General features: G+C 39.7%; 13 protein-coding genes, 1 long non-coding RNA gene and 1 pseudogene across 16 annotated transcripts; 10 read left to right on the top strand and 5 right to left on the bottom strand.

Annotated features, from left to right (window-relative positions):
• Positions 1 to 24025: 24025 nt before the first annotated feature.
• On the top strand, positions 24026 to 27106 carry aamp (angio-associated, migratory cell protein). Its single transcript, XM_055025015.1, is given in 12 exon segments — positions 24026 to 24316; positions 24468 to 24611; positions 24703 to 24822; positions 24977 to 25116; positions 25249 to 25393; positions 25635 to 25718; positions 25844 to 25959; positions 26045 to 26103; positions 26105 to 26137; positions 26210 to 26304; positions 26381 to 26534; positions 26645 to 27106. Coding segments are annotated over 12 exon segments (1257 nt in total). The 5' UTR covers positions 24026 to 24225; the 3' UTR covers positions 26721 to 27106.
• Positions 27107 to 30377: 3271 nt separating this feature from the next.
• gpbar1 (G protein-coupled bile acid receptor 1) lies at positions 30378 to 34281 on the top strand. Its single transcript, XM_055025036.1, has 2 exons — positions 30378 to 30478; positions 32574 to 34281. The coding sequence occupies exon 2, from the start codon at positions 32601 to 32603 to the stop codon at positions 33636 to 33638; it is 1038 nt and encodes a 345-aa protein (XP_054881011.1). The 5' UTR covers positions 30378 to 30478; positions 32574 to 32600; the 3' UTR covers positions 33639 to 34281.
• Positions 34282 to 37619: 3338 nt separating this feature from the next.
• Positions 37620 to 41949, bottom strand: LOC129355456 (keratin, type II cytoskeletal 8-like). Its single transcript, XM_055025042.1, has 9 exons — positions 41395 to 41949; positions 40308 to 40516; positions 40141 to 40201; positions 39918 to 40013; positions 39660 to 39824; positions 39458 to 39583; positions 39158 to 39378; positions 39044 to 39066; positions 37620 to 38604 (listed from the first exon to the last, which is right to left on the bottom strand). The coding sequence occupies exons 1-9, from the start codon at positions 41617 to 41619 to the stop codon at positions 38597 to 38599; spliced, it is 1134 nt and encodes a 377-aa protein (XP_054881017.1). The 5' UTR covers positions 41620 to 41949; the 3' UTR covers positions 37620 to 38596.
• Positions 41845 to 45306, top strand: LOC129355455 (keratin, type I cytoskeletal 18-like). 2 transcript variants are annotated; one of them, XM_055025040.1, is made up of 8 exons: positions 41845 to 42282; positions 42352 to 42434; positions 42762 to 42918; positions 42993 to 43154; positions 43235 to 43360; positions 43803 to 44029; positions 44194 to 44228; positions 45043 to 45306. In XM_055025040.1, the coding sequence occupies exons 1-8, from the start codon at positions 41890 to 41892 to the stop codon at positions 45153 to 45155; spliced, it is 1296 nt and encodes a 431-aa protein (XP_054881015.1). In that variant the 5' UTR covers positions 41845 to 41889; the 3' UTR covers positions 45156 to 45306. The 2 variants fall into 2 exon arrangements, with proteins under 2 accessions (XP_054881015.1, XP_054881016.1); XM_055025041.1 differs by lacking the exon at positions 44194 to 44228 and having other exon boundaries at positions 45043 to 45167.
• A 2333-nt stretch (positions 45307 to 47639) lies between these two features.
• Positions 47640 to 54625, bottom strand: arpc2 (actin related protein 2/3 complex, subunit 2). The gene is made up of 10 exons (XM_055025064.1): positions 54409 to 54625; positions 52908 to 52942; positions 52603 to 52715; positions 51046 to 51091; positions 50697 to 50883; positions 50419 to 50512; positions 49813 to 49939; positions 49439 to 49539; positions 48793 to 48893; positions 47640 to 48151 (listed from the first exon to the last, which is right to left on the bottom strand). Exons 1-10 carry the CDS (start codon positions 54480 to 54482, stop codon positions 48130 to 48132), a joined length of 900 nt encoding a protein of 299 aa, XP_054881039.1. The 5' UTR covers positions 54483 to 54625; the 3' UTR covers positions 47640 to 48129.
• A 5651-nt stretch (positions 54626 to 60276) lies between these two features.
• LOC129355449 (C-X-C chemokine receptor type 2-like) lies at positions 60277 to 62394 on the top strand. Its single transcript, XM_055025035.1, has 2 exons — positions 60277 to 60306; positions 60856 to 62394. The coding sequence occupies exon 2, from the start codon at positions 60858 to 60860 to the stop codon at positions 61908 to 61910; it is 1053 nt and encodes a 350-aa protein (XP_054881010.1). The 5' UTR covers positions 60277 to 60306; positions 60856 to 60857; the 3' UTR covers positions 61911 to 62394.
• A 901-nt stretch (positions 62395 to 63295) lies between these two features.
• slc19a1 (solute carrier family 19 member 1) lies at positions 63296 to 68677 on the top strand. Its single transcript, XM_055025072.1, has 6 exons — positions 63296 to 63384; positions 64514 to 65059; positions 65592 to 66336; positions 66962 to 67154; positions 67448 to 67589; positions 67737 to 68677. Exons 2-6 carry the CDS (start codon positions 64853 to 64855, stop codon positions 67935 to 67937), a joined length of 1488 nt encoding a protein of 495 aa, XP_054881047.1. The 5' UTR covers positions 63296 to 63384; positions 64514 to 64852; the 3' UTR covers positions 67938 to 68677.
• Positions 68678 to 69092: 415 nt separating this feature from the next.
• LOC129355480 (uncharacterized) lies at positions 69093 to 73379 on the bottom strand. The gene is made up of 11 exons (XM_055025073.1): positions 73114 to 73379; positions 72131 to 72286; positions 71930 to 72058; positions 71682 to 71845; positions 71467 to 71560; positions 71257 to 71352; positions 71123 to 71143; positions 70918 to 70938; positions 70782 to 70808; positions 70638 to 70700; positions 69093 to 70508 (listed from the first exon to the last, which is right to left on the bottom strand). The coding sequence occupies exons 1-11, from the start codon at positions 73211 to 73213 to the stop codon at positions 70486 to 70488; spliced, it is 894 nt and encodes a 297-aa protein (XP_054881048.1). The 5' UTR covers positions 73214 to 73379; the 3' UTR covers positions 69093 to 70485.
• A 167-nt stretch (positions 73380 to 73546) lies between these two features.
• On the bottom strand, positions 73547 to 77742 carry LOC129355433 (cytochrome P450 4F3). Its single transcript, XM_055025014.1, has 13 exons — positions 77457 to 77742; positions 77232 to 77376; positions 77104 to 77157; positions 76709 to 76836; positions 76348 to 76469; positions 76120 to 76266; positions 75846 to 75975; positions 75697 to 75763; positions 75209 to 75338; positions 74673 to 74806; positions 74454 to 74518; positions 74292 to 74374; positions 73547 to 74214 (listed from the first exon to the last, which is right to left on the bottom strand). The coding sequence occupies exons 1-13, from the start codon at positions 77658 to 77660 to the stop codon at positions 73995 to 73997; spliced, it is 1629 nt and encodes a 542-aa protein (XP_054880989.1). The 5' UTR covers positions 77661 to 77742; the 3' UTR covers positions 73547 to 73994.
• Positions 77743 to 79542: 1800 nt separating this feature from the next.
• LOC129355447 (insulin receptor substrate 2-A-like) lies at positions 79543 to 81488 on the top strand. Its single transcript, XM_055025033.1, has 5 exons — positions 79543 to 79955; positions 80087 to 80336; positions 80765 to 81014; positions 81092 to 81258; positions 81378 to 81488. The coding sequence occupies exons 1-5, from the start codon at positions 79651 to 79653 to the stop codon at positions 81486 to 81488; spliced, it is 1083 nt and encodes a 360-aa protein (XP_054881008.1). The 5' UTR covers positions 79543 to 79650.
• A 1914-nt stretch (positions 81489 to 83402) lies between these two features.
• On the top strand, positions 83403 to 84146 carry LOC129355436 (uncharacterized). The gene is made up of 3 exons (XR_008605273.1): positions 83403 to 83488; positions 83591 to 83653; positions 84092 to 84146. It is a non-coding gene; the product is annotated as an uncharacterized LOC129355436 (long non-coding RNA).
• Positions 84147 to 86565: 2419 nt separating this feature from the next.
• LOC129355450 (tripartite motif-containing protein 16-like) lies at positions 86566 to 88703 on the bottom strand (annotated as a pseudogene).
• A 4695-nt stretch (positions 88704 to 93398) lies between these two features.
• On the top strand, positions 93399 to 94729 carry LOC129355446 (angiogenin-like). Its single transcript, XM_055025032.1, has 2 exons — positions 93399 to 93487; positions 94020 to 94729. The coding sequence occupies exon 2, from the start codon at positions 94023 to 94025 to the stop codon at positions 94518 to 94520; it is 498 nt and encodes a 165-aa protein (XP_054881007.1). The 5' UTR covers positions 93399 to 93487; positions 94020 to 94022; the 3' UTR covers positions 94521 to 94729.
• A 294-nt stretch (positions 94730 to 95023) lies between these two features.
• On the top strand, positions 95024 to 96749 carry LOC129355438 (OX-2 membrane glycoprotein-like). The gene is made up of 6 exons (XM_055025019.1): positions 95024 to 95075; positions 95417 to 95755; positions 95830 to 96105; positions 96271 to 96291; positions 96369 to 96445; positions 96681 to 96749. Exons 1-6 carry the CDS (start codon positions 95024 to 95026, stop codon positions 96747 to 96749), a joined length of 834 nt encoding a protein of 277 aa, XP_054880994.1.
• Positions 96750 to 97859: 1110 nt separating this feature from the next.
• LOC129355435 (OX-2 membrane glycoprotein-like) lies at positions 97860 to 102936 on the top strand. 2 transcript variants are annotated; one of them, XR_008605272.1, is made up of 6 exons: positions 97860 to 97941; positions 99687 to 100025; positions 100100 to 100402; positions 100490 to 100522; positions 100603 to 100815; positions 100960 to 102936. XR_008605272.1 is itself a non-coding variant. In XM_055025016.1 (5 exons), the coding sequence occupies exons 1-5, from the start codon at positions 97884 to 97886 to the stop codon at positions 100656 to 100658; spliced, it is 789 nt and encodes a 262-aa protein (XP_054880991.1). In that variant the 5' UTR covers positions 97860 to 97883; the 3' UTR covers positions 100659 to 100858. The 2 variants fall into 2 exon arrangements, 1 of the variants encoding a protein (XP_054880991.1); XM_055025016.1 differs by lacking the exon at positions 100960 to 102936 and having other exon boundaries at positions 100603 to 100858.
• The last annotated feature ends 21172 nt before the right edge of the window (positions 102937 to 124108 follow it).

The following is a 124108-nucleotide window of genomic DNA, read 5'->3' as shown; positions in this document are numbered from 1 at the left end:
GGTACATTTTCAGGAAGATGTATTGATTTGAATCCTTAGTACTGATAATTAGTACAGAACGGGTGAAATAATATGGCAGTGGGACTAGTGGTTTTTCATCAATACTAAGGAGTTATTAATTTAATATAAAGTTATTTGCAAGTTAGTAAACTTAAAATAAGACAAAACTAACATATTTGCAGTAGAAACTAGACAAAAATACTTAGTTATTTGTCAAATTCCCCAAAATTTTGCAAAACAGCTCTGATTAGATGGAAACCGTGTGAGAACATTAGATCTACGTCTGAACTTTGACTAGACTTGAGCATCAAGACTTGGTACAGTCCATTAATTTAGCTCCCTATATCTTATTATCAAGTGTTAATAGTTTTTCTGTCCCCTGCTAAAGAAATCGTCTCCCACAGCATGACCCTGCCACCGCCGTGAGTCAAGGTTCACTTCCTTGCCACTCCCTCCCCAGAGGCCAGATCTGGAGCGTCCATGAGGACGAGTCGCGGTCCTCAGCCTTCAGAACAGGCCTGAAACGAAGCTGGCTTTTTATCGAGGAGTCCTGGCATAAAGAGCTGCGAACACAAAACACTTTTCACGACTTTGCTCTGCTTGCTGTACAAAATTCCAGTAAGTAAAACATGGGGCGTCTCTACGGGGTGTGAATAGTTTCGCAGCAGACGGAAACGGCACAAACAAGAGAAAACGGAACCGACAACAACAAGCCCCATCGATCTTAAACGCAGCCTAGTTCCCCGGCAGCTCCCCTCCTCCTCTCTTATCTTTCTCCCACTCCTTCTCTCATTCCTCCTATCTTCTGGCTCCCAGTGGGGAAGCATCGGGAAGACGGGAAGCTAAAAATAGCCTCCGCTACCCTCGGGCGGAGAGTCAGTCATCCCAACCTAATGCAGCTACTCCCCCCCACTCCGTCAAAAACATGCTTTCTTATGATGAGCAGGGAGAACAAGAGCGGTGCAGGGGGGGGGACTTGACCCGGTCTCTGCTCGGCCTTGTTGAAAGAGGCCTTTGTTTTGCGGCAGGAATGAGAATGAGACGTCTGTCTCGCAGCGCGGCGTTTACAAAGAGAGACGGGGGACGGAGAAAGGGAGGAAGGAAGGATGCTCCGGCCTCATTACATTCGGCGCACTTCCGTTCTCGCTGCCTCGTCCAGGGTGACTCCAGCGAGCAAGGTGAACCAGACAGGAACAATACGATTAATCAAACACGCCTCTCCTTGAAGAGCGCTTTTCCTCCGGGGGGCGCAAATTCGCTTCCCGAGGGCACCGCCTGACGTCACGGCGACTGATAAAGGAGAATGGGTGACCCCTGCGTGAGCCTCTGCTGGTTCGCGGTTGGAAGGAAGCAACTGTCTGACCCTGGTTTTGTACTGGGGAGAAAGAAAAACAGCAACAAAAAAAACACCAGTGATGCAATTTGCCATCTCCCTGTGCCTCTCTGTGAAAGCCTGTGCTTGATATAAAGTCAAAAAGAAAGAAAAAAAGCAGTAAAAATTTAACTGGAAATCGGTAATTACACTGCAGGCATCTGCTGCGCGTCCGCTGCAGAGGGGAAGTTCAAGCAAAACTAGTGGAGACGGAAGCGTGCGGCTCAGATTTATGAACCTAATATGGCTGTGACATTTCAATAGTGGGGGGTTTGTGTGAAATTTATAAGCGCATTCATAATTTAAGTTGGCGCGAGTGCGCCGCTTTCATTTAAAAAGCTGGAAATTTACGAGCTCAAGCGAGATTGGGTGAAAAAAAAAAAAAACCTGTAGTTCTCCTTCTCTTAACTTCTCCGACATCATTTTTTATTTGCTCATTGGAAGCCAAACATTTGCGCTGAAGTCTCCAAAATGCACCCAAACAATTTAATCTAGAGGGTTTTATGTAAGATTTGAATACTTTACTTATTCCCAAGCAGATGAGGCAAAACAGTTAGAAATAAGTCAGACGCCATTTCCTGCAAAGTCACAAAAGAAAAATAACTATAAGGTTGTAAATGTTGAAATGTATTTTCAGTATATTTTCCTTTTTTGGCATAAAAACCATGGAGAATTCAAGTGTGATCTGTCCCAGCTAATTGGTAACGGTGCCAATCATTACAAAAAAAAGCCTTAAATTGGCCTGAAAATTACTCATATTTCTTCTTTTAAGATATTCCACAGTCACAACCACTGCCTCAATGTCTAATGTGATTTAAATGAATATATTTTGTTTCGCATTTCATCCAATTATTCTCATAAATGCCAGCAAATGAGGAGAACAGCAACCAACGCGTCCAATTGGCAAATTTCCCATCTGATATCTGCAATTATGTGCAGATCTTCTCCTTAAGGAAAGGATATTTTAACCAATAATCTTTGTCGATATGTTTTTTATACCTAAAGGCGAAAGCGTTCAAGGAAATACGATTTGGTTTGTTTGAGTTGATCAGAACATCTCAACACTTTTCTTTAAATGTTATGAAATATATCCAAAATGGACATTTTAAAAGATGTAAGGTATTTCTTCAGATTTTTACTTTAATTTTGTGCACTTAAATCTTAGCTAAACAGAAAGGTGGGACTGATTGCCTCACTGTGTCGCTCCGGATTTTCGTGGCTGTTTTTAAGCAGCGGTTTGTTTAGTTGCAGAGCTGATGAAGTCGCTAAAAACCCAATTTCACGACTGTAAAAGCTTCTCGTTTGTTCAAATCTTTTAATCGAATGATTGGAAGCTGATCAAAAAATAAAACCTTGCAGGCTTCTTATAGTCTTATTCTAAAAAATCTGTTACTTCTTCCACCTCTTAAAAATTGGCTTCTATTTATTGAAAAACACAAAACATGTCTTTAAAGCAACAGCTTTTTTTTTTTTATAATTCATCATCTCGTTTTTGTCTGCAGAGCGGCTCGTATAAATAGCTCATATTTGCTCAGTTGATTTCCTAATGAGCATCCGAGATAATGCCACAAACGGTTGCTAAGAGACCTGTGATACAAGTGCAAAAAAAAAACACTCGCTAGCTGCGCCTATTGCCTTACAACAACAAACGCCCACGCCATCGCAGTTGCTCATAGTGGCCCTGCACCTATTATCAACTCAGAGTAACAGGTGCAACGTTTAATATCTGTCTCAACTTTCGCTCGTTTTTTTCCTCTCTCTCTCTCCACGCCGCCCCCGTTTTCTACTAAAGATCATCTTTAATCTGCTTGCGTAACGTCCAGCATCTCCCTGCCGGACTGGACGGGGCAGACATTCATACTTTGCGTACACCGCTGCATGCAGCCCCATGTCAAAAGGCACGGCGATAGGGTTCCGGGGAAGCTGTGTAAACCATAATTGCCGCCGACAGCTCGCTGGCAGAACACAGTGTATCCCGTTTCTCGGCTGGGTCGAGACAAAAGATACGGGGACAAAGGACGCGTCCCGCTGCTTTCATTAGCTCATGTTCATTCTCTGCTGTCTTTGTCCCAACACCAATTAAAAACAAGGTTTTTCTAATGATTTGGGGTTGAAATGCCATGATTAGGTGTTTGTTTTTTGGGAGACGCTGGGGGGGTTTGGGTGGTGCCTTGCTTGCACAAGGACAAAGTGGGGCTTGTGCACGCCGTTTGGACAACAGACCCCCTGGGTTTGTCCTCTGATGGACGGTTGATTGTGTTCAGCCAAGTCGGTGGCACATGGGAGGACGGAGCGGACGAACTGTCTGGCTGGCAGGAAACTCCTCTCTCTGGGAGAGGGAGAGAGGGTGTGGCATTGTGGGAACACGCCACAGAGTACTTTGCAACCTTTTTTTTGGTAATTTGGCTTTTAGAGAGAGAAACAACATGTCTCCACAAGTGAGCAAGCTAAGAAACGTGACAGTCCGGGTTGAAATTACCCACCGGGTGGCGTGTGCACCTACCACGGCGGCTGCCACACACCAAAACAAAATAATAAAAAAGGCCAGAGTTTGTGTCATGCATGCCCTTGTCCTCCGTTTTTAGCAGCAAGCCGCTCGATCATGAAGGGGAGAATCAACGCGATGGGGGGGGGAGCGGAAGAGAACCAAAAATAATGATTGTTTGTGCACCACATGCGCACGTGCTCATATCTGGTGTGCGTGCTGCTAAAAATAGACTCAGGGATAAGCCGGGCCCTTTTTATTGCAGTGAAAGCTTTTAACCCGTTCGGCCCCGGATTCCGCCGGCCTGATGTGTGAACGCGCGCAGCTGCAGGAGGGGATGGAGAGCGGGGCGCCCGGATCAGTGAAAGGTGCCAAAGTGGGAAAAAAAGGGACGAGAGAAGTGTTGTTTTCAGGGGAAAGGAAAAAAAAAATTCCCTCTAACTTTCCATTTCCCAAAGCGCTTCCTCAATTTTACAGAACATTTTTGTGATTCACCAACTAAACGCAGAGCTTCACTGTGGTTAGCATAGACACGATGGCAAAACATTACAACAAAGTTGTTGTTCTGAGGCACTATCTTTTAGTAGTATACTGGTAATGACATGCTTAGAGTTGGAGTTAAACTGTTGTGTTATTTTAATAACACATGTTGGTCTATCACATAAAATCCTATCAAAACACAAGCGAAGTGTGAAAAAATGTGATATTGTGGGTGCGAATACTTTTGCCAGGCGCCGTCGGGGTGGAAAAGCTCTCATCCTCCGGCCTCAGACCGCTCTCTAAATCTCCACGCCGCTACCAAATAGTATCTGGCAGGTGTAATAAAAAGCAAATCCATAATATAGATGTATGGCCATCTGGAGATCTGTGTGCATACTGTATTGCGATGTTTGTCAAAGATGTGAGTAAGATCCAAAAACAGTACAGAAGACGGATAGAAAGAGGGGAGGGGAAGAGAGAGAGAGGGAGAAAAATGTGGCATCAAATTATTCTGGAGAGATTGGCGGGCGAAGCAGCTGGCTGCCAAAAACGACAATCTAATACTTTTCAAATAAAAATGAAAGCTAATAAATCTTTCTGTCCCCCCGCCGCAGTCAGACGGCATCATCCAAGATTGCCAGGCTGCGGCGTTTCGGTTTGGGAGTTTTACTGATAAACCTACAAGATTAACATTTACCTGGAAATTATTAGGACTTTCTTTAAGAAGTGTCTTAAGGGAGACCCGAAAGGTGAACTTCTCCTCGGGTTGGCGCTTCCGGCGTGGCGTGGGGATTTTTCCCAGTGTGCATTGGTGTCACTGGTTTACGTCAGCAGCCGGTCCCTCTGCTTTTCAGAGAAAACTCCCCTCTGACCCAATGGTAAGAATTGGCAAACAGTTGCACACACACCAGGAAGCTGCTTAATTATCTTATCGCAATTAGCCGACGAGACAAACTTTACAGCGGCTGAAAGCTTGTTTCACTCCTTCAGTCTGTTTCCTTGGTTTCCCTCCTCCTCCTCCCAACAGTCACCAATTACTCCACCTCTACTACCTTTAGTGATTTCTATTCTCGGCATAAATTGCAGAAATACTCCCCTGACTTTGTTCTTTGTCCCTGGTCTTGCCACAGCAGGTTTTGGTCTCTGTGTTGTCGGGCCCTGGATTCCTGTTATTTTTAACAGCCTGCCTCCAGGCGTGTTTGCTTTGCTTCAAATTAAATGAAAGTTTATTCATTACTTAGCCGCCTCCCTGCCTCCCGCCTGTCAGCCGGCACTGGGCTCCACATCCACGTCACACCAGTGAAATCTGAGCATGTGAGAAATAATTTAAAAAACAAACAAGCTGTATTTCCTTCCTCAGGAGGAGCAAACATATAAAACACAAATTTTAAGTGTAAATCTTACAGTTAAAGTGCAAATTTTATGGATTAAGACTGAAAATGTTGCGTAAATCAAACTTTCTTCAGCCAAGTACTTCATTAGGCTTGTTTACTGATCTGCAGCAGACTATTTATTTTACCAATGAGTGCGGTTGCCAACATTGGTTTCAAAACAGAAGGTCATAAAATAAAAAAAGAGGAGGGTCGGGGGGGTGGGGCGATTATTTTCTTGCCCTTATAGAGGGAAAATAATCCTGCACAGTTCACTGACAGCATGAGATTTGAAGAGAAAGCTCTCAGTCGCCGTCACGTCAACAGAAGGACTTTAAAGTGCAGAGCAGTAAAAATAAAAAAGTGACTTTAAAATCATTAATGCAGTGCTACTCCAAACTGCTTTTATCATCTTTTATTTGGGATAATTACCAATATATAAGCTTATTGGAAAGAATAAGCTTTCCAAATAAGTTTCAAAAGTAACTGATGTACAAATGTTGGTACCACGAGTCCTGGTGAACGTAGCGTGGCTGTGAAGCCTGTTCGGTCATCTGAGGTCCATTTCATCAATCTAGGAGTTCAAAAGTTCAACTTTCCAGACGGCAGAGAGAGAAAGGTTTGCCATTATGTTTTTTTACTGCTTTGATCAGAGTAAACTAGAGAATTGCATCAAAGTAGAAAAGAATCCGTCAAACCAGAGTCTGAAGGTTTGGCCTTTGCTTTAATGCAAGCAGCTTTGCTAAGCCATAAATATGTAGTTGCTTAAAATGTCTCAACCCAAGAGAGAACAATTTAATCTTGGTTGGCACTAAATCATCTGCTGCTCCTTGTTGATGTTTATTTTAGACGACTGTATATTCCTGGCTAATTTGTCTTGTTGCTATATAAACCTAGAAACTGGTACTTGTAACCTAGATACAGCTGAGCCTTCGAGGAAAGGAGCACCGTGTCAAGTTCAGAGTCGTAAACGGCACCGACGCCCACGCAGGCCCGAGCACAATAAAGCGGTCAAAAAAAAACAAAAAGTCTAATCTGAACGCGGTTTATGTCCCACTGCAGCTTGATAACGTTCGAGGAATGCATTAATCTTTAATTTTCCTCCCTTCCCTCCAGCCCCCACATGCAAAGATTTAAAGTTCAACTCTTCCATTCACAAATACGGTCCATGGGAGCTACTTAGCAGCTACTCATTGGCCTCACGCTGAGTGTGTGACTCATACGCGGGCCCGGCTTGTACTCCAGCGGTACACCATGCAGCCTTTCCTGGAAAGCTAGCCCACTTCTGACTAAAGCAAATCACTGGCAGCTAATGGCATCGCCTTCCCTTTTTAGTGGAGCTGCTCTGACACCTGAGGGCTGCTCTCTTTGAATCCTGATTTTCATATTAACTCGCTTTTGCATGCATCGTTTTCACAATCAAAACGTGTGGTGGAGGTGCTTTGGTCTTTTTTTCCCCCCCCTAACATCCCACCTGGCAGAATCTGCTTCTCGTCTGCGCTGCAGAAATTTACATCTACTATTTGGTGGTTTGTTCTGCGTAGCAAACAAATATTGCAAAGACTCCTTCCTCGTGGAGTCGGGGCCAAAAAACAGCGTCTGCCAACAGGAACTGATAAGTCTGGGAATGACAGGGAACACCTACAGATGTAACTAGAGTTCAGTCGATTCTCAGTAAAGGACAATGAACAGCAGAAGAAACAGTCAAAAGTGTAACTGAGTCATAATCCAGTCAATCATTAACAAACAACTCGCACACACTCACTTCTTCAACTGTACATGTAAGGGTTAGTTTGAAGACCAAGTCCAGTTGAACCTCACTCAGCAGTATTGAGTCAGCTGGGAGGAAACAATCGTTACCCTCAGTGAAATAAGGCTTGTATAGTCATGGAAGGTGAAGGAGAAGAAGCAGAAGCAGAAGAAGAAGAAGAAGAAGAAGGCCCACTGCTCCACAGGACACGTCAAACACCAGATCACAGCTTTCTAGTGAACTCAGGGACAGAGGCTTTTCAGTTTGGAGATGTTCTGTGGTCTGATGATGCTAAAACAGTGCTTGACTGCAGATGCACCATTTTAAGACTCTTATGAACGAAATGTAAGACCTGCATAATGGCTAAAACCTTTACCCTTTACCCTAGTAAACGAGGAGTTTATTAGCAGATAGTTATCGGTAACTAACAACATCTGGTTTCTACTAACATCAAAATAAATGTACAAATATTTTTGGGGGTCCATTTCTGTTCCACCTTTATCCGTCACAGGTTTGTGCACCAAATATAGCCTTTAGCTACTGCGATTCATCTTCAGCATGACATTTACCCAAACACTGATGCATGCTTAGTATGTAAAACAAATGTTGTAGGCTAATATAAACAAAATCTGTCTGTATACGGAGAAATCACAGCCGGGTAAACACTGTAGGCCAACTGAAAGGTCTTATCGGCCTGACCGCCTTTGTTCCCAGAAACGGTAACGCGACAAAGCGCTTTGCATTTCAATTTTCTGGGAAAAAGATTTATGGTAAATGATATTTAATCTAAATATCCAAATGCTTTTGTAATAAGGAAAATGAATAAGTCCTGGGTAAAAAAGAAAAAAAAAAGTGAGCGGCAGTAAGCTCATTTACAGATTATAGAAACGGCACATAAGCACGCAGGCACGCTCAGAAACATCCAGCAGAAATGCAGCTAAAGTAGGGAGAGATCAACACACGCATGCACACGCACACACACACACGCACACAGACACACACACACACACGCACGCACAAACTCAAAGAGATTTAGGGCGAGTTGTCAGTGTTCCTACAGATTTTTGATGTAGAAATTCCAGACTTTTCCACACTCAACTTTCTAGAGTTTTGTGACAGAAGGAAGGATGGAATGATGGAAGAACAAAAACAGAGAGTAGGAAGAAAAGACGAGCAGGCAGTAGTTCACATAATTTTCCCATTCTTTTCTTTCCCCTTCCTTCTCCAGACCTGGAAAATCCTGAAGTCAAAGTCCAGGTTTTTCCGGACGTCTCCATGAATCCCCGTTTCTGTGGATGAATGTGACCACAAAGCTGATGTGTAAACACAGCGGACTGCCGACCCTGCGCTCCCGACTGTCTCACAACATCCCACCGCCAAAAAAGTAAGATATGGAAGGCGCGTGACAAGTGCCTGGAGGTCACACTTTTGCACATTTCTCTGTCTTTGGATGTCTCCTGGCTGCCTCCAGTGTGTGCACCAACATCCAACAAGTGCGTCTCCGAGCCGTCACTCAAAACGAGACAAGCAACACCTCAGACCCACGCCGTGGCAGCTCTCCAGGGACCCGGATCGTCTCCTCTGGAGGCTTTTCCAATGCGGCTGAGAGAAATATGAACCGTTTTTGTTTTAGTCGGAGGTGAGCGAGCAAAGGGTTGGCAGGTGGATCCTGGGAAGCAAAACTGCAGAAATAAGGCAGCGTGGGAAATTAGAAAACAGCTAAATGTTGTGTTTTGACAGCGAGCGGGGTCGGTTTCGCTCTTCCGTCGGCCGCTGCGGCTCCGAGGACGAGGGGAGAGCGAATCTTCCTGACCCGACTTCACGGCAGGACGGCGATTCAATTTCACTGTTTGCGTTCTTTCTGCAGACTTTGCATAATGGGGAGGTGTTATTTCAGAGCATTTTGGACAAAAAAGCGAGAGGTGCAAGAGAACACGACTGAGGCGGCTTATTTTAAAAAGAAGAGGTTTTCCTTTCAGGTTTTTTTGTTACTTAGCGAAGCCTCCGGTCTAATGTTACCTGTATTATTAGAGACATGGGAACGTGACGCCTACAAACTACTGATTATGACTAAACTTTCGGGCTTTACAAAAACCGTTCAAAGGAGAAACAAAGTGTTTTAATCTGTGAGATTTTTTTACATTTTAAATGGAACCATTTAGGGTTCAAAACGATTCATCGGATTAATCTATTATTTAAATGATCATCAACTAAATTAGTAGTTGATTAATTGTGAATTGGAGTGTGGAGATTCATAAGAAGAACATTTGCTGAAAGAACAACACACTCAGTTAAACCTACTGTCTGGTAAAATTTACACATTTTGCACTGAAGATGAAAAATATATCTGTAAATATGTCCTACCCAGAATTCCTCAAGTGGCATAGCAAAGCAATGATTAGTTTTATTTTTAAAAAAGGAATTATTTGTTTGTTTGCACCTTTTAGTGTATTTCTAATACTACATAAAAAGGGTTTAGTGCTTAAATAAAAAAGCCTGGAGAATTTTTTTAATCTGATTAATCAATTAATCATCAGAATGACCGATTAGTGGGATAACCGACAGATGCAGCCCGAGCCGCATCTAAAAAAATAACTATGATGGTGTAAACAGTTTAGTACACCCGGGCTGACATGGATCCAGATAATCTTCCACAAACTGGCCAGTCTGCAGGGAAAACATTTCACTCTCCAAGTCAACTGAACTCAGTCTCAGTCGGTTCCTGCACATTTAAACAGAGCTACAATGAGAGGAACTGATGCAACACCACTGTAATCGTGGACCAGCGCAGCGTTTGAGACGTGTCGCAGGAATTTTAAACATCAGCATCCTGATACTTTCTCTGCTGCCGAATTGCACATTTACTTATTGCCATTCCTCAGCTGTAAACTCTAACCTTTGTTTGAGTTTTCAGACAATAAATGCCTCAAAATATCGCCTACTATTTGAAAATGCCATTGTGATTTTCTATACAGCGTCAAGTATGTCATCTCCGGTTGTTCGCGTTTCACCTTAAGAATAAATTAATTGGTCGCAGGTGGAGATGTGGAGGTGAGTCGTCTGCCTCCGCGGTGCGTTCAGGAGACGTTGGAACGCCGAGGGCGCTCACATCCCTCCAGGGAGGCCTGACTGTTGCCTCAGCTGTGCTATTTAAACTGCACACACTGCCAGGTGTGTAACGTCGACACGCTGGACACCATCAGGTAGCGCGGCGAACGGGGCGGCCGGCGAAAGCCTCTCCGTCTGCCGGCGGGTCACGGAGTCGTTTATCAGCTCACTGAAACGCGAGCCAAAGCTGCCGAGCTTCATCAGCCTGCCAGCGAGTAAAAGAAGAGCCTCGCCTAATGAGACGATGCTTCTATCACACTCCGGAGCTCATTCATATTGAATTGAGCCTATTAGCCGCCATGAGACCGGATTAAAATGTTTTATTGCGTTTTAGTGAGCGGCGATCCGTCTCTGTGCGTTATCAAAACGTGGCGTTGAGCAGCGGGGAGCCAAGCGCTCTTTACTCGACGTGCGATGGTTAACATTGTAACAGGGGGCTCAGCGGGCCCCCATCGAATGTCAACCCACCTGAGAGGCTTTTATTAACTCTATTTTAATGAATGCAGTCCCCTGCAAAAGTATTCCTACCCACCCTAAGAGTGAAACATGGTGGTGGCAGTATCATGCTGTGGGGACGATTTTCATTATGGAGGTCAGAAAATGTGATCAGAACTGAGGGTTAGGTGTTGATACATTTGAGGCAGAAAACTTAGACTGGTTACTAACAGCAACACTGGACATTAGGAGAACAAAAAATGTATAATTTCACGTAAGAATCAAGATTCTCATTTGCTGCGATTCAGAATCAATATAAAATTTACCAACATTAATTTGAAAAAAACGTCAAACTTTCTAACTGTATGGGACGTTGCTGTGCAGTTGGTATGGGAACGCACGCAAATGCGGACGACGGCAAAACAAAGAGGACCGCGCAAAACTGAAAGCGAAAGAGACACAAACAAGATAAAAATCTGTTTTGCTTTTCACCAAATGATCGGCGTCTAAAATCAAACTTGAGCATAAACAGCCTCAACAAGAGGCTAAAAGAAAGGTTGCCAAAACAACCCAAACAGCACGAACATGATGCAACTTGGAACAATTCCATCTAAGCACGGATTAATGCTCCAAAGGACAGTTCAATGTCTCCATTTGTCTTTCTGTCTTCCACAGCAGGCTGGAGTTTTTACACGCCTACAGATTGAAGGAGAAATCGTTATGGCTCATTTTTATATTTAAAATCAATTGTCAATCAAATTGCGAGATAGTAAAAGACTCCCATCCGACTGGGAAGTAGGAGCCAAAAGACCATTTCTCTCCACGTAATCGTCGCGGTTCAGTTTCAAACTAGCAAACTATTTTCAAAGATCTGCTTCGACACAAAATGAGGCAACTAGAAATGAACAAAGAATAACTCCAACTGATTACTGGTGTACGAAACGCATCATCAGCGACGGCTAACCCATTTGATGGCACTAAATGCAGCCGGAGCAGGGCTTCCATCAAAAAGTAATTGTGTGCCAGAATGGCCTAGTCAAAGCCCAGACCTAAAACTAAGTGAGAATCTAGTGAAAGACTTCGAAAATTGTGTCCACAGATTCTCTCCATCCAGTCTGGTTGAGCTTGAGCTGTTTTCGGAAGAAGGATGGGCAAATATTTCGGATTTAATCTAATAAAAAGTATTTTTAAAGTTGTGATGAGATGGGTTTTTTTTAGATTTTATGTTAAAAACAAATATGGCTAAAAATAATAATAAAATAATTTAACAAACATAAAAAAATGTAAAGAAAAACATCACCAAAGAACTAAAAAGTCTTACCTTGGCTGTTTGATGTCATCTCGGTCAGGTTGGTGTCCACACAGTTCAGCAAATCGAGCAGCCGGCTCGTTGTGTTTCTGCGTGTGTTTGTCTGTGTGCTGCAGAACAGATGTGAAAGTGTGTGTGTAATGCAAGTGTTATTCACAGGGCTGCCGTTATCCTGCCAAAACGAAGGGCGTCTGGGAGTGTCCGCTTAAATGCGAGCTCGGGCTGATCCAACGCTCCGGACGGTCGAACAGGAAACTGGAAGCAGGCGTCCAGCAGCAGCAGCAGCCAATCTCCATTAGCCTAATGATGTGGGTACTGCACTTAAAGAGGCAGCGCGCTGTCTCGCATCAGCATCAACCTGGGAGACGGGACAGAAAGGACAGCGTCGTTACTGCTTCTTTAAAAACAGTCCGAACTTTCCTACTGTAAACAAAAGGAATCAACGTCCAACGTTCTCCGTCAGGTTTTTTTTTTCGTAAAATCTGCGTCAAACACGAAGCCTCTGCTGATTTAGAGGAGAGTTAAAAGAGGGGTAGAGTTTTGTTATGTTTATTGATTGAAAAATGTTTCCTAACACCTTCAGAGCAAACTGGCAAGAAATTGTGGAAGGGAGAAAATAAAGTGGCACTTTTCTGCTGATCAAATTGAACCTTTAATTCTCCACGTGGGTTTATAAAAGTAGAAAATGTGGCTCTGGGTCAATTTGCCCCTTCACCAATTTGCACCTCTCAACCACGTAACACTGAGCTTGTTTGTTTCTCTTGGTGACGACTTATGGAGATATTTTTGTTTTTGTTTTTAAACGCATCCACTGTCAGGTTGACGGGATTGTATGCTTACATTTTTAAGAAATAAAGTTTAATGCTTTCTGTCCACCAATTTGGGTTCTGATCCTCATTTTTACCAGTTTGCACTAATGAATCGTCGCAGGAGACTACAAGTAGATTATTTAACGGCGACCAAGTGAGGACAAACGTTGCCAAGGGACGGGAGATTCTTGCCGTTTTATTCAAGGTAGGAAGAAAAAGAAGAAGAAGAAGAATAACAAAGTTCCTTCTCACCACATTTCATACTTTATAAAAAGTCCTGACACCATATTGATGTATTTGTAACAGTTGTTGAGAAAAAGTTCTTTATAAATATGTCCGAGGAAAAGTTTTTCAAGTGAAATAGATGCAGTTCACCAGAAATTTTGGGGTACAAAATGACCCAAATTGTGACTATTATCCACAAAATGTGACTTTTTATTGATAATAAATACTGGTACTTTAATGTTCTTTGGGAGGTAACGGGGGAACCTGAATGCCTGGAGCCCAAAGCGTAAGTGTCAGATGTAATCAGTGGTTAACCCTGAAGCACCACAGATAGACGGGGTAGAACTGCCCCGGGGGGAGGTTAGTGTGGAGGTAGGAGAGGGGCGGGGGGTGGATGTTTACTCCCTGGCAGAGGGACTCCGAGGCGGTTCGAAGCAGGACGGATGCATGTACGTGTGTGTGTGTGTGTGTGTGTGTGTGTGTGTGTGTGTGTGTGTGTGTGTGTGTGTGTGGTGTGTGTGTGTGTGTGTGTGTGTGTGTGCATTAAAGGATGGGGGTTGGTCTCAAGACAAGAGGGGCCAGACAGTACAGCCGCAGGACAAATTGTCCTCCCGCCCCTCCTAAAAAAAAGTCGGTCACTGCACAGCGCACGCACACTTTGTGATGAAGGGGCAGAGCTGGGAAGGGGAGGGTCTCGGATCCTCGATGTGTGTCGCCGGGTTTTAGGGAGAAGCTGGGTGCAACACCATTCATCCTAGGGTATCTCATCCGTCTCTGGAGGGGGGCATTAACGCAAACGTCCGAGACCATTGTCCCCCAAGACGCGTTGGCTTGATGCGGGGTGACAGAACTGGGGAGACATGCCCCGCGGCCCAAAGTGTGGCAATGACGGAAAAGCACTCACGGAGAGCAACGCGACAAGCAGCAATTCTGCATGAAAAACATGAATTGTGAATAAAACTTCAAACAATAACGTCTAAGTTGGTTTATGAGACCTGCACCATGTCAAATCCATTAATAGACATGCTTTTTTTTTTTTTTAACAAACAAACCCTCATTTAGTTATATTTTGAGCACAGTGCAGTCTGTGGATGAAAATCGTTTCAGATTTTGCTTCAAGTTTTAACTATTTATTTAATAAAAAAAAACAAAGAAACTGCATCAGACCTTTATCAGATGATATCTTGCTTTTCAAAAGAAAAGTCAATCCTAAAACGCTCTGATGTTTTATATTGACAGACGTCCGTGCAACACATCACAGAAACTTCACTTTAAATGATCTGCTGTCGAAGTTCAGGTGAAGAGGTGCAGTCAGGTTTATTTGATAGTAACTTGATTTGATAAACCATCATAAGAACCTTAAATATCTCAAATTATTTAAAGTATTTAAGTTGCAATTCAATATAGGTTATTGGACATAAAAGCGATATCTGATATATGTCCAAATCGGTGCTTATACTGTTAATGTAAGATCTGGTGCTTTTCATTTTCTTTTTTATCAATGACGCAACTTTTTTGTACATGAAATAAGTTAAACAATGAAGCTACATGGATGTAGCTTCGCTACAAAATAGCAAAGAAGAAGAAAGCAGCAGTACCAGAATAAAAATACGTTTTCAATACGTCGTAACGCCATTAATACACAAAAGTTGCGACTTTGTGGATACAAACAAAGAATCTTTCATTTCATCCTGCGTCATGTATTACATGATGTCAATTATGTGGGATAAGCATTCATAAAAATGAGAAATAAAACACATTCATATGTAGTCTGTAGTAGTAAGGATTACGAATAATTTGAAGGATAAACAAAGCGTGAATTTCAAAAATTTATTTGCAAAGCAGCTATTCTTGCAGTAAGAAAAAGTTATGACTTATGTTATGAACAGTAGTGCTGAGTAATAAACCCAGTAATTTCAATTTATATTACTGGTTTTTAAAATTGTTAGAGTAACGTCTATAGGTGACCCAGTGACCCAACTTACAACTTTTTTTCACGATAAAATCGAAAATACGAAATGACGATACGCCAGGAGGAACAAAATCCAGAACCGATGACCATCAGAACGAAACTGCTTCATCAGAAAGAAAGAAAATGATCTCAACTGTTAATGTCTGGCTTCAAAACAAATCAATGCATATTATGTATCAGCTTTAAACCTGAACATTTGCAATTGCACAGTGGATGACACAGCCATCCCTAAAACCAGGGGGCTCACACACACTCAGCCTGTTTGCACCACAAAACACAACTAACTCTGACATGCAAGGACAAAAAGCCCACTTCCTCTGCACAATATCTGCAGGACCACGAGCAAAGCAGCTTTTAAACCCACCATAATCTACAACTCAGATGTTGCTTTAACAGCTTTAACAGTCCGTACGCCCCCATTCACAAAAAAGAAGAAAAAAAAAAAAAGAGTGAGAGATTGACGCATGCAGAGAATTACCACCGCCCATCCCGAACCATTCACACACAAATACCCGGGCCTGGACCTCACTTTTACACCTTTTTCCGTGCCAGCTGCCCGGCCAGGATGCTGTTTTCACTCTGTTTCACGCCAAAGCCCACGGCTCTGTCCCGCGCTAAAAATAGCGCAGCAACAATCGGCATAATAAACGTCGCCCCGCACTTCCCGCCCGCAACAAACCGGACACAAAAAAACAAAACAAAAACACAACAACAACACAACAAAAGACGGCTCGATTCCCGAGAAGAGGTGGAATAACTCCTACCGCCTTGAAACGCGCTCAGACCCGCGGGCGGCCGCTGAAACGCGGCCGTGGAAAAGCGAAAGCGAAGCGGCGTGGAAACTTGAGTCCGGACATTGTTTTGATGAATCCCTGCGTGCGGATCGCATCCCTGGCGGAGCACCAACACCACAGCGGCGCAGCTTCGGCCGCACGTTCCTCCCGCACGCGCAAAGCGGCTCACCTAACGCGGCCCAGGCGGAGGGCCAGGCGTCCCGACGTGTCTCCCGCTCGGATCGCCTTTTATTCCTCTCCCATGTTAGAGACTCCGACGGGGGCGCGGGGGGGGAGGGAGGGAGGAAGAAAATTCATCTCCTGACAGATTCCGCCATACTGGATTTTTGTTCCAGCCCCAGCGTCACATGGAGCCCCTGCATCTACCAGAGGCGGGGTCAGCCGGATGAAAACGGGCCCATCTGCCGCTCGGGGCTCGGTTCTGCTTGGGGATTGTCACTGTGCTTTTCATACAAATACAAATAAATACATGCTTTGTATGGTAATGTGTGTTTTGCAATGGCATACAAACTTTATTTGGTCAAATATTCCTCAAATAAATCCAAATATTGACAGAAAGTTGCTTTAGTTCAAGTCAATAACGTTTATTTCTAGTAATTGTGATGAATGTGGCAAAGATGATCTGGAAAAATAAACATTTCACTGATATTTTTGACCTTTTATCTGTGATGCTGAGGAATTGGTTGTGTAGCTTTTCCTTCTTTCTAAACAGTTTTTCCTTCCACTTAACTTCCAAGTCAGTCAATACAGCTCTCTGCAGCATCTCTGTGTGGCTGTGAAGGTTGCTGATGACAACTGTTAAGTCAGCAGTTTTTCCTATAATTATCATGATAATGCAACATCTCTGGGGTTTTTGTATTCTAAATATTTACCTGGAAGCCACAATAACTGTGTACTGACTTATGCATACTTATCATTTATCTAATATATTTGAAAAACAGAAAGTTATGGCGCGGAAATTAAGGAACTCAACCAGTTACGCCGTTTCAAAAACTACAAGCTGTCCTACACCGAGTTACGTCATTTGATCAATTTCTGTTTCTAATCTTTTAGCACTCGAGGCTCGCGTGTCGTGGGAATCTCACCGTGGATAACGGTAAAAGCTAGAAAATAAGCAGAAAGTGTCTTTGTTGAAATTCAAAGGAATCTGACTTTATCACTGTTTGTGAAACACAATATCATTCAGGAATTCAGGGAATCTAAGAAATGCATGCTCACTGGAGCGGCACTGTGTGCTATCTGCGTCACCTTTGTTTTTTTGCAAAAGAGTGGTCCTGCCAGGGGGGAAAAAAACTGAAATCTTGTGAGAAACCATTTTCTTTTGTTACATTTTCAGATGCATATTAAAGCCCCACCATAAACACAGTGGTTCAGAAACGTCACAGGCCTACGGACTCAATTAAATGCTCTTGGTGCTCTCCAACAAACCTAATATTTCTCCCTCCTGTATTTCCACCGCGCTCTGTGACACGCAACGTCGTCCATAACCTTCGCCAGCAAAGTGAAACAAACATTTTTATCCAATTTCTGCTCATTGCAACACAAAATGCCTTTCCCACCACCAGCATTAATCCAATAAGCCTTTATTTCCATTACTTTCTATTTGATTTTGCATCTCTGCAGCCACCCACAGGCAGGTCTGAAACACCGCGGCCCGTTTCCGCTGATAAGATTACCGTAATATGCTAAGCAGCTTCCGTAGGGGCTGCATCTGCGCGTGGAGACGGTGTAATTATTCAGAAAGTGCAGGTAGAGCCCGCGCCGCTCTGCTGGGGAGTTCAGTCTGCTCTCTCGCCCCTCGGGGCCTCCTGCCACGGCTCGCCGAAGCTCACAGAGAAACGCCGGAAAGACACGAAGGAGCTGAAGGAGGCCCAACTCCCAACTTTACAATGTCTTGTGTTGACATTAAATCCCAATAAAATGTACCGGAGCCCCATTGCAGACATTACTAGAATGCACTATTTCAGTGTTATTATTTGTTTTAGTGAAGCAAAAATCTCAAGATCCTGCTGGCTTTGCTGAAGGAAAAACTCAACCTACAAAAACAACCCCACCTCCACTGGCATGCGCCGTACCCTCCAACATCATCTGGTACCGCAGCCTCTTCCTCTTTAGTGGCTCAACCTCTCCTCCTCCCAGTGGAAGGCTGTCTCGTGGCTTCAAAACTCGACGGCGGTGGCTCACGGTGTCGTCTTTAGCCGCTGCAGCTCAGATCCGACTCTTCTGGACCCGCCTGCCGTCACTGGTTCAAAGTTCAAATAAAACGTTATTTGCTCATCAAGGTGTTTTGACTTTTCTCAAAGCTCTGTCCACAAAATATCACTGCTGCATCTACCAGATAACACAACTGTGGATGTACTGTAGATGTTCTGGGTTTGAAGACTCGCCAGTAATTGGCTCATTTGGGATAAGCAACAACGGCCTGTTTAAAACTTCTTTCCTTTCACCACATCTGATAAGCTCCCATGACAAGTAAACTAGTTTCTTATGTTTGTCTGATTGATTAGGCCCAGAACATAATGTATTTATCACTTTAAAATATTCAGCTGTTAGCCTATTTTTAGTTGTCAAAAGAGCTTTCTTCAATGGATCCAAACAAACAAAGCCAATCCAAAGTGGCAGAACTAAACTCTGCCACAATTTTAAACTTTAGATTTGTTTTATATGTCACTGAACTATCACACTAATAGCAAGCCAAAGCTAACAAGAGATTTTCACAAAGCAAGCTAGATTTTTTCTTAGCGAGCCACAAATATATAATCAAGCACAGATTTGACTTCAATAAATTAATTTATTGATCTTATAGCTGACTACTCCTGAGCTATCAACATATTGTTCTTTGGAAACAATTATACTTTACATACAGAATATATTTTGGGCTTTTTTATGCAAGATGTGTAGTTTTTTTTGTCATCTCTAATGAGCTTTGATTTTGTTATTTAAATAAATATGCTACTTTTCACTGAGCTTATTACTACAACTTAATACAAAAACTACTATTTTACTAAAAGACGACCTAAAAACGTAAACTTGGATTCCAGCTGGTCATTTTTTTTCTTTTCCTATTCCGCCTTTTTTAGAAACTTTCCTCAGAGATGGGAGATCAGTGCTGGGGGTGGAATCCCGTGTTCCTCTGCATCGGTAGGTGCAGATCCATCATTTCTTGATCCTCGCCTTCCCTCCTTTTGGAAATAGTCATTTCTATCGCGAGATGCTCTGTTGTTCGTTCCAACCTGACCCTGGCTTTGCGCTGCTCTTTTTTGATCGAGGTTGCTCCTCCGTCGGCGTTAAGGGGACGGAAGCCTGTTGGGACGGTCATAACCATGGAAACAGAAGATTATACTGTAATTTGTGGATGAGCTGCAGAAGCTTCGGTTACATAAGTCGACAGGTCTTGGGAGGCATTACTGATCTTGCTTGTAAGCTTTTAGGGGGCTACAAACTATGACAAGTAAAACCGAAGGCCTGCGTTTCTTTTTATTACAAGTTTTCCAATTGGAGGTTATAATTTAGAAGTAAATATGCATATTCTCCAGAAAGCAAACAAACAAAGTACAACCTCGAAACGTCCCTTTCAGACGCTCCATTAAGATTAACGCTGGAGCCTCTCATCATTTCCATGTGGCTTGATTGTCAAACAGGGTTTACAGCAGCTGTCCGGGAGCACAAATTGCTGTGGGACATTTGCATCCGTATTGTTTGCGTATTGACTTTCGCTGACGCAGACGCGCGCATTAAACACTCAGACGTGTGTATTTGTGCGGCGATCTGAAGCGAGTTCATTGAGAGCAGTGATGTCAAAGCGGGGATTAGATTGGTTTATGTTGCCCCAGAGCTGCGCATTTGCGACGAGCGCGCAGCTCCAAACTGCCAAACCGATGATTATGTCGGTTCAACTGCATTTTTGCATCCAGGAGGGCATTTGGTACCTACTTTCTGTTTTTACATTCGGTGTGATTCACTTAAAAAGGCATGTGTACCGCAAAAAACAACAACAACTGGCCTAAAAAAGAAATCCTGAGTGATGACGCTCCAAAAATACACCGTGTTTCAGGCCAGTGGCTGGGATGGGGAGGGGGGAGCAGCAAACCGCCCGGAAAGCTAACAGACAAGCGTTTAGTGCCTGCAAAAAAAAAGAAGAAGAAAAAGAAAAAGAGCTCTGCTGTGATACCACAGAAGACACATCACATGCAGGCTGTGGACCAGACCACTTGCAGTACACACAAAACTGCCTGTTAGTGGTTTTAGAAGGGAAGCAGTCGTCTCACCCAGCACAGACCCACATGAGTCAGATGCAGCGTGCAGACAACACTTGCAGACCTCAAGAGTCATAAAGATCTTTGCCTTTTTGCCCCCCCGAGGATGAAAACACTTGCAACTCTCAACAGTTATAGATTGCCCAAAGCCCATTTCTGCCTTTTGGGTACAGTGCATGTGACATGTTTGAGAGAGGAAGGAAGAAGCAGTAATGGAGTCTTGTTAAATACATAAATAAAAAAAATAATAATAATAATAATCAGCATCCAGGCTTCTTCAAGTCGCGCCAGCTGGTCTAAAACTTTCCATCAAAGCCAACGCTGAGCTGCACAGAGTAATTACCGGAACCATCTCCCAGGACGTTTTTATTCATACTGCTTGTGAGTGCATAAAGGTGAGGGTACGGCACTCACAGGAGATTAATACGGCTCCAGTAGCTGGTCGGGAACAGAGCGTGTTGTTTCCACTGCCTGCAGAGACTACGGCTACTTCAGACATAAACCAGCGATGAACTGAGAAATGTTATGACGGGTCGCTCCTGGTTTCTGAAGCCCACCCAACGCGTTGTTCCAGAGGCGGCACGCTGGAGACTTAAAGTGTCCAAGCCATGAGTGTATGACCTCGCAGTGACGTCGGCTTCACGTTTGTGATTATTGACATGAATGGAAAAAAGTTCTCCAGAAAAATGTCTCGCTTTTGAGATTTTTCTTTATCTTCCACTTCCTACTGAAAAGAGCAAGATCTTTTTTTTTTACACACTTAACTTCAAATTACAATTTGGAGAGATGGAAGTGGAAAAAAACATATTGTTTTAAAGCCTTATGCCTTCCCAACTGACGGGCATTTATAGCTAATTAAGCCAAAAAATAATGCAACAATTACAGTGAGTGATAATAAAACTAAGTGAAGCTCGTAATCATTTCATCTCATTTTAAAGTTGAGCAAACAAGACTGAAACTGTCGCCTGCTGCTTCCCCATATGACTCATAGCATCTGAAAACAAAAGCAAACAATGCTGATTCAGAAGCAGAGCAAATATTAACACGTGATGTGAAACCGACTCTAAAAATACCCTGGAGCTAAAATAGGGGGAGGGAGACATACTTAAGTAAATCGATGAAGAAAATGAAGCCAGCTTTAAGACTAAAAATCAAACTCAGACAGCAAGTTGGCCCCAGCTGCAGCATTTCCATCAACTTTTACCAATTTCTGTTCCTGCTGCATAAACTGCTGCAAATAGAAATGAATGGACTTCCTGTCGTCAGGCTCTGTAGGTGTAAACGCTACTGACCCGACCCCATGATCTCCTAACTCCTGTGACTTTTTCTCTGTTGAAAATTTAAAAAAGAACAAAGCTTGCAGCCAAAGTCATGTGGCTTGATGCATACCAGCAGTAAAAGACCAGCAGCTTAGATCTTAAAAATGTACAGTCTTTATTATAACATGGCGGGTTTTTTAGGCTTCTTTGGCAGTTCTGGAAACTGAGTCACATGATTTATTTGATTAGGTAGCGACTCCTTAGCAGGATATGTCTGCTGTCTGTAACTCGGAGGAAATACACTTTGTTTATTCCAACTAGATTCATTGCCAGTCTTTTAAAGCCAATGTCTGAGTTTTAATAGCGTCTCATAATAGCCTCCATGCCGCTCCACAGGATTGTTCGAAAGGAAAATAGACACCAGTAGTAATGCTTTCACATGAAAATAGGTTCATTTGAATAAAAGTAAAAACATTTGCATCTTTCCTCAAAAGGGATAGACATGTTAGCGCTGCTAAAATGCTCCAAGCTTAGTTTCACATTATTAAAGGATTATAAATCATACACCTAAAAAATTATTATTATATTATGTATTAATTCCACCTTGTTAAATTGTTAGCAACAACATAAAGTAGGCTAATAAAAAACAACAACAATGGTTTAGGGGGCTGTTAGTTTTTCCACATAGGGTCAAATCGATTTGAATAGTTTTTGACCATCTTAAAAAGTGAAACGTTAATTTGAAAACTGCTTTTCTTATTTCCTCAGGTTCACTTCGTCTGATATTGAATTAACTTCATCTTAAACATTTGAATGTGGCAACAAAAGACGAAGTCTGTTGAGCTGGAAAATACCGTAAAGAACTGAACCTACCAAGCAAGTGAAAGCAGCTAACAGTGTTTAACTTTCCAGTGCAGTCTCGTCCAATGTTACTCATAAATGGCTGCAGAGTTTATAAATCTGTTACTCGCTGCAGATTTAAAATGCCTAAATAACCTACACACCGATATTTCCACATCTCTCCGGTCATGAGATTCTTGTATTTTTCCACGGTAGACTAGAAATGGAGGGGCCCAGGCAGACTATAAAACTTATTTGGGCATCCAGCATGTGACTTCTGCCAGCAGCATATAGCCAGGGGCGTTCAAGTCCGACCAAAAAGACCTGAAGTAGACAAACTGCGTTAAGTGTTAATAAAATATCCCTGGCACGGGGATGTTTGAAGGAGGGATTAAGGCAGGGAGAACCAGCTTCTTTTAAAATGGAGAGCAGCCTTTGCCGCTAATGATGTTTTCCCTGTGGTTTTACAGCCTATGTCTACACGTCAGGAGTGTACAGTCAGACATCTGGGAAGAAAAGTTTTCACACTGTTCCCCAGGCACACAGGAATCAGAAATCCTGTTTTCCTTTCCCCCCCCTTTACAGAGCTTGGCAGGGATTAAAAGATTGGCAAAAGAACAAGAGAGAGAGAACGGATGGATCCGTGATCTGTTACGGCATCGTCTTAATTGTCATTAATGTGTGATGAAATTCTCCAGGGTCTTAAAAACAAACAACACTTCAAAAGTGTTCGAAATTCCTCGGCGACTATTTAAGACCGTGCAGGTAAATTACAGTTTTGATAACACCCATTATACCTCCTCCATCTCTCAGGAGAAGGACTCTGAATGTTAATCAGAAAGAAAATCATTCCAAGCTGCTGTTTGTTCCAAAGGGAGCAGAGAGCTGCTGAAGGGGAGAAGGACGCTAATCAAACACTGAGTACACCAGATGAGCACAATGAGCAATGGGTAAGGAGACCAAATCTTGTCTATGAACTAATAAAATACTTAAAAAGAAAGATAATAGAATTAATGAAGAAATTACTGAATAAATAAACACAATATAAGAACATCATGCCTTTTAGCACATTATGCTATTAAATCATAACGTTTCCAAATGTAAAAAATGAGAATTTGCATGTCTACAATTACAATTAAATAAAAAATACATGCAAGTATTTATAGAGCATAATAATATTAATTTATTTTACTTTACTAAACAATTACTTTAAAAATTACTTTAAATTGTTATGAAATAGTCGATGTAATTATTAAAGTTCTCATTTTCATATAAAAACATATAATGAATGTTTTTTATTTAACAGTAATAATATAGTAAGTCATTAGTTTGACAACAGCGCCCTCTGGTGGATTTTACGTGACTCGGTTCTTCGTTGTGTAAAGCCCAGAAAACGACTCCGCCCACTCTGTCCAAACAACCAATCCCAACCTTCCCTCTCACCATTGCAGCCAATGATAGCCCGGGTTGTAAGTAGACGTCACTCCGCACGTAGAACGTAATTGGTCGCTTGTGTGACTGGAGGCCGACCGAGTGATTCGTCATAATTATGCGGCAGATCCTCAGTCTTCAGGCAGCAACATGTGAAGAAATCATGTCCCGACAGTTTTTATGACAATTTGCACTCGCTCGGCTAAGTTCTAATATCACATAAAGCGACGTTTATGAGTAAAAGAGCGGCTTTTAGATTCGTTTGGATTCTGTAAGTAGCTAAAAGTGAACTTACTTGGTGTATTAGCCTGCTTTTAGCCTGTTAGCATCATGGACAACACAGAGGAGAATAACATTGAGCTCCATGGAGATGAGGAAATCATTGAAGTGATCGATCTCAACGACACAGAGCCTGGCCCAGGTACTGAGGGAGTCCCTGCACTGACTGCTTACTGTCAGCGAGTTCCAACTAATGTGTGTTTGGGGAATGGATCAGGACTTCAGAAGTTATTTAGATGCAAGTCTTGTAATTTGAGGGTTTCAGTGTCTATAGATGAACTTTATTTTCCTAGATGATTTGGCTGATAACTTGGGAGATGTTGACTTTGAGGATCCTGGAAACCCGGAGGACGACAATGAAGGCTGGGAGACGGAAGATGAGATGGAAGCAGAGGCGGAGCAAGATGACAGCGAGCTCACCTTCTCCAAGCACACAGGTAGACCCATCCTGCAGGTTTGTTCTGCATCCACTTGACATCCTGCGGATCTTCAACGCTTAAACTTTGTCCTGCTCTCCCCGTGGCTCAGGCTCTGTGTTCTGTGTGAGTTTGGATCCAGCCACAAACAGCCTCGCCGTGACGGGTGGAGAGGACGACAAGGCTTACGTCTGGAGAGTGAGCGACGGAGAAGTCGTGATGGAGTGCACAGGTGAATACACCTGCTCAAATCTGCCTATCCATTCAACCATCCAGCTACTTATCTAGACATGCATCTGCTTATCATCATCTTTTCTATTATTTATTTATCCATCCGGTTTTTCTTTCTGAAATGCGTCTTGTTTTTTGTTATTCTTACCCTGCAGGCCACAAAGACTCGGTGACATGTGCCATGTTCAGCCATGACTCGTCTCTGGTGGCTTCAGGGGACATGAGCGGTCTAATCAAAGTCTGGAAATTGGAAACAAAAGAGGAGATCTGGTCATTCGAAGTGGGAGATCTGGAGGTAAAATGCAGAGAATCAGTTTATCTCTTGTTTTAAGCTGGTTTTTTATTCCCTTAGAGAAATATAAAGAATACAGGATTACATCAAAACAACGTGTTTCTGTATTAAGTTGTTGCTTCACCTCTTCCTCAGTGGTTGGAGTGGCATCCCTGCGCTCCTGTGCTGCTGGCGGGGACAAACGATGGCAACGTGTGGATGTGGAAGATCCCTGCAGGAGACTGTAAAACCTTCCAGAGTCCTGCGTGTCAGGCAACCAGTGGCAAAGTCCTCCCTGACGGTGAGAAAACACCAAAACAAAGAATAATATTCTTGATTTTTGGACCATTTATAATTGCATACACTGAATGAAAAGACACGCATGAAAGCAGACCTGCCCTAAATCTTAAAACATAATAAGTGTTCATTAAATTAAGTGTTTCTCCAAATAAAACCACAATGAAAAAACTAATTTACCTTCTTAAGTTTGATGCTGTCAAGTCTTTGGGGAAACACTGTGACGCTGCCACGCCTTCCTCCAGGTAAACGAGCCGTGGTGGGTTATGAGGATGGAACTGTCAGGGTGTGGGACCTGAAGCACGGAAATGCCATTCATGTCATCAAAGGTAGGACACAACGATTGATTACTCAGCATACGTACCACTTTATGTGTTTCGACCACATTATCACAGGACACATGCCACCGAGTCAGGGAAGAACATTTCAAAGATTAAAGTGCATCCTTATGCAGGTCAAGATGGACACCAGGGGGCGCTGACCTGCCTCGCTTGCAACAAGGATGGCTCCCTCTTGCTGACGGGTTCAGTGGACGGCTGTGCCAAGCTTGTTAACACCACCACAGGCAAGGTGGGTGCAGCCGTGAGCCGGTGTAGCCAACATGAAACGGGAGACGTCCTCCCAGCAGCTGGCCTCAGTGAAAGTGTGTTTACAGGTAGTTGGAGTGTTCCCTGTGGAGGGAGGGAAGGCAAAAGGATCGAAAGATGAGGAAGACCAACTCTGTTGAGTCTGTGGGATTCTGCAACATGTAAGTTTAAAAATCAGAATACAAATGTGGCGCGTCGGCTTCGGCGTCTTACCTCTGTGGGGATGTTTGCAGCCTACCTCTCATCGCTGTGGCGTACCTGGATGGGACTCTGGCCATTTATGACCTTTCTACACAGGTGTTGAGGCACAGATGCCAGCATGAGGTGAGTGTGCTTTTGTTTTACTTTAGCTCACTGCGGTGAAAATCTCCTCGCTGCCACCTTTTTCTGCCTCTTCCTTCCAGGCTGGATTGTTCACCTGCAGTGGGAGGAGTCTTCGTCTGTGGTGTCCACCTGCAGTTTGGACGGAGCGCTGCATTTGTGGGACGCCCGTTCTGGAAACTTGTTGTCAGAGTACCGCGGCCACACAGCGGAGATCCTCGACTTCACCGTCAACAGGTTCGGAGACACCTATTGGTCAGGGTAGAAAACAAAGATTCAGCCAAAAGCCTGAAAGACTCACTTCATTTCTAATTGGTGAACCTGACGGTGTCCTTGTGTCTCCTCAGGGAAGCGTCTCTTGCTATAACGGCCTCAGGAGACAACCAGGCCAAAGTGTTCTGCCTCCAAAGACCCGATCGATAAAACCAAAGCCAGAGAAAAAGGAAAGAGGAACTGCAACACAGCAAATGGACAATTACAGCTCAAACTTTCTGTTTTCTTACACCGGAGAATAGATTTTTAAAGTATCCTTGTGTGTTTTTAAAACAGAAATGTTCCTGATTTCTTCTTATTTTTCTGTTTGTCAGACTAAACAAATCCACCCACCTGTTTAGTTTAAAAGGTCTTATTCATGAATCAGCACGTGAAAGGACAGTGATTTTTTTTTTCCTGTAATTGTGGTGCATCATTTCCTAAATGTAAGGATGTGTGTGGTCTTCCAACTGAATACACAAACTTATTCATGTAAACTCAATTGTAAATACAGACAATAAAACAATATGCTCTCCTCTGGGCAATTTAAACTTTTATTTTACGTTCATTCTCCCATCTATTTTTGTGTTTATGAGATAAAGATGTTTCCTAAAGCAGCTCAAACTAAGCTGGAGGGCAAAGTTGTTGTATTACAGGTCATGGCAACATGGTTAACCGGTGGAAAAAATACTGCGCTGAGTTAAATCTGTGACTTTAAGTGCTTCTATAGCCTTCAGTTTCAGCTGAAATATGTTATTAGATAAACATAAAAGCAGAAGTTGAGTCGATCTGGAGATGACAACCTCGTGAGGGAGGGAGAGTTTATTTTTTTTAAAGCGCCATCGACATTAGATGTGATTAAAGCGAGACTGAATCAGATAATGAGTTAGAAAAAGCTCACATAATGCATTTAGCTCTTTATAATGCAATAGAAACGCAGCACCATGTGCTTTCAGTATTCAGGACATCAGGTTAGGAGGTTTTTAATGTCGTTCTATAAATCCCACTTGTCTCCTTTGGCGAGTAAACTTAACTTTTAGATTGAACTGATCTGAAGAACTCGGACCGGTCTCAGTAACGGACTGGTCCACATCGAGACCAGCATTGGGCTTGTCAAGTATTCTGGTTTTGAAGGTTTCCTATCTTACAATGTTTTTGTTTCATTTGTAAAAATCGATTGTTTCTTGTATGAAACCCGGTTTATTGCTCTGTTGTAATATTCTAACTTGCGGTAACTGAAGTACTGTGTGGCATCATATTGGAGGACCCATTAAAACCTACATCAATCATCTGGACTCGTGTTTAGGTAGCGCTCGACATCAGAGGCTTTAAGCAGCGTGGGGTTTCTTTCCATCCTTACATAATTAAGATCCGTTGGGGAATCTTTGTTTGCATAAACATCATATTCCCGGAAGACGGCTTCTTTGAGCGAGACCTACGCTGAGAAAAAAGGATGTTGCTCATGATGACGCAGTAGCAGCCTGAAACTACGCCAGAAAATGCCACTTGTTTTGTTTCCTGCTAAAAAGGATGATATTCTTTATTGGGTTCTACTGCTCTCTTTGTGGTTGCACATTCACACCTCCCCAAACAAACAGGACTTTCAAGGCAAATGAACTGGAGTTGGATTCACGTCGACCAAATGGGGTTGGTGTCAGTGTATCGCTGATACACACTGGTGCGCGCTTTACTCCAGAAAGCCTCCTAAATGTTGTTTACTAAACCTGGGATGCCTACTGTCAGCCTTATTTCTGTCCTCGTGCTCTTCCTTTCCGCTTGGCTGTTCAGTTGAAGAGGAAACCGTCAGTGGGCATCCTGTGCACAAGTGCTTTTTCCTTGTGCCATTGCACAAAGCCAAAAGTGCAAAGGTAACTGACCCAGAAAGGCTGTATAGCCTTTCAAGGCATACATCTGCTGGTACAAACAAGATGTGTTTTACATAAATAAATGTATCGGCTATACTCAGCAGAGTCGCAACAGGACACCAGGGGGAAAAATGATACCTGTCGGAGGTAGTTTACGCTGACAGATGGGTATTTCCCTCCACTGTCACAACACAGCGTTTGGACATTAGTTTTCACTCGCTGTCTTGTCTCGTCTCTGTTTACGCTGTTAGAGAGCTCGATACATTTATTGATTAATTGAGCATTTGTTTAGGAAAGCACTTCTCCAAGAACATTTCATAAGGCTGCAGTATTCAGAGAAAAAGCTGAGTAAAATCTCTTGCATCTTTCCATAGGATTTTCTGTCTACCGAACAATTTATGGGAGGATTTTCTTATATTGTCAATATGTACCCTGCAGAAATAATAACTTTTTCCTTTTGTTTTATAACTAAAGACACCATATTTTAAATTGCCTACTTTAAAGACGTCATCTCCTACAACAACAAGATTCTCAGAGATGAAAGAAAGTCTATCTCACTTTACTGAGACTCCTAACTTTGCTTATGGTTTTTGTTTTTAATACAAAACTTAAAATATCTTTTTATAATCAATTTTACTCTGATGAAATTTCTTTCTAAGTTATTTAGATTTCAAGAAACTTTGACTTTAAATCTAACCAAACTGCATAATATTATTTATAATGTAACAATTTTTACTTTGCAATGACAGTTATCAACATCAGCCACTTGTGATAGATTAGTTCCTTATTTGCTTATCTGTTTATTTTATCACAAAAACCTTTATTTAAAAAACAGAAGCAGCCTACATGTTTTTCTAACCAGGCCCATAAAATTAGAGTCTGAATTGAAAACGTTCACCTAACAAAATGTTCCCACGTTGGTTAAAAATGTTCACATTTAATTATATTCTGTAAATAAATTTTTTAGTCACTTTTCCAGGAAAAAAAACAATTAAAGTCTCAAAACTTTTAATTATCTTTTTTGGAAACCAATCTTAACTAATCTTATTCTGTTACATTTTTCCATTGTGCACATAAATAAACCAGAATATGGATTTGATTATCAGATTTCGGGGAAATCCAAAATGCTTCGTCTCTTCTTGTTTTTCTTTTATGTCCAGCTTGTCCTCCCTGTGTTGTCTTTTTTCCAAATGCTCAAAGTCCTGGGAACATTTCTGTTTAAAAGCATTATCTAACCGCAGCTTATTCATCTCTCCCAGAACTGCGTCTGCTCCAAACTATCGGGGTAAAGAGGGGCCCCTGTGTTTGGCGAGCCAAGCAGCTCTCCGCTGCTTTTCTATCCGACTTCTTGTTTAAATATCAGACGTCTGTGACAGCTGTTATGAATTAAGGTGTATACACGTATGTATTTATAAGCGTTGTTCACCCTAAGGGCAAATAGGAAAATCAAATAGATGCTAGCTTGTATATGAATCTTTCAAAAGAAGGCTTTCCCACTCCCATGCTAAATGCTTAAGAGTGACTTAACAGCAGGCCTGTCTGATGCATTTTCTGATGAATTGAGCTAATTATTAGTTCACATCGTTGTCATTGTGCAGAACTTCAACAGCAGATGGTTGAACAGATAAAGGGAGGAAAATGAGACGATAATACGACTTAGAAAGTAGAACAGGTTTATTAAAACTGGGGAGAATCATTAGCAGAGCATCTCTAGTAGATGTGATAGGAGTTTGCAAAATCTGAGTTAGTTGGAGAATTGAGGGTCAGAGAGCACGCCTCTTTTCTGTCAGCAAACCCCGTTTAGGACAAGACAGCCTCAGGATGACCGCCTCCTCCTCCTCCTCCTCCTTCTGAGCACACTTCCTCTTTAAAGTAACTGAGGAAGAGAGTTGGCTGCTCGTTCTGTCTCTGTCTGAGCTTGCACTGCGGCTTGTTAAAGCCGCCGGGGTCGGCTGCTCTGCGACTCTCTTCAGCGCTGCTGGCTGTGGATATGACATGCAGCAGAAAAGGAAGCTGAGGTTTCCTCTCACAAATGATACGTGACCGGACAATTCATCACACAAGGTAACAAAAGTTTTGAATTCCTCCTGGTTTTCGATTGAAAAAGCTTACGCTGGCTTCTGATGATCGTTTCAGAAAAATGCAGCTTTTTTACAGCATGTTGCATATTATGAGGTGAAAGATTACTTTAATTCAGAATGTTTTTTCATTGACTTATGAGGCTTTATGTCAGAGGAAGCACCCAGCTTAAAATAGAGTCAATAATTCGCTGCATCCCTAACTATAAACACCTTCCAGAAAGCATAAAACTGCTCTTAACTTGTAAAGGCTAAAAACCAATTTGCATTGTGTGTTCATCTTTTAAAGAGCCTTTAAAAACACCATTTGCTCAAACTGTAGCAGGACTTTGATACCATAAAACTCCCCCTCGTTCTGCTTGAAAATGCATTTCCAGGTTTTACACGCAAACCCTGGAAATGCACAAGCTTGTTTATTTTCACTATCAAAACTATAGATGTTGTCGATATTCTATGCTTGCTGGTGTTTGATATAACATTATGCACCACAAGCCCAAATATTATCGAGTTAAATAAAGCTGAAGTGGTTCTAAGTTGTTGTTTAAGAAGACTAAATGCAAAAAATAAGTTTGTGCAGCTTCCCTTGTTTTGTTTTTGTTTTTCACCCTTATACATTTTTTATTATCCCGCAGGATGTTTGTTTCCATTTAAAGCTTGAAAGAACTTGGAAATTATTTATCAAAATCTCTCTCTCTTTTTTTTTAATAGCATAAAACAGGGGCGGATTTGATCCCACAGAGGCGGCTCTCCATCCAGGGAGCCACTTCTAAAGGGGCGGCATAAAAACTCAGAAATATAAAAAATAAAATACCGATTGGAATAATTTGGAAAAGCTGAGTATTTACCAACCGGATAAGGTTTCGTAAACAATTCTGTCAGGGAAATAAGCATAACGAAAACGCAACTTTGAGAAACTATTCAGAGAAAAAATTTAAAAAGTCAAATTAATCCCTGGGTAGACGTACAAGAAATATTTTGTTTGTAAAAGAGTTTTAAAATAAACTAAACACAGAAATGCGTTTGTTTTTTGCAGGTAGGGGCTTCAGGTCTTTCTAACAACGAGAGGCAGTCATGCAAAGATCACTGCTGCACATAAACAATATAACCACTAAAAAAAACATTATTTTCCAGGATCTGTGTCATATACTGACTTATCAAATTTCCTCATTATAAATTGCCTCATGACATTAGCCTCATGCTCCAAACACACACTCTCATCTGATCTCCTGTTGCGTGTGACTTTTTATCGGTTTAATCTGCAGCTTCAGCAACTCTTTATAGAAAGGCACCACAGAAAAACATGTGGTGAACATAAATAAGAAAATTCATAAATACTCTGCTGAAGTGGACTCTTGAGCTGCACAGTGATCTGCACAAGGAACTATTTTAAGTGGCCCTATTTTAAGAATATTAACGACTAGTTCACTTTAAAGAGAAAGCGCACTTTTAAGCTCTTTCAGCTCACTTTAAGGTGCAGCAGACAGAAGCAGGACTCTGTGCTGCGTCCTCTGTTTTCCCCAACATGGGCAAAATGCCCCAGTACCGTGAGGGAGAATGTCTTATGGGTCTGACGGCACGAAACTCGGATGAATTTTTCTGGCCACAAAATCCAAATGGTGACATACAAAACAGTGCAGGTCGCCAGGCGAACATCACCCACAGGGAAACATGTTGGCCGCACTGAGACTATTCTTTGGATTTGAACGGATTCATCAGGGCCTCTGCTATGTCAGAACAACCTGAGATTTAAACTTTAGGAGTTTTAAATCTAAATGATTTGATATCACTCCATGCACACCTTGTGAGGCACAGTGCATCATTACTGATTTAATCTCTTTGTTTTATTTTCGCAATAAATTCCTCCAGCCCGCTTCCTCTGCTGCATCATTTGTCGTATCTTATTACATCCGTTCGGTTGTTCCTCTTTCCCTAAAACTGCTGTCTTACTTCTTGCAGAAATTGCTGCCAAAGTCATACAATGCATTTGCATGTTTGTGCAAACATCCGACCCCACACAAGTATAGCCATAAACCTTCTGGGTCCCCCACTGCCTGGTTTTAATAGTTTGTTTTTGCTTCTAGGGTAGCTGTTTACTGGAGTGCGTGCAAATGGAAGGAGGCCTGATGTTTTCACCAGTGATGGCCCACGCTCTGGTCTCAATGGAGAACCTCGTCTACATCATCACTGTGCCACTGTCGACCTCTATCATCCTGGCCAACCTGGTCATCATCCTGGGCATCTCATGCAACCGCCAGCTCCACAACACGCCCAACTACTTCTTCCTCAGCCTGCTGGTGGCTGACATGTGCACGGGCGTGGCGCTGCCCTTCATCCCGTTGATGGGTCTGAACCGGGAGCTGAGCTTCAGCTCCTGCCTGGTGGCTCACATCTTCCCAAATTTCCTCTTCTTGGCGTTTTTGTCCAACCTGGTGATGGTCCACTACGAGCGCTACATATGCATCGTCAACCCTCTGCACTACAACAACTTGTGGATGCATCGGCATTTCTCCTTGGCACTGCTTATCGTGTGGGCACCGCCGCTTTTGTTTGCGTCTCTGCCCGCTTTCGGGTGGAGTAACTGGTCCGGACCAGACTGGAACGACTGCTGGGAAAGCGCCGCAAAGTTTCCGCCTCTTTCTAACTGTACAGCCAACCTGACGTTGTGCTGCTCCTACAGGCGGGTGTTCCCCAACACCTTCATCTACTTAGAAGTGTACGGCCTTGTTTTACCGGCCATTCTTCTCATCGCTGGCATGATCGGACGGGTACTGTGGATCACAAGAGGCCAGATGAAGGACATCTGCCGCCTCCATAGAGCGGTGGAGCGAGGAAACCAGACGTCGGACCAGAAACAGAAGCTGAATTTGCGGTATACCCGCTGCTTAGTGGCGGTGTCCCTGACCTTTCTGGCCTGCTGGGTTCCCTACCTTATTTACATGCACGTCTGTATAGCATTCCTCATCATTGACACCAAGCAGAACTCCATTACTCACATTGTGTTGTCTTGCATTGGCATCGGAAGCATGGCTGTGGTGCCGATGGTCCTCGGTTTGGCCAACAAGCAGTACACGGAACCAGCGTTCAAGCTTCTCCAGAAACTCAGAGACAGGTGGAGGGCGCGGGGCTCAGACGAGACTGCACTCTGAAATAATGCAGTGTGTTAATATTTATCACGTTTTTCTGCAAGAATCGGTATCAGAAAGAGTTTGCGGCAGCTTGTTTTACAGCGAGTTGAATTACAGTACTGTGAAGGTCATGTTTTATAGCAAAGGCATCATAAATGTCAAATAGTGAAGTTGTTACCTCCAGTAGTTCCCTTACCTGCAGTAGAAAAATGTCAACATGGTCATGTTAGAAAAATAGTCATTGTCAGAGCAGAGGGAGGCGAACCACAGACATTTTTATTCTTGCTGAATTTATCTGAACTAAATTAAACTTAACTTGACCTTTCTGCCACCCACAAAGCCCAGTGAAAATATCACTAGAAAATATTGATCTATAAAGATGGACATGTGAATAGTTTTCAACTACATTATTAGGAAATCTAGGAATTTTCTCTTCTTTCTTTTTCCACATAAATACTCAGTCCAATCAATTTGAATTTGCATGTATTTATTTATTTATTTGGTAAGCTTATTTTTTTAAATTCATAAATGTAAAATAAAAAACAGCCAGAAATCAATTTTAAAATCTAACATGCTATATTTTGCTTCTGACATTTCTGGGAGCTGTGACTCCATTAAAACACTAAAATAGTGCAAAATAAACCACAAAAAAAAAAAAAAAAAAGCTGCTAGTAACCCACACTGCGGCATCAGCCACCCATTTAGAGCATTGACCGTTCTTACAGTATTTACGCCACAGAGGGGCGCCAAATCCCATTCACTACGCATCTAAATATATTATTTTTTGTCCCCTCTAGTAGAAAATCCGTTTTAAAAACAACTGAATGCATTTACTTTACAAAGAACTTAGCTAAATATAATCTGTCTACTAAAGGTGAGGGAATCACTATTGTTAATATCTTTCAGAAATGTATAAAGGTCTTCAACTATGACTTTCCACATGCTTGCAGTGACCTACAACCTGGTTATGAGTAGCTCCAGTTCACGTTGGACGACATTCTGTTTTGTTTCAATTATTAATCCACACTAATAAATAACCTTTCGTTAGCATCCAACTTGGATAATTGCTTCCTTTCTAGTTGAGAAGTTACCAAGGCCCCCTGACCCCACCTTTAGATGCACCCATGATTTGAGAAGATGAGATTCCCTTCCACAATATGAAGCAGTAATAACAGAAACTTCCCTCTAGGACTGTCCATTTCCTATTACTGTTCAATATAATCTCAGAGAAAAGGGGATTCTGACGTCTTTTAAAGCTTTCAAGTTGCCTCCAGGCGGTGATGAAAAAGCAAAGATAACTTGGAAGAAGAAGAAAAGCACCGGGCCATCTAAGGCAGAAAAACGGAGGAGTCTTGCAAATACTTTTCCCTTTGCATCATAAAAATCTTCACATCATTTTATCAGATGTTTCTTCGTTTAGCCTAAAATATTTTGCGTCACCTTAAAATTATGCAAGAAATATCTTTATCACGGAAATCAAGTTTATTTCAGTTTTACTTGCAAGCATTTCTTCACATTTTTGGGTCATAATTAATAATAAACAAGAACAAATTAGCAGCATGGAGAAATTTGTAAATAGAAAAAACTTTAAATTGGACAAAACAAATGCGTCGCCTGGCGACATCACTGTCCAAACAGTGATTACTGCAAAACAAATGCTTATTTTCAACTTCTAAATCTTTTCATTTATAAAATTTAAAAAAACAAAATCACCAGACAAGAAAAAAAAACAGAAAAAAGCTCCTGCTGTTACATTAATATGAAGATTTTTTTTCTGTTTTTAACAACTGAAATTAATTTGCCTGTTACTTGCAATTTTATTTTAAAACAAAAACAATTTATAACAAGAACCTCACATTATGCAAGACAAATATGCTTCACCTGGCAACAGCGAAACATCAAACCATCTTCTGTACATTTTCTCAGTACTGTTGCATCTCAATCAGGTGTGGACACACCTGGTCCTCGGGGGCCGGTGTCCTGCAACCGTTGGACGTCTCCCTGGTCCAACACAGCTGAACCCAACAGCTGAACCACCTCCTAAGTGCAGTCAAGTTCTCCAGAGTCCTACTCATGACCTCATTATTTGACTCAGGTGTGTTGAAGTAGAGATCAATCTAAAAGTTGCAGACGGGCCCTCGAGGACCCGGAGGCCCCGGAGTCCCCACCCCTGATCTAAATCTTAAACTTTAACATCAAATTTTACAGAAACACCACATAAATGCATGTGTGCATTAACCATGCATTCGTTGCACGATGTAGAAATGCAGCTCACAGATGAAGATGATGTTATATGGCAAGCCGTTTTAACACAAGGCACCCAAGGCATTTTTGGGTGCACAAAAACAGTCATTGATTTCCTCCATCTGTCATTTCTCCCCTGCTGACAACGTTTACTCCCGCTTCCATCAGCAGTGTTTATCTGTATGCTGGTATGCAGGCTGTGGAGGAAAGATGGATGCAAAGGCAACCGCGAATAAATCTCCAAGACAAGAGGGGATTTGGCCTCAATAAGAGCATGCACAATAGGAGCCATGAGTCTCCAGGGTCCAGATCGTCTTGCAGCACTCATAGTTCTGAATATTTCATTCTGGTGCATAGATAGCCTCAAAATGAAAGCTGTCTGAACATTTATTAGCACCTCTACTCATGACATCTAAAAATATATCAGACTAAATTCACAATCTATTCAGTAAAAAAGAATGCACGACTGAAATTATTTTAATATTCAACCTTTAATTTAACTACTGCAGTGCAGAAACAATTTCACCTTAGGGAATAAAAAAAAATGTTTAGTCTCAACTCTTCAAAATGAAAAATGCAGAAAACAAACCATATGAGCCCCTTTGCATTTTAAGTTGATAACATTCACTGGGGTAAAAGACATTTTAGTAAATAATTGTCACATTTATCTTCAACAAACAAAGCGATGGTGAAACTTTGCTCGAAACTCCTACAGATGAAATGAATAAATGAATATGTTGAGCTCACCTCTGTTGTCTTCCGGGTTTGTCAGCTGTCCTCGTGTCCAGGTTCCAGTTCCCGCAGCCTGAGTGGGTAGATAACCAGCTGTGGACCTTAATGAGAGAGTCAAACTTAAAACACTTTTCTCTCAAGTGTGAAAAAACTTTCCTCAAAAGTGTGAAAAACAACCAAACAGTTGGAGCAGCAAACGTCGAGAGCCAGTTCCCCCAGTTTCACTCGAGATAATCGCATTTTTTTTTTCGCTAATTAGTCGGGCCGCACACCTTTGTCGTTTCTTAAATGATTTGTTTTCTTGATGTTGATTGGCTGATGAGACAACGTGGTGCGTTTACGGACAGAACGTGCCTCTGGATTTTTTAAAACTTAACTTATCGCGCGTGTTCGCTCTCGCTCTCTCTTTTTAATCTAAAATGTTAAAAAATATTGTCCATTTCTGCTTCCTGGAACCACGTCCTTTAGTCACCGGGTTGTTCAAAGAACCAAAATGAAATTAGGGTAGCAATAATAGCAGCATAATCATTTTTTTAACAATACAGAATTCATATTTTCTGCATATGTATGGAGGAAAGCATACAGTTGGAGGCAGACTAAGAGGAAAACAAGTTCTTAATCACATTAGAATGCAACTAAGGCATCAACTATTGGGGAAATAAGTAGCCCAGCAGTCAAAGGATGTTTTTATTACTCAGCTGCATCATATGTTCAGGTTACTCCATTGGACTATCTGGTATGTTTCAGGAAGACAGAGGAGAACAGGGAGATAAGGAGGGGTCAATCAGATGAGATTCCTGGGTTAAATAGTGCATTGTCTCTAAGGGGTCTCAGGCTCCAGTCCTCGAGGGCCGCAGTCCTGCAACTTTTAGATGTACCTCTGCTGCACCACCCCTGAATAGAATAATTTGTACCTGTGGCACATCTAAAAACTGCAGGACTGCGGCCCTCGAGGACTGGAGTTTGAGACCCCTGAAAATGATGAGAGTGTGTGTATTAGGGAAAGAAGTTGAAACAGACTCAGTGTTTGTAAAGGTTAATTTATTTGCACAAAACCCTGAAATTTGATTACTTTAGATTCATTTGAAAGATTTGAGACTCATAAGCACAAGAGCCAACAGAGGAGTTCCAACTTGCAGTTTTGCAATGCTACAGGACAACGTGCTAAAAACAGAGCAACACATGCATGTCTACATATAATGTTGAACTTTTAAGCACCAGTCTGAGAACCTTTTCTTATTTTTATCTGCATTTTCTGACTCATACTGGCAAGAAGGGAACCAAGCAAACGGAAACACTCCTGCATGCTCAGGCCCATAAATCCAGTTGTTCTCAAATAACAATAAACATTTACGCTAGAAGTTTCTTGGGTTTTCTTGCATCAAAAACAAAACCTCAGCGCTTGGGTCATCACTGTCTGAAGGAAATAACACAGGAGAAGATGAAAGGAAACACTGAAGCCCCAAAGGCATTGCACATCCCACCAAAAGATAAGAAAAAAAAAAACTTTGCTAAAGACACGGCTTGACGTAAACCAGTTCAAGCACAGATTCAACCTGCCACCGGGCTGCAGTCGGACGTTCACTGCCAGAAAACGTGCAAGAGAGATTATTACTTTTAATTTTACCAGGAGGTTTAAACGGTTGGTTATTCTTCATTTTTGAAAATGATTTGTTCACATTTTATGGATTTGGCTGCGGGAAGTCCCAGAAAAATCAGTCAATGTAGTGGGTGGTTTCGGAGATTAGCCTCCCGGATTCCACTTCCACCCGGATCACCACGCGTTTTTTGTAGCGCGTGGGGGATTTCTGTGTATTGGAGGGGCCTGGGGTCTCGTCCGGTTTCGGGATGTTGCTGGACTCAATTGTTGGAGGTTTCCCTCGCCGGTGTCGTTGGTCTCGCAGGTGACTTCTTTCAGGCAGGTGTTTTTCCTGTTGCCGGTGTTTCCTCTCTGGCTGGTGAACGTCTGCGTGCAAGTAAGGACTTGGATTGGTTGTTTGCATTTAGTAATCTGAGCAGAAGAGAGGTTTGATTTTAGTGAAGCACAAAACAACAGTGAAGATCTGCAGAAATTAGTTACATGCATGCTGTTGTCATATTTGGAAATTGTATCATCTGTCATTTAGATCTGATCTAAATTGACTTAAAAGTTACGATTATGAAAGTATTTTCCTGTTCTTTCAATTTCATATGTTTCTTATACAACTGGTGCATTTTCAAGAAAATGTGCATTAGGGTGTTAAGACTGTTAGGAGAAAGTATAGCATATAAAAATCAGAGAAATTTCTAACAATTATTTTATTGGTCACGAAAACATTCCAATTCTGCATATTTCTAATTGGTTAGTTTGTGATCACAAGATGCAACAAGACAACTCTGAAACGCCACGATTTAGGTTTTTCTCTAAAGGTTATTTTTCTGCGTCAGAATGGTGATAAAATGGTTCTCACCTGAATGTTGAAAGTTGTTCAATCTTGGTGGAGATAAAGGGGAGAAGAAGACGTCAATCGAGGTGTTCATCTTATTCACACGTTATTCACTTTGCGGCGTCCGCGCACACTTACCTCCTCTCCTCGCCCTCCAGCAGCCTCCGGTAGGTGGCGATCTCGATGTCGAGGGCCAGCTTGAGGTTCAGCAGGTTCTGGTATTCGCGGATCTGTTTGGCCAGCTCCTGCTTGGTTTCCTTCAAGGCCACCTCCAGCTTGTCAATGGTGTCTCTGGCCTCCCGCATGTTCCTGTCGCCGTCTGCTCTTGCTGCGTCAATTTCGTTTCTCAAGGACTCTTCCTTAAAGGGGCAACAAAGCAAAGGACATCAGCAGGACGGTCAGAGTGTGTGAAGGGGTTACTGTCTGCCAGGTCCCTACCTTTCTTTTCAGACTGTCCAGTTCAGCAGTCAGCCTCTGGATTAGGCGCATGAGGTCAGAGATATCCCTCTTTTGCTCGCGGACTTCCTGCTCCTTCTGCTCTGCACTTTGGACCAAGGACTCAATCTGAAAGTTGGGAAACGTTTGTAACATTTACTTGCACTGTTATGAAAGGACTGAATCGGCCTTACTTTATCCTCACCTTTCTCTGGTTCCAATGCTCGGCCTCCTCCCTGGCGCGAGCGGCGTACGCGGCATACTGCGCATCTGTGGTCTTGACGTAGTCCTCCAGGTCTAGAGACCGCTTGACGGGCTTGGGAAGGACGACCTTTTCATTCTTGATCATCGACTGCAGCTCCTTGATCTCCTGCAAGGCGTTGAGAAGGTAAAAAACAGTTTTCAATCTTTTTAAATTGATCTAATGTTCAGTGAGTAAAGTAAGTAAATCGTTTTCTGTTACCTCATCAAAGCCGTCCCTGAGGAACTCCAGTTTTCTGGTCAGGTCATCCAGATCCAGAACCTTGTTTACCAATTCCATATGTCCTTCATCTACTTCCTGTTGCACACACATATATAATTTAAATTGTAAGTGGGAAAGAAATCATGGAAATACGGAACATTTATAACATTGAAACATCTTTAGTGGTTTTCATTCCCCCAATAACAGAAAATTGTGGTATTACCTTTTTGACAACAACAAATTCATTCTCCAGCTCAGCTCTCTTGTTCATTACATCCTCATACCTGCAAGCAAGACAGGAATAAAGGTAAAGAAATGACACTGCAGGAACACAGGTTCGTTGGAATCATCCACAATTTTCTACATGGATGCCATCTGTGAGCTACTTACCTATCCTTGGCATCATCCACCTCCTTCGCAATGTCTTCAAACTCATCCTTCAGTTTTTCCTGGTCGTTCTTCAAGTTCTCAATCTTATCCCGCAGATTGTTCTCTGCCTGCCTCACGATGGCGTCCACGTTCCCGCTGTAGTCCTCCTGTCCCTTCAGGATCTCCAGCTTCTTCTCCAGTTTCAGCTTCTCATCCTCCAGTTCCTTCACCTAAAAACAAGGAAGAACCAGGGATGTTCACTGCATATAAATAGGGAAAAGTCACTGGTGGTGCTTGAGGCAAATAGTAACTTTTCATTTGTTGCATTTTCAGTGTGTGTAACGTGTATCTCACTTTTGGGAAACAGCACCTTAAAGATTTGTGAGGAATGTTTAAGCACACAATTGCTAATTTTAAGGTTCGTCTGTTTTCTTTCAATTCTCCCCTCATTTTTCCAGTTCTCTATTGAATTGGGGCATCCCACCAATTTACCACTAGATGGCGCTTTTGTTTGCCAAACACAATAGAAAACCTGGCAGAGTGAGTCACTTTTCATGGCCTCAGGTGTTTGTTTCACTCCATTGTCATGGTTGAATTGTTAAATGTTGATGTTATTATACTATTAGGTCTCATTGTGTTTTTTTTTTTTTTTACATGAATGCTTAAAATTTCAATGGGAGCTTCATGACAATTAGAAAAAGCATGTCTTTATCGACCATATTGTAACCACTAAAATAATAATTAGGCAAATCTTAATAAATCACTATCAATGCGCTGAACCACATTAAAACCTCATGGTCATCCCACAAGATATTGATTTCTGAACTCTTTGAGTTAAAAATCAGTATTGTTTCTAAATGAATATTTACTTGTTTCCTTTGCATTACTTTCAATCTGAAAGCAATGCATCTTTTTTATTTTATGACCATTTCTTAGTAGTACACAGAATAAAATAGTAATGTTCATTTTACTTGTATACGTACAAAAATTCAAATCAGAGAAACTGATCATTTTATGTGGTCTCTTAATATTTTTTTTTTCCAGCTCTGTATTTAGTAAATATCTCAGCCTACGTACTTTAAAACATAAAAAGAAAAACCATACACACCTTGTCGATGAGCTGGACGAACTTGTCGTTGAGGCCAACCAAGAGTGTTTTCTCCCCGGATTTCCCTGTTGAGTCGAGCTTTGCGCTGGGCTCGCTCATTTTGGGCTTCTTGTCGCTGGAGTGTGCGCTCATGCTGCTGCTAGGTTTTGACATGGTGCTGAACCTTGGAGACTGACTGAGCAGATGAATGAGATCCCACCTCACATCACCTTTATGAAGGCGCATGGACCTGCGTACCTCCCCAACATGTTTGCAAGTGTCCAATCAAAACAGAACAGGTGCCGAATTACCAGAGAAGTCAACATGAAATACTTGAATTTCAAGCCTGAACCTGTTTGTCCAAGAATGAGGATTGGATCCACGAGGCAGAGTCCTTAATGTGGGCGGACAAGAAGGCAGAGAGGAGCTATAAAACTCACTCCACTTCCTTTCCATCCAGGTGTCGCCTTACTCATCAGCGTTCAGCCAGTTCTTTGTCATCCATCATAAGCAAACATGCCTCGCAACAGCAGCGCCAGCGTGTTCGGAGGAGCCGGGGGGAGGGGCGTCAAGGCGTCCGTGTCCAGCCTTGACGGACTCCGCAAAGTCCTCCGCAATGACCGCAACGAGACGGAGAGAGACTCCCCTCTGGTCACTCCCACCGCCGCCCCGGTCACCGCTTCCCAGCCCAATGGCAGTCCTGCCCCCACCTCGCTCCCAGAGGACAACAAGCAGCAGCTGCAGACCCTGAACAACCGCCTGAAGAACTTCCTGGACAAGGTGCAGCAGCTGAAGGAGGACAACAGCAAGCTGCAGGAAGAAATCGATTACATTCTGGCCAAGAGGAAGGCTCCTGAGGGCAGAAACTGGGATGAAATCCAGAAACCACAGGATGAGCTTGACAAGGAGGTGGGTTAAGACAAACATTGAATATTCTTCTCCGTCTTCTTCTTCCTCTCATTCTTATTATATGTTTAGATCAAGGAACTCACCTTGGAAAATGCCAAGCTGTTGCTCCAGATTGACAACTCCAAGCTGGCCCTGAATGACTTCAACAACAAGTGAGCTGAAACTCTTGTCTTATGGTTATTGCTCAGTCAGAATTGACATCATATCCATATAGGAAGGAAAATAAGTTTTCTTTACAGCATTGGATGTGTGCTGCTGGTCCCACAAGTCCAATAGTCACCATAGAGAGGAATATATATATGTATATATATATATATATATTTTTTTGAGTATTTACAAGGAAAGGTCATTTTGTTTCCAAGTTAAGACCTTGAACCTGAAGCCTTACGACTTCCTGGCAAGGGGCAAAGGGTGAAAAGTTTCTAGTGTCTCGTTTGACGTGTTGCACTTGTGGTGATGTCTCCAATTTCTGCTAACAGGTTGGACGATGAGTCCAAGATGAAGAAGGAGTTGGAAAGAGACATAGACAATCTGAAAAAGGACATCGAGGAGACCAAGCAGACCCGAGAACAGCTGCAGGAGGAGACGGAACTGGTCAAGGAAGAGGTGAAACGCCTTGAGACCGACCACAAGAAGGTAAGGCTCATTTTGCATGGATCTGCAGTATTAGTTTTGATACTTGTTTAACTCTTAGCACACGGCTATTGTAGGATGTTGACGAGCTTCGTGAGAAGATCAAGAACTCGGAGGTGACGGTGGAGATTGACTCCCAGGACTCCAACTTGGCTGACATTGTCAAAAACATACGGCACCATTACAAAAAGCTGGCTGACAGAAACATGAAGGAGACAGAGGAATGGTACAAGGACAAGGTCAGAAACTGGAAACTGGGCTGCTGATCTCCTCCTGCACTCGTCTGATTGTCTCACCGCATTTGTTCCTCCCATTCTAGTTTGAGAACATCCAGGTGAAGGAGGCCCAGAACAACGAGGCTTTGGAGTCTGGAAAGACAGAGTACAACAAGCTGCTGAAGGAGAAGAAAAGCCTGGAAATGCAGATTCAGGCTAGCCTCGGCACGGTCTGTAAAAACTCTACCACACAAATCCATATCTAAAAAAACACCCAAAAAAAATCAGATATGCAGTGAACCTGATCTATATCAAGTCTTTTGTGCATCCCAAAAGCAGTTGCTCTGAGTTGGTCTTTCATCATGTCGCTACCAGCAAGGTTGGCCTTCACAGGCATTCCTGACAAGCCTGCCATTAAGCTAAGGGTGCTAGTTATCGTCAGAAAAAACAACTGCATGTGTTCCTGCAAACCAACACACACAGGCTTTCTGGTTCTTCAGGCCTGTCACAATGGTTCCTAATACATTTTGGCCAAAAATAAGAAATGAGCAGCACGGTTCTACAAAAATGTTAGCTTTAGTCGTTTTTATGCATTATCTGCAAAAGTAATTCCTTCCCAAGAATCTAAATCCTGTACATTAGCTCCAACAAATCAAACCTTTCTGCTTACAGATCAAGGCTTTGGAGAACAATCTGAACAAAGTCAAGGGTGAGAACAACAACCGACTGATCCCCCTCAACAGAGTCATAGTCAACCTGCAGAACGAGCTGAAGGAAGTGAGGGGTCAGGTGGAGCAGAAGGTGGAGAGCTACAAAAAGCTGATGGGCATCAAGATGAAGCTGGAGAAAGAAATCCAAGAGTACGGCAAGCTGATGGCCGTAATGACTGATAAGGAGAGGTGAGGACGCTCATGAGCACCTTTTCTTCTTACCTTTAGTGTTTTATCCTTCTTGTCACTTTTAGTTGGTTTTGATGGATAAAAACTCCTATGCAACCAGAACAAAGGGTAAACCAGTTAAATATAATACTTGGTGCATTATTTATCCTCTTCTTCCCCGACAGCATGGAGTTTAATATAGCGGATGCATTGGCACGGGGTAAGTTCAGGATTCGCCTCCTAAGAAAGTGCTAAAAACCCCAAACATGAAGGCAGATCTCCCGATCAACCATTAACCCTCTCACCAAAGCAGACGTGGGTCAACAACTGATCAGACGGATGCTTTCGGTTCACTCTTGCAATCTGATTGGCCGACTTCCAACAGGAAGAAACAAACAAACGCAAACATGTGACCCTTGTTCTCCCACACGACAAGTGTAAGCAGTTTGGCGGATGGTCTGGAGAGATTGATGAGCAGCAGACATGCTCTTGCGTTCAAGCTTAAGACGACAGGCGTAACGCTAAATGGCAGCAAAGCAATTTTGGCCAGAAGAGAAAAATATTCAAACCTTTTATGTCTGTTGTGCCTTGGGGCAAGTTGCCTGACAGTCTCTCCACTGTTTGACGCCACAGTTTACACAAGATAGTAAGGAAGTGCTCAGTTAAACATGAATGACTCACGTTCACATTAACAAAAAGTTTAAGAAGTGCGCTTAAAGGCTTTTGGAAGAGATTGACGCCTTCGATGCTATTAAGGGCACTTCCACTAGTTTTAACTGTTAATACTACTAACTGCAGCAGATTGCCGTCGTCTTCTAAATGCATAATCATAACCTGATTCTACTAAAAAAAAAACAACAAAAAAAGACTAGAAAAATTAAAAAGTGTCACCGCATTAAAACCCGAATCAAGCTCACAACACTGATCCAGCTTCTGATTCAGCTTTTGTTGCAGAATCTGGACAAAGGATTAAAGGAACACCTGCACACGGTGTGAGGGAAACCCTGTAAAATATATCCCCTTTCTGTTCACAGAACCCCCAAATCCTAATAAGCAGGGCAAGGAAGGGCTGGATGACGTCCGCGTCCCCAATACCCAGTCCAAAGCGTCCAACATTCATCGTCCTGAAGTGCTTGTGGAAGATTGATGCTTTAAAAGCGGCTCTGATCTGTTTTGTTTCTGTCACTCGGTAAAAGAAAAATGATCGGTGTTTTCAAAGCTGCGTAATCAGTGTGGGGCTTCTTCAAACGTGTCCTCTGTGGTGTGAGCAAAAATAAAATTGGTTTTCAATGCAGAAACAGACTCTTGATTTGTGATCTCCACAATTCTTACAAGTGGCCTTATAATGAGAAAAAGGAAAAGCACTTTATGACTATCCGATATGCTTTTATAAGCAAAGAGGTATCCACATAAATATGAGACATAAGCAAAGATACATTGTTAAAAGTATTCACTTTATAAGATTTTATTTTCACTCCTGACTGTTTAAAATAATCAAAACAAATCTCAGTACCAGGAGAAGATAACCTGAGTGAATACAAAAAGTAGTTTTTAAATAGTTTTGATAATTAAGCCTTCCAAATATAACCCTTCACCCTCTTAAATCTCCAAACAATTGCAATTAATTTCAATTTTCAGGCAGCTCAATTCAATTTCACAAGCCAAACGGTCCTGAATATTTCCCGACGTGATAACATGAAGAAGGGTAGAGATCTCAAAAAGCAACACATCATGTCACAACAAATAAAACAATGTAAAAAATCAACGTCATCTAAGGCTTTGGAATGCCAGTGAATCGCCGTGAGAAATGGAGAAAACATGAAACAGAGGTGAACCAAAATCACTCCAAGAAAATATGAACAACTCATCCAGGAGGTCCAGAAAAACCCAGAGCAACATCTACAGTACCGCAGGAATAATTTGTCTTGAGGTGGTGTGTCCCATTTGAAGTCGGAAGTGGGAGATTGCCACTGGAAAGTCTGAAAAATCAACGTTGCGGAGCTCCAAGTCAAATTCAGTGGAGATGACAAAGCATAACCTTGAACAAGCCTTACATGCACAAACATTCTCAGATGTGGCTGAATTAAAACATTTCTGTGAGTAACAGCAGATTGAAATTCCTTTGACAATCTGCCGAAGGAAAAGAAATTTTACACAATGCTGTTCATCAAAAATCTGCATTATAAAGAAAGCATTTCTTTATCAGGAGAATATGAAAAGTTTTCCTTCAGATGTTGGACATCAAGCCGAAGTAAAGGAGGCCATTGGGTGATGCTAGCCTCCTTTATTTTCATTCCCACATTGGATTTAAAAATGAAAACGCATGCAAAGACCTACAACTGAAACTTGACTTAAAATAACATGTCTGAACAAAAACAATGTGAAAAAGCGACATTCTTGATTGTTCGTGCTTCCCGTGTTTCCACGCGCTGGGAATGACGTTTTTTCATGTTCTGGGTGTCCGAGACTCAACAGTCTGGTAACATCTAGCAGATCGTTGGAGATCTTTCACAACGCAGAGGGCGTTCCTCAAGCGGATTCCAAAGAAAAAGAGATCTTATCTTATAGACTTTCTGAACCAAAAACATTTTTAAAAAAAACATTTTCAGTGATAAGGTTACAGATTATCTTCAACTGTACGGTTTGAAGCTCCACCATACAGGATTGTGCAAAGATTTTTAGCCCTTACTTTTTAAAGTTTTGGGCAATTATTGTGGTTTGGTAACCAAGTGAAGATATTATTAGCATCTCAAAAAGCTAAAATAATACATGAGTCCGAGAGGGGTAAATTAAATATCTCGAAACGGAATTGAAATAGCAAAGGAGCGAGAATACAACCTTGAGGCGCTCCTCTGCTGAGCTCAATGATCACAAATCCACCGTAGCCATTTCTATCAATGCGATTAGATTGTGCACAGAACTTGTGATTGTCATTTGCCATTTTAATGGACAAGAGAAGCGACTTGTGTGTGGTGTGAGCCACCATTTTGTTTTTCAGGCGATAATTACTGTCAACTTTGTTGTTGATTTAATTACATAAAATCCCAATTAAAAAAAAACAAAAAAAATGGGTGTGTGTGATGAAAGAAAACAGTTTAGATTAAAAGGCCATATGACTAATAACATCAGGTTCTGTCACTTTAAGTGCGTGGACACTGATCCGTTCCTTACCGCTCCTGTTTGTTTGCCTCTTCCGATCAAAGAAAATTCCTCCACTAATGAACACAAAACGATAGTGATAAAATATTTGCGCCTCGCTTTAATTCATCTGCTCTACCTGTTTTTGTGGTTTGACAGTTTTAGTTGCGATTACCTTCCTCCCTGCCTGTGCCCGGAGCGCTGATCTTTGGAATTTCACTGATCACAAAAACACCAGGCGGTATTCCGACACAATAGAAAGCGGAAATCTGCAACCATAAAAAATACAAACAATTAACGACTCGCACATTTTCTCATTGAAACTTGAGAAAAAGAGTCACGGTAGAGAAAGAGGAGAAATGAGAACAATTCAAAGACGGCACGTCTCAAGATTGGAAAACATGATGAAAAATTTAGATTCAAACTTGATACTGCAGGAAAAAAAAAAGTTATAAGGTATTCTCACAGGATAAGGTAAAAAAAAAAAAGATCATTCTTCTTTTTTAAGAGTGTTTTATTTTTCAGACGACATGAAAGCACAGAGAGGAAATTTCAATCATCCAACATGTGGATGATGCATGGTGAAGGGAGGAGGGGGGGCAAGCAAGAGTACCAAATGGAGTAAAATATCGTATCAAAAGTTTCATTCATTTTGTTCATATATATATTTATATAGGACTAATAATTCTCTTTAACAATGAAAAGCAAGGAATGCCCCTTTTCTTTCTTTTTTCCCATTTATCTTTAACTTTCTTTGTGTAGAGCAGACTTTATTACTCATCCGAAAACAGGAATAAATCTTAAAAAAAAAAAAACTTAAAGAAAAGCTGGATGTTTTTTTTTTTTTTTTCCTTTTTGGGTGGGAGGCGAGGCGAAGGGTGGGGGGACGTCCTGAAGTCCTGTCCAATGTGGCGTTGAAGTCAGATTTGTGGCGCGGCTGAGCGTGTCCGCCGGGGTTCGGGTCTGTCCAGCGACGGCCGGCCTCAGCGGGAGAAAGTCTTCCCACTGGAAAAAAAAAAAAGAAAATTATTAATATCAGCTATGATTATTTTGCTTTACTTTTCTCGATTAAGCTTACACACCCTGCATTGAGTCAGGACATACCAAGAAGTCGAGTCTTATCTCCTGAAGCAGATAAAACTGTCCCTAAAAATGAAACTATATTCTACAGAAGTTGCAGTGAAACCAGTTTGGTGCTCAGCAATTTGTCACTAAAAGTTGCGGAAACGCTTCATCCCCTCCGCCCCAAAAGCTCGCGAACAATTAAAACTGATAGTGATAGGAATTCCTCGGTATGCTTTAATTCTCTGCGAGCCTCCAATTAAATCGGTGACTGGCGCTTTCATTTTCATTAACTGTGTGTGAAAATGGACGCATGGAATTCATGTGAAGGGTTCGTCCTCCTTCAAAGACGTTTATTGTTACTGTAATATCAGCGGACTCTGAAGCAAAACGTGGCAACAAAGACGAAAGAAAACATGGCGATCGTGTATCATGAATAAATCTCAAAATCTCCCTTTAGAACTCATCCTAAAGCTTGAGTCGTAACGCCAAAAACAACATATTTCAAATCACATTCGCGTTTTTTTCCCCCTCTTATCTCGTTCTTCTCTGTGCGCCGGTGAACGTGAATGAAAGCTACTCACGAAATGGTCTTCATCTCTTTCTTCTCGGCGTCGGGTCGAGCGCGGTTCAGCACCTTGAGGAAGTCCGACGTCTTGGCTCTCATCCGTGTGTGAATGTAGGCCTAGAAGAAGAAGAAGAAAAAAAGCAAAAAGCATGAAGATCTAGATTAGCCGTCGCGGGATTTTAAGATAACAAGACGCTTTTAGCTCATTTCTGTTGACGACAAGTTTCAGCACAATGCCTAATTGTCATGCAACAAATATTGTATTAATGCCTCCTGAGCGGCACATACCGTGAAGATGGAACAAGAGATTGGAGGTTTTAAGAGCGTACCAACCCAAGGCGGCCAATAAGTCTACCTTTGTTGACTGAATGTTTAAGGGCACTTAACCACCACTTCTGTTAAGTGTTTGCGATCAGGATGTTTCCACAGAAGCTTTGAATGACATTCGCTTAAAAAAAACAAGCTGGGATTACAACATTTAAACATAAATCAAGCCCAAAACAAACACTTGTTCCGACAGGACCTGGAATTTACACTGGAAGTGTAATTTACACTTCCAGCTAACCTTTTCATTTAACAGAAAGGTTTGTGATTCAACAGTTAGGAAGACAAACCCAGACTCCGGCATTTAGCAGGTTTGTGGGATTTTTGAGCGGCGTCACCTTGGAGCACTTTATGTGGTAGTGCAGGTAGTCCCTGAAGGTGTGGATGAGGTTGATGGTGTTGTCTCTGGCATTGGCATTGGTGTGACGAGGAAACAGCACTGCAGGGACGCAAGCACAAAGCATAGTCAGAAAACAAATATCGATAATCAAATTGCCATAAATCGATCATTGAAACCAGCATCAAGTACAGACTTGAGAAAAAGGCTATTTGCTGAAAAGACAACATATTCATAGCAGCATTTAAGCTAAAACTAAGTAGTTAAAAACAGTTCATGGAAGAAAATTGTAGAACATGTCAATTTTTTTTTATCCAATTAATCGATTAATCATCAGAATAATTGATTATGGCGAGTTGGAGCCCGAGTACGGACCGAAGGTGATGTATCCGATGTTGTCCCCGACGGCAGCGTCTGTGTCCTTCAGCTCCAGAGGCGGCTCCCTGTGGCTGAAGAGCACCTGGGGGGCCGTGTGGCTGGCTCTCCGACCCTCTTTAAACTCCTGCACGCAGAAACACACGTTGCTACGGATACCAAGAAAGTTTGATGTCAAGTTGCATCTTTGAAAGGCTCAAAAAGCGGTTCAGTTGAACTAACAGCGTTGGCTGAGAGATATCATCCAAGTATCTTTCTAAGATGACTTGTGAATGTTGATGCTGTGGGGAGGAATGATCTCCAGTAGCAGTCAGTCTTGCAACAAACCTGCAGAGGCCTCTGACTGAAGACTGTGCCAGTTTGTCACGACGCATAAAACTCAAAACACTCAATATCCAGCCAGTAGAGACCGTATTTAACAGCAACATGGCCTGGATGACATCAGTTGCTAATCCGCTTCGTTTTCTGTTCTTTGTTTATGTCTGAAACTGAAGTGGCCTACTTAAAGGTGGGGTTAGGGTTTGTGGCAAACTGTTTTTGCACATAGGGCCTGGTTTTTAATGATCATATGAGAAGGGCACGTTTGCGACCTGCCGCCTCTCTCACCTGCATGAAGACTTTCCCGATGATGACGTCGTCGTCGTCTTTGAACACGGTGCTGAACACGACCGTCACTCTGTCTTTCTTGGCCTCCAGGTACCTGAGGGTCCAAACACATCGAGTTTCATCTAAAAAGTCAAAGCGTGTCAGGAGGGAACTGCAGCTGTGAATCGGCTTGCAGAGCCACACGTCAGCCGAATAAGAGGAACCCATCTATTTTGGAGCTAACCTCTTCCTGTCTGACCTCATCGGACAAACAGAAACAAAATACTTGACGCTCGTACATGGACTCGTCATCTCTGTAGTGGACCACGGCCCTCTTCTCGCCTTCTTTTCCTTCTTCCTGGAACTTGAAGTACTTCTCGAACACCGAAGCGAAGCAGTTCCTCTTCAGCATCCCCGCCTGGTGAACGACCTCGTCTTTGTTGGCCGGCAGGGCCTCGAGGTCGTAGAGCAGGGACACGTTGTAGCCTTGAAGGAAGGCACACAAAACAAACAAATGGCGGAATCTCAAAACCTCTCATGCCACAGATTTGTAACGAAAGCGTGTGAACAAAACATGAAAAACATTAGACACTGCAGTTAAAAAAAAGAAAAAAAAAAAGGGGGATTTAAGCAAGTTTGAGGACTTACCAGCCTCTGTTGAAACCAGGAAATTTCCATACACCCTCTTGAGTAACTGTAAATAAATAAAAGATGATTTGATTTGATTTTTTTAGACAAAAAGATGCAGAAGGAGCAAAAAAAACAACCTGGAGCAAACACAAAAAGTGATTTAATTCAAATGCTTGTTCATTGGGATGATACAACTTCCTTAGGTGCGCTGTACGTATGCGTGTCAGTGAAAAATTTAGTGGAAGGAAAAATAATAATAAGAGTTGCCTTAAGGATGCATAATGGTTGAAAATGGAACTTACCCAATACAGACTTAATCACAATATTTGATGATACTATTGTGAAAACAGTAAAAGTGACGATTTAAAAACTATTTATCACTTCTTTTTTGGTAACCGGGTGGCTGCGGCTGTGTGTCCCGGCAATTACAGCCCCAGGAACAAATCCTGTTTGTGAAAAACATTCCCATTCGTAACTCGCTTCAATGATCTAAATCATTAAACTTTACACCGAAACTGCATTTAATCACATTTTCAAGTTTATTCATATTTATTGACGCTTTCATTGAACAAAATCCCGACTCCAGAGAGTTTTAACATTAACTGGAATTTATCACAATACATCAAAATCATCATCATCATAAGAAATGTACTGCGATAAACGATACCACCTCTGCTTACAAGCAGCTTTATTATTTGAAGGTTGTTATTAACAACAGCCAAGCTGTGATTTTCACAATGCCCAACACTTCCCTGATTTTCAGCAGCCTGTCGGAGGACGGAGCTGACTTGAATAGCAACAGCAGAGTACGAGCGCCTGAACGCACCATCTGTACTATAAAGGAGTCAAACTGGGGCTGGAGAGGAATGAACACATCTCCGGGGGTGGTGGAGGAAGAGGGAGCTCCTCTCTAATGAGAGCCTGTCTGTTTGAAATGAGCTGATGTGAACAGAACGAGTACACGCATCAGACTGAGGTATGGCAGCAATGCAGCTTTAAAAACTATGTTTGCACGTTCCTCTTTTCTTTTCAACTCGGCGCTAATTTAAGGAAGAGACATCTTTCGACTCAAAAGCAGAAAAGAATGTGAGAAAACAGCCGAGCTGCGAGCGCACGCTGTCTGCAGCTCACAGTCAGCACTTCCTCGCCCGGGGGTGAGTCACTCGAGCTCACTTCCTGTTTCTGCCGGGAACCACAGCAGCTGCTTTCTTCCTTACATGGCAACAGAGTGTTTGAAGCTGAAGGTGCGATCAGAGCGGCGGATCCTAAATCTCCCCGGTGTGCGGCCGCCGCTCCAACCCCGGACACTTTGGGCCTGGGATTCCCCCTTCTAACACACCTGTGCTGAGCTAGATTTATGTGCCTGCTGATATGCTATCAGTGCAAACAGCAGAACACAACGTCAACACTTGTTGCAGTTTGGTGGTCGATTTTCAGACCAGAGGAACAATGAGTCCTTTAAGCGCAAGCAGAAACAAGACCGATCCACTTTTGGCACCTTAAAGCCGACTTTCAGACACTTGTGAGTGAGAGGCAAAGATATTCCTCCAGACTGCTTTTTGATGGCTTTTTTACCTCGTCAGCGCCATGCTCCTGTAGCTCCTTGTAGAACTTCAGGGAGATGCTGACCATCACTTTGGTCTTGTCCCCGTTGGGGTTGGAGATGTGGTACAAGACGCCATCGAAATCTGGAGCAGCGGGAGAGGGAAAACATTCATGTCTGGAGACGATAAAGGAGCTATTTTCTACTATTCAATGTCAGCACTTTGACAGTCACTGGCAGAGTATTTTAGGGAGGAAGATTTTTCTTCCTCCCTAAAATAAAAGCGCTCAGTGCGCTGAAAGGCTTTAAAACATGACTAAGGTCGGAGGTTTCTCACCAGCGAACGTCACATCGACGGCCTCAGGTTTAGTTCTGTCGGGACAAAACGCTGACTGTTAGCAAACAAAAATGTACACAGAAAGCAGAAAACGTGAAGTGATGGAGACGCATGGCATATCAAATGAGAAATAAACCAAAAAATAATTTGTAAGAGGAGCAGCCCAGGAGTTGCCGTCTCATCTCTGAGTATTCAGAGTTGGGCTGCTGTGAGTTTCGGTACGTTGCATTCAATTCCTAAAAGTGATTTCACACAGATGTTATCTGACTTTGACACTTTTTAAAGGAAAAAATAGCACCAAGTAACAGCTGCTGATGATGCAGTTTGACTGAAAAGCAAACAGTTGTGAAATATGCACTTTCAAAACATTTAATAATTTACAATTCAAGCTCAAGTATGGGAAATTTAGACATATCCACATGACACATCATAAAACTTTTAAGACCCTGCAGGAACCCCACCTTGTTATTATTTATTAGTCATCTCACTGGTGCAATATCTTTTTGCTTCCTTTGAATCTATAATTACCAAACCGGGTTAGAAGTAAATGATTACAATAAGATTTTTTTTTAAAGAGACATTTCCCCTTAACTGGCAATTCAAAGACTGAAAGTTCACTTTTTTTTCTCTCCACTTGTTCATGAAAAGAATCAAAAACTAGAGAACCAGTTACACCAGTATTGCAAAGCGTGCACATTTATTTATGATTATTGTTTAGTTTATTGTTCCTTTATTATATTTTGGAAGCAAAAGATCGCAACTAAATATGTAATTCATTTTGTCATCCAACCCAGATGGCTGCAGCTGAGAAGGCTCCATGAAGGTGGATGCTGCAGGGACCTGCTGATGCAGTTCGCCGCTGCGGAGTGACTTGACTCGGCTTGACTGCAGGAATGCGGAAGCTGGGAAGAGGAGCGACGGTTCACTGACATGTAGCCACATAATGGATGCGCGGAGCCCTGTAAAAGCTCTTAATAGGCCCGTTTATGTTGCGAAAACCACAGTTTTGTGCTCAACACGCCGCTAACGAATAACACTGGGTCGACTTCAGAGTGTTAGGTTGACAGAGTTTAGCCAAACACAGTTGCGGTGGTACATGGAACCCCTCTTTTTGAGTTGTTTCAGAAACAGAAATGTTCTACTCTGGTTACTGTATTTATTACGGACTCGTAAAATTGTCCCCAAACTTTTATTTGCTCGTTTTTGTGTGTTTTCTTCCTTATTGTAACGTCTGGTCGGAGGGTTAATCTGACCGGGTTAGCCGTTTTTGACACAACACGGCCGGTGCAGACACACCCCAGCTTCGGGCACAGCAGCCAGCGAGACAGTTTGAAGCTTTTTCCAGCACGTTTATAGACACTTAAGAGCTGAAACGTGCAATTTTGTGAGCTTTTATCGGCGGTAGTTTCTTGTTTTTGCTTGTTTGTTTGTTTTAAGCTGCGGTCCTCTTCAGGGAAACGCTCAAGGGGGGAAGCTAGCTGCCGTTAGCAGTTTTTCTCACCCGTTGGATGCGCCGTCGAACTTCAACGTCAGCGTCTCTTCTATGATGCGGTTATTAATTTCTAAGAGGATCATCGCAGCGGATGCCGGTGCTATTTGGTAGGATTAAACCGCTTTGTGTCAAATATCGGGTGAAAACCTTTTCCTCCCTTGACAGACCAGACCGCTTCCGTCGAAGCTCCCTCCGCCTGTAGCTTCCGCGTACTTCACACGCAGGACCCCGGCTGATTTAGGTGGCTTCAGATGTTGCCTGTCTTTAATTCGTCAATTCAGTTCAGTCAAAAAAAATCATTTATCCTGAAGAAAATTTCAATTCAGTTTATTTATATAATATTTATATAATTCATAGAATTCACTTTTACAGCAGGCCTTCACACTGAACATGTATGTAGCGACAGAGGAGAGCAAAACCCCCTGCTCCAACATGTTTACGACATAAAAATACTTAACTCACAAAATAAATTTTTTTCCTATGAATTTGTGTCATTTTCTTTATTTGAAATACTGTGGCTATTTCTTACACTGTAGCTGTATATGTGGCATTAACTAACGGCACATGTTGCCAACACAATTACAAAGTAATCAAAAAGCTAATAATAATAATAATAAAATAAGAAAAATTCGTGTTTTAATTGAGCAAGAAAATATGTCTTATATGCTACCCAGAGTCATTAAATAGATATATTTTTCAAGTATTTATTTGTCAGGCTGATTACGGCAGTCAGGATAAGCTCCCAGAAAACAAATATTCATTTTAGAGATTGTTCATCCACAGGATTAGTAAAATCCCTCAATACTCATCGTTAAAGTTGTAACCCAGACAGATTTGAAATTAATTATCACAAGGCTTTCAGCCACGGACAGAGAAAATGAAAGCTTGTGTCACTGAAGCAAATAGTCAATCTCTGATCCTCAATGAAGGCGACTTGGACACCTGCCATCGGGCCCTTGATTTATAGGGCCCTTTGTGAAGGAGGAAAAAAATATATAATACTAAAAAAGCTAAATACTTATTCAATCAGATTTAACTGAACAGTCGCAATGTTGGGCTCAATTTTAGAATAGTTACTGTGTGTTTGGTGTCTATCTTTGGCAACTAATTATGTGTCAACTTCTGAAGAAATAAAGCCTGCTATCTTGATTGGGCCAAATGCCAAACATTGGATGAAAACCCAATTAACCTCTGGCACAGATTCAATTGTTATTCTGAATTAGATTCTGTTGCTCCCTGTCAACAAAAAGTAAAATCTGAAGACCGCCCATCCGCAGCCAAACAAAGGAGGCGCAAATGCTGGAAAAAAAACCAGCTATATAATATTTTTAATTTTTTTTTTTTTTTTTTGAAAAGTTGGTGACGAGAAAAGAATAGTCAAGCTGGAGATACAAGAGAGATGTTTTGGTGCCATTAGTCAACCAGACGGATTAATATTACCACGGAAACGGAGCAAAAGAAGAAGATTAAACCCGCTATAAAGAACATATTTTACCGTTTGGGTAATAATATTTATTTATTTTATGGTGTTAGCCTTTTTCCTATTGTCTTGCAAAATATAACATAACTTTTCCACTTTTTAGTTTTACTCTCATATTTATTTAACCACGCTAACTTGTTTGGGGTTTAAATTTGCGACGCCTTTCTTGATTACCAGGCTTTTGTTTGTGGTCATTAAAACCTCAGTTATCGTCCAACCTAACGAAGACTGGGTTCACTGAATTCTTACTAATTATAGGATTTGTAAATGCAAAGCTCGACAAATGCACCGACTTTATTTTAAAAAACACAGCGATTGAAGATCTTCTACATTTTGTCTTGCAGTTTGATCAAACTTGTTTGCTGCCATTTTCAGTCCTGCTTGGATTAGAATGGGCTGCCAAAAAGGCCTCTGTTATTACACTTGCTGACGGAAAAATATGTGTGAAAAAACACTAATAGAAAATATTATAACTTGTATTTGGACTTTATAAAAGCCAAAGCACACAAACTTGAATTTGGCCCTTTTCTCCATCAGTCAGATCAGTTTTCTCAAACATTTCCTTGTATCAGTCACTGTTTTTTTTTTTTTTTTTTTTGTCTTATCTGTTTTGGGGTCTTGTCCAATGATTCACATTCTTCGTCCTTCCACTTTTGTTTTGTCGAAGCGTTTTCCTTTTTAAAGGCTCACCTCAGGAGTTTTCATCTCATTGCCAGGGAAGCTGGTCAAACGAAAGCAAGACGCATCAGGGTTGTTTTGTTTTGAGATTTCAGGTAAGGCTACAGGTAAGCAAAAAATATGTTTATCTTATTCTTTTTTTCTTTTTCACAAAATTAACCCAAAGTATCTATTTTCAGATACTTGGCCTTCAAGAGGCTGAATTGTTTTTTTTTTAGGTAATAAAGTTTTACTTTTTTGACTGTCTAACATGTTTAATTCTTCCAAGTAAGAAAATACAGATAGTAAATGTTTGCTTTTAATGGATCCTTGGAGACAATATCAGCCGTCGTTAGTCGCAAAGGTAAAATAATTAAAAAACTAAAACAGTGGTGAGTTTGTCAGTCAACAAATCCCCGTCAGGTCCAGCCTGAAATTCAAGCTGTAGAGATGTAAATATCCCTGAAAATTCAAGATTAGAGATCTAGAATATAGGCCATTTTAAATAAATAGAGTTTAGCTACCAATTTAATTTATTAGAAAAATAATTATACATATAAGAGTATTAAGTTTGAAAATATAAAATCATTTTAATTTGATTTATTTTCTCTTTGAGTCGCTGCAGATTATACAAGGATAATTAAAAGTACAGCTTAAAATCTGTTTTTGCTTTGCCATCTTTAAAAGGAAATTAAAGATTCATATTTTATGTCTCACACTTCATTCAAAACTGTATTTGTTGCCGTATATATTTTTTAAAGTTTGAAAATGTTTCCATCTATTCACAAGTTAGATTTTCTTATCATAAAAAAATATATATTTATCCTAGTATAGAAGAGCTTGAGCTGCTTTCTCAGAACGGAGACAACAGTAAACAGATAAAGTTGGATTGATTTATACTTTATTTGTCAGTCTTAATAGCTCGTTTCTCTGGGAAGAAAAACAAAACAAAACTCATATTCCTCACAGAGGAACCGATCTGGTTCTTCTTGTGTACAAAATGATTAAAAGATTCGATAGGCACTAGGGGAGTTTATTATTCTTTTGGATGTAACAATATACCAGTTCAGTGTTTGCGCAGAAGAGCCGGTTTGGTGACTGATGTGTGTTGAGCGCATACCTGTGTAATGTTTTCAGCCTCCCTCTTCTTTTCATTGTTCTCTCTAAATTCATTGGAGCTCTTCCAGTTTCACTTCAAGAAAAACATGAACTAAAATCGGGCATATATTTAAAAATGTATGTATGTTTAATTGGGCAATGTTTGTTTAGTTGATTCCAGTAAAGGTGAACTGTGGGACGTCTGTCCTAACACACACACACACACACAAAAATTCTGTTTACTCCTGTCTCATGGGGAATTCAGCTGCTTCTTTCAACGTTCTTCCTCCTGCGACTATTTCAGATTAGATAACAAGCTGTTCAGTCTCTGTTTTGGCTTGTAAAAAGAAAGAAAGAAAAAAAGAAACCTTTTAGCAGAACAAACAAAGCACCAGATATTAGAGCCTCCTGACTTAGAACCGAAACCGTATGTGCAGGTGTGCCAACAGTCCATTTGAACGAATGAGAGAAAAAACACACAACAGCAACGTGTGACTCACTCAACAGAAAGCCCCCCTTTTTATTTCTAAGAGGAAAGAAATCTACGTGAATTTCTAAGGTGTCAATAATGAGCCAGCTGTCGAAGCGATTAGATTTGCATCAGTTGGTAAACGAATGCTGCCAATTGAATCCAACACGTTTTCGGCCTGCAGAAGAAAACTGGAGCATCTGCAGTTCTCAAAACAACCAGGGAGAAAACTCTGTGCAGACATCAACCATTTAGTTATATGGAGTCCTCCGGGACTGACTTGTGCACAAGGAGAGCCTGAAACCTGCAGATAATAACGAGAGAAAACCTAATGCGGAGGAATGCGGAGACCTCTCAGTAACCTGGCCCGGCAATTGGAGGATTTACTCAGCATCCACTCGGAACAGTGAGACATCCTGGAAAACCAAAACCTATAGAATGTGGTTATCCATCTGCAGGATGTGTAACGTGAATTTATCTTTAAAAATGACCAAATAAAAGCATTTATTTAAAGACTTAAGCTGTTTTCGTTTTTTGTTTTGTCTTCTTTGCATTACGAAGAACAGAAAAACAGACAGCTGGGAAAGCTAAAAATAAACGCACTTAATTAAAAGTGCAAAATGAAACTGCACATTTCAGGTGTCAAGGAAGACAACGTTTTTCACACGAACAAAAACCTGAACTTGACTGGAATGTCTTCTACTTTCAGTTGAGGATGGCGTTTGATGAATGCTATTTTCAAGCTGCCAAGATGAGAGTCTGCTGGGCGAGTGTCTTCCTCTGAAACGAATCAAACAAGAATCCGGGCACCAGTCGAGTTTTTCCAGAGAGGTTGCTTGAGTTTCCCCAGGAAGGCGAAGGTCCAGTTTTGCAGACTTTCAAGCACGAGTTAATCAGAACGTGTGATTAACTTGAACAAAATGTGTGGTTTTAGAAGAAATATCTAGAATAAATGTCAGATTTTTTCAAATTCTCCCAAGGTATTAAAAACCCCCACAAGTATTTCACTCTGTGCATTGTCTGACAGTGACACGGTGACCCAGTCTGCACTTGTTCAAGGTCATTTTGTTACTGTACGGTTTCAGGAACTGACGGTCTGACTGGACATCCTGCAGCTTCCCTGCTCTCCGACCGTGATATCTGCTGCGCTCCCCCTGAGCACCACGCCAAATTGATTTCTTGTTGAGATTTATTATTATGTTGCTGTCATTTATTTGTTGCCAACTCCTGTTCAGCTGGTGAGAGCATTAAGAGACACCTATGACTTTACAATTGTAAAAGCTTAAGGCATTTACAATTGTAAAAGCCTGCATGTTGTTGTTAAGCAGGGCAAATAAGAACGATGAGTCAAAGATGAAGTTAAAAATCACATGTCTGTGTTTTGATTCTATAGAAGAGCAATTTAGTAGAAGGTGCGAGGAAGGAAGGGTTCTGTCAGCGAGACAGTCTGTCATTACTGACTACTTTACTAGCTTCTCTTCATGTTCTCTGACGTTTGTCTCAACATGAAGCTGCCCACTTTCCTACTAAAACAACAGAAATACCAGCGAACCTGTCTGCTTCGTCAGGTTGTTGTCAGGTTGTTGCTTGAAACCAGCCCTTTACTCAATCAAGGAGGAGAACATTTTACAAACCGATTTCCAGAAAGTGGAAAGTGGGTGTTGTGAAATATCTTACAACACGAAGCTGGTTGCCCAACGAAATCCTGCAACAAACACCCTGTGCTCTATGAAATCATGAATTTCAGCCAAATAAATCATTAACTGTCAATGAGTGTATCCCAATTTTGCGTCCGGTGAATCATCAGAAAGCAGAGACGGGCTCAGGGAGGCTTATTATTTCTATAAAGTACAGGTTGTTTGTTTTTTTGTTTTTTTAGAAAATGTAACATTCTACAAATTTATGGTTTGAGGGATTCAAACTCCAAAACAACATCGAGAAACATGGTGGCGGGAGGTTAATGATGTGGGCCTGATTAAAATTACCCCTTTATTCTTAACCTATAAAACAGATTATCTTAGAGGAACATGTTGTAGTAGTGAAAAGCGTTGACGCAGTCATGTTCAGGAACACACGTAAAAAAGGGAAACAGGACATTAGGTCAACCTGCACTAGAAAAAACCAGCAGGACAGAATGTGTTATCAGAGAAATTACCACATTGGTGCAGTCATTTGGATGCTGAGGTTTCTTATCAAGACAGAGGTGAGTTCCTGATGCAGTTAATCTTCTATAAAATTTACAGATCTGGCTTAATTAGTGACATTTGTTATAGGTTTAGGGAGAACGCTGAAATTAGGTAGTTTTAGTTGATGTGTTTAATGTTTTTGTACATACTTTGTTCAGTGTTTGTCTGAATTTGTCAAATTCAGGCATTTGTCTTATTAATAAAAAAACAAGATTGTATTTTCGACACTAAATGCAGGTTGGAGGCAGCGCACCTCCAAAGGTCTTCCTGTATGAAACATCTATGAGATTTGAAGATGGAATTTATTTTCTGACATCCACTGGACTTCAATGATATTTTATATTGCACAGTTGCTATAGAAATATTTATTTGTGTGCGTGTTTCAAGCAGGACCATTATTGGTGGTGCACAGCCTAAATTCTTGCATATATATTTGTGGTTCGGTATTTGCCGATTTTTCAAAAACAGCCAATCCAGTTGTGCCATTCATTCTTCCAATTAAAGAACTTCCTCAAACTGTTTTCTTTAGTGTAAAAGAAAGATTTAACTCTGTTTCTTTCCCATAGCCATGTCCCTCACCTACGTCTTCTCTGACGACTACTTTGACCAAAATTACACATTCGACTTGAATCGAAACACAATACCATGTAATCCAAAGCCTCTGGATGCTACGGCTGGGGCGATCTCGTCTCTGATCCTCATAGTGAACTTTTTACTGGCGATCCCGGGTAACTTGCTGGTAGGATGGGTGATCAGCTCCAGCAGACAGGTTTTGACTTCATCAGATGTCTACTTGTTCCACCTGACCGTAGCAGATGGACTCCTGGCCCTGACGCTCCCATTTTTTGCAGTCGCGCTGGTTTGGGGATGGCTCTTTGGCGACTTCATGTGCAAGTTCCTCAACCTGGTCATAGAAGCAAATTTCTACACCAGTATAATCTTCCTGGCTTGCATCAGCGTCGATCGGTACCTTGTGATTGTGCACGCCAATGAGACCCACGGGACTAAACAGCGGAAGTGCAGCAGGATCCTGTGTGCGGCGGTCTGGGCCCTCGGTTGGGGCCTCGCTTTGCCTGCCCTTTTCCACGACGCCTTCAAGCTTGACGAGGACTCCGAGAGGTTCATTTGCGCAGAACGCTTTGACATTGGCAGCGTCACCAGTTGGAGAATCGCCACTCGTGGGTTTCGACACATTTTCGGCTTTCTGATCCCGCTGGCCGTCATGGTGGCGTGCTACGGCGTCACCATTGCCAGGCTGTTGAACACTCGCGGTTTCCGGAAGCACCGGGCCATGCGGGTGATCATAGCCGTGGTGATCGCCTTCCTCCTGTGCTGGGCGCCGTACCATATAACCATGATGATCGACACGCTGATCAGAACCGACCTGATATGGTTCGACTGCGGCTTCAGGAGGTCGGTGACCTTAGCCCTGGACGTAACCAACACCCTGGCTCTTCTGCACAGCTCCATAAACCCGTTCCTATACGCCTTTGTGGGAGAGAAGTTCAGAAAGAAAATGAAGGACCTCGTGCAGAAGAAATTCAGACAGGAGAGGTTGTCAGGGTCAAAGGTCAGCCGGTCAACCTCTCAGACCTCGGAGGGACCTGGAACAATTCTCTGATGCGTTTGAGGTCTTAAACTTAGATTTGTACTGCTTGTATGCTGATAGGAATCAACAAACATGGAGACGTGTCCAAATCTGTCACAAAAAAGTAAATAAATAAATTAGATCCACATTAGGACTTATCATTGTTTTTTTATTTGTTTGTTTTGTTTTGTTTGGCAATAAAAGACAATAGATAATTAAGTTATTTTCAATGGTTGGACTTCTTGTACTCCTCTTAGATATGACACATTGCTGCCATCTACTGAAACTTGTCATGTTCCTCCTATGTCACCTCATTTCATTGAGCAGTAGCAGATTTTAGGATATATTTAAGAAAGTAAAGTACGGTTAAATCCCTTAAAAGTATAATTTTACCACATTTACAATTGCAGTGTAAAGTTTCAACTTTTATCTTTCTTCTTTGTGAATAAAGACAATGCTGAATGTGTGCTTTCATATGCAAATACCTAAAAAAAAATCTATCCAAACTTGTTATGGTTTGATTGTAACCAATAAATCTATTTAAAACTTGTTAAATGGATGCAGTCTTGTTGAGTTCATAACCAATCTAAGCTGTCTTGAATTTGTTTTAACTTTTCCAAGATTAAATTTATTTCATTTTACACATTTGCATCTTTACAGTAAAGTTGTAAAGCAGATGAAAAGAGTCCCAAAATCATCATGGACCTCAGAAATTACCCATTAAACCTGAAGCTAAATAAACTGAGTGTCTGTTAAATGAAAGCTATTTCTGCTGCCGTTGCACTTTTTTTTTTCTCCTTCCACTCAACTTTCCACTCATGGCAAAAATATTGCGTGGTTTGTCTCCCTCTAGTGGCGATGAACCACACATGGGAATAGAATATGTTACCATGTGGATCTTTTTAAATTACATAGCGTTTGCGTAATAAAAATACTTTTATTGCTCTAATGTACATTTTTCAGCGAAGCAGGAAGTTGTAGTTTTTAAAGTAAACAAAAATAAATGAATCAAAATTAGCTTCATTTGTGAGGTTTGAGAACAAGCTAAGGATTTTGGCATTTAAATTATTTATATATTTACTTTTATATATGTGATATAGATTCAAATTATATTTTTATACGGCAAAATATAAAAAATAAAATGACATGCTGAATTACTATTATTATTAATAGTAGTAGTAGTAATAGTTGCTGCAATAGCAGTGACCTACCACAAGAGGTCATACATAACCTTTTTTTTAAGGAGAAAGATTAGTTTAAAAATAAAATCAAGACAGTTATAGTGAAGATGTTATTATTGTAAAATTTAAGCATATTGCTCGAGACATATAACAAAAGGATTAGCCAGTTAAAATTGTTCTTTGTGCGTCATTTCTGTGTCAGTTGCACAAAAAACAATCCCCCCAAATAAACATCTGATGAGACTCCTAATCATCCTGGTTGTGGGAAAAACTGCATTTCCCAGAAACCCCAGCGGATTTGAAGCGTTGCAAGTCGTCCACGCGAGGTAACATAACTTTTTACATTTTTTTAAAAACATTTTTCATGCCTCCCTTTTATGCCACTGAAATGTCACAGTTTTCAACGGCCAGCCGTTAAAAACCGTTATCTGTTCTGCTGAGGTTAACTTGCGTTGACGCCATTTTTAATCATTTGCGCTGTCCGAGTCCGCATTCCTCGAATGCTAAACTGTTAGCTGCAGCTTTCGACACATGTCGTTAAATATATGACTGGAAAGCTGCTGTCTCTTTGAATATATGGGTTAACCACATCATCAGCAGCTAGCTGCTAGCTAATGCCGGAACACGCTATAACCGCATGTTAGGTGTTTGTTACGTGCTTGTGGTAAAAACCGAGCTCGTCTTCTGCTGCACTGTGTTGTCTGCATTATAGTAACACCTGGAAACTGCAGAAGGACACATCAGTAAAGTGCCCATTAAAATGATTTTATTGCACTTTAGAACGTTCTGGGCCTTGCAAAAGTATTCACAGCCCTGAAAAGCTGGATACAGCTCTTAAATAAATATAAATATAATCTAGCAATGAAGGATTTCACAATAATATCACTCCAGTAAAAGTTAAAAGTATGGTGCTTTAAACCCACTTGTAAAGGTGTATTTTTGGCAAAAAAAAATAACAATAAATATTAATAATTACTACCAAGTCTGCATACAAAAATAAAAAGAATTTTATCACTTATGTGTGATGTATCTTATTCCAACTTTACACAAGAAACCATCTGAAAGCATGATGCTGCCACCACCATGTTCTATTTACAATCTGTAATGTTTATTTTCCTGATTGTCTTTTCTTTCTTTTTTTTACTCAGAGGGCAGTGATTTGTTGACTCTGTTGTTTTTTGTTTTTTTTTTTGCATGGAGTTTAGATAAATTAGCTTCCTGATTTGCATGTATAAAATCCAGCACATGTTGGTCTCTGAGGTGGAGAACATCTCATTGGCCATCATTTCATCATTTTTACGTCTGATCTGAGCCGTTTTTAGACCAAATGTGGAGAGATTCTGTGTAGGAAAACAATAAAAAGGATAAAAATAGGAAGGTTTTCCTTTTTACTTTCCGTTACGCAAGACAAAGTCAGGTTGGCTCTACTAACAGAACACGCTGTTATCATTTCAGGTCAACAATGCGCCGAGCCTCAGCTGCTCTGTCGAACAATATTGAACTGTCGAAAGGGGCAAAGGTCAACAGCTTCTCTCTCATGCGGACAACGGCATGCCAGCTGTGTACCTACTATTTCATCATCCTGTAAAATGGTACGTTCCAGGTAGCTCAGCCTGTGTTCACTCAGAGGACCAAGCGGTGACGGACAGCGGCGCAGGGTTTCCTCTTTCGTTCCAGCTGGAGCAGTTTTGCTTCACGTGCTGATCTGACAGAGCAGCAGAAAGGCAGCACTCCGCATCCAGGGGCGACCGACATCCAGCTGCGGCGACGGCAGCGGACGGGGAAGACGTGGACATGAAGACCCCGCCGCCGCTGGGAGATGGCGACGGACGCGGGGACGCGGAGACGGCCGCGGTGCCGTGTCCCGCCGAGGACCCCGGGAAACTGAAATACTCCGTGATATTTCTGTGTTTCTACGGGTTCATGGCTTCCATAAAGCCCGGGGAGTCATTCATAACACCCAATCTGCTGAGCTCAGAGAAGAACTTCACCAGAGAGCAGGTCAGTGGGGTCCAACATTGATAATTAACTCAGAGGAAACACAACAAAGGCTTTCCAACTGGCCTTGTACTGTTGCATTTCACCTTTGTGACTGTCTATCTGGTTTTTCTCCCCGGATGAACTCCTGTGTTCCCCTGATCACTGATCCGTCTTACTCGAGGTCATAGGTCACATTGTTCCTAACTGCGTCATCGGAGGCTGAAGAGTGACTTGTACAGATGTGATTTTGTGTAATGATTTCGGAAATGAGCTTAGAGCTCAGAAAGGTCGCTACAGCGGTGAAAGTGGAGCGACGACTCATGCTAAAAATCAGATGCATGTTTTTCATTTAGTATTTTTACACAAGCTTGTGAAAAATAAGGACAGTTGTTTTTATTTAGTATTTCCATCTATTTGTATTATTAAAATCATATAACAATAAAAACTATAAAGGTTTATAGTGAAATAAGAGTTTTAAGGAGCCAGGATTTGTCCTGAGTTTGGACAGGATATACGGGGAAAAGTTTTAACCCGGCGCCGCTGCTGTCCCCAGGTGACCAATGAGATCACTCCGGTGCTGACGTACTCCTACATGGTGGTGCTGGTGCCGGCCTTCCTGCTGACCGACCTGCTGCGCTACAAGCCGGTGCTGATCATCCAGAGCGTGAGCCACGTGGTGATCTGGGTGCTGATGCTGCTGGGCACCACGCTGCTCCACATGCAGCTGATGGAGTTCTTCTACGGCATCTCCATGGCGTGCCGCGTGGCGTACTCCTCCTACATCTTCTCCCTGGTCACCCCGGCGCTCTACCAGCGCGTGGCCGGGTACTCGCGCTCCTCCCTCCTGCTGGGCGTCTTCGTCAGCTCCGTGCTGGGCCAGCTGTGCCTGTCGCTGGGCAGCATCAGCTACCGCACGCTGGACGCCATCTCCCTGGGCTTCGTGAGCTTCGGGCTGGCGCTGGCGTGCTGCCTGCCCTGGCCGAAGCGCTCGCTGTTTTTCAACCGGACGAAGAGACAGGAGCCGGCGGAGAAAGCCGCCCCTTCCGAAACGGACGAGATGAACCCCCCGCGGGCGGTTTCGTCCTCGACGGCGCGCTGGAAGGAGTCGGTCTTTGTGCAGATGCTGCTGGAGGTCGGGAACATGGTGAAGAGGCCCAACCTGAGGCTCTGGTCCCTGTGGTGGATCTTCAACTCCACGGGGTATTACCTGGTGCTCTTCTACGTCCACATCCTGTGGAACAAAGTGGATCCCACCTCCAACTACAACGGCGCGGTGGAGGCAGCTGCCACCTTACTGAGTGAGCGCTTTACCTGGAATTATCCCATCTGCTGTTAACGGGAATATATCTGATGTACGCTGGACTTTGTCCAACACAGGGTTAGGTCATTCTACCTGATATGTGGGTCCTTTGAGATTAGCATATGCTGCCACTTTCTGAAAATGTTCATATAGGCCTTTAAGAAAGCGAGAGAAGAGCGAGATGAGCTGGGCGTTTTCTATCGAAGTTAAAGTGAGTTTTGTAATCCTTGTGAAAAAGTCAAGGAAACCCAAAAGAAAACATGCAGAGTCTGATTGACAGATGATAATAAATGACTTCTAATTGGATTTTTCCAGCAGGAAAAGATCAGGTTTCAGTTGTTTCTTCTAACAATTAAAGCCATATCTATAGTCAGAGGAACCATCATTACCGGCTGGATAACCTTTTGTCCTCATTCCTCTAGAGCTCTGAATTAAACCACCTGCTTTACTTTCTATTTTTACCTCTTTCTGCACTTTAAACTGATTAAGTAACCTGGAGATCACATGAAAACACTAAAGTGTCATAAAACAAAACGTGACGATGTTTGTTTGACCTGCACTGATGGATTTCTGCGTACCGTTCTAAAGTCATTGACTGTAAATGATTCCTTTTCTGTTTGCAGGTGCAATCACCTCCTTCCTGGCGGGCTTCGCTAAAATCCGTTGGGACGTCTGGTCGGAGCTGGTCATCGGCGGCATCACGGCGCTGCAGGCCGTCATGCTGCTGGTCATGGGCACCACTGGAAACATCTGGGTCTGTTATTGTTGTTACATCCTCTTCAGAGGATTCTACCAGTTCCTGGTTCCTATCGCCACGTGAGTAACAAGAGAAAAGACGTTGTTACTGAGGCATGATTCATTTTTTTATTATAAACTGATAATGACTGAAATTTGTCAATTTAATTTAAAATATATATTAAAAAATACCGCCCTCTGAAGTGGCATTTATACGGCAATCCGGTTTATGATTTAATCCTTGCAGATTGAGAAAGTTGCATCTGGAGTAAAACGTTTCCTGTTGTCTAACAGCTATAAAGACTTATTCCTGCAGGTAGCGCCCTCTAGTGTTCAAACTGCTCAGTTGGGTGTTGCTGTCTTCTCACCTCCAGATTCCAGATCGCCTCGTCTCTCACCAGGGAGCTCTGCGCTCTGGTGTTCGGCATCAACACTTTCTTGGGGACGGTACTGAAGAGCATCATCAACCTGATATTTTCAGACAAGAAAGGCCTGGGATTAGACGTGAAATCTCAGGTGAAGGAGGCATAAACATTTACAAAGGCTGCCTGCTTAACCCGTTTTCTCTTAAATACAATCAAAAAACTGGCTGATCCTCCTGAGGATGTGCCAAACGAAACGTTTCCCACCACCTCACCTCCTCCTTTCGATTTTCTGTCGCAGTTCCACATCTACTTCATCTACTTCACCCTGCTGATCGTGGCGTACGTAATCAGCGCTGGCGTCGTCCTCGTGCGTCACTACCGGACCCGGAACCGGCGGGAGGAGGAGGCGTCGCCCGACAGGCTGCACACAGAGCTCATGCCTGTTTCTATAACCTCCGAAGCAAAACTGCTGTCCAACAGCCAAAGTGTCAAAGCCTAAAGGCAACAAACACCTGGGAGAAGCTGCTGAGGTGCCAGTCATATCACGCTGGTGAAGATGGCCGACGCGTCGGGTGTTTTTTCTGAGCCTTAATTATGCATCTCCCTTGTCTTCTGCTATGCGAAGCCTCTTGCACTACATTTGTGTTTCATAAAACAGTCACAGAGCACATCAAGTTTGAAACATATTACTTTTTTCCTATCTCAGCACTCCGATTGTACTTGTTACAAATATCTGTAGACAAAATCTGATTGTATTGATTTTGCTGTTTTTTTTATTAACAATGACAATCAATACATGCTGAAAGCTAAAACATGACCACAAACTGCTGGACTGTCTGCAGTGTTTGATTTTATTTGTAATAATCTAGTATTAATTTGTATTTGATGTAAATTTTATGCTTTTGTTTTGGGGGTTTTTGTAGGGCAACTCAGTTTTTATTCCTAGATTTTTTTTCAGATTTAGTGCCACAATTTATGAAAGAAAAACTGCTGCTTTTACTTTGAAATTCATAGGAATGCAGTGATACCTAATCCTGCTGCAGGTTAAAGGTCAGAGTGGACTTCTAATTCCCACACAGCAGAAGTTTCACTTTGTCATATTCATTTTTCTTCAGTAGGAGTCAATTTTTGTTCAGAATGTGATCAGTGTGTATTTTTTACTTTGATAAAAACCATCTGAGATACAATAGGAAAATGAAAGGTTTTATTTTTTATTCATTAATAAAATAATACTATCTACTTCTGCTGTTTTTTGGCACTTTTTCATTTTAAGACTTTGACAAAGTAGAGCACAAGTACTGAATTGCACTGGTTTATTATAAAATCAATTAAAATACATTGTTGGACCATGAAGACAATCAGGACATATGAAAAGATTTGCAAAGCTCTCATAACGTTATTATTACGTTATTATTCTTGTTTTTTCAGCTGTAGATGTCGCTGACAACTCTATTGTTTTTTTTTTTTTCTTTTTGGCCAGGATTTCTCAGCAGGTGGTTCTTTCAACTGAACTGTTTGTACAGCTGAATCACAAAGATATGAAAAAAACTTACCTTTTGATCACAATATACTTTCAGATGAAAACAAGACCCAAAAAAAGTCACTTGCAAACATAATTAGCAGAAATAAAAAAAAAAGTTGAGTAGAAATTCAATGTTTTAATACATTTTATCTTTTATACTGCATAAACCAGATGAACATTTGCTGCCCTCTAGTGGTTAAACAATGAAAAATAATGCAAGAAAAATAAGAACTGGGTTGTTATTGCATTTATTTAATGTACTTTAGCTAAAATGAATCAGAGCCTGCATGAGTTTTCTTTGTAATAAATAAGCCAATGTTTAAAAAAAATGGAGAACCACCGACATTTGGGTTGATCTCAGCACAAATCTCTTAAATACCTCAACTTCCTGTTCAAGTAGACGAATGTCAGTTGTTTAAAAAAAAGGCTATACATGAAAAAAACAAAAAAAGTAGAAGAAAAACATAGAAAAGGAACAAATTTACACATTTAAGTACATTTAGGGGGGGTTTTTTTTATCTCAAAAGGCCAAAAGTGACTGAAAAACTTCCATGATGCATTTCTGTTATTGTAGTGTTTCATAATGTCATTTTTCACAATTAAAAGTTCCCCAAACCAACCTGACCCTGTGTGAAAAAGGAACCTTAATGCGCCGAAGCAGAACCTGCTGGACGACATGATGAAGCAACACATCATGTTAGCTGGGTCTCTGATCTCTATGTAATTGCGCAATTTGACATTTTGAAAATAGATTTGCTTCATGGCAACACACATCTCATTATTTGATCAAAGGTTTTGGCGCTAGGATGACGCAGTTTTTCGGTCATATTGAAATTTTGCAAAACTGCAATAGAAACAGTTTTTGTCAATGCATTGATGTTGGTGCTTGGATTGCCCTCGTCACATAAAGCCAGGTTGGCTTTGATTGCTTTTTTTAGTATTAAATAAAATCATAAATCTGTAAGGAGGAGCATATTTCATCACTAAAAGCTAAGTCACAAACCCAACAGTTCTGCACTTTATTCCTCTTTTCTTAGCTCGGTTGCTCTGATGCAGACAAAAGTGCATGAATCCCGTCTCGCATCAAACCAGGAGCAGGCGCAGATCCGATTAGGTCAAAGTACCAGTGGGTGTCATTTATATAAAGTCTTTTCCAGGAAAGCCCACTGTACCGGGTTTCCAGGAATTGTCCGTTTGACACTTTGGAAACTCCTGAGCCAAACCGCCAAAGGATCGGCGGCCCACCTCTTTTCCTCTCTAATTAGGTTACTTCCTTTTACAAATATCACTGAAGTGCATGTTTCAGACGCTGCAATAACGACAACAAAAAGTGTTTCCTATTCAAATGTAACAGTGGAGCAGGTTATCTTGGTGCATACTCTCCAGTCAGTTGTTGGTTTCAGTGCCAGTAGAAAATGTCAAAAACATTCTGAGGGGGGGAAAAAAGAAGAAATGACAACTTCTGGAAAAATCCATCCTTTAAAATGTTTGTTCCAGAGAAGATTCTGCCGATGACGCCGTTTCACTAATCCCTCACTGCAGTGACCTCTGTAAGAAGAGGAAAGGAACTAGACTATAGAAGATAATTTTCCTTCAATTTAAATTGGAAATAAACAAAAGAAATATATATATTTCACTTTCGAGCTGAAAACATCAACTTTTCTAAAGCTATCTTACCATCTGATTGATCTTTTAGTGGAGTGGTGTTGCCGTTGGATTCTAAAGCAGCAGCTTGAGATTCTGCAACAGAAACAAACGACCTCAGTGAAATGTTTGACATTTTATAGACAAAAAGGAAAGGAAAATCAGGTTTAGACTTACCCTGCGCCATGGTATTCCTCCAGAAATCTGAAACCAGATTAAAGAAAAACATTTTTGTGTGAACATAAACGTGTTTCTTAAGTTAGCAGAGATTTTGAATCTAAAAAGGGTTAAAATTGTCTTGTCGTCTATTTACCTTTTTCCCAAGGCATAGAGGCTGCAGAGAGAATATGGGGAATCAAAAGCAAGTTTATCTTTAGACATTTATGCTACATCAACAATGCATCTTAATTTATATGAAGTACAAACAGATGTATCATTGCATTTAGGTCAAAATTCATTTGACCTAAATGCAATTCCAAAGAAAATTTGGAATTAAAATGGTTTTAAAGGAATCTTACATTTATTGAAGAACCATTCTCCTAAAAAGAAAAAAACCCCAATAATTTTACACTTTGAAACAAAAACCAGGCATACAACAAAATATTGACATATTTACAGTCAATATATGTAAAAATAAATGAACTCTCATTACCTGTTTTCATTCTGTGGCCAATGGCCACCAGTATCACAAGAAACAGCAATACCACCAACACTGTGACTCCTGTGGAAATCCTCGGTCCACTTTGAACTGAGTTAAAACCAAAAACATACAATGACTCCATCTGGCACTTAATGGATTAACTAATGATAGGAAAATAGTGACTGGAGTTGCACAAATCAATACTTTATGGGGTCAACTCACCAGCTTTGAATGGGTTGGAGAAAGGTTTGCTTCTCTCCTCACTGACTGGATTCATCATCTTACAGCTGAACTCTCTGACACCTGCACTGTCGCCCTGCAAGAAAAATCCTACAATTATCACCAACACAGGATTTGTTAACAGAGAAAACATTATTTACCGAAGATTTTAGGAGATTTTTCAGCCTCTTATATTTGACGTATGAGATTATTAATACCTTTACAGTGTATATTTTGTTTGAGGGATCTAAAACTTCAGCGTTGTCAGTCATCCATATGTATGTTACTGGTTTTGCTCTGGTCGTGTTTCCCTCACAGATCAGGTCACATGTGTTGGTACCTTCAGGGCAGGAGGAAGCAATGGAAGGTACAGGAACTGGAGCTGGAGTTGGAGAAAGAAGAGATCCGATCAGGCTCTTGTGTCTTTTAATCTAAAACTAGTCCACACTAAATCGGGGTTGATTACCAAGTACAAAGAGGTTGATCTTGTGGTCAATGTCAGTGTTGTCAATCACTGTCCTGTACACGCCGGTAAGATCAAAAGTCAGGTCTGTGATAGTCAATTCTCCAGTCCGGTTGTTCAAGTTGATCCGAGCTGAAAACAAAAATAGTTGAGAATATTATCTTTCAACTCACAAATAAAACAAAGTTGCAAAAAGTCCCTTACCTTTAAATCTCTCATAGATTATTAAACCTACTGGGTCCGAGTCGACAACCAGATCTTCCCCAATTTTCCAGATGATGCTTTTGGTTGCGTCACTCACAGACCCTGTTTTTGGTTTGAGCGTTAACTTGCCTCCCTCCTTCGCATAGATCGTTTCATCTGTAAGAGATTCAAAATAAAAACAGCAGCAGTGTGAATTTATATCAGTGATTTCATTTTAAAGCGAGACACACATTCAGTTCTTCCTCAGACTAATTCAGCCCAAAACGGTCTCTTAATTTAAGTGTTTTACTTACAAAACGTTCTAGGATTAGCATAGATAGATTTAATTGAGATAGCCGAGGAGGAAGTTTTCTCCAGTGACACTGGTTTGTTGTGCAAATCTCAAGGACCAATGAAATTGAAGACCTGACTCATAATAGTGGCCATCTACTGACCCTCCTCTGCTGCTTGAACCTAAAACACAATTTTCTCAGAGCAAAACAAAACACAGGCTTTGGAACAGTATAAGACGCATCACCAAACTATTACTTTTGTCATTACTCCAGACACCTTCATTTGTCTAAGTTATAAGCAAAGAAAGACATCTAACTGGCCCAGCAATAGGTGTGGGAGGGGTGGTGTGTCACTTTACCTCACACCACCACAGTCATCTCACTGTGAAAATAACTGGAATCAGAGGGGATTTCTGGACAATAACAGACACACAGTACCACTAACCACAATGACAACACATTCATTTCCTTGTTCACTTGCATGAAGAGGGAGTTAGTTAGGGAGTAAACACAACTTTTACTGCAATGTAGATGTAATATTTCTTTTAAAACAGGCAAAATTGGTTCAGATCATGAAAAATGTTCATGTATAACCTGCAGCAATAACTGGGTGGGGCAATGCAGTTTTAAACTAGGCGCACACTCACTGAAAAAGAGCCAGAATGAAGTTTATTAGGTCGCAGCAGATTCAGGTGGAGGATCTGGACTCACCTGAGGACACAGGGGCCGCGGACAGAAGAAGAAGAAGAAAAGGAAGAAGAAGAATCCATCCGGGGCCTGGAAGAGTTTTGACTGGAGACGAAGAGATCATGGCGATGGTCTGAGGAGGTTATGAACGAGGAAATGGGTTGCTTCCGTCTGTGACTCAAAGAAACATGTCCAGCGACGTCAAACTGAGATTAAAGGCATTTTTAAAAACCCTGAATTAACGTAAAGCAGGGTTTTCAGTCGGAGGCCCGGAGTGACTGCCAGTTTCGAAACGCCGGAAAGTGAAAGTATAATTGTGACATGACTCCGCCTCCGAGACATGTTTAAAAATATTTTTATCAAACTGACTCTTATTGTTTCATATTCTGCTAGTTGGCGTTCATTGTATAGTCTGTAGCTTTGTTTTTATTAAAGTTGAGTCGAGTTTGTTGAATTTAAACTGTATTCAAAGTCTGAAGCGGAAGTCTTCCGCCCCCCAGTGTCCAGAGTTTGGTACTGCAGCAGCTTCTGACCAAAACACAATGAAGCAGGTTTATTTATTTTAAATAAATAAAAGTGTCGCGTTTAAATTCAATTATTTAAGTAATTCACAAAATTTTACTAAATGTGGAGCTAATTTATTAACATGTATAATCCTTGCACAGTTAATACAAAATAGCTTAACACATTTTTTTATTATCTAAACGATTACATGTATGAAAAAGCCATTCCTGTATTTGTTAAATAAATTAAATTGTGTTTTAAATCTTGCATTTACAATGTCATTAATATTTATTAGCAATTTGGGGAAAAGAACACACACACAATGAAACACATCTTAAAACAGGGTGAAGCAGAGCCTTGGTTAAAATGCAATGTTCAATCTTATATCGTGTTTTTGCATTTTACAAATCATTTATTTGCCAAAAGCTTGATTCACTGAGGGCGTCCAGCTGCAGCCACAGGCCTCCCTCGGCGCGCAGGACGAGTTGGGGTAAACGCCGTGGCTTCCCGGAGCCGCTCCCTGCCTCAGGGTTGACCCCCGGGGTCAAACGAAACCTCAGCAGGGTCAGCGCCACGACAACCCGAAGCTCAGCCATGGCAAATTTCTGACCGATGCAGTTCCTGCGAGCAGACACGGATTAAATTCACCACTGATAGATAAATTCTTGTTTTCTTCAGGAGAAAAAAAAAAACTGAACCTGGGTCCGGAGGAGAACGGGATGAAGCCGTGAGAGGAGCGACTCTGTGCGTTGCTCGGCTCAAAGCGAAGGGGATCGAACTCCTTTGAAGCACATTAAAAAGTGTCAAATTTAAACAAATGTCAAACTATTTTGAGGGGATATTTATTGAAATTTTCTCACATGTGGGTTTGTCCAGACTTCGGGGTTGTGGTGTGTCCCGTAAAGACTGACCAAGCAGATTACACCTTAGGGGAAAAACAGATTTCACTTCTTAAGATAGAGTTGTCACAAGGAGGATGCGAAAGCTTTTGCTACAGCCTAAAGTAAAATAAAGTAAGACAAAGTAAAGTAAAATCCTGTATTTATCATAAAAAACTCCCAGAAGGCCCAGCTTCTCACCCTGTGGTACGGTGAGTTCTCCTGGCAACGCCACATCCTGGGTGTACTTCCTGGTTACAGCCTGGACAGGCGAGTGCAGCCTGAGGCTCTCTTTGATGCACATAGTAGTGAAAGGTAAGTTGGACAGGTCCTCCCTTCGAATTAAAAGGTGTGTCAGTGTAACAAACAACTGCAGCTTGGAAAAGTATTTTTACCTTTTGACATTGTTCACATTTTGTTACTTTACACCCATAAATTTCAGGGTGTTTGTTTTGTTTACTCCACCTGCAAATCTTTGGGTTTGCACACTGACTAAAATGGCTCAGACATAGTCAGGCTGGCTATAAGGCAAGTCAATTTTCAAGTCTGAACTTTGACTAGGTCATTCTACTGCACAAATAACACATTGTTGTTCATCAGGAATGTGACTCCTGGGTCCGGTTATCGGACAAAACGTTAAGAAAAAACTTTACTTTTCCACAACGGAGTGAGTGTGTGTGTGTGTGTGTGTGTGTGTGTGTGTGTGTGTGTGTGTGTGCGTGCGCGCATCTTCTAACCACTGTATTTCATGTCCATCTCGCCCCTGCATCAGCTCCATCACTTCCTGCCTGCATTGCTCCTGATAGTGGGGATGGCGAGCTAAATTGTACAGCGTCCAGCAAATTGCGCTAGCTGTCGTATCATGTCCTGTGAGAAAGGTGATTAATTGATTTTTGTTTTTAGTCATCACAAGTCATATCTTCATTGCATGTTCTCCTAATATTCTGCAGACTTATGCTCCAACTGGCTGCAAGGTGAATTGCTGAGAAACACAGCATACTTAAACACAGCATACTTAAATGCTGTGTTTCTCAGCATTTAAGTATAATTTGATCCAAAATACTTTAAAAAATAAGACCAGATGTAAACGTAGAGATACAAGTGGTAAAATAATTATCCGTATGGAAAAGATTTAAATTAATCAGTTTAGTCTGTTTCGAGCTGTATAGTTGCAGTTCACATTTTTGGCAGCAGAGGGCGGTGTTTAGCCAAAACACCGTCTCACCTGCAAACATGAAAGTGTTGGCTTCCGCCTGAATCTCCTCATCTGTGAGTCCTTGTCCGTCTTCATCCTGTGTTCATAGAAATTATTTTTTTTATTTTTCTTGGAGTTTAATTTGTCATATTTCGTTTTATAGTCCGTCCAGTGCTCACCTTTGACAGCAGAATGAGGTCCACGAAATCTTTCTTTCTCTGTGGCGCTGCAGTCATGCTGCTTAGCGTCTCTGTCTCCCTCTGCTGGTCAATGAGAGCACGACGCTTCTGCACAACATCCCTGGTGAACCTGCAAGGTCAGCATGCAGTTATGCACAGAAAATATGTAAATAAGTTTATGTGTAAGGGTTTGTGGAAACACACGGTGACTGAAGTTGTCATCTGGTGTAATTTTCAAAATGTTCTCCTTCCTACTAGATGAGTGACACACTACCTGTGTACCACACTCAATGCTCGCTTGAATCTCTTTCCCTGCTCAGTTTTCCAGTAGATCCAGTCCCAGTGGTGCAAAATGCGAAGGCGGCGATCTATCACCAGGTCGCTGAGCTCCACGATGGCGGACACGTACTCGCTGGTGGACCTGGAGACAAACATGTGCTGCATTAAAGCAGAAATCCAGAGCAGAGGTGAGAAATTTGGGGTGAAGCAGTTAAGTCCTCACTCCTGACAGTTGCTCTGGTAGCTGAAGGCACATTTTAATAAGCTGTCCAGTGTCATGAGGGTGACATGGTCAAACATCTCTATGTTGGTTGTTCCTCCTGCCACCAGGCGGCGCCATTTATTCTGGACATGAGAAAACATGGAAAAGGTGCTCTGAGTGTATTGGTCTTTCAACAAATGTCCCCTTTTTTCCAGCTTGTATGCTCCAATTAACAATTAATTGATTACTAAATTAGTTGACAATTAAACCAATTAATTCAATTCATCATTTCACCCCAATATAAAGTTTTGTCTAAACATGTTAATGGTGTTTTTTTCTTTAACTCAAACAGCAAATGCACGTCTCAGAGTTTGCGCCTTACATGCATGGTGTTGGTCGAAGAGTTAAACGTCAGGACGTAGTTTCTGAGGATGTCGAAATGGAAAGCCGGGGTCAGCAGTCGCCTCTTGCGAGACCACTCCTCTCCGTTACTTATCAGCAAACTGTGACCTGTAAAAAATGAAATCAGGTCAAAAATTATATGCTAATTTAACTTCACTTCATATTCATACACTGCTCATTGAAAAATATTTAACTGAAAAAGATGAGTGAATTTAATCGACTAAAGATTGCCTTTAGTCGATTAAACTTTAATCAGTTAATCTAATTAAAACTAAACATTTGTGATGTACAAAGTATTTCTTCAGTGATTAGATCTAATCAGGTTTTACAGTGTACTCAGTGTCTTCATGAGTTAACACAACATGTCTGACTCACCCAGCCAGGGTCGCAGATGCCCGTAGATAAACTCATCCTTCATCGTGATGTCGGCTTCAAGATGGAGTCAAAATATCAGTGTGAGCTTTTTGGGTATTGTGAAATCACCTCTTGTGTTTTGTTCGTACCAGGCGCCATCAGCAGGGGCTTCACGTAGTCAGGATGAAAGACTCTGACCAGGTGGTAAAAAGGCCCCAGGAACCAGGAGCAGGAGTGCTTGAAGGTCTGCACCAGTTCATCCACCTGTTGGAGACCTTCCTCTGTACTCTGCATCTGAGATATTTACATGTTTATTTAATCTTTTTGGTTTTTCAAGTCATGCCGAATGTTGAGGGCTGGATTTTGAGCCTTACCTGACCGAGGTGACCAATCAGCCATGAATGCGTCTGCGGCTTGTTGAAGCAGGACAGCCTGTGGGTGTACCAGGCGTGACGCACCAGCAGCCTCGCCGTCCAGACTCCCACCGCAACCAGCAGCGCGGCCCCCATCAGCTGCAGGAGGAAGCTGACCCCAGACCAGCTGAGAAGCTGCGACAGGACCCTGTGGAGCAGGGCCATGACGGGAGACAGGAGCAGAAAATAAATCAACAACTGCTGCTGGGAAGATCTGATCCGACGGAGGCGGCTGACAGCCTGTTAATCTGGAAACATGCAGGAACTAAACTTCTTCCGCACACCGTTGTGCGTATTTCATAACAGTTGCTGACATTGTTATGGCCCCACTTCCTTCTGTCTGTTACATGCGGTCACTTTCGTCATGTTCGCCACATGAGATTTCGTGTTGATGTGAACTTAACTGCAAAAACAAACGGTAGGCGATGGGCCAACATCCTGGAAAAAGGAGGAGGAAAAGTTACACATCTTTTTTAAAAAAAAATTACAATCTAAGATGTATGGGGCAATCTGTTTTAAGGTTAAAGAAACCTACAGTTCACGAAGGAGACACAGCAAAAAGCACTTTAGTCAGATGACTAATTCAACCTCCATTCAAAATGCTTGATGTGGTTGGAAAGTATCACAGAATGGGGGCACATGGTGGTGACACCGTTATGCTGTGGGGAAGCTTTCCGTCAGTACGAACATAGAAGCTGTTTGGTGTCGATAAAAAAAAAAAAGAAGAGATGAATCAGGCTGAAAAAATCAGCTTGAGGCTGAAGATCTGAATGTGTTTGTGCTTCTTGAGGAATATGAAACTTCATCTTCTTCAGTTTCAGGCTGAAACTCAGTTTACCGGCTGCAAACTTGTTCAGCTTATTTTTGAATAAAAACTGTCTGAAAATAAATACAGAGGCAGGAAAAGCACTGTGGCTCATCTGATACTTTTTTAAGCATACCTTGCTGCGTTGATCCGTGTTTTGCATTTCAGAATTTCCTGAAGTCCGCGAACGTCTCTCAACAGGCGGAGAAGGCAGCAGATGCTTAACTCAAGCTACGTCAGGCTTTTCTCCTGGATTTAAATATTAAAGCTTGGAGGTTTAAAAATGTAAAACTCAATTGCTACTGTCATAGAGCTTTAAATCAGTTAAATTTTAACAGGTTAAATACCTGAATTATCCGTTTCTCAGGCGAAGTGTCGTTTTTACGAGGCGCTCCTGAAGGTCGCATTGATTGCCACCTGTCGCACCTGTGACAGTCGGAATCTGAGCGGCTCCCGAAAACCCGAACAAATCATTTCCGCTTGGGATTTTCTGCTGTTTGTGAGAGAAAAGAAACCACAAAACCACAAAACGTGAAAACGTTTGACTGGGTTCAGAGTTTCCACGCGTCATGGTGACGTCTTCCACGTTCAGGTGAGTTTAAAATATTACTGTGACGTGAAAAAAAAACGCCACAAAGCTGTTTAACATGACGCACAAAGACTGACAAAACAAACTATCTAAATAAATCAAATATTATTGAAACATTGTATTTATTCAGCAACTTGTATGTTTTGCAACTTATATTCATTTCAATTTATTAACTTTTCATATTCATATTAAGTTGAATGTTTTGCATTTCAGTCATTTATATTTTTATGTGCTGTTTTATGCAATTTAGGAACTAATTGATGCCAAGTTGAATATAGTATCAAAATAAATGAGTCACAATCACTGACTCATTTCAGTATCTGATATTGGCAGTAATTTAAAAAAATACTTATTTCTTTCTATAAAGATGTTGCACTCTATAAACATAAATAATCCAAAAATATTATTCATTTTTAAATAAATATTTTTGATCAAAGTTTCAAGAGATTTTTTTTCTGGTGAAATTTCACAATGCCAAATGATGTCACCATTTCCTTTAAAATATATGAATTTCAGCAAAGCATCAAATGCGAGACTTCATTGTGTTGCAAAATAACCCTCCTTTTAATTAAAGTTTTAATTCCTCTGTCTTTATGTTGCAGACTTTAATCATAGTAAAATGGCGGAGGGGCATGACGGTTCTGTCAAAGAGGGATTAGTCGAGCCTCCATGCACCCCTCAGTCGTCGCATCACTGCAGCCTCGCCCGCGCAGGTGACTCTCCTTCGCAGTTTCACCTGAAGAATCGTCACACAGAGCAGGATGGAGACGAGGACGCAAACGAATCGCCTTCATCCCGCTGCTTTGAGGAGCTGTTCTGCACCAGAGAGGCCCCAGTACCGCTGGCCCCTGGCGGACGCTTTAATGGCCGCCTCAGGGCCGCAGGGTGGCGTGGTGAAAGAAGGTTATCTGGGGAAGATGGAGCTGAGCCACAGGAGGTATTTCGTCCTGCGAACGGGAAGTCACACTGGTCTGAGCAGACTGGAGTGGTACAAGAACCAGGAGAAGTTCACTGCAATGGAGAAGTCGGCTGGGAAGGCCGCTCTGCTTGGAACCAGCAAGAAAGGGTAGGAGGGAATAACTGCAACAGGAGAGCACTATCACATTATTGCTACAAGCTTCAATTTCTGTATTTGAACTTCTTGTGGTCGCATTTCTGTCGGATGTGACTAAAATTCATCAAAATCTTCCCTCTCAGGGTCATTTACCTGCGTTGCTGCCTTGGTGTGAGTCGGAGTGGCAGTTCCGGAAAAGGCCACACGGTGGCACTGTATGACAAGGATCAGAGTCTGGTGCTGGTGATGGAGGAGCAGCAGGAGCAGGAGGATTGGTACCTGGCCATAAAGAGGCTGTTGGAGGAAGAGCAGAGAGATGAGGAGCATGAGGAAGGGTTTGATGAAGACGATGACGGGTATTGCACTCTGCCGCCTGCAGCGTTCTTCAAAGAGGTAGGATGGGATGTTTTACCTTGAACTGTCCAGGCGAAAGCCGGAATGCTGCAGAGTTCGGAAAAGTCTGGGTTTAATTATCCTGATTCCAGGTTTGGAAAAACAGACTAAGACTGAAATGATCAACATTTTTATTTTAAATTTGCTAAATGAGACCCATCTCTTTCTCAATGAATAGTTTAGCTGCTAGGACACGGTAGTGTTTTTTAAATGATTTTTTCTTTTATCATATTGAAATGTGTGTATTTTGCAAAGCTGCAATGGAAACACTTTTTCCACATCATCCAAGTCACATAATCAACAACTGAAATCCATCAAACCCACATTTGTGACACAGTTCTACATCTATTCACTGAAGAGAGTCTCTTCTTCTACTTTTGGTCTGTCGCTGCGTCATTTGGCTCTTGCTGCTTTCGTCTTTGTCTAAGGTTTGGCCCGTCATGGTGAAGCCCCGAGGACTGGGCTCCTCCAAACCGTTCACAGGGGAGAACCGACTCTGCCTCACAGCATCGACACTCGTTCTGGTCCGGCGGGGGTCCAGTAATGACTTGCCGTCAGTTACGATACCCTTGCTGAGTGTTCGGCGCTTTGGACACCTGGATGGCTTTTTCTTTTTGGAGCTGGGCAGGTCGGCGCCTCATGGTCCTGGAGAAATCTGGATGGAGGCTCGAGAGGAAGGTAATTCGGCGCAACATTGAAAAGTTCTGCTTTAAATGAAACTTTTTGACTTTGGTTTTTCTGATTGGTTGGCTCAGGAAAACCAGTTCTGGCCCAACACATCCACGAGTCGGTTCGGGAGACCGTGAGATCCCTACGAGCTCTTCCAGACTTCAGCAGATCTCTAACATCCAGTCCCAATCAGCAGCCGGGCCTTCTGGCCTCAAAGCGCTGCAGGCCCAAACAGAGAGACAAGCCGGCTTATGTGAGAACTCTGACACCTCGGGTTCTTCATCCCAGAAACTCTGAGGGCCAAACTAGTCCTGCACGGTGTCACAGAAGAGCTCAAAACCCAGACGACACAAAGTCTGAATCCTCTCTGAGCTTCACCTCACACCAGAGCCCAGCTGGGTGCCAGCAGAGCCCAGCTGGGTGCCAGCAGAGCCCGGCGCCGGAAACCACAAGCCGCACCATGCAGAGCTGGGAGTCGGCTGAGAAGGAAGAAGAGCTCGGATACATGCTGATGTCCCCGACTGTCGGCCACAGCTTGTCTGAGTTACCTCAGGATGATTATGTTGTCATGGAGAGTCCACAAAAACTCAACCGGCCAGGATACTGCTCCTCTTTCCTCTTCCTCTTCCCTTCAGACGTCATTCAGCAGGTAAATTGATTAGGAAGCCTCAGTAAATATAATTCAAGGTTTGAACTCTATCTTCTGTGTCCTCACAGCTCCACCTGTGATGGCTTCTCTCCTCTGCATCCTTCACGCCTTCAGAGCAGTGAGGTCAGTCAGCCATGCTGCCCAGGGACGCCACTAGAAACCAGCCTTTCTGCCCAGCCACAGCAGGATCAGGACTTTGATCGCTCTTTGCTGATTCCTCCATTCCTGTTGAGCGGAGCAGGAATGAAAAAGCCTCCACGGTCCAGTCCAAACGTGGATACAGGTCAGTTCAGTCGCCCTCAACCTGTACAGGAGCGGGTCAGGAGGAACTGGCTGCCAACATGTCTTCTTTCTTGCTTTCAAACTGGGGAGAGGTCTTGAATGTTGGAGTGATTATGTTTCTATCTATAACTACAAGTGTTTAGTAGTTAAATGATAGTAAATGTTGGGGTTAGATGCTGTGCAAAGTGTTGGTCCACTGGAAGGGGGTCTGTTATCTCTACCTTCAAGAGGAAAGTGAGGATGTGGCTGCAAAGGTTGAAAAGAATGATGTGCATCTGGTGTTTCTGCACTTTTACACTTGTCCAGAGCACAAATGTTTTGACAATCACACGCTCAAAGATGATTGGGCTTTAGAGATCGTTGCATACTTAAATTGTTTCAGTGCTATTAAGGAGAAAAAAAAATAAAGTTGCCTTTTTGACTGTTCTAAATGTCTTGATTACTTTTTTTTCATAATTGAAAATTGTCTTTGTCTTTAATGGTGTTAAAGACATAAATGAAGGAAAAGATCAATAGAATTTCTATCACTTTTTTGATGCAAGCACAATTTTATAAAAGGTTGCAGATGTTGGGTTCTGTTTAGAGAACTGTTCATGAATCGAGCTGCATCACTCTGACTATACACTGAGATCACACCTCTCGTTCTTGTTAAAGCGTTTCTTGGTTTCTTCTCGGAAAAGCTGCGAGATGTCAGTGTTTTTTCTAGCCGTGTTGGCACGCTACGTGACATTTGACCAGTTCTGTTTTAAATGTTTACTCCACAATGAGTATAATCAGAAATGGACAGACTGCCCCAACAATGTATTTTTTATAATTTTTACAAGTAAAAGTTATAAAAAATAAAGTGGTCATTCAAGTACTGAGAAACTGATAAACTGATTGGATCACCTGACTTAATATTTTAAAATGCCTTCATACAGAAACTGTAAAGTTATGCAAAACTTTCTTATAGATATCAATGAAAAACATAAATTGCATGATTAAAAAAATTAAAGTCAGGCATAGATTTTTTTTCTTTTTTTTTCAAGAAAAAATCCCAGTCTATCAGTCTAATGCAAACATACATTAGAACAGGGTAAAGTACTTATAGTGCCAGTTACAATAATTCTGTTTGTGCATAAAGAGTCTCAGTGTGGGTCTGTATTACATGCATTTTTTTTCCTCAGTTGCTCGGGTAGAAAATCCAGAAGTTTCACTCGAAAAAAATACTTTAAAAAATATTAGTTAAGTAAAAGTACAGCGTAGAGACACTACTACTAAAAATATTTTTTTCCAAAAAGTTTAACGTCACTGTACCTCTGAGTAAAATCGACCAATCACTCAGTTATTCAAGCTATTGATATGCTGTGTGGTCTTAGATATTTCTTTATATGGTATTTAATTTAAAGCCTCAGATGTGGATAGGTTAGTGACAAAACTCCTCCTTCAGTTTGTTGATTATTAAAGGACGTCTCGGTAAACCTTGGGGTAACTTCGCCAAACTTCACTTTGAACATCTTTCCTCATTTTGGTTCCTGCTCAGCTGTTAACATCGACTTTATTCTCCAAAGTGGTAAGTAGGAATAATTCACATTTTTCCAAAATTAAAAATTAAAGTCAGCTATTACCCATTTGTGATTATTCCAGTTTAAACTCCCACAATTTTATTTTACAGATAAGTTCTGTTGGAGAGAACCTGTTTACCACATCTGAGTCTATCAAAGAGGAAAAAAGAGCAGTAAGTAACTTTGATGTAAATTTTTCATGTCACAAAGATTTTGGTACTGAAATGGTCTAAAAATGTTGCTATAAAAATATCTTTGCATTTTGATTAGCTAAAAGAACAAACTTGCATTCACTCTTCATGGCCACCTTTTTTCAACATTCAATTTTATTTAGTTTGAAGTCAGATGTGATAAACATCTCAACATGAAAAGCACAAGGAATCTGCAGGACGTCAACTAGTGATAAAACAGGAAATGATGTTTCTGCATCTGACAGAACAAACTATGGACCTGATGTGTTTCATTATGTAGGAAGTTTTGAGTTTGTGTGCAGTTATTTTCATTACATCCCTATTATTTTCATACCTTCGTCTGATTAATAGAAGTACATCATCTTAAACACAGTCTGTTTGAAACTAACATTAAATATAATGTTTCTATTCTTCTTTCAGTAACGATGCGCATCCTTCCTGTTTGCCTGGTTGTCTGTTCGCTGCTGGTCCTGGTCATCGCCGTGAAGCCAGATAAACGCCGCAATCCAGATGACCACCCCAGTCCAACTAAACGTTACCAAAGCTTTCTAAAACAGCATGTTATTGATGCTATGAATGCAGACGACTGCGAAAAAGTCATAAGGGAGAGACAAATAACAGATAAAGATGGCAAACCGAAGGACAAGAATACATTCATAATCGCTGCTGAAAATGAGGTTAGAGCCATTTGTCAGGGTAAATCTGGTACAACACCAAGTACACGATATTTCAACCTTATTCTGTGTACGCTTTTACATGACGACATCTACGAGGGCAAAAAAACTGACCTGCATGTTGAAGTAGATTGTAAAGGTGATTTACCTGTGCATTTCGTCCGGCAATTCAAATTCAAACCGAAGACCAAAGATAAGATCAAACCTAAGAAAGGATAATTTCTCTCTGCAGCTTTTCACATCTTCAACTCAATAGCCAAAAAGCAGATTTTAATAATCAAGCATCAAGCTTTTTTTAACTTCTTTCTCTAGTTTCATTCATGTCGCATGACTTTTTTGTTTTTAGCATTGTAGTTATTTCTGTATCATTGCATTAAAGCATAATCATACTGCGCAGTTGCAGCTTTTCAACATATATTGTTCAATGAATAAAGCATTTAAAAGTAAACTTGTGTTTTATTGTGCTTACATTGAAATCAGATCTAAATACTTAAATTATTCAATGATAGTTTCTGGTTTATTTTGCATGTGCTGCGGTGGGGGTTTTATCTCGACTTCAAAATCATCATCACATTTACAGAGCAGCTGTTTTTGCAGTGTCATAGTTAGCGCAGCTGCTCCACTTGCTCTCTGTACAGCGTGCAGTTAGTGAGACTCACTATTCTAGTGTCATTTTCTAATCTTTGCAGTTTGATCTGAACCTGACTGCAGTCAATTGTCACCACAGATAATGGAAGAGCTTCATGGGGCTGAAACTGCTGGTAATATTTTTTTGGAAGGGGAATAATGAGAATCTTCTTCAGCAGTATAAAAATGGGAAATTTTTTTTCTTTTTTTTTTTTTTAATATTATAAACAAATGTGAAACATTATCACTGGAAAACCATTATCCTTCAAATGTCAAAATGTCTTTCCCATAGTGCACAGGTAAGGTTTTGCAATTCATCAGAATTCTTGTAGTGCCCTGCTGTCCTGCGTACTGACATGGACCTTTTTTTATTGTTTATTTTATTGTTTATTGTTATTGTTTATTTTAACCGACCAGCGACCGACCGAGGGGTTTTTGTTTGGATTACGAACTCTTGAATTTCAGAAACTGTAGATTTTACTTTTACTGAGACATAATTTCAGAAACTGTAGATTTTACTTTTACTGAGACATAATTGAGACACAATTGTGTTTTCGAACAATTGTGAATGATTCTCAATCATATATTCTCCCTGATCCCTACATCCGGTTGCAATGTCTTCCTCGTCTGCAACGATGAACGTGTGTTTCTCCTTCCAACCTTTGTTGATGTTCCTCCGTTTCATCTCCGATGTACAGTCAGTGAGTTGTGACTTCAGCAGCTAGACATCCCTTCATTTATCCTCTTTCTGCTCATTAAATATGTCCAAGACTCTGAGGAAGGTTTCTAACAAACCAATACATTTGTTGTGGTTTTCACACGCTACCAAATAAGGATGTACCTGTGAGGTTCCTCAAACCTCTCATAACAAATAATTAAAATAAAAACAATTGACTGGTTGTATGACAATAATCTATATTCATTTATGCAAAGACAATATTAAGTCATGTATGCCAGAGGCTTGATGTCTGTAAGAATGAAAACAGTTAAATTTACCAATGAGGTTAATGTAACTAAAAGTACAACTTAATTTCAAACACATTCAAATGTAATCATTTGAAATATGATTATTCTTTTACTTGTAATCCAATTTTATTAGTTGCTCCAGAGCGTCTCCTGGAGTGTTAAACAATAAGGAAGAAGGTGGAAGGTTATCCAGTTTTTACAGCCTGCAGAAAAGGGAGTGAAGGTGGAAATCTAACCTTTGTCTCCTCATTTACAATCGAGACTTAAATATTGACTTAGTTTATTCTCAAAAGCTCTTGTTTCCACATCACAACTTCACAGAGATCAAATATTTAATCTGACTTGATATCTTCACAAATTATGAACAAAATCATATTGATGGATTAAAATCACTAATTGAATTGATATTTATTTTGACAGGTTAGCCGATCAGTTCTTGTATTAAATGCTTTCTTTCTGCAGTCTCTCTGCAGCTGTTGCAAAGTCCTTGATGAATGAAAGTGAAACTAGTGTCAAATGACACACTCTGAAGGTGTGTCACTTCTACACCTTACATGACAAAATGTTCAATTTATTAGAATGATGAAATAAAACATTTCCAAATTTCTCTGTAATCAAGTTGTTTTATTGAAGAAAGGCAAAGAGACGGAACAGCCAACAATGATTTTCTGATAAGAAAATAGAATCAGTTCTTCGTTGATGTCAGTTTCTGTTTCTTCTTTGGAGTACAAGAACGAAAACAAAAGCATTATTAGTTCACTTCAATCTAAACTGATCCAAACAAGAGCAAAAATAATGAAACTGCAACAATACAAATATTAATGGAAAGCTATTATTGAGATAGTTCATGGGGAGAAATATTTCAGTGTCATGAGAATGAAAGAAAACATAATCAGAATAAATTGTATAGTCATAAATTTTATAAACAAAATCTATCAGTCTTGGAACTAAAAGACGTGTGTAGCAATCAGAAAAAATACAGATGAACAGAACAACAGAGCAGAGAGATCAGAGTGATAAACCCTGAACAACAATCAAAGGAAAAATTTACTTTGGTTTAAAGAACTTTGCAGAACCTCCAGTATTGCAAACATAAACTCCAGCATGTAGCGGCTCAGTGAATCTGGTCTGAACTCTGTGGAGGAGAGTCATGGTTTCAGAGACACTGTAGAAGAACAGAAGACCTGCTCCGCGATCCAGGTCACTCCTACTCTGGAGGAAACTGGACCTGAGAGGGTCGTCCATCCGTTGTCAACAAATGCAAAACTGTTTTGGGAACACTCTAGTGCCCATGAATTGCCACTATTTCCACTTCCTACTCTCTTAATATTCTTGTATGAGACTGCGACATAAACCTGTTGTCCGCTCCATTCCACTTCCCAGTAACAACGATCATTCAGACTTTCTCTACTCACAAACTGACACCATCCTGTGAATGTGTCTGTTTGATTAGGATGAACCTGATTAGGATAACGCTGATTAGAATATTGCTGATTAGGATATTGCTGATAACTAGGCTGAGACTGATTATGAGCAGTTCCTGTCACTTTCCTGTTCCCCTCTGACAGCAACAGGTTATCATTTTCTGTGTTTGGATCCAGAATGATTTGACATGAATATTTTAAGAATCCATCTCTGCTCTTCGGTTCTAGTTCCGGTTCTGACAGTAAAACATTCACATCAGTTACCAACAGTGAGATGTTTGTCCATGAGTCTTTCAGGATGTCCTTCAGTTTATCTCCAAGCTTTGTCACAGCTTCTGTCACTTCCTCAAAGTGTCTCAGAGGACGGACCTTGATGATGGATACATGACTGGTCTCACTGAGTGCTGATAGTGAGGGGTAGCTGTGTAGAAACTGGGTGTGATCCACTGTGTTTGAGAGCTGCTCCAGCTCAGCATCTTTCCTCTTCAGCTCAGTGATCTCCTGCTCCAGCTCCTGAAGATCTTTGACTCGACTCACTTCAGTTTCCTGCTGGGATCTGATCTGCTGCTTCACATCAGAGCTTCTTTTGTGGAGGAGATGGATCAGCTCAGTGAAGATCTTCTCACAGTCCTTCACTGTTTTATCAGCAGAGCGATTGATGGCCTCAGACTCCCGTTGAAGCTGCTTTACATCTGCATCTTTGCCTTGAATCATTTGCTGGATGGTATTTCGTCTCCCCTGCAGCTCTTTCTCCCTCTCAGTCCTTTCTACTGCAGCTGATACTGTGTTGTGGCCTTTATGATCATCTGCAGGGCAGAGATAACAGATACACTTCCGATCCGTTTGACAGAACATCTTCATCAGCTCACCATGCTTAGAGCAGATGTTCTCCTGAAGGTTCTTGGACGGCTCCACCAGCTTGTGTTTCTATAAAGGAATTGAATTATAATGAGGATGAAGGTGTTGCTCACAGTAAGAGGCCGGACAGGCCAGACAGGACTTGACGGCTTTCAGTTTTCTCCCAGTGCAGACATCACAGGCCACATCTTCAGGTCCAGCATAACAGTGGTCAACAGGAGCAGCTTGAAGTCCAGTCTTCTTCAGCTGATCCATTAAAGCTGCTAGCATGGTGTTCTTCTGCAGGACGGGTCTCTCTGTGAAGGTCTGTCTGCACTGAGGACAGTAGTAGCTTCTCTTCTGCTCGCCTTCATCCCAAAAGTTTGTAATACAGCTCATGCAGTAGCTGTGTCCACAGGGAATAGTCACTGGATCCTTCAGTAGATCCAGACAGATGGAACAGGAGAATGTTTCTCTGTCCAGCTGAACTCCCTGCTGCTCCATTTCCTTTCTCAGGCACAGTAACTGTGTTAGTTTCTTTTTCTGCAAACAGAAACTGCTTTGTGCTCTGACCTGACATGTCAGCACAGAGAGGCTGCAGCCAATCAGCTTCTTCCAGAGGTTGGGGAGAGTGAGGGATTTGAGGCTTTGATTCCAGGAAGAAGAGGACTATTTACATAAAAACTGTTTCACATTTAACCAGCTTCACTACACTTTAAAGTTCAAAACTACTAAGTCACCAAAGTCAGTGTCAGATAATAAAATAAAAGAATGATTGCTGCTAAAGGAACCAAATGTTTAGTTACTCAAGGAAATTTGTTGCCTGTTTCATAACCACAATATATGAGCAGCAGGACACAGAGTGTCAATGGTTGCTTCATATTCATATCAGTTTAGTTTGGTGTTGCTCATCATGCATATTTTTTATAAACCTGGAAACTTTCACACGACTCAGCAGACAGAGATTCTGCAGCCAAACATGTTTGACAAAGGTCTATTTCTGCTTTTAGTTTTAAAAGAATCATTATTTTCTATGTTTTATGACACATCTCCAACTTTGCTCACAATTTCAAAGCTCGACCATCATCAGCCTAACAGTGGGGAAACTTTACCCTTATTTTCATCACTATCACCACAACAACAGCGCCCTCTTCTGTTGATTATTGTATATGTCAGTTGATGCTGCATTCAGGTGCTTTGGGATCAACTTAATACCCAAGATTTGTCGTTATGCCCAAATTTAGATTCATTCGCCCTTCCTGCTCTGCTGATATTCTTGGTTGCTGCATGAACTCGTTTTCCTCCCCACAAGTGAAAACACAAAGCTGCTCCTGTTAGAAGTCAGTCCACATTCTCAGAAAGCTGCTCAATTAATAGGGAAGTTTTTTTTTACCTGCAAAGTTGAACGCAAATGTTTTGTGATGTTTTGTGCTTCATTTGCATTAGAAAATTGACTGTAATTTTATTGTGTCACAATAAACACGATCAGAGATGCTATGAGGGAAGGAAAAGAATTCAATCAGACCCCATTTTAATGTTTCAGACAGCAGTATTGTTTCTTAACATCTTCTGGATTAATTTAATACTTTACTACTTGATTTTTTAAATTTATTTGTTACACTATTGCCAAAAGATCAGAGGTCAACACCTCATCTACAACTGGATATCCCAGCTTCCATATTAGAAGTGGGAAGTGATAAAACTTGAACTACAGCGTTCAGGTTTTATCACTTCCCATGACAGTGATAAAATGTTTTTCATTTAGCTGAAGGTAATTCAACTTTTTATTCTTGTACACCAGTATGACTCGTCTTCAAACAACCATTTATTGTTTAACACTTTATCTCAGATCACAGCTGCAGCAGTTCCTGATTTTCACATCCGTTTTAGCTGCATGACAGTTTGATCTTTGATAAACAGCAAGTGATCAGCACATCATTTAGTGACCAATCATGATCTGCATGTTGCATTATAAATATCCATTACGAAGGCTTCAAATAACCAATCAGAGTTCGTCTCAGCTAATTATCTATTCATAGTGCTTAGAGTAAAGTGAGAGTTATTTTTTTATTTGGTAAAATTCTGAAAGTATTAGACGGGGATAGGTTAGTTAGGAAACGCCTCCTTTACTTTCTTGCGCATTGAACAACATAAAAGGTGGAAGGAAATTAAATTTGATGGGCTTCATTTCACTGAACCACATCATCTGACCTGCATCTCCAGAAGCTTCTCACTGAACCGACCAACGTAAGTGATCACCTGAAAAGTGAAGCCGTTTGATTTCTACTCATGTTTGGTAATGATTGTTTTTATGGACTATGTGACTCCTTTTTAGAATGATGGATTTAGAACCTACATAACAAATTTGCTTTTTATTTAATCAGCTTATTTTTGTCCGATATTAAATTTCTGTGATGAACTGAAAAACAGAAGGAACATGTAACAGCACTGGTGAGGAATCACCTCAGGGTGACACTTTCTCTGATAATAACAGTTTGTATTGCTAATTGTCAATAGAAAGGGACATTAAAGTATCTGCATGTACAGACACACACATGAACCTGTGTCTTTGGTATTAAAGTGTCATATTAACAATAAAATTCACTCTAAATATGAACTTTTTCAGGAAAGATCAACAGAAAAAAACCCTGTCATCCCAACCAACAAGTTGACCAATCAAGTACCGAAGCTTTTCCATCAGTTGAGTAAGTCAGAGGTTCTTATTGTTGCAAATCTTTCAATCAACTCTCGTTTTTAAGAGTATTTTATCTTGTTCATAAAACAGTTCCAGACGAGGCAGTCAGATATTAACCCTGCAGTGAAGCACAAAACCTGGAGACCTTTGCAAAAATATTAGCACCCTTTGAACTTTGTTCTATGTTTGAATATTGCATTCACAAAATTCAATGGATTTTATTTAGCTACTGAAACCAAATGCCAAAAATTTTAATCTCGACAAATACAGAGGTGCCAGAAACCCAAAAAACCTGCCTCTGTAGTTGCAGTGAAAGAAGTTTCTACCTCACACTTTTAGGGCTTTTTGGTGAGTAAATAAATATATAAAGAGCCTCGGAATATGTAAACATTTCTGCTAATGATGAAAGCATAAGTGAAATTGATACTTTTGCAAGGCAATTTATGTAGTTTTTAGTACAGAGTCACCAATGCATTACTGCATGTTGGTATATTTTCAGTACATTTCAAACTTGGAAGATAACACATTTATTTTTTTTGAAATGATCCTACATTGTGCTCCAAAGCCTCTAAGACAAACTTTTCTTTTTTCTTTCCAGAGGTAACCATGAAGATCCAGGTGGCCGTCTTTCTGCTGGTGCTGCTGTCCGGAGCAGAGCCCTCAAAACCTCTGGATTTCTTTGAAAAACATGTTGTTCAAGAAATGCGTCCAGAGGATTGCAAGTGGAAGATGAGACAGATTAATAGGATAATTAAAGAGTGCAGAGCAACAAATACGTTCCTCTTTGATGAAAAAAACTTGAGAAGCATTTGTAGGTCAGGTCAGGTGGTAGGAACGGCAACCATTCGTGAAATGGTCGACTGTAAAATTGTCGGAGACAGCAGCTATCCCCAATGTCGCTACAGGGGTACCACTTTAAATAACAGAGAAATTAAAGTTTTATGTGAAAATAGAACCCCTTATCACTTAGATAGAGTAGTTAGAGAAAGAAACAATTTTGGAAACTGACTTTTTTTTTCTTTCTTTTTTTTTTTTTACCAACCTCCAATATCTTCTGTAACATAAAAGGTTCAAGCCAGGCTCTTTTCTATTTCTATTCTATGTTTCCATTTAGGATACTTTACCCATTTACAGATCAATGTCAAGTGCTTGATGTGTTTCCTTCATTGTACAAAGAGCAGATGCCCCTGCTGGATGTTATGATGTCATAAAGTGTATGTCAAGTGTATTATTCATATGTTTTGATGCAGTGAAATATTTTAAAATAAATTTCAATTATTCTGCTGATGAGTTGGTTTTTTCACATCTCTACATAAACAGCAGAGGGCGCTGTTGCTCAATCTGGAGCCATTATTGACTCCAAACAAGGAATTCAAAAGATTTGTAGACTAATTTACATGGATAATAATTCTAACTAATGGCTTGATAGTTCTCACTTCTACATGTTTAAATTGAAATAAATCATTTGTAATTCCTAGATTTTATTAAAGACAAAATGTCATCACCTCAGATGTTTTCTGCCACAAGTTCCTCCCCTGAATAAAGTCAATTTAATTCTGCAAACAAACCTAAAAGTACAATATTATAAATAAATGACATTGATGTTGTGCTTTTGGTTGTTCATAATCACATTCCCAGGACCAGTGTTACTTATTTATGTATTTTTCTTTGGCCTAGTCAATGTTTCCTGTCTCATGCAATTTTTCAGCAAAGAAAACCACTGAAGTCTCAAAGCTTCACGACCAACATCTGCAGCTGGTAACGAATGCTTCATTTACATACGATAAAACAGAGGATTGGTAGACTAGTTTTTCATATCTTCTTAGAGTCTGAAGATAATTTGCATCGACACACATGCAGTCCAGTTTATGCAAATAGGGAGTCAGATAAAAGAAATTGTGAAGGAGTTTCTCTGAACATCATCACGAGTCAAATGAAATGATAGGTAAATAAGTCAGATGTGCAGTTGTCACTGTTACTGTAGTTAGTTGACAATCACATAAAGGAAATTAAAGCTACTTCTGCATACTTGTATCTCTTTGCAGAAAACTGATGCACACATCAGTAAAAATGAATTAAAAGCGATGCTTCTTTTGCCTCTTGTTGTATTTGCCACCTTAAAACTAGGCTAATTTTATTTGCAGAGGTACATCTGTAGAAAACCATGGAAGAAGCCATGAGTGAAAAAGAGTCATGTTTTATCGCATCATAATCCATACAGAAATGCACAACCTCTAATTTTACGTTATTTATCCTGCATAATAACAGCTAAATGTCTGAAAAGAAAATCAAGCATCACATTAGATTGCACCATCGAGGAAGAGGAAAGTCTTTAAAGTCTGACTCGTTATGTTTTGCATAATTTAATCAGAAAAACGAGCAAAGAGCGATCTAAGGTATAAACTTGCTTGATTAATCTGATGAATTTGCCTGTCCCACCAGATCTGAACTGTATAAAAAGTGCTTCACGCGGCACGCTGCACCATCTGAGAAGACCTGCAGCATCTGGAGCGTTTCAGAACCCCATCCTGCTTTTGCAAAACTGATCATCCAACAACTTGAAGAACAATTCCTTACACGGACGAGAACAAAGGTAGCAAAATGATTTCTTATTTCTATATCTTGATAGTCTAAGTCACTGCTTACTTTGCTTGACAAAGAATTGTTGTTGGTATTTGACTATTTTTTTCTGTTTTTTGTGAAGTGTTATTTCCAACATCAACTTTATCTATTAACTTTATCTCATGATTGTCTAATAAGTGTTTATATTGACTCATTAACAACAGACCATGTTTGGTAATAGTAGTTCCTAATCAGGTCATTAGACCAGTTAAATAATCTATGAATGAAGCAATGGGTTTATTTTTCTGTAGAGGTATTGCATAATAAAAATTACCTGGCTTAATTATTATGCTTACTTAGAATAAAAAGTGTACTTAGAATAATGGTCTATTCTAAGTAAGCATACTGAATATGCAATGAAAAACTAATGACAAAGAGGAAAATAGCTACTTTACTATCACCAGATTCTGTTGAGATGCTTAACTCTCCAACTCCATTCAGTCACCTGACAGTCAAACTGTATAAATATGAAAATTATAAAAAGTTTTTTTTTTCTTCATCAGGAAATGATGATGATGAGGAACATCCTTCTTCTTTTGCCTTTTGTTCTGCTCTGCATGGCTGCTGTGTTTAAGGAGATCAAAGGAAATCCAACCTATGATGACTTCAAAAAAAAGCACATCATCGGAAACAATGATTTACCGGGCAACACTTATAATAAAAAATGTACAGACGAAATTAAAAAACGTGAAATATTCATAAATAGAAATAACCAACAAGAATGTAAGCCAATCAATACATTCATATATGGTGACGAACAATCAATCAAAGACATCTGTAAATCAAAATATAACTACACTGTAAATAAGAACAATCAGATGAAAACCTTCACATGCAGTAGTGAGAAGTTTGACATCATTCTATGTAAGACCCAGGACATTGGAAAACTGTTTAAAAATGGCTGTAACTATGAAGGTACTTTTCACGAGAAAATGCATGTTGCTGTTGCATGTGAAAATGGTTTACCAGTGCACTATGAAATACAAATTGATGAATGTGATTAAACTCAGGAAAAATACACTGGAAATGAACTATCCTGTGATCCAGAATATCACTTTAAACATGACAATTATGAGCCTTTTTATTGTCTGTCAAATTCATACAAAACGTGCATTAAAAATGCTTTTCTTGTGGACATCTATTGTATCACCTGCTATCATTTGCTTTTGCAGAATCACCTGCATGCAGTTAACATTTCACTCAACTTTTCAAGTTGGACATTCTGTTTGCTCTGCAGCGTCTCAAAAATAAACTTGCTCTGCAGATTCTTGTATCTATTGAATTTCTTTACTGAAATAAAAACACCCTCTGCACTAAATCAACGCATCTCCAGGTCTCCTTTTGTTCTGTGCTGGTGCACATGCGCGAAATATCCGCACGTAAACAACAACACGAGTGGTGTCCATGGTTAGGCTCCTGCTCGTTCCCGGGTTCCCTCTGCTGGCGGAATCGCGCCGCGCTGTTGCTGAAAATCAATGTTTGGGAGCAAAAGCGACGATGACACGCGATGAATGGCAGCCGATTGGTTTTCTTCCTGCTTGCAGGATTGTTCCATAATGGTGAGCTCATGCACTGCACCACTGTTCATGCACTGCACCACTGCTGCTGCAGCGTGATGACTGCCGTGCAGGTCCATCCTGACGCTTAAAGGGCAGGTTTTACCTGCAGTTCACTTAAATCTGGCTCAGGAATTGTGCAGAGACTTAATAGTTGATGTTCCCTTTTTTTATTTTTCTGGTTTTAGCATAAGAAAAGTGTGACAGGTGTGAACACATCACTTCTGTTACACAATGCCTAATGTTAAAAAAAAACAAAAGCCTTAAATTCCAGAAAACAATGGGAAAATGCTGTTTCACCAGCCAATAATATGATGACTGAATCTTCTTTGCTTTCCCTCCAGATATTACAGCTCTGGTCAAAACCCAGCACACCTGGGTAGCAAAAGCAGGAGATGATGCTCAACTCAGCTGTCAGTTTCTGAGCACTAACTGTGTCCAGGAGGTCGTGTGGCGGAAGGTCACGGGGAGTACGACGCGCAACGTTTCCTCCTACAGCATCTTTTCTGGTCAAAAAGTGTATCCACCCTTTAAAGATAAGGTTCAGTTTGCACACAGTGGACTTAAGAACAACTCCATCATCATCAAGAATGTAACAGAGCAGGATGTCGGATGTTATCTCTGCCTGTTCAACGCCTATCCTTTGGGAAACCTGACAGCTGAAACCTGTCTGAGGTTTAATGGTGAGAACCTGAAAGGATCATGGAGTTAAACTTCAATAACTAGACGATAACGTTGATCTCTGTTCTCCACCCAGAGCTGCATGGACCCTTCATTGTTGTCAGAAGATCAGAAATTCCCCCAGGGTCACGTGTGATCTGTTCAGCCACAGGTCAGCCGGCTCCCACTGTGACGCTGATTGTGTATATGACCTTCTTCTCCCACTACAGCACCAGCTCAAAGACCAACACCAACGGCACCGTCACCACCACAGCTCTGCTCTCAGCTGTCAGCAGCACACAGGTTGGATGTTCAGTGGAAGTGGACTTTACTGATCCCAGAGTGCTGCTGGTCACCGTTCCTGGATTCACCGGTAATGATGAGGAACTTTCTAAGACTTGTTTGTTTTTGGTTTAGTAACTTATGATGTATTTTTGATTGATAGTCAGGAGTTTCCTAATACTCTCATTTGGTTATTAGTTAGCGACTGACTACGCCTTTGTGATTGTAAAAATTTAAATCAATTTGTTTTTTTCAGGGTCGGCTAAACAAGTCCCAGGTAAGTTTATGCTCTGGTTCCCACATGATGATTTTTCTCTTTGTTTTGTTGTTGAAACACATTTCATCTTCCTGAAGAATGGACGCTGACTTTTATATTCCTGATGCTGCTGCTGTATATTTGTTTGTCGACTCCGAAGGAGATATCAGAACAGGTACTTCACTTCAATCAATGATTTTGTTGTTGTTCTACCAAGTTAATGCCTCTGAAACATTTCGTTCTTGACACAGACAATGAGATGTAAGGATTTCATTCATTCATTCATTCATTCATTCCTCAGTGACTCAGATATAGTTGTTTCCATTACATTCCATACTAAGGTGATCAACTCTCTACGTCTCCTGCACTTTAAAAGAACATCAGTTTCAAAATTGTTTTAAATTTTTTAGGTTCGGAGAAACATCTCGGCCTGCGAACATCTGAAGAACAGAGACAAAACCATCGAGTCCCATCCATAACCATGACAGCGGGAACTCAAAACCTGAACTTGGTTCCTGATAAACAACTGGGGCCGTAAGTTTTGTGGCCCAGATCAATTGAAGTAGAGGCGTTGGAAGATCTTATGCAATATTTTCTCTTGTAAAGCAATAAATTCTATTTTAAGTGAGGGTGAAACTGACCCTGAAGCTATCGGTGTTTTTCACTGTCTTACTTGTTGCCACGCTGTCCCTCTGTATAGTGAAATATGAGACAAATATCTGTGAAAAAAATCAGAGTCCTCTGCCTTCTGGAATCCCCAAGCTAGTATAATTAGTCCTTTGTTACTTATTATAATGATTAATTATATTTTTAGTAATATAGATAAGATGATGGTATTATTTGGAAGAGGGGAAAAAAAATTTTTTTGTAAAAAGGAAATTGCAAGAGGAATTAATCAAAGTAAATATTTGGGTATCTGGCTTTATGTATATACATGGAAGATGCATATTGATAAAATAGTAGAAAAAAGTAAAAAGGTTTTAAATATAATGAGATGTTTGAGTAGCAAAGAAAAGCTTTAAAGACAATTAATGCTCATGCAGTTAAAAGCCAAAACGATTAAATATTAAAGTATATTGTATTAGTGCAGAATAAAAACGGTAAATCCTATTAAAAATGTTAAGCGCAATTCATGTTTTATTTTTAGCGTTCAAATACAAAAGGTCTGAGTTAAAGCAAAAAAATTACAAAAGAAAACTATAATATGGTTTAAATAATCAAAAGTCATCTGTGAATAGATTTTGTCACTTGGCAAAATTTTATAATGTTAATGTCATAGTGTCACAACATGACAGCAGAACCAATGTGATTATGTAGAAAAAGTTATTTCTTAACTCTTATTATTTCAATTAATCCACGAAACAAAACCCACCGTTTCATGCCTTATATGATTAAGAAACGTGATGATGTTACGAATATCTTTCAAAGTTTCCTCTTATTTCAGTGCGTTTTCTCATCAATATGAGTTCCCCTGTGAAAACTGCTCCCCCCTGTGTCGGGAGCGCGCATTGCAGCAGGAGAGGCGGAGTTGCAGAACACGAACCAGGATTACTCACTCCACGTTGTTTCTTGTTTCTCTTCCGCCTTCATATATATGAAGGTTGCGATGCCTCATGGACGGAATGTGTTTAATTTTGTGTCTTTTTACCCTCGGAGGATCATTTCAGAAAGGTGAGAGAAACAAACACTGCTCAAGCTTTTTGTGCACAAAGTGGCTTTTGGTTGTTTTGATTGTTTTCTCATTTGTTCATAAATAAATGCGATCCGATCTGAATGAACGTCCTTAGTTTCAGCTCTAACTGATGGCAAAATCATCTTTTACCTACAATGGCATTAATTTTTTAAATAAATGTACTTCCACTAGTTTTACTGCTGCAGACTTTTTACCTGTTGAATAATATTTGATGTAAAGTCTGGCTTCAATTCCCATCTGCTGAACTGTTGTAGTTTATCTACAAAGTTCATCTTTATAGATAAAGTTGATCTATAAAGATGAACAGTATTTAGTTACTGTAAATATTACAGTAACTAATTGTGGGTCTTAGTTTCAAATGTTTAATATTTACAAAAACAAAAACATCTTTGATTAGGAAATTTGTTCATTGTACATTAGTTAGGTTTTTCTCTACTTCTGTTTATTACTATTGAATAATAATGTTGCTTGGTTTAGTTTACCTTCTGTAGGTAGAAGTTAGAAGATGTTGAGAAAAACAATGTTTTAATCACATTTACAGCAGAGAAATACACAATAGAGAACGCCACATGTTCACTGTTCAGTTAAAGATTTACTGGTTAGGTGTGTCTGTATTTTACTAACTTATAGAGGTGAAGAGATCATCAACTGCCAAACCACACAGGAGGAACTGGGATGCAACACTAATAATAGATCCAGAAATACATGTTTTAATCACAATAGAGGTTCCAATGGAAACAAATGAAGCTGCATTTTGACTTGAATCACACAAAATAAAAGACTCAGACTTGACTTAGACTTTGGTTTTAGGACTCAGATCTTGAGAACATTTATGTCTTGTAACATTTCTTGCAGCAAGCCTCTGAAAAGATCATGCATTAATTTTGTACGTGTTTCACATCTTAGGGATGATGTTGCCTTAAGTTTTTGGACAGTCACTAGAATTGTTGAACAACTAATTAACACTGATCACATTGTGCAGGTGTCTGTAGAGACTGTCTCTCTTCAGGTTACATTTTGCAACTGTTACCAAAAAGACCTGAATTGGCTTTTAATGTCTGGTCTTATGCATTATTGAGAACAAAATGTATTTCAATCAAATTTCAATACAGCTTTAGTTCATTGACTTTCCCAGACTTGTTCAGGCAGATTTCTCTTTTAGTTTCCACCTTAAAATTATGACCAGGTGTTGGTCTAGATGTTGTTGATGCAGACAAAAATGTTCCAAGTTTTTGTTTTTATAAAAATGCTTTCTCAAAATTATAATCATTTTATCAACAGTGACTTCACTGCTAGAAATCCAATGGAAGCAGCAATAGTTAATATCCATGTTTAGTTAATGACATTGGGACATTTGGTCTGACTTTGTACATTAGAGAACCTGATAGCGACCAGATCATTTATTAAGTCCTAATAACAAGTATATGTAAATAGATTATTACAAATCTGTTTGTAGGCAGCCCTTCAATAAAATTTCCACGTCTGTATTTTGAGAAACTAATTTCCACATCGTAATGTTTTACTAGGGGCCACCAGAGAAAAAAAAGAAGTGAAACTGATTTGGTTTCCTTGTTGATATTAAGTTGCAACACACTTGGTTGTTTCTCAGTCCTTGTAATTTTCCATCCTAAGAACATACAGAATAAATCAAAGCTCTCTTATGGAATGATACATGATATAAATAAAGATATCCTGATCCATTTCCTTTGATTATGTCCTGCAGGTCTAGCAGTTCTGATCCAAACCCAGCAGACGGTGTTGGCAGCAGTAGGAGAAGATGCTCCTCTCAGCTGTCATCTGCTGCAAACTAAAGACGTCCAGCAGGTCACCTGGCAGAAGGTCTTGGAGAAAGCAGAGAAGAATATTGGTTCCTACAGCGAGTATTTTGGTGAAACAGTGAATGATGGATTTAAAGATAAAGTTCAGTTTACAGAAGCTGGACTGCAGAAGAACTCGATAGTTATCAGGAATGTTACGGAGCAGGATGCAGGATGTTACCTGTGTCGGTTCCTCACAGTCCAAGATGGAGCTCTGACAGCTGCAACATGTCTGAAGGTTTATGGTGAGAACCTGAAAAGTTTCATAGATTTAACTTCTACAACTAGATATTAATCCTGATCTCTGTTCTCTCCACAGAGCTGCATGGACCCTTCATTGATGTCAGCAGATCAGAATCTCCTCCAGGGTCAGAGGTCACCTGTTCAGCCACAGGTCAACCTGTTCCCATGGTAACACTGACTGTTCTCCATCAGAACTTCAGTTTCTCTGACAGCAACACCTGCAGAGAGACCAACACTAACGGTACCGTCACCGTCACCACTACAGCTCTGCTCTCAGCTCTCAGCAACACACAGGTTGGATGTTCAGTATCACTGGACTCTGCTGCTGTCAGAGATCTGCTGGTCATCGTTCCTGGATTCACTGAGACGTCTGATGATGGTGAGGAACTTTCTAAGACTCCTTTGTTTTTTATTTAGTCACTAATGATGTATTTATGATTGTAAATGTTTGAATCTCTTTTACCAGGTCTGAATAACCAATCATATCTCAGAGGTTTCAGTAAGTTCATGTTCAGATTCTCACATCTTCATTTTTTGCTTTGTTCTGTTGTTGAAACACATTTCATCTTCTTCCTAAAGGATGGCCTCTGATTGTTGTTGTTGTCCTGATGATCCTGATCTGTATTGGTGTTTAGTATTCAGAAAAATATCTGAGATCAGGTACTTTAATTAAAAAGTGTTTTTGTTGTTGTTGAGTTTCACATCATTAATGTCTCAGGTTTGATTTGATTTACTGACTAAAATTATTCCCAGGTATATGGAACTTTCAGAAAACGCCACAGCCAATCAGAAGTAAGGATTTTATTTATTCATTCCTGTTACGCAGATGGAGATTTATCTCATCTTTTATATTCCTTCTAATGTGATGCATAATCTCTATTTCCTGAACGCTATAAGGCAGATTTATTTCTCACCAACATGTTCATTTTGTTTAAGTTCAGATAATTCATCAGTGTCGAGCTCAGAGGACAAACCACAAACACCTGAGAGCCAGAGACAAAAAGCGAGTCCCGTTCATCACCATGAAGATTTATCTAATTTTTTACATTCGTTAAATAATGGTATATACTCTATATTTCCTAAGCATTATAAGGCAATTTAATTTCTTATCAACATGTTAATTTTATTTTTAAAATCACATCACATCAAACTACGAACATCTGAGAGGCAAAACAGTAACTCCCAACCATCACTATGACAACAGAATGACCTCATTTGGATGTCTGATTAAGAAGACTTTCATCCAAAGATGTATGAAAAACATTATACGTATTTCATGCACATAGTATCATTTCAAAGCTGATCAACAATCTTTAGTTTTTACAAATGTATTGTTCTTATCAGAAATGATCTATAACTTACTGGTTGCCACTGGAGACTCCAGAATTTGTCAGACATGCATCAATGTGTCAATGCAAGGCTGCAGGTGTGATTTTTAAAGATGGAACCACATTACAACATGATATAGAGCTCAAATTAGTAGATTTTACAATTTCTGATCAAATTGAAACGAAATACTAAAATGTCAAACTAGATATTGATACTAAGAAAATACTCATCATTATTTTTGATAATGACACAACTCTTTTGAAGGTACAAATATCTTTTTACTTAAGAAAGACAAATGAAATGTATTCAGCAGCAACTGTATTATTATATTGTAGCATTAGCATATTAGCGCTTTAGTGTTCAGCATCAGTTTTTCCCTTTCTCCTTTTATCAAACAGCTGTTTTTTTTTTTACCTTGAGGGAAAACAGAGATATTTGTTTTGCGTTTATATCTCTTAGCAAATTTTAATTCTTGCATTAACAAGATGTTGAGTTTTTGTTGCTTCTGGAAGAAGAGCACGAATGTGAGGAAATATTTATTTGTCTGTCTATCAATTTTATGTTTGAATAATTCCTTTTTCTAGTACTGATTGTGTTTGGATTTTGATTATTTTGTGGGTTGATGTTTTCTCCCTCAATGAGAAGGTTGTGGGTTTGATTTCAGTTTCCTGCCTTCGCATGTTGATGAAAGTTTAAGGTGCTTCAATCCAACTTGCCTTTTAATCTGTGTTTGTGAAAGTGAGCATTAGTGAGTGCCATTGAGCAAGTTTACCAATGTTTACCCATAGGAGTAATGGAGAAAGTTAGTTTTAACAAGCGAAAGGTCTCTGTGAAAATTTGTGAGGATAAAAAACAGAAATGAAAAAATTCACATAACAGTAGATGAAACAAAACAAAACTGAAGCCAAAGACAGTTTGTTAATATTCAGGGAAAAGAGGCATTTTTATTTATTTTTTGTTTTTTATGATGGCAACATAAATGTGTTGCTATTTGACTCTTACAAAAAATACAGCTAAGATAATCACTTCTTTATGTGAAGCCAGACAATAGATGTTAGAATATACTTGACAAAAAACAATAAACAATAATCTGAATCTATGCGATGTTATGTATAGATTCTTCTGGATTTAAAATATGCACACGTTCATCTATATGTGGAGGTTCAAATATTAATGTAGAAAACGCACTTTAATTTCAGAATGTTATGAAGGATGGATGTTATCTTTTACAAATCTGATAAACATTTCCAGTATTATAAGCAGAAATGAAGGAAAACAGCAAGTTACAGCTAAAGTAATGAATGTCATTGTTATTATTTATATGGGGGAAGAACATGAGTGAGACAAAAGAAGGAAATATGATGGATGACTTAAAATAATGAAGATTCTATGTACAAATTAAATAATGTTTTTTTTGTTATTATCATTATAAAACATTTTTTTGCATACTGTCTTCATTCAGTTACTCTATGGAGAAAAAACTGACAAATTTGAATTTACTTTCAGTCTCTAATTTACATTTTTCATCAGTTGAAACTACTGATGTCCCCTGTCTGTAAGCTTCAGTGACTATTACTCGTGAAGATGGAGCATTAAAAATATTTTTAAAATGTTCATTTTATTGTGTTTTTTTTTTCCAGTTTCTTCTGCATATTCATCTCCAGATCTTTCCAGTCTTTTTCTCTGTAGTTCTTAGTTCTTGTTTTAGTTTGGAAACTTGTATTTTCTGTTTAGTTGTTTTTCTTACATGTTTTTTGTTCTCCAGTCACCATTTTAGTTCTAATTGTAATTATTTCTCATATTTCTGGTTTGCTCTAATGTATATCAGTCATTTTCTTCATCTCAACTTCAGCTCCTTGTATTGAGTCACAGCTGCAACCACTTTCTAACCAGCCAGTTGCTTCTTGTGTAAGAATCAACTCTCCATCTTAAACATCTGTTCATTACCAAAGGTTACCAGATTCACTGGAGTCTCTGGGTGCAGCATGCTCTCCTCCTGGATCAACATGGAGCCACTTTGGAGCAATCCTAACAATATCATTATGATGTCATTATTCACTCACTTTAAAATGTGGAAGCTGGAAATAAATGGATAGAATGTAAAAAAAACAAAAACAATAGAAAGCAAGTTAGTTTTTTCAAACTAAAATCACCCCCAAAAAACATTAATAGTCAAGACAGTTAAGGATGATAAAACATGTTCTACATAATGAGCCTCTGGTTTGTGATGATTTAAGTTATTATAGTGTTAAAAGGCCTTAAAGATTAAGAACCGTGATGATGTTACGAATATCTTTAAACGTTTCCTCTTCAGTCAGTATGCGAGAGTTTAGAGCGATGCACGCTCCAGCCACAGGGGGGCGCTATTGTCGTCACCTCACACCCCACAATGTGGGGTGTTAACTGTCATTTCTCCGCTTTCAACTCTCCATCACCATCACCACGTTGCGATGCCTCATGGACGGAATGTGTTTAATTTTGTGTCTTTTTACCCTCGGAGGATCATTTCAGAAAGGTGAGACAAACAAACACTGCTCAAGCTTTTTATGCTCAAAGTGGCTTTTCTTTTCTAATCTCATTAGAAAAGTTACTGTAAATATTACAATAACTAATTGTGGGTCTTAGTTTCAAATGTTTAATATTTACATAAAAAAACAACCCACTTTTATTAGGAAATGTGTTCATTGTACATTAGTTAGATTTTTCTCTACTTCTGTTTGTTACTATTGAATAATAATGTTGCTTGGTTTAGTTTATCTTCTGTAGATAGTAGTTAGGTTTAGAAGATGTTGAGAAAAACAATGTTTTAATCACATTTACAGCAGGGAAATACACAATAGAGAACGCCACATGTTCACTGTTCAGTTAAAGATTTACTGGTTAGGTGTGTCTGTATTTTGCTATCTTATAGAGGTGAAGAGAACATCAGCTGCCAAACCAGACAGGAGGAACTGGGATGCAACACTAATAATAGATCCAGAAATACATGTTTTAATCATAATAGAGGTTCCAATGGAAACAAATAAAGCTGCATTTTGACTTGAATCACACAAAAGACTCAGACTTGACTTTGACTCTGGTTTTAGGACTCAGATCTTGAAACATTTATGTCTTGTAACATTTCTTGCAGTAAGCCTCTGAAAAGATCATGCATTGATTTTGTATGTGTTTCATATCTTAGGGATGATGTTGCCTTAAGTTTTTGGACAGTCACTAGAGTTGTTGAACAATAAAATTGCTTCATAAGGAACAGACAAAGAAGGTCATAGGTCAGAAAACAAGACAGCTTTGTGTTGTGACATAATTAACACTGATCACATTGTGCAGGTGTCTGTAGAGACTGTGTCTCCTCAGGTTACATTTTGCAACTGTTCACAAAAAGACCTGAATTGGCTTTTAATGTCTGGTCTTATGCATTATTGAGAACAAAATGTGTTTCAATCAAATGTCATCTGTAGAAAAATACAACAGATTTCTCACTATAATGCATTAAAGAAATTAGTAAAAATATATTTTACATCTTCTAGAAGCACATTAAGCTGCAGTAACTCAGTTCTTCTTCTTTGTTATATGATAGTTGGTGAGGAATGTTGTTTTTAATAACAAGGCTTTAGTCCATTGACTTTCCCAGACTTGTTCAGGCAGATTTCTCTTTTAGTTTCCACCTTACTATTATGACCAGGTCTTGGTCTAGATGTTGTTGCTGCAGACAAAAATGTTCCAAATTCTTGTTTTTATAAAAATGCTCTCTCAAAATTATTTACTGACTGCTAAAAATCCAATGGAAGCAGCAATAGTTAATATCCATGGTTAGTTAATGACATTGGGGACATTTGGTCTGACTTTGTACATTAGAGAACCTGATAGAGACCAGATCATTTTATTAAGTCCTAATAACAAGGATATGTAAATAGATTATTACAAATCTGTTTGCGGGCAGCCCTTCAATAAAATTTCCACATCTGTATTTTAAGAAACGAATTTCCACATCTTAAATGTTACTTGGGGCCACCAGAGGAAAAAAAAAGGAAGTGAAACTGATTTGGTTTCCTTGTTGATATTAAGTTGCATCACACTCGGTTGTTTCTCAATCCTTGTGATTTTCCATCCTAAGAACATACAGAGAATAAATCAAAGCTCTCTTATGGAATGATACATGATATAAATAAAGATATTCTGATCCATTTCCTTTGATTATGTCCTGCAGGTCTAGCAGTTCTGATCCAAACCCAGCAGACGGTGTTGGCAGCAGTAGGAGAAGATGCTCCTCTCAGCTGTCATCTGATGGAAACTAAAGACGTCCAGCAGGTCACCTGGCAGAAGGTCTTGGAGAAAACAGAGAGGAATATTGGATCCTACAGCGAGTATTTTGGTGAAACAGTGAATGACGGATTTAAAGATAAAGTTCAGTTTACAGAAGCTGGACTGCAGAAGAACTCGATAGTTATCAGGAACGTTACGGAGCAGGATGCAGGATGTTACCTGTGTCTGTTTAATGCATATCCTGATGGAGCTCTGACAGCTGCAACATGTCTGAAGGTTTATGGTGAGAACCTGAAAGTATAAATTCAAGAATACTTTAATTAGACTAAAGGGTAATCAAATATAACTCATATTATTCAGGCTTCTGTAAAGAGAAACTCATGACTGTGAGCAGAAAGAGTTCTAGAAAACCCTCTGACTGGAGACACTGTTTCATTGTGCAACACTGAATTGAGTCACTGTGAGTAACACAGTCATCCCCAGAACAGAACCAGCCGTCTTCATCTGACAGTTGAGCCTTTTGGGTGCTGGACTCTCATAGACGATATGCAGCATCTCTGCAATCACTGAAGGATCTGAGCTTCCTTAAGAAGTGAAGTCCACTCTGTCCCTTCTTGTAGCTTTATTTTTCCAACTTCAGTCCAAGTTGTGGTCCCACCGAACACCGAGGTATTTATAATCCCCAACCACCTCCACATCTTGAAAGACAGGAAAACTGTCAAACGAAAGGAAGGTAGGACGTCTGTTTGGCTTGGGACAGAAGATGATGATGATGATGATGATGATGATGATGATGATGATGATGATGATGATGATGATGATGAAGATGATGAAGATGATGAGCTGGTTCCTGAACTGATTCTTTTGAAGAATGAGTTCAGGTCATTTGCTCTATTCAGACTTTCATCTGTCAAATTCTCCTTTGGCTTGAAACTTGTGATCGTCTTCATGCCTGACCTCACATCTCTAATATTTTTGGATTTGTCAAGAGAGGGTCTTGCTTCAAAGACGTGTGCATCTCTGACATTTACATAAATAAATTTAAAAAGCCAGCGCCTTGTTGCTGTCAACTTGCAGCTGACAGAGCAGCTGCAAGTTGTTTAAATGTATATTGAGGCGTGACTCAAGTTCACAAATTTTGCCTTTGCGGTGTCACATCTGTTGCTTTGTAACAACTGCACTGATGAAACTATGCATCATCAGTAACAGCTGAGGTTGGAATGTGAGCAGTTCTGAAAATAACACTGGTGAACTCTTTAGATAAATAATATGGATGGAAACTAAACTTACTTCAAACATGGAAACGACACTTCACAGCAACATGTACTGGATGACACCATATATTATTCATAAGCACTGCTGATCCACCACTTTTCCTTTTGCAGCGGTATTTTAGATCTTTGTCTCGTAGTCTGAAAGTCCAGTAGAGTGATGGTGAAGTCAGATTATCTGGAAGCCATGAGTCTAAAAAATGCAGGAGATATAAATAACAGTTACATCTGTTGTAATCTGTCTGCTTGGTATGGTTGGTATGGTTGGTATGGTTGATATGGTTGGTATGGTTGGTATGGTTGATATGGTTGATATGGTTGATATGGTTTATATGGTTTATATGGTTGATATGGTTTATATGGTTTATATGGTTGATATGGTTGATATGGTTTATATGGTTGATATGGTTGATATGGTTGGTATGGTTTATATGGTTGATATGGTTGGTATGGTTGGTATGGTTTATATGGTTGATATGGTTTATATGGTTGGTATGGTTGGTATGGTTGGTATGGTTGATATGGTTGGTATGGTTTATATGGTTGATATGGTTGGTATGGTTTATATGGTTGATATGGTTGGTATGGTTGGTATGGTTTATATGGTTGATATGGTTGGTATGGTTTATATGGTTGATATGCTTGGTATGGTTTATATGGTTGATATGGTTGGTATGGTTGGTATGGTTTATATGGTTTATATGGTTGATATGGTTGGTATGGTTGGTATGGTTGATATGGTTGATATGGTTGGTATGGTTTATATGGTTGATATGGTTGGTATGGTTTATATGGTTGATATGGTTGGTATGGTTGGTATGGTTTATATGGTTGATATGCTTGGTATGGTTGGTATGGTTGGTATGGTTGGTATGGTTGATATGGTTGATATGGTTTATATGGTTGATATGGTTTATATGGTTGATATGGTTTATATGGTTGGTATGGTTTATATGGTTTATATGGTTGGTATGGTTGGTATGGTTGATATGGTTGGTATGGTTTATATGGTTGATATGGTTGGTATGGTTTATATGGTTGATATGGTTGGTATGGTTGGTATGGTTGATATGGTTGATATGCTTGGTATGGTTGGTATGGTTGATATGGTTGATATGGTTTATATGGTTGATATGGTTTATATGGTTGATATGGTTTATATGGTTGATATGGTTGATATGGTTTATATGGTTGATATGGTTGATATGGTTTATATGGTTGATATGGTTGATATGGTTTATATGGTTTATATGGTTGATATGGTTGATATGGTTGGTATGGTTTATATGGTTGATATGGTTGGTATGGTTGGTATGGTTTATATGGTTGATATGGTTGGTATGGTTGGTATGGTTTATATGGTTGATATGGTTGGTATGGTTGGTATGGTTGGTATGGTTGATATGGTTGGTATGGTTTATATGGTTGATATGGTTGGTATGGTTTATATGGTTGATATGGTTGGTATGGTTTATATGGTTGATATGGTTGGTATGGTTGGTATGGTTTATATGGTTGATATGGTTGGTATGGTTGATATGGTTGATATGGTTGGTATGGTTGATATGGTTGATATGGTTGGTATGGTTTATATGGTTGATATGGTTGGTATGGTTTATATGGTTGATATGGTTGGTATGGTTTATATGGTTGGTATGGTTGATATGGTTTATATGGTTTATATGGTTGATATGGTTGATATGGTTTATATGGTTGATATGGTTGATATGGTTGGTATGGTTGATATGGTTGGTATGGTTGGTATGGTTGATATGGTTGGTATGGTTGATATGGTTGATATGGTTGGTATGGTTGATATGGTTGATATGGTTGGTATGGTTGATATGGTTGATGTGGTTGGTATGGTTTATATGGTTGATATGGTTGGTATGGTTGGTATGGTTTATATGGTTGATATGGTTGGTATGGTTGGTATGGTTGGTATGGTTGATATGGTTGATATGGTTGGTATGGTTTATATGGTTGATATGGTTGGTATGGTTGGTATGGTTTATATGGTTGATATGCTTGGTATGGTTGGTATGGTTGATATGGTTGATATGGTTTATATGGTTTATATGGTTTATATGGTTGATATGGTTTATATGGTTGATATGGTTGATATGGTTTATATGGTTGATATGGTTGATATGGTTTATATGGTTTATATGGTTGATATGCTTGGTATGGTTGGTATGGTTGGTATGGTTGATATGGTTGATATGGTTTATATGGTTTATATGGTTGATATGGTTTATATGGTTTATATGGTTGATATGGTTGATATGGTTTATATGGTTTATATGGTTGATATGGTTGGTATGGTTGGTATGGTTGATATGGTTGATATGGTTTATATGGTTTATATGGTTGATATGGTTTATATGGTTTATATGGTTGATATGGTTGGTATGGTTGGTATGGTTTATATGGTTGATATGGTTGGTATGGTTGGTATGGTTGGTATGGTTGATATGGTTGATATGGTTGGTATGGTTGATATGGTTGATATGGTTGGTATGGTTTATATGGTTGATATGGTTGGTATGGTTTATATGGTTGATATGGTTGGTATGGTTGGTATGGTTTATATGGTTGATATGGTATGGTTTATATGGTTGATATGGTTGGTATGGTTGGTATGGTTGATATGGTTGATATGGTTGGTATGGTTTATATGGTTGATATGGTTGGTATGGTTTATATGGTTGATATGGTTGGTATGGTTTATATGGTTGGTATGGTTGATATGGTTGATATGGTTTATATGGTTGATATGGTTTATATGGTTTATATGGTTGATATGGTTGATATGGTTGGTATGGTTGATATGGTTGGTATGGTTGGTATGGTTGATATGGTTGGTATGGTTGGTATGGTTTATATGGTTGGTATGGTTGATATGGTTGATATGGTTGGTATGGTTGATATGGTTGATATGGTTGGTATGGTTTATATGGTTGATATGGTTGGTATGGTTTATATGTTTGATATGGTTGGTATGGTTTATATGGTTGATATGGTTGGTATGGTTGGTATGGTTGGTATGGTTGATATGGTTGATATGGTTGGTATGGTTTATATGGTTGATACGGTTGGTATGGTTTATATGGTTGATATGGTTGGTATGGTTGGTATGGTTTATATGGTTGATATGCTTGGTATGGTTGGTATGGTTGATATGGTTTATATGGTTTATGTGGTTGATATGGTTTATATGGTTGATATGGTTGATATGGTTTATATGGTTTATATGGTTGATATGGTTGATATGGTTTATATGGTTGATATGCTTGGTATGGTTGGTATGGTTGGTATGGTTGATATGGTTGATATGGTTGATATGGTTTATATGGTTTATATGGTTGATATGGTTTATATGGTTGATATGGTTTATATGGTTGATATGGTTGGTATGGTTGGTATGGTTGATATGGTTTATATGGTTTATATGGTTTATATGGTTGATATGGTTTATATGGTTGATATGGTGGATATGGTTGATATGGTTTATATGGTTGATATGGTTTATATGGTTTATATGGTTGATATGGTTGATATGGTTGGTATGGTTGATATGGTTGGTATGGTTGATATGGTTGATATGGTTTATATGGTTTATATGGTTGATATGGTTTATATGGTTTATATGGTTGATATGGTTGATATGGTTGGTATGGTTGATATGGTTGGTATGGTTGGTATGGTTTATATGGTTGATATGGTTGGTATGGTTGGTATGGTTTATATGGTTGATATGGTTGGTATGGTTGGTATGGTTGATATGGTTGGTATGGTTTATATGGTTGATATGGTTGGTATGGTTGGTATGGTTGATATGGTTTATATGGTTTATATGGTTGATATGGTTGGTATGGTTGATATGGTTGATATGGTTTGTATGGTTGATATGGTTGGTATGGTTGATATGGTTGGTATGGTTTATATGGTTTATATGGTTTATATGGTTGATATGGTTTATATGGTTGATATGGTTGATATGGTTGATATGGTTTATATGGTTGATATGGTTTATATGGTTTATATGGTTGATATGGTTGATATGGTTGGTATGGTTGATATGGTTGGTATGGTTGATATGGTTGATATGGTTTATATGGTTTATATGGTTGATATGGTTTATATGGTTTATATGGTTGATATGGTTGATATGGTTGGTATGGTTGATATGGTTGGTATGGTTGGTATGGTTGGTATGGTTTATATGGTTGATATGGTTGGTATGGTTGGTATGGTTGATATGGTTGGTATGGTTTATATGGTTGATATGGTTGGTATGGTTGGTATGGTTGATATGGTTTATATGGTTTATATGGTTGATATGGTTGGTATGGTTGATATGGTTGATATGGTTTGTATGGTTGATATGGTTGGTATGGTTGATATGGTTGGTATGGTTTATATGGTTGATATGGTTGGTATGGTTGGTATGGTTGATATGGTTTATATGGTTGATATGGTTGATATGGTTTATATGGTTGATATGGTTGGTATGGTTTATATGGTTGATATGGTTGATATGGTTTATATGGTTTATATGGTTGATATGGTTGGTATGGTTGATATGGTTGATATGGTTTGTATGGTTTATATGGTTTATATGGTTGATATGGTTGGTATGGTTGGTATGGTTTATATGGTTGATATGGTTGGTATGGTTGATATGGTTGGTATGGTTTATATGGTTGATATGGTTGATATGGTTGGTATGGTTGATATGGTTTATATGGTTGATATGGTTGGTATGGTTGATATGGTTGATATGGTTTGTATGGTTTATATGGTTTATATGGTTGATATGGTTGGTATGGTTGGTATGGTTTATATGGTTGATATGGTTGGTATGGTTGATATGGTTGGTATGGTTTATATGGTTGATATGGTTGGTATGGTTGGTATGGTTTATATGGTTGATATGGTTGGTATGGTTTATGTGGTTGGTATGGTTGGTATGGTTTATATGGTTGATATGCTTGGTATGGTTGGTATGGTTGATATGGTTGATATGGTTTATATGGTTGATATGGTTTATATGGTTGATATGGTTTATATGGTTGATATGGTTGATATGGTTGGTATGGTTTATATGGTTGATATGGTTGGTATGGTTGATATGGTTGATATGGTTGATATGGTTGATATGGTTTATATGGTTGATATGGTTTATATGGTTTATATGGTTGATATGGTTGATATGGTTGATATGGTTGGTATGGTTTATATGGTTGGTATGGTTGGTATGGTTTATATGGTTGATATGGTTGGTATGGTTGGTATGGTTTATATGGTTGATATGGTTGGTATGGTTTTATGGTTGATATGGTTGGTATGGTTGGTATGGTTGATATAGTTGATATGGTTGGTATGGTTTATATGGTTGATATGGTTGGTATGGTTTATATGGTTGATATGGTTGGTATGGTTGGTATGGTTTATATGGTTGATATGCTTGGTATGGTTGGTATGGTTGGTATGGTTGATATGGTTGGTATGGTTGGTATGGTTTATATGGTTGATATGGTTGGTATGGTTTATATGGTTGATATGGTTGGTATGGTTGGTATGGTTGATATAGTTGATATGGTTGGTATGGTTTATATGGTTGATATGGTTGGTATGGTTTATATGGTTGATATGGTTGGTATGGTTGGTATGGTTGATATGGTTTATATGGTTGATATGGTTGGTATGGTTGGTATGGTTTATATGGTTGATATGGTTGGTATGGTTTATATGGTTGATATGGTTGGTATGGTTGGTATGGTTGATATAGTTGATATGGTTGGTATGGTTTATATGGTTGATATGGTTGGTATGGTTTATATGGTTGATATGGTTGGTATGGTTGGTATGGTTTATATGGTTGATATGCTTGGTATGGTTGGTATGGTTGGTATGGTTGATATGGTTGGTATGGTTGGTATGGTTTATATGGTTGATATGGTTGGTATGGTTTATATGGTTGATATGGTTGGTATGGTTGGTATGGTTGATATAGTTGATATGGTTGGTATGGTTTATATGGTTGATATGGTTGGTATGGTTTATATGGTTGATATGGTTGGTATGGTTGGTATGGTTGATATGGTTTATATGGTTGATATGGTTGATATGGTTTATATGGTTGATATGGTTTATATGGTTGATATGGTTGGTATGGTTTATATGGTTGATATGGTTTATATGGTTTATATGGTTGATATGGTTGGTATGGTTGGTATGGTTTATATGGTTGATATGGTTGGTATGGTTGATATGGTTTATATGGTTTATATGGTTGATATGGTTGGTATGGTTGGTATGGTTTATATGGTTGATATGGTTGGTATGGTTTATATGGTTGGTATGGTTGGTATGGTTTATATGGTTGATATGCTTGGTATGGTTGGTATGGTTGATATGGTTGATATGGTTTATATGGTTGATATGGTTTATATGGTTGATATGGTTTATATGGTTGATATGGTTGATATGGTTGGTATGGTTTATATGGTTGATATGGTTGGTATGGTTGATATGGTTGATATGGTTGATATGGTTGATATGGTTTATATGGTTGATATGGTTTATATGGTTTATATGGTTGATATGGTTGATATGGTTGATATGGTTGGTATGGTTTATATGGTTGATATGGTTGGTATGGTTTATATGGTTGATATGGTTGGTATGGTTGGTATGGTTTATATGGTTGATATGGTTTATATGGTTGATATGGTTTATATGGTTGATATGGTTTATATGGTTGATATGGTTGATATGGTTGGTATGGTTTATATGGTTGATATGGTTGGTATGGTTGATATGGTTGATATGGTTGATATGGTTGATATGGTTTATATGGTTGATATGGTTTATATGGTTTATATGGTTGATATGGTTGATATGGTTGATATGGTTGGTATGGTTTATATGGTTGGTATGGTTGGTATGGTTTATATGGTTGATATGGTTGGTATGGTTGGTATGGTTTATATGGTTGATATGGTTGGTATGGTTTATATGGTTGATATGGTTGGTATGGTTGGTATGGTTGATATAGTTGATATGGTTGGTATGGTTTATATGGTTGATATGGTTGGTATGGTTTATATGGTTGATATGGTTGGTATGGTTGGTATGGTTTATATGGTTGATATGCTTGGTATGGTTGGTATGGTTGGTATGGTTGATATGGTTGATATGGTTTATATGGTTGATATGGTTTATATGGTTGATATGGTTTATATGGTTTATATGGTTGATATGGTTTATATGGTTTATATGGTTGATATGGTTTATATGGTTGGTATGGTTGGTATGGTTGGTATGGTTGATATGGTTTATATGGTTTATATGGTTGTTATGCTTGGTATGGTTGATATGGTTGATATGGTTGGTATGGTTGGTATGGTTGATATGGTTGATATGGTTGGTATGGTTTATATGGTTGATATGGTTGGTATGGTTTATATGGTTGGTATGGTTGGTATGGTTTATATGGTTGATATGCTTGGTATGGTTGGTATGGTTGATATGGTTGATATGGTTTATATGGTTGATATGGTTTATATGGTTGATATGGTTGATATGGTTTATATGGTTGATATGGTTGGTATGGTTGATATGGTTTATATGGTTGATATGGTTGATATGGTTTATATGGTTGATATGGTTTATATGGTTTATATGGTTGATATGGTTGATATGGTTGATATGGTTGGTATGGTTTATATGGTTGGTATGGTTGGTATGGTTTATATGGTTGATATGGTTGGTATGGTTGGTATGGTTTATATGGTTGATATGGTTGGTATGGTTTATATGGTTGATATGGTTGGTATGGTTGGTATGGTTGATATAGTTGATATGGTTGGTATGGTTTATATGGTTGATATGGTTGGTATGGTTTATATGGTTGATATGGTTGGTATGGTTGGTATGGTTTATATGGTTGATATGCTTGGTATGGTTGGTATGGTTGGTATGGTTGATATGGTTGATATGGTTTATATGGTTGATATGGTTTATATGGTTGATATGGTTTATATGGTTTATATGGTTGATATGGTTTATATGGTTTATATGGTTGATATGGTTTATATGGTTGGTATGGTTGGTATGGTTGGTATGGTTGATATGGTTTATATGGTTTATATGGTTGTTATGCTTGGTATGGTTGATATGGTTGATATGGTTGGTATGGTTGGTATGGTTGATATGGTTGATATGGTTGGTATGGTTTATATGGTTGATATGGTTGGTATGGTTTATATGGTTGGTATGGTTGGTATGGTTTATATGGTTGATATGCTTGGTATGGTTGGTATGGTTGATATGGTTGATATGGTTTATATGGTTGATATGGTTTATATGGTTGATATGGTTGATATGGTTTATATAGTTGATATGGTTGGTATGGTTGATATGGTTTATATGGTTTATATGGTTGATATGGTTGATATGGTTTATATGGTTGATATGGTTTATATGGTTGATATGGTTGATATGGTTGATATGGTTGGTATGGTTTATATGGTTGATATGGTTGGTATGGTTGGTATGGTTTATATGGTTGATATGGTTGGTATGGTTGGTATGGTTTATATGGTTGATATGGTTGGTATGGTTGGTATGGTTGGTATGGTTGATATGGTTGATATGGTTGGTATGGTTGATATGGTTGATATGGTTGGTATGGTTTATATGGTTGATATGGTTGGTATGGTTTATATGGTTGATATGGTTGGTATGGTTGGTATGGTTTATATGGTTGATATGGTTGGTATGGTTTATATGGTTGATATGGTTGGTATGGTTGGTATGGTTGATATGGTTGATATTGTTGGTATGGTTTATATGGTTGATATGGTTGGTATGGTTTATATGGTTGATATGGTTGGTATGGTTTATATGGTTGGTATGGTTGATATGGTTGATATGGTTTATATGGTTGATATGGTTTATATGGTTTATATGGTTGATATGGTTGATATGGTTGGTATGGTTGATATGGTTGGTATGGTTGGTATGGTTGATATGGTTGGTATGGTTGGTATGGTTTATATGGTTGGTATGGTTGATATGGTTGATATGGTTGGTATGGTTGATATGGTTGATATGGTTGGTATGGTTTATATGGTTGATATGTTTGATATGGTTGGTATGGTTTATATGGTTGATATGGTTGGTATGGTTGGTATGGTTGGTATGGTTGATATGGTTGATATGGTTGGTATGGTTTATATGGTTGATATGGTTGGTATGGTTTATATGGTTGATATGGTTTATATGGTTGATATGCTTGGTATGGTTGGTATGGTTGATATGGTTTATATGGTTTATGTGGTTGATATGGTTTATATGGTTGATATGGTTGATATGGTTTATATGGTTTATATGGTTGATATGGTTGATATGGTTTATATGGTTGATATGCTTGGTATGGTTGGTATGGTTGGTATGGTTGATATGGTTGATATGGTTGATATGGTTTATATGGTTGATATGGTTTATATGGTTGATATGGTTTATATGGTTGATATGGTTGGTATGGTTGGTATGGTTGATATGGTTTATATGGTTTATATGGTTTATATGGTTGATATGGTTTATATGGTTGATATGGTTGATATGGTTGATATGGTTTATATGGTTGATATGGTTTATATGGTTTTATGGTTGATATGGTTGATATGGTTGGTATGGTTGATATGGTTGGTATGGTTGATATGGTTGATATGGTTTATATGGTTTATATGGTTGATATTGTTTATATGGTTTATATGGTTGATATGGTTGATATGGTTGATATGGTTGGTATGGTTGGTATGGTTTATATGGTTGATATGGTTGGTATGGTTGGTATGGTTTATATGGTTGATATGGTTGGTATGGTTGGTATGGTTGATATGGTTGGTATGGTTTATATGGTTGATATGGTTGGTATGGTTGGTATGGTTGATATGGTTTATATGGTTTATATGGTTGATATGGTTGGTATGGTTGATATGGTTGATATGGTTTGTATGGTTGACATGGTTGGTATGGTTGATATGGTTGGTATGGTTTATATGGTTTATATGGTATATATGGTTGATATGGTTTATATGGTTGATATGGTTGATATGGTTGATATGGTTTATATGGTTGATATGGTTTATATGGTTTATATGGTTGATATGGTTGATATGGTTGGTATGGTTGATATGGTTGGTATGGTTGATATGGTTGATATGGTTTTATGGTTTATATGGTTGATATTGTTTATATGGTTTATATGGTTGATATGGTTGATATGGTTGGTATGGTTGATATGGTTGGTATGGTTGGTATGGTTTATATGGTTGATATGGTTGGTATGGTTGGTATGGTTTATATGGTTGATATGGTTGGTATGGTTGGTATGGTTGATATGGTTGGTATGGTTTATATGGTTGATATGGTTGGTATGGTTGGTATGGTTGATATGGTTTATATGGTTTATATGGTTGATATGGTTGGTATGGTTGATATGGTTGATATGGTTTGTATGGTTGATATGGTTGGTATGGTTGATATGGTTGGTATGGTTTATATGGTTGATATGGTTGGTATGGTTGGTATGGTTGATATGGTTTATATGGTTGATATGGTTGATATGGTTTATATGGTTGATATGGTTGGTATGGTTTATATGGTTGATATGGTTGATATGGTTTATATGGTTTATATGGTTGATATGGTTGGTATGGTTGATATGGTTGATATGGTTTGTATGGTTTATATGGTTTATATGGTTGATATGGTTGGTATGGTTGGTATGGTTTATATGGTTGATATGGTTGGTATGGTTGATATGGTTGGTATGGTTTATGGTTGATATGGTTGGTATGGTTGGTATGGTTTATATGGTTGATATGGTTGGTATGGTTGGTATGGTTTATATGGTTGATATGGTTGGTATGGTTTATATGGTTGGTATGGTTGGTATGGTTGGTATGGTTGATATAGTTGATATGGTTGGTATGGTTATATGGTTGATATGCTTGGTATGGTTGGTATTGTTGGTATGGTTGATATGGTTTATGGTTTATATGGTTTATATGGTTTATATGGTTGATATGGTTTATATGGTTGATATGGTTTATGGTTGATATGGTTTATATGGTTTATATGGTTGATATGGTTGATATGGTTTATATGGTTTATATGGTTGATATGCTTGGTATGGTTGGTATGGTTGGTATGGTTGATATGGTTGATATGGTTTATATGGTTTATATGGTTGATATGGTTGATATGGTTTATATGGTTTATATGGTTGATATGGTTGGTATGGTTGGTATGGTTGATATGGTTGATATGGTTTATATGGTTTATATGGTTGATATGGTTGATATGGTTGATATGGTTTATATGGTTGGTATGGTTGATATGGTTGGTATGGTTGGTATGGTTGGTATGGTTGGTATGGTTGATATGGTTGATATGGTTTATATGGTTGATATGGTTGGTATGGTTTATATGGTTGATATGGTTGGTATGGTTTATATGGTTGATATGGTTGGTATGGTTGGTATGGTTTATATGGTTGATATGGTTGGTATGGTTGGTATGGTTGATATGGTTGGTATGGTTTATATGGTTGATATGGTTGGTATGGTTGGTATGGTTGATATGGTTTATATGGTTGGTATGGTTGATATGGTTGGTATGGTTGATATGGTTGGTATGGTTTATATGGTTGATATGGTTGGTATGGTTGGTATGGTTGATATGGTTTATATGGTTGATATGGTTGATATGGTTTATATGGTTCATATGGTTTATATGGTTGATATGGTTGGTATGGTTTATATGGTTGATATGGTTGATATGGTTTATATGGTTTATATGGTTTATGGTTGGTATGGTTGGTATGGTTTATATGGTTGATATGGTTGGTATGGTTGGTATGGTTTATATGGTTGATATGGTTGGTATGGTTGATATGGTTGGTATGGTTTATATGGTTGATATGGTTGGTATGGTTTATATGGTTGATATGGTTGGTATGGTTGGTATGGTTTATATGGTTGATATGGTTGGTATGGTTTATATGGTTGATATGGTTGGTATGGTTGATATGGTTGATATGGTTGGTATGGTTGGTATGGTTGGTATGGTTTATATGGTTTATATGGTTTATATGGTTGATATGGTTTATATGGTTGATATGGTTTATATGGTTGATATGGTTGGTATGGTTTATATGGTTGATATGGTTGGTATGGTTGGTATGGTTTATATGGTTTATATGGTTGATATGGTTGGTATGGTTTATATGGTTGATATGCTTGGTATGGTTGGTATGGTTGGTATGGTTTATATGGTTGATATGGTTGGTATGGTTGATATGGTTGGTATGGTTGATATGGTTGGTATGGTTGATATGGTTGGTATGGTTGGTATGGTTTATATGGTTGGTATGGTTGATATGGTTGATATGGTTGGTATGGTTGATATGGTTGATATGGTTGGTATGGTTTATATGGTTGATATGGTTGGTATGGTTTATATGGTTGATATGGTTTGTATGGTTGGTATGGTTTATATGGTTGATATGGTTGGTATGGTTGGTATGGTTGATATGGTTGATATGGTTGGTATGGTTTATATGGTTGATACGGTTGGTATGGTTTATATGTTTGATATGGTTGGTATGGTTTATATGGTTGATATGCTTGGTATGGTTGGTATGGTTGATATGGTTGATATGGTTTATATGGTTTATATGGTTTATATGGTTGATATGGTTGATATGGTTTATATGGTTGATATGGTTTATATGGTTTATATGGTTGATATGGTTGATATGGTTTATATGGTTGATATGGTTGATATGGTTGATATGGTTTATATGGTTGCTATGGTTGGTATGGTTGATATGGTTGATATGGTTGATATGGTTTATATGGTTGATATGGTTTATATGGTTTATATGGTTGATATGGTTTATATGGTTTATATGGTTGATATGGTTGATATGGTTGGTATGGTTGATATGGTTGGTATGGTTGATATGGTTGATATGGTTTATATGGTTGATATGGTTTATATGGTTGATATGGTTGATATGGTTGGTATGGTTTATATGGTTGATATGGTTGGTATGGTTGGTATGGTTTATATGGTTGATATGGTTGGTATGGTTGGTATGGTTTATATGGTTGATATGGTTGGTATGGTTGGTATGGTTGGTATGGTTGATATGGTTGGTATGGTTTATATGGTTGTTATGGTTGGTATGGTTGGTATGGTTGATATGGTTTATATGGTTTATATGGTTGGTATGGTTGATATGGTTGGTATGGTTGATATGGTTGGTATGGTTTATATGGTTGATATGGTTGGTATGGTTGGTATGGTTGATATGGTTGATATGGTTGATATGGTTGATATGGTTTATATGGTTGATATGGTTGGTATGGTTTATATGGTTGATATGGTTGATATGGTTTATATGGTTTATATGGTTTATATGGTTGATATGGTTGGTATGGTTTATATGGTTGATATGGTTGGTATGGTTGATATGGTTGATATGGTTTGTATGGTTTATATGGTTTATATGGTTGATATGGTTGGTATGGTTGGTATGGTTTATATGGTTGATATGGTTGGTATGGTTGATATGGTTGGTATGGTTTATATGGTTGATATGGTTGGTACGGTTGGTATGGTTTATGGTTGATATGGTTGGTATGGTTTATATGGTTGATATGGTTGGTATGGTTTATATGGTTGATATGGTTGGTATCGTTGGTATGGTTGATATAGTTGATATGGTTGGTATGGTTTATATGGTTGATATGGTTGGTATGGTTTATATGGTTGATATGGTTGGTATGGTTGGTATGGTTTATATGGTTGATGCTTGGTATGGTTGGTATGGTTGGTATGGTTGATATGGTTTATATGGTTTATATGGTTTATATGGTTTATATGGTTGATATGGTTGGTATGGTTGGTATGGTTTATATGGTTGATATGGTTGGTATGGTTGGTATGGTTTATATGGTTGATATGGTTAGTATGGTTGGTATGGTTGGTATGGTTGATATGGTTGGTATGGTTTATATGGTTGATATGGTTGGTATGGTTGGTATGGTTGATATGGTTTATATTTTTATATGGTTTATATGGTTGGTATGGTTGGTATGGTTGGTATGGTTGGTATGGTTGATATGGTTTATATGGTTTATATGGTTTATATGGTTGATATGGTTGGTATGGTTGGTATGGTTTATATGGTTGATATGGTTGGTATGGTTGGTATGGTTTATATGGTTGATATGGTTGGTATGGTTGGTATGGTTGATATGGTTGGTATGGTATTATGGTTGATATGGTTGGTATGGTATGGTTGATATGGTTTATATGGTTTATATGGTTTATATGGTTGATATGGTTGGTATGGTTGGTATGGTTGGTATGGTTGATATGGTTGGTATGGTTTATATGGTTGATATGGTTGGTATGGTTGGTATGGTTGATATGGTTTATATGGTTTATATGGTTGGTATGGTTGATATGGTTGGTATGGTTGATATGGTTGGTATGGTTTATATGGTTGATATGGTTGGTATGGTTGGTATGGTTGATATGGTTTTATGGTTGATATGGTTGATATGGTTTATATGGTTGATATGGTTTATATGGTTGATATGGTTGTATGGTTTATATGGTTGATATGGTTGATATGGTTTATATGGTTGATATGGTTGGTATGGTTGGTATGCTTGATATGTTGATATGGTTGGTATGGTTTATATGGTTGATATGGTTGGTATGGTTTATGGTTGATATGGTTTATATGGTTTATATGGTTTATATGGTTTATATGGTTGGTATGGTTGATATGGTTGGTATGGTTGATATGGTTGGTATGGTTTATATGGTTGATATGGTTGGTATGGTTGGTATGGTTGATATGGTTTATATGGTTGATATGGTTGATATGGTTTATATGGTTTATATGGTTTATATGGTTGATATGGTTGGTATGGTTTATATGGTTGATATGGTTGATATGGTTTATATGGTTTATATGGTTTATATGGTTTATATGGTTGGTATGGTTGGTATGGTTTATATGGTTGATATGGTTGGTATGGTTGTATGGTTTATATGGTTGATATGGTTGGTATGGTTGATATGGTTGGTATGGTTTATATGGTTGATATGGTTGGTATGGTTTATATGGTTGATATGGTTGGTATGGTTGGTATGGTTTATATGGTTGATATGGTTGGTATGGTTTATATGGTTGATATGGTTGGTATGGTTGATATAGTTGATATGGTTGGTATGGTTGGTATGGTTGGTATGGTTTATATGGTTTATATGGTTTATATGGTTGATATGGTTTATATGGTTGATATGGTTTATATGGTTGATATGGTTGGTATGGTTTATATGGTTGATATGGTTGGTATGGTTGGTATGGTTTATATGGTTTATATGGTTGATATGGTTGGTATGGTTTATATGGTTGATATGCTTGGTATGGTTGGTATGGTTGGTATGGTTTATATGGTTGATATGGTTGGTATGGTTGATATGGTTGGTATGGTTGATATGGTTGGTATGGTTGATATGGTTGGTATGGTTGGTATGGTTTATATGGTTGGTATGGTTGATATGGTTGATATGGTTGGTATGGTTGATATGGTTGATATGGTTGGTATGGTTTATATGGTTGATATGGTTGGTATGGTTTATATGGTTGATATGGTTTGTATGGTTGGTATGGTTATATGGTTGATATGGTTGGTATGGTTGGTATGGTTGATATGGTTGATATGGTTGGTATGGTTTATATGGTTGATACGGTTGGTATGGTTTATATGGTTGATATGGTTGGTATGGTTTATATGGTTGATATGCTTGGTATGGTTGGTATGGTTGATATGGTTGATATGGTTGGTATGGTTGATATGGTTGGTATGGTTTATATGGTTGATATGGTTGGTATGGTTTATATGGTTGATATGGTTGGTATGGTTGGTATGGTTTATATGGTTGATATGGTTGGTATGGTTTATATGGTTGATATGGTTGGTATGGTTGATATAGTTGATATGGTTGGTATGGTTGGTATGGTTGGTATGGTTTATATGGTTTATATGGTTTATATGGTTGATATGGTTTATATGGTTGATATGGTTTATATGGTTGATATGGTTGGTATGGTTTATATGGTTGATATGGTTGGTATGGTTGGTATGGTTTATATGGTTTATATGGTTGATATGGTTGGTATGGTTTATATGGTTGATATGCTTGGTATGGTTGGTATGGTTGGTATGGTTTATATGGTTGATATGGTTGGTATGGTTGATATGGTTGGTATGGTTGATATGGTTGGTATGGTTGATATGGTTGGTATGGTTGGTATGGTTTATATGGTTGGTATGGTTGATATGGTTGATATGGTTGGTATGGTTGATATGGTTGATATGGTTGGTATGGTTTATATGGTTGATATGGTTGGTATGGTTTATATGGTTGATATGGTTTGTATGGTTGGTATGGTTGATATGGTTGGTATGGTTTATATGGTTGATACGGTTGGTATGGTTTATATGTTTGATATGGTTGGTATGGTTTATATGGTTGATATGCTTGGTATGGTTGGTATGGTTGATATGGTTGATATGGTTTATATGGTTTATATGGTTTATATGGTTGATATGGTTGATATGGTTTATATGGTTGATATGGTTTATATGGTTTATATGGTTGATATGGTTGATATGGTTTATATGGTTGATATGGTTGATATGGTTGATATGGTTTATATGGTTGGTATGGTTGGTATGGTTGATATGGTTGATATGGTTGATGGTTTATATTATATGGTTGATATGGTTTATGGTTATATGGTTTATATGGTTGATATGGTTGATATGGTTGGTATGGTTGATATGGTTGGTATGGTTGATATGGTTGATATGGTTTATATGGTTGATATGGTTTATATGGTTGATATGGTTGATATGGTTGGTATGGTTTATATGGTTGATATGGTTGGTATGGTTGGTATGGTTTATATGGTTGATATGGTTGGTATGGTTGGTATGGTTTATATGGTTGATATGGTTGGTATGGTTGGTATGGTTGGTATGGTTGATATGGTTGGTATGGTTTATATGGTTGATATGGTTGGTATGGTTGGTATGGTTGATATGGTTTATATG

The sequence above is a fragment of the Poeciliopsis prolifica genome, unplaced genomic scaffold (genome assembly GCF_027474105.1).
Source record: "Poeciliopsis prolifica strain line A6 unplaced genomic scaffold, Auburn_PproV2 SCAFFOLD135, whole genome shotgun sequence".
NCBI classification, from domain to species: domain Eukaryota; kingdom Metazoa; phylum Chordata; class Actinopteri; order Cyprinodontiformes; family Poeciliidae; genus Poeciliopsis; species Poeciliopsis prolifica.
This window is presented reverse-complemented; position numbering and strand designations above follow the sequence as displayed.

Coding starts and splice junctions, on each gene's coding strand:
- gpbar1 (XM_055025036.1), top strand. CDS start 32,601: ATGGAAGGAGGCCTGATGTTTTCACCAGTGATGGCCCACGCTCTGGTC.
- LOC129355456 (XM_055025042.1), bottom strand. CDS start 41,619: ATGCGCCTTCATAAAGGTGATGTGAGGTGGGATCTCATTCATCTGCTC. Junction 39,584..39,659: donor AGCATTGGAACCAGAGAAAG/GTGAGGATAAAG, acceptor CCCAACTTTCAG/ATTGAGTCCTTGGTCCAAAG. Junction 39,067..39,157: donor CTGGAGGGCGAGGAGAGGAG/GTAAGTGTGCGC, acceptor ATCTCCACCAAG/ATTGAACAACTTTCAACATT.
- LOC129355455 (XM_055025040.1), top strand. CDS start 41,890: ATGCCTCGCAACAGCAGCGCCAGCGTGTTCGGAGGAGCCGGGGGGAGG. Junction 42,283..42,351: donor AGGATGAGCTTGACAAGGAG/GTGGGTTAAGAC, acceptor TTATATGTTTAG/ATCAAGGAACTCACCTTGGA. Junction 42,435..42,761: donor CTGAATGACTTCAACAACAA/GTGAGCTGAAAC, acceptor TTCTGCTAACAG/GTTGGACGATGAGTCCAAGA.
- arpc2 (XM_055025064.1), bottom strand. CDS start 54,482: ATGATCCTCTTAGAAATTAATAACCGCATCATAGAAGAGACGCTGACG. Junction 50,884..51,045: donor CCTGGTTTCAACAGAGGCTG/GTAAGTCCTCAA, acceptor CCTTCCTTCAAG/GCTACAACGTGTCCCTGCTC. Junction 48,152..48,792: donor AAAGAGATGAAGACCATTTC/GTGAGTAGCTTT, acceptor TTTTTTTTCCAG/TGGGAAGACTTTCTCCCGCT.
- LOC129355449 (XM_055025035.1), top strand. CDS start 60,858: ATGTCCCTCACCTACGTCTTCTCTGACGACTACTTTGACCAAAATTAC.
- slc19a1 (XM_055025072.1), top strand. CDS start 64,853: ATGAAGACCCCGCCGCCGCTGGGAGATGGCGACGGACGCGGGGACGCG. Junction 65,060..65,591: donor AGAACTTCACCAGAGAGCAG/GTCAGTGGGGTC, acceptor TGCTGTCCCCAG/GTGACCAATGAGATCACTCC. Junction 67,155..67,447: donor TTCCTGGTTCCTATCGCCAC/GTGAGTAACAAG, acceptor TCTCACCTCCAG/ATTCCAGATCGCCTCGTCTC.
- LOC129355480 (XM_055025073.1), bottom strand. CDS start 73,213: ATGATCTCTTCGTCTCCAGTCAAAACTCTTCCAGGCCCCGGATGGATT. Junction 71,561..71,681: donor ACAAAATATACACTGTAAAG/GTATTAATAATC, acceptor TTTTTCTTGCAG/GGCGACAGTGCAGGTGTCAG. Junction 71,353..71,466: donor CTCCAACCCATTCAAAGCTG/GTGAGTTGACCC, acceptor GTTTTAACTCAG/TTCAAAGTGGACCGAGGATT.
- LOC129355433 (XM_055025014.1), bottom strand. CDS start 77,660: ATGGCCCTGCTCCACAGGGTCCTGTCGCAGCTTCTCAGCTGGTCTGGG. Junction 75,764..75,845: donor ACCTCATTCTGCTGTCAAAG/GTGAGCACTGGA, acceptor CTATGAACACAG/GATGAAGACGGACAAGGACT. Junction 74,215..74,291: donor CCGTTCTCCTCCGGACCCAG/GTTCAGTTTTTT, acceptor GTCTGCTCGCAG/GAACTGCATCGGTCAGAAAT.
- LOC129355447 (XM_055025033.1), top strand. CDS start 79,651: ATGGAGACGAGGACGCAAACGAATCGCCTTCATCCCGCTGCTTTGAGG. Junction 79,956..80,086: donor CTTGGAACCAGCAAGAAAGG/GTAGGAGGGAAT, acceptor CTTCCCTCTCAG/GGTCATTTACCTGCGTTGCT. Junction 81,015..81,091: donor GATGGAGGCTCGAGAGGAAG/GTAATTCGGCGC, acceptor TGGTTGGCTCAG/GAAAACCAGTTCTGGCCCAA.
- LOC129355446 (XM_055025032.1), top strand. CDS start 94,023: ATGATGATGATGAGGAACATCCTTCTTCTTTTGCCTTTTGTTCTGCTC.
- LOC129355438 (XM_055025019.1), top strand. CDS start 95,024: ATGAATGGCAGCCGATTGGTTTTCTTCCTGCTTGCAGGATTGTTCCAT. Junction 96,106..96,270: donor CACCGTTCCTGGATTCACCG/GTAATGATGAGG, acceptor TGTTTTTTTCAG/GGTCGGCTAAACAAGTCCCA. Junction 96,446..96,680: donor CGAAGGAGATATCAGAACAG/GTACTTCACTTC, acceptor TAAATTTTTTAG/GTTCGGAGAAACATCTCGGC.
- LOC129355435 (XM_055025016.1), top strand. CDS start 97,884: ATGGACGGAATGTGTTTAATTTTGTGTCTTTTTACCCTCGGAGGATCA. Junction 100,026..100,099: donor AACATGTCTGAAGGTTTATG/GTGAGAACCTGA, acceptor TTCTCTCCACAG/AGCTGCATGGACCCTTCATT. Junction 100,523..100,602: donor ATCATATCTCAGAGGTTTCA/GTAAGTTCATGT, acceptor TTCTTCCTAAAG/GATGGCCTCTGATTGTTGTT.